Raw genomic sequence first — 144,179 nt, 5'->3', positions numbered from 1 at the left:
AGGACTCAAGCGAGCCTCATGGATCTTTCCTTGATGTTTTGCCTTGCTAAGAGCATAAAAATAAACTTTCCTGCTTTAATGATTTCTCACCTTTCCTACTGTATCTCCCACAACACCAAGGTGGTGTATGCTAACCAGGTCTATGGTATTCTCAAGAAAAATCACATAAAACTCCCTTCCAGTACTTCTTTTGATATGGAGCCTGATAACTATTTGACCAAGGAAACCTTATCCAGGCTGTCTCTCAGGGTACAGGGTGGGATGATAGACTTTGAGGTCGCGGAAACTAAAGGGAAGATTGAAACTGGGGTAAAGCGGAAGTTAGAGGAGGAGGTTAGTGCTGAAGGACCTAGGTCCGTGCATAAGAGTAAGAGAATTGCTGAGACCAAGGCTCCCAAGGAACAGGATCCGGGGCCAGTTCATATTGATCTTGAGGAGGATTAAGTTCCTTCAGGAACGGGGACAGTAGATTTTTCCTCTTCTCTCTACCTCTGGTCTTAATGGTATACTGCATACAATTTACGAGTTTCTGTCTCTTCTTCACAACAGATTCTAGGGTCTTGAAGCAAGAGTTACCCATATTGATCTTCAGCAACAGCAGATCCTCTCACGTGTGTGCAGAAGGGAGAATCAGCTATTCGGGAGAAGATTGATTATGTGGTCGGTGATTTCCTTGTTCGTCCCAAGCCTTCTAAGCCCTCCAATCCCTAATCCCCTTCCCTCATTAATATGATGAAACAATTTCTTTTGGTTGGTTTGTACTAAAACAATGGTGACTTGTTGTTATTCTCTTTTATCATCCATCCTTGTCGGTGATAAAATATTTTGGTTTATATCTTTTCTTTTCTTACTTTGTTCTCTTTTATCCTTTTCTTATTTTCATCTTGAACTCAGTTTGTACTTTTTCTTGACTATGTGCTTTAATCTTCTCTTAATATGCTCATGATAATGTTCGGATGGCTAGTATTATTAGATGAATGTTTGAGCTACTACACATTGACATTGTTGTACATGAGGCACTCTTAGAGTATTGTTGGGTCCTTATTGTTTTTGATGATGACAAAAGGGGGAAGAAGAAGTGGCACATAAAAATTGCAATTCTAGTTCTCTTCGGTTCTAGGTGATGATTTTTGGATTCTTTTTCAAAACTGATTTATGTTAATTTAGTTTTAGTTTTCTGTTAGTTTCGTGTTTGATTTATTTTTCTTAGTTATTTGTTAGTTTTGTTTTAAAGACTTTAGCTCATTTATTTTCTCATTTATTTTCTCATTTATTTTCTTTATTTTCGCTCTTGATTCTTTTGCTTTAGTTATTTTATTATTTTTATATGCTTTATATTTGCCATCATCAAAAAGGGGGAGTATTGTTGTATTCCATGTTTTGAATAGTTTTGATGATGTCAAATACTTAGGTTAATTTTACTCTATAGTTTTATTTTGCAAAATATATAAAATACCAAAAATAATGTAATGTTCGAATTTGCATTTATATCTTGTGGAGAAAGATTAATTATTTAATCCAAGTCAAGATATCTCAAATTTGCATTTATATCTTATGGAGAAAGATTAATTATTTAATCTACGTCAAGATATTTATTTTATACACTTTGAATATTTATTATAAGGTATGTTTAATATTCTAATAACTTAGAATCTTTGCATAAAAGATTCTTTAAGTTATTAGATATTTTGTGCTGTTGGAATTGTTTGAAAATCATATGGAAAATAGCATGAAGATGATCCTTGAATATCTCCAACAAACTCCATTTACCTGCGTGAAAACATGCAGTTGGAGTAAGCGTGGCTGAAATTATGGAACTAAATCCTTGAAGATCTCCAACTAACTCCTCTACCTGCGCATTACTTGCTGGAAGATTAGACAACTAACAAAAAGTTATGGGAAGTTTATTTTCCATTGCAAAAAGAGTGGAGGAAGTGTAGCGAAATTAAGTCATGATCTCAATAACTCCACTTGTGCAATTTGAGGAGAACATGGAGCACAACATGACCAGTAGAAGAAGGTTTGCAGCAGCTATATAAGAAGAAATTATTTTTAAAAAAAACTTGAGAACTTTCAATCGAAAAAAAGGTGTATAATTACTTAGAAAGTTTTTCCTGTAATTTCTTCTTCATTTAACATACTCATTATTGTAATATTCATAGTGTGCGGTTGAGAGAAAATTAAGAGAATATCCTTATATTCAGGATAAAGAGAAATAGAAAGAGATAGAGAACAGAGAAGACTTCGAGTGAATCAAGAGAGAAATGCCACGTGTTCAGGGGGAACAGGGTGACTGGGGAACAGGGTGACTGGGGAACAAGTTCCTAGAGGAACACAGAAGGTCTGATATTAGGTTGTACAAAAGAGAGTCTTTTGGCCTAAGTATATTAAAGAGAATTGAGTCAAAATCCCTCGTGGTCAAGGTTTTTCTTCCTATTGGGCCTAGGAAGTTTTCCTCGTAAAAATCTCGTGTGCTTGTCTCTTTCTAATTTCGAGTTTGTTTTAATTCCACATTACAAATTGAAAATTTATCCTCAACTACAATTCAGCCCCCCCCCCTCTTGTAGTTGCTCAAGTGTTTATACTCGACTAACACTTTACTCTCTAATACTCAGGTAACGTTGGTATATTCCCGAGGGTACTTATTATTTTTCTTTTATATTTATTTCTTTCAAGTTACTAATGCATTTTTCATGATGTAGATCTCAAAACAATTTCATGACTTGTGTATATTCTTCTCCTTAATATATTCTCTATACTTTTGTACATATTTTTTTGTTTTCATGTTTATTATTTTTATCACTTGAGATGCTTATTAATGGAAAGTACAATACCTAAACAAATATTCTTACTTCTAATAGTATAATTTGGACAATTGACTTAAGATCACAGTAATATGATTGCTTAATAACATGTCACTAGAAATTAGTATTTTTGTATTTTAATGAACCGATTTAATCAATTCTTTTTAGTGAGTTGAAATTTACTTCTTAATTTTATAATTGCATGAAACTTGTCTAAGAATCTTCTTGAATAGAGGCCAGCAGTAGGATAACGTGATTCATGATCATGTTCGTACCCTCACAATCGAACTCAATTTTCGATTCAATAACCTATCATGAAGCTATGACTAGGAAATTTACATTGTATAAGTTTCTAACTTGTCCTTATGGTTTTCTAATATCCAATTAGGTTCAATGACCCAAAACTATTGGTTTGTGATAAAAATGATTATGACGGCAGAATAATAGTTTATTTGTCCCTTTTTGATCAACCTAGTTCGAAAATTTCTTAGACAAATGAAAATCAAACTAGCAATAACAAAGGGATTAGAGAAGATTCAAATGACTTACGACTGGTTTGAATCACTTAAATGGATAAAAATTGTAAAATCACGAAGGAGTTATGAGGGAGATAATTTGAATGTTAAGGCTCATTGATGATTGGAGGTTGTGTTCTATAATAGTGGTTTTCATCATTGATTATTTTGTGTCTACGATTTGCTTTAATCAATGAGTAAACTAGTAAAAGGTGTGAACTTTTATTTCACATTAATCTACAAATATAATTTCCCCTCCACGTAAAACTTAATCTTGTCACGGTATTGAATTAGGTTAAATTACAACTTTTTTCAAACTAGTAAAAGAACACAATGCCAAACATTTATTCCTACCGATTTAGTATAATGGTCATATGCAACAATATCTTATTCCACAACTTTGTACATAAAGTAAACTAGATAATGCATCAAAACAAACATTAGTCACACCCTCTAATGCAAAATTAAAATTAATTAATAAGTTGGCATTTGACAACATATACCCACACCTATATATATTATTATATTTGAATTATTATAAAAGGTTAAAAAGCTGTTGTTATTATTATGACCATATATATCATATGTTTTCCAAAAACTCAAAATCAGTGGAGTCTTCACATAGGGTTATTATTACCCACATTGCTCTATTTAAATATAGTTTCTTTGAATATATTCCAATGTTGTAAGTAATTAACTACTTTATTTACTTATTTTTAGAGTGTAATATAAAGGGTACGTAAAATAGATAGCAAGGAAGCTATATGTATAAGGAAATAAAATAGCAGCCCTAATTTTCATACAAACCATGTTTTATATATATCATGTCCATGTGTAGCATAAATGTATGAATAAAATTTTGCTATTGAGAAAACTATGTAAATCAGAAAATAATTTTGCCAATCATGAGAAACAATAGCTCGTTGTACCGAAAATATAAAGGAATAATACACACACAAAAATTAAAATGATAATTCCTACATTTGGGGAATCATCGAGACCAAATGTTCTAATTTAGTCCACTTTAAAAATTGAGAAAAAGATCAAAATGATACATTTTCAAATTAAGGGACAGCCATAACCAAGCTATAAAATTCCATATCAAAGTATCCAATAGATATTTTAGGTTAGGTTTATTTCTCAACAACATGATAGACATACTATATTGATTATATTTTTTTCTGCAATAAATAACACTCTTAATTTTGCATGATAGTGTTGTCGAAATATAGTCAATTTGATACAAATTACAGACTTATTGTTGCCAATTCGCTCATATGTTCGAGTTGGAATGTGAAATAAACCTCACATTAATTTAATAAAAGTCATGTCTAAAAGTGGGGGGGGGTAAGAATTATTTATGAAAAAGGCAATTGATAAAATTTGGACCTTTTACATATTCAGGGGGTCTTGCATTTAGTATTAATGACTATATAAATAACTCCTTACGTACCAAACTATTATAACATATATAATGTTCCAATATTGATATGTTTAACATTATTATTTCTTAAACTATTTTTGGTAATTCAGCGAAAAATTACCATTAAATAAAGAAACTAGAGCAAGAAATGAGAGCGGAAAAGAGAACAACTAACATCAGGTAAATAATAACAAATTTATTTCCAATTCAAATATGTGCCTCATTTATTTTATTCATATATGGATTTAACAATAGATGTGTGTACAACACATTTTTTTTTATTGTTTTAAGTACAACAACAAAGGTTGTTGGTTACGCAATGGCGATTACGAGCGTTCACTCCACAATATTGCGTACATGTATCAAATGTACAGTTGCTTTGGGGAACCCAAGAGTCTGATCGATCTACTCCAAAATGTCTGCTAGACCTTGAACTCATAACACAAGTATCTTGAGCCATGAAATAAAATATTAGGCAAATGAATATTGTATCATACAATAAAAAAAATACAAAACTAGTTGTACTCTAATCCTCTATTCGTTCTCGGAAAGTGTTTAAGAAACAATTGCATATTAAAGAAAAATGAAGGAAACATTAGGAAAGAAAGGTAGGAGAAACGTACCACAAACAAAAGAAAGGGGATCACACGTTGTAGAGAAGCTTCCACTCTACTGCGATTGACAATGCTGTCGCCATTGCTGAAGAGGAGAGAGAAAATTGCTTTGTTGATTTTGCTGTCGTTGTTTGAAAATTAGATCGAATTATGTAGATCGAAAATCGTTTAGAGAAACGAACCACGAACAAATATTGTAGATGGAACCCAAAAGATGGAACCAAAATCAGATATCTCCTACAACTCGCCTCACTCGACTCGTTCTCTCCCACAACTCACTCTCGCAATTTCACAAAGAGATTATAGGGAAAAAAACCCGCCAAGATTACACCTTCAACAAAGAGAGATTGTTGTGATTAATTTTGAATTTTTGTGAATTTTTTGGGTTTGAAGGCTTGAAGCCATTAGAGAGGGAGGGGGGTGGGGGAAGGAGTGAGAAAGCGGCTGTAGAGAATAAATGAAAGAGTGAGAAAAAAAACTAATTTTAGGGTTTGAAAATTAAAAGGGGAAGCAGACCTTTGTGCGTCGCATGGACCAACAGGTCCGACACAAATCAGATCCAAAAAATGGTCCTCATGACACGCATGGATAGGCCCTCAAACCCATTTGCGTCGAATTGGCCTATATATCCGACGCAAATACTTGGATATAGTTATTTGCATCGCATTTAACTTACCTTCGACGCAAATTGGCTTTCATGGTTTGCGTCAAACATTGACTGGGGTCCGGCGCACATGAATCTTGCACCCATTTGCTTTACTTTTTTGCGTTGAATGTGTGATACATCCGACGGCAACGCATATATATAAACATTATTTGCGTCGGACCCAGGTATGTTCGACGCAAAATGTGTGATACATCCGACGGCAACGCATATATATAAATATTATTTGCGTCGGACCCAGGTATGTTCGACGCAAATGATACTTTTGCGTCGATTACCTATTGTACGACGCAATTGATGAGACGCAAATCAACGTTTTGCTACTATTGGGATCCAGCCCCATCCCACCTGTTGAGATGAGAATGAGATGGATATCCTATTTAACGCGCTTTATTGATATTTCACTACCATTATTACAAGTATGGTTTTTTCACCAACTATCCTCGAGTTTTCAGAAAATTTACGAGGTGCCCCCAACTTTTTAAAATACATTGGGTACCCCTAAGTTTTATAATAATACACTCAAATTTCCTTAATGACTAATGGTGTTAACCGTCGTTAGTCATTAACCCTAGTTTTCTATTTTAAACCCTAATTAACCCCTTAATGCTAACCCTAACTACCTCTAACCCTAAACCTAATGCTAACCATCCCTCCCCCACCCTCCTACCAACCCTGCAGCCCCCCTCCCCCACCACCCCAGCATCCCTCCTCCCCCCACCCCCGTCGAATCCCCCCTCCCACACCCCCGTCGAATTCTCCACCCCCTATCGACTTACGCACCCTCCCCACCCCCCTTCAAACTCTGCACCCTAATCCTAACGCATGTCGCGATTGTTACATCCCAGCGCGAGCCATCTACTCAAGGGAGTCGGGGTGGGCTGCGGAAATCGGTGGGGGTCAAGATGTGGAAATCGACGGGGGTGGGGGAGGGGTGGGGAAATCGAGTGGGGCTGTAGGGGTAGGGTTGCTGGGGTGGCGGGGGAGGGGGCTGCAAGAGTGGGGGGGGAGGTGGTTGATGGTTAGGTTTAGGGTTTAAGGTTAGGGTTAGAGCTAGGGGTTAGGGGTTAGAGTTAGGGTTAACATTAGGTGGTTATTTAGGGCTTAAAACAGAAAATTAGGGTTAATGATTAATGGCGGTTAATGTCGTTAATCATTAAGGGTATTTTAGTGTATTACTATGAAACTTAGGGGTACCCCGTGTATTTTGAAAAGTTGGGGGTACCTCGTGAATTTTTTTGAAATCGGTGGTATTTGGTGAAAAAAATGTTATATACTAACTCCGTATTTTTAGTTGCATCATTTGGTGTTGTGTCACTATTAATCAACTAACTTTGTTAAACTATCTCGTATTATTATATTAGAAAAAACATAGTCAAGTGGGGGTCTTGTTATATTCGTCTCAATGCGAGGATTGCAAATATCAAATTTTTATAATTTTTACTTATACCCAATAAGAGATATTAACGTTCAAAAAATCATCTCGACAAATATGAAAAAGCAAATGTTGCAACTAAAAAAAAGTATATATTATATCCTACTAAAAAAACCTTTTCATTTTAGCATGATTTATGAAATAAAAAATCATATATATAGGTGGAGCAAAAAAGTGAAAGTATGAAGCCAAAAGATTGGGGGTGTCCCACTCTTACATATGAGAAAATCCCATTTCACAAACTGAAAAAAGAGGATGAGGAACCTCTACCTCACCGTACCCCATCATCTACAGCCCACTAATACCTTACTGCAATGGCCTCTCTACTACCATTCTCCCTCCTCAAACCCATTACAATCTGCAAAGCCTCATCATCTCCAGCAATAGCAACCTCACCTTCTGCTCTAGTCGAGTCTCTCAACGACGAGTTTGGACGGAAAGGCATTAAATTCTTAGAAACAACTGATACAAGTACAAACATTAACACTCCCATTGTTGAACTAAGTGTTAGAAATGGTAGCTCATTAAGGCTGCAATTATCCAATGCTCATGTCACCTCATATAAGCCTAAAGTGTACTGGAAAGATGATGGTTTTGAAGAAGTTTTGTACACTCTTCCACAGTCTAAAGGTGGCATTGGCTTAGTTCTTAATGATGTGACTCAACCACTTGTGGCTGCTACACAGAAGAAATCTGACCCTTTTAGAAGGTCTGAACCTGCTGCTGTTGCCAAAGGGTCTGTTCTTGCAGGAGTTGAGTGGTCTGTCAAAGATGTTGATTCTGATTCTTTTGATGCTGTCCAGGTATGATCAAGAAAGTGTTGAGTTTCTTTTATCTTCTTGTGAATGACATTATCACAAATTTTGTCAATGGGTTGATAAATGTTGCTTTGAAATATGACATTGTGTATCATAATGTCTGTATGTTAAGAGAACTCGCCAATGTTAGATGGGGTTAGTTATTTCATAAAAAAGGAGAATGACAAACGGAGTATAGGCTTATTTAAATTGGACTTGTTAGACTTGACTGGACCTCATCGGCCCTTATTTCACATTATATTTACACCCGATTGGCTGATTGGACCTTATCAGCCTAAAACTTTTGTTTTTCATGGTGAAGAGAACGCACCCGAATATGTAAACTTAGTGGGCTAGTCCACCTATTCCCAATTAGTTTTAGGGGGCGTGTATGTGCAGGCCTACTGACGATCCCCTTGCCGGGGTCACAATACATTGTTGCTATTCTTACACCACCTTTATAGATTCATAGTTTTGATTGGGTTTTCTTTTCCACTAAAAATTGCACCCAAAACTGAATAGTCCAAAACTTCATTTGCAACAAATTTGAAAATTTGTTAGAAAACTAAGAAGCATGATTCCAAGAATTTGTTATACACTTGGGCATACTTCATTCTTAAATGATAAAATGTACTCAAAAAGGCTTTTTCGAATAATTTGTAAGCTTCCCTCAAAAAGCCTATAGTGAATGGCATAAGACTATGCTTCATGTTTCTGTTCATCACTGTGTAGCATATGTAATTTCAATTCTTGCTAGAAAATGAAAAGATTGACATTCTATTTTTCCTAATCTTTTTTTACAGGTGGAATTGAGTTGCACCAGTGGAACTCTTGACATAACATATGTAGTTTCTCTGTATCCTGAAAGCATGGCATCTGCAGTTCTAGTACAGAACAACGGCCGTAAGGCATTGGATCTAACAAGTGCAATGCTTAGCCATATCAAATTTAAAAAACGAGCAGGCTCAGGAATACAAGGATTGCAGGGTTGTTCTTATTGTTCCCAGCCTCCTTTATCGTCACCCTTTGAGATAATATCTCCTGGTGAAGCCATGAAAGCTGATGATCCTGGCTTGTTTTCATTCAGTTCCGAGTCTCCTAGCAAGCTTGGTGAATGGATCACACAAGACGAGCCTATTATCATTTTGAAGAACAAGTTTAGCAGGGTTTATTCAGCTCCTCCTTCAGAGAGATCCAAGAAGTTCTACAGAACTCCGCCATCAAAATATGAGACGATTGATCAGGTATCAACAATAACAGATTTTCTACATCAATAGAGAGACAGTAAACTTGTTGGTATATATATATCATCGTGAGTTTTAAGTTATTGGTTTTTGATCTTTTGAGTTCACATATTAAAATATATGGTTTCTGGTTACCAATATCTAAGCAAATATAAAAACTTATACACAAGACTGTCTCAAAACAATTGGCAGCCCTGTGCTGAAGTTAAACTGTCCCAGAAAATTGAGAAATGACACAAATACTCATAAATTCATGCAATTTTTCTTAATCAAAAGGTTCAATGAATAATAATCACACCTTGTGACATCAGAAAAACGTAACGAGTTTTGCTTTTCTATTTGGATTATTTGTAAAATATAATCTGGCCTCCACTAATCAGGATCCTGTGCTCTGCATAACTCTGAACACCCTATCAGACAGCCCTGCTAGCTATAATTTTGGCAGTACATTCACCCAAGTAATGTGGTAACAATCATAAGGGGAACGAACTGGCCAACCGTCAACCCTTATGTCCGTCTCTAAATTGTTGCTACATTACCATATGCTCCGGAATATCAGTCATACATTTGAAGCTTGTGCTAGAATGCATGTTGTATTGTTGTTATAATGCTGACATACATTGATGCTGGTGCTATCATAATGTCCCTGAAATTTATGTGTTTTCAACTTTTCCAGGGAAAGGAGCTTGTATTTCGAGTGATAAGAATGGGTTATGATGACATATATTTGTCGAGCCCTGGATCCTTATCCGAAAAACATGGGAGGGAGTACTTCATCTGCACTGGGCCTGCTTCAATGTTGGTACCAGTTACTGTGAACCCAGGGGAAGAGTGGAGAGGGGCGCAGGTTATCGAACATGACAATCTTACATAACTTGTAATTACTTTCACTGTAAAGATATATGTCTTTGTAAGTTGTAATATGGTTGGTTTATAATTTGAAAGGAATTAAATTGGCTTCAGAAATTATGCATCCAAGTGATTTTCTGGAAGCTTAAGTGTTACATTATGTACAGCAGTTTGAACAATCTAGACATCAGCCAGAAAGGATTGTCCAGAAAGACTATTGTATTGGAAACTAATTACAGGACTTCAGTGTAAAACAAGAAAGTCCATCAGAGGGAAAGTAGACAAAATAGTTGATTACACAAAGTGGAAAATTGCTTTTTACTCATATCAGGGCAAGAATGTGTACATCAGACATTGTGAAGGAGATTTAGTTTGCTTCCTATTTTGTAGAATGCATAGATCATAAGTGAAGTATATATAATAGAAGGCAATATCTTTAGTTTACCTATACTTTTTTGTTTATGTTTAAAATGGTCATCTAATAATGTATCTCAAAGGAAAATTCAGGTTGTCCCCCTCGTTTTCTTTCCTTATTATAAGAAATTTGGAAAGATTAATTAACTTTGTCTTGGATTTTCTTTTGGTTGTTTATTGTTGCTTTTTCACAATTTTCAAAACAAACTTCAACCATTAATTTCTTCAATTACTTCTTTGTAAACATTATGAAAAAAAGTCGATATTTTGAAACTACACTTGAAACAATTTAACAAGATTTGTTTGATTAATGCTTTTTCTTATATTGGTCATAATTGGGGTTGAAATTTAACTCTACAATCGAGACATTCCAATGAAGAACAACATATAGAAACGAAGGGATCAATAAACAATAATAACACTTGTATGAAAGAATTTGTTGTATTTCCTACCTTATAAGAACAATAAGTAGGAATATCAAGCAAATTATTATGACTTGCTAAATGACCAGAGAAAATTTCAAAATTACCATGACTTGCTAAATCAACAGAAAATATCTCAAAATTCTATGCTTGAGTTGAAAAGGTAGCAAGGATAAGTGGACCCACTTTTATCTTCCTTCCCTTCCTCTTGCACTTCAACCACTTCCTCCCCCTTTACTATGAACACCAAAGTTTGATGACTTAGCAGAAAATAATGTCTTCCAGTTATCTTTTCTCATCAAACTCATCTCTATTAACTCCCAGAAAACCCATAAACTCCTCCACATCATTTCCTCCTCAACTTTTTACTCCTCCCCAGTATATTACCTTCAGTAAAAGAAACTTTGTATCACCAATATCAGTGACCTCTCCTTCTATTTCATACCCTCAACCACCCTTCAATGTGGAGTACTTGGAGAGAGAATTTGGCAGCCGTGGAGTCTCATTCGCAGAGCTCGGCGACAGCTATGTCATCAAGATGCTCTTGGAAAACGGCAGTGCAGCAAGTGTGCTGATGCCAAGTGGATTGATCACATCTTATAAGCCTAAGATGTGGTATGGAAGCTCCATTGAGGTTTTGCATACATCCGTCTTGGAGACAAGAACTGATGATCATGGTGAGGTTACTGGTGGTCATACAATTCAAGGTGGTGTGTCTTTGACTTTGGATTGTGTAGGTGAAAATGGATTTTCATGGTCTCCAGTTAGTTGGATTCTCAATGATGTAGAAGGAACCTCCCAAGATTGTATTCAGGTTTGCTTCTGACATTTTTAGTGAACAGCAGCCTCATTCGAAATCATATCTAGTTTTCAGTTTTTGGTTTTATCATTCAAAAAGTCCTATGATATAAGCAATATGATGAACTTAAATTTACTCATACTTAAACTCATTATATTGAAAATTGAAAGCAGAAAAAAAGTAAACTGTCATCTAGTTTCCATGATAATGTTTTTCGTTTGAAAAAAACTGTGTACAAAGAATCGGCCTTAAGTATGTTGATATGTTGTCCTATTTTTGATTGAGTATTTGGCATGACTTACAGTATGCTTGATAACTGGTAATAAGTGGTAGTAAACTGATAATTGTACGTAATTTGGTAATAAGGTGTCTTGTGTAATGCCTGAGGTAATGAAACTTCATTCCTGATCATGTGTTTTTCTTCACAAAGTTGATTACCGCTAGATAGTTCTAACGTGGTAAAGAAAATTGATGAAGATTAATAGTTAATAACTCTCTGTGATACAAGAATTCGCGACATACACATGAATTTGTTTGGCGGTTCTTGCATATGTTTCTAGAATCATGGGGTGATCAAAGTTCACTTTCTGTGTTCTTGTTTTTTCTTAACAGCACATACGTACATACAAAAATGCAGGTAGAAATAATAAGCAGAGACTCAGGAAACATGGTTGAAGTGAAATACAACATAACTCTGAAGGAAGATACCTTGAGTTCAGAGGTGACTGTATCAAACTCAAGATCCTCACAACTGGAGCTAACAGGTTCTATTGTAAGCCATCTGACTGTAAGCACACCTGAAGCCACTTATGCATATGGATTAGAGAGATCAAATTTCATCAACAAGCTACCGCTTAACACAAAGTTCGGTATAATTCCTCCCAACTCAACAAAAAATAAAGTGACAAGTTCTACTCAGGCATGGCCTTTATCATCACTCAAGGAGTTCTTCACTACAAAAAGGGACATCGATGAAACAAAAGAGGAAACAATAGGTGAAGAGAAGGAAAACTACAAGCATTTATCTGGAAAAATGAGTGCGATATACACGAGTGCACCTCGAAACTTCACCATCATAGACAGGGTTTGGCTCCTATCTTATTACTTATGTTTACTTGTGTTCTTCACTAAGGGTGCAGTCTCTTTACCTTACAAAAGATAAGTTTCAGGGCTTCTTAGGTGTAATAAAGTGTAAGCGTTATGTGAAATCAGGTCTAATGAGTTGAGTTTAGATAATTGAAGGCGAAGAGAACATACCAACTAATTTGAAGAGAACGGAGAGAAGTAAGAAAGGCTAGTGTACTAATTCTTTTCTCCAAATTTTGTTTTTGATATAGGGTAAAAGGAACTCAGTGATTGTTGGAAGAAAGGGGTTTGAAGAACTATACATGTACAGTCCAGGCTCAAGCTATGAAGCGTATGGCAAGTATGCTTATATTATTGTTGGACAATCAGCTATGCTCAAACCTATAAGAGTAGGTCCTGACAAAATGTGGAGAGGAGAGCAGTACTTACATAATCCAAATCTATAGATGCTAATTTCTAATGTTTGAAGTTGTATTTTGTAAAAAGAATCTGTCAGACATGGAATATACTGTTTTTTTCCACACTTATCTAAGGTGTTGAACAGTGGAATAATTGGAGCATTTCCTTATGCTCCCTGAAGCCAATCAGCCGAGGAGATCTTGAGGAGTATATGGAAGCCCTTAGCCCTCAATGATATATACGTCTCCAATGAAGTTGCAATATTAATGACTAGTCTTACATGTACGCGATGCGTGCGAAAGTATATAATAGAGCTAAAATCATCTTTTTTTTGTTTAACTAAAGCAGGTAGTTAACCTTCTTTATTTTTTCTTTTTTCTATTTTATAATAGAGATTATTGATTGTTAATTATAAATTATAATAATTCATTATTTATTATTAATAATTATTCATTATCCATTACTTGTTAATCATCGTTCATTATGCCAAAAAGCCAAAAGCCAAGTTCCAAAAGTTAGTCCAAGCTTTTTCATTTTTACAAACCAAGTTTTTTGGTTATTTGACCAGCTGAAAAATCCAAAAGTGAAAACTTACTCAAAAGCTTTTGGTTTAATATGGTATCAACAGCTATAGTTGTTTTTCCCGTTTGTCGGGTCCCCGATTATAAGTTCTCGTTGACCACGGCCTATAGGAACCAGGCTATCTACCGCCTTTAACCCGATTTATCTCTACTAGTGATGGTTCATAAGCACTGCTAGTCCCGTAGAAGCTCTTAATGGCATAGCCGTTGCAACAAGAGTAAGCGCTGTGATCTTTTCCGCTGCTAGTCTTTTAACAAGGCGCTGATTGATCTACGTTCACCAGGCCCCCGTTTATCAGAAATTAAACACCCCCCCCCCCCCCTCTCTCTCTCTGAAGTTTCTATGATATAAACAGAATTATGGTAGAAGAAATCCAATAATGATTTTTCCCAAAAGAAATCTACTTGAAATTTCTCAAAAGATGAAAAAAGTAGCACTCATTTGTACAAAATACAATTACTACATCTTGGCAAGCTATAATAGATGGTAGGTCTCTTTTGCTGAAAATACTGATTCTCCATGCCAACTAATCATACTCTGTTAAAAGAAAACAAAAATTCTAAGTGGGAACCATATTAAGTTCAATCTGCTCACCTAAGAACAGAACTGATGCAAGACCTACAGAAAGTAAGAGGACGATCAATGACAGCAAAGTTGAAATCTTCCGCCCAGAAACCTTCACTATCTTCCTAGATTGACTTGGAGCTACATGGAACATTTTGGGAGAGACATCGCCTTTATTAACAAAGGACAGAGCATTTTCAGTTGATGAGACTGATTCTGAATTAGAATCACAACAAATATCTTCGCATTTATCTGTCACATTGCCAATACTACCGTTTTTGGTCCTATGTTTCATTGAACAGCCATTTTGAGTATAGTTGGCCACAGGACTCCATTCGCATTTGGCTGAGCATGGGCTTATCAATCTTCTAGATTGATTGTCAATGTAGTCTGATTTCTCATCATTATCTTGAAGTGAGCGAACAAGCTTCCTCGGAGTAGTAAATATCTTAATGTTATCAACATTAATCTGAGAGCGCGTCCTCTGCAAACATCGGGAGAATGTAATAAAGTTAGCTAAGTAGCAAATTTAATCAACAGTTCAATGGAGGAGATTCAGCCCTTAAGTTTTTCATGATTATAGAGGCTGTTGCATTTGACTATCCAACTACTCCTAGGTCATCTATGGAAGAAAATGACACAGATTCATGCACCAACGCAAGAACTTCTAATTGGCAGCAAAGAATACAGCAAAAAACGTCCCGTGGCCCATAGATCAGCTCCATAATAAAGTAAAACCAGAATTTGTTACTCATAGCATAAAGAGTTTACTTAAATACACAAGCAACTTAGTGCTTGTTTGGTTGACATAAAAACATGAGAAGTAGAAGTTCCTAGACAGTGGAAGTATAGGAAGTGCACAAATTGGAGGGAGTTGCTTGCTAAGTTCCCCTAGGTAAGTAGCATACACCATGGGGAAGATTTGCTTTCTATATTTGACCAAAAAAAGTTTTTCACTTCTTAGGAAATAGAATTTTAGGAAATGATTTCTTAAGAAAAATTAGTCCCAATGTTCAACAGAACGGCCACTTAATACATATGAACACAACAGCATCTGAATTCAACAAATTAATACATGTTGGTAAAAGATTAATATGCCATATGTTTCAAGGCCTATTTCAAGTTTTTGTTTTAAAGGCAACTATTAGTTAACGACGGACTAATAAGGCAGCCTATTGTCAAGAATCTAGAGATTAAAAAGTTGTTTAAGAATATATATACCTGAGGACTAGGAGTTTGGCTCCTCATTGCTCCATTTGATGGACTTTGAGGTCGGCTTCTAAGAACTCCGTTTGCTGGACTTTGAGGTCGCCTTCTGAGTGCTCCATTTGCTGGACTTTGAGGTCGACTTCTGAGTGCTCCATTTGCTGGGCTTTGAGGCCGGCTTCTGAGTGCTCCATTTGTTGTACTTCCAGGAGTAAAGCCGGGAAATCCATTAGCGTAACTTCTCCTATCTGTACTATCACCCTGTTCTAAAGATACATGAGATCTGAAGCTTTCACAAGCAAGTTCGGAGAAAAGTCCATCCTTCAAAGATACATCAACGTATCCATTTTCTGGATTCCACAGCTTCCGGTTCAACTTTTTCCTATGATTCATGTTACACGAAGCTTGATTCATTAAAATTGGGGATTCCATAAAAGACTCGGCACATGAATCAAGGGTCTGTGATTCAGGTGAGACAGATAAAGGTGATTGACTTCCAGAACTTGAAAACTGCCTCCTCTGGCTATTACTACTCCTACTGAAGTTAGAACCAGTCATTGAAACCTCGTCACAACTGAGTTTCGATCCTTTCTCTACTAACAATCTTTTAGCAGTTTGTAATGCTTCAAATGCAGCTCCCTTGACATATGGCATTTGATCCAATTGACAGTTCTCCATCTCCTCAATAATCGAGTCCAACTCCGACAAAATACTCCTGATATCCAAGCATTTCATCAAGGAATGCACCATCTGAATGGCTGTCAGACGCTTCTGCGAATTCTTCTCAGCCAAGCCACAATTCAAGATATTCAACCCAGCACGAATCAACAGCCGCGCATAAGCCTCAACAATAAGACTATTACGCTTGGCCAAAGACATAACCAAACCCATATGGGAATTCGTCTGAGTCGATTTATCCTCCAAAGCACCAGCAAGCTTTAAACAAACTTCATTCACAACTTCATCAGAAACAAACCTCCAATTATCACAATCCACAAGAGCTTTCAAACAAAGGGCAGCCCCACAAGATAGGCTCTCTTGGGTACCCAAAAGCGCATTCGAAAGAGGTTTACAAAGGGAATGGATTATCCATTGTTTCTTTTCCTCTGGTGTGGTGGGCTCAATCCCATACCTCGCAATCGCAGGAACCACCTTAGAACATGCCTGTTGGAGAGGAAATGAGCCTCCACTAGTAGTTAATGTCTTGATAATTGTAGACATTATATTACCAAGTTGGGGCACAATATTAGGACCATGTACCCTAGCAAGAACTTCATAGATGGAAATGGTGTACTCCCCTGGAGACGAACCTGCGTCCTTTGTCTCCGAAACTTGAGCAAGAAAGAGTGGAATTGCTTTCAAATCCATATCTTTCACATATAATTTCAGTGCTTTCATTGCAGACCTCCTACTGTCTGCATCCTTTTCCAATTTGGCTAATTCCTGACGCAAAACAGGGCTCAAGTTCCTACCCATTTGGTAACCTGGTACAAAATTTACATACAATTTTTAAAGAAATTGAAACAAATTATATAGAGAAAAATGTCACATCTGAATTTTTTGTATGATTCTTTACATCACCAGAACTCTTGATTTACTAATAACCTAATACAGGGAAAAAATAACCCACATCAAAATCACTTTGAAGATAGACAAAGTACTGAACTTTACAGTGATAAACCCAATATCAAGAACAATCAATCAATGTATTAGATTTATAATGTTCAAGATAAAACCATTAATATCTAACATGTTAGTACATAGTATGCTAATATGTGTTTAAAAAAAAAAAAAAAAAACCATCAAACTTTTACATTGCATGAGAAAAAACCCATAAAAATTGTCACCTTAAAATCCCCAAATAAAACCAAAAAGAAAAAAAAACTTTTAAAAACTAAACTCACAATTTAGAAGGAAAAAAAAAAAAAAGATAACAGTGGAAGAATGAGTTTACCTGGGCCAATGCAGATTAAGAAAGAGATTAAAGTTGACTTCCCGTTAGAAATTGAGGGTCCTCCTTAATAATTAATTTCAAATGATAAAGTCTTATTTTTTAAAAAAAAAAAGATTTTGAAAGATTTATACCAAAAGACAGAGAGAGAGAGAGTAAAAGAAGAAACAGAGGAAGTGAATTGATCAGAAATTAGGAAAGAAATCAAGAAATGGGTATAAAAGAGAATATCATTTGCTGAAATTTGAAAGAAGAAAAGATGAGAAAGAAGCAGCTGTAATGCATAAAAAAAGGGGATTGTAATTGTTTAGGGTTTTGCCATTATTACAGCATTTATGAACGTTCCAAAAATTCAAAAAAAATGAATGGTATTTTAATGATATTGGTTTTTGTTTGTTTGAATTTTGTTGCCATATATGTGTGCATTGTGTCCGTGACGTTTCACCTCAGACTAGAGTGAGACAGATGGTTTCATATATTTTTGTTGGGAAACGGGAACCATGTTAGTATGTTAGCATGCCCTTTATTTGAAATTTGAATATTTTCTCTAAATTTCGCCGCTAATCCTTTTTCTCTTACGTACGCTCCTCCTGAGTCTTGTGATTTTTGTCCTTTGTTCACATGGACCACATCCACTACCTAGGTATCCACTGTCCTCACCAATTTTGAAACCAAAAGAAATGACTGATTTCATTGCATTTGAATTTTTATCTTGTCAAGTTAAGCTTGATTCATCGTGTTACGAAAAAATGAATTGTGGAGTAAAATATGCTCATATTGTTTTAAAAAGATTTTTCATTTGGATTGTTATTTAAAGTTTTTTTTTTCTTTGTAAAGTAATGTTAATTGCATAAACTCTCCACTTTTTCACTTGCCTTGTTTTCAAATCGGTTATTCACCATTTAAAAAAAAAACGATTATTCTAATGTGTGCCCATAATATGAGTATAAGTTGATACAATAGATTTTCTCATAAGAATTTGATTGTAAAAGATATTTAGATCTTGTTTTTTGAATTAAATTGAACTCATATGAATTGAACTTAATTGAATTAAATTTGTTTAAATTGAACTAAATTTTCATTATTTTCGGTCCAAAAGAACAAGGTTCTTAGTAATAACTTTTGAAAAGATAGGATATATAGGTACATAGGATATCAATAGCTTAAGAAAGGGTAGGTAGAATGCGAACAGGTTAGGTCTGGAATAGGCTAGATGAGACCTAGACTCAGAATGATATAGATCCAGATCTGACTCACATCCTATTGAAACAATTTGAACCCTTACCCAAACCCACTTGGTCTAGTGAGTTTCGATTTCAATACGGGTCCAAAGTATGTCTCAGACTTGTTGTCAATTTTCATTATATATCATTTGGTTTTTGTTTAAATCCAATATTATGAGTTATTATAATAATAAAAGAGAAAATCAATAGTGTATTTCTTGTACCAAACATTGTAAATTAAGACATCCAAAACATTTCAATGCACACTCACAATAATGACTTACAACAAGTTTAAAATCTTGTACATCATTCAAAATCCATGGAAACACTAGCTGGGAGACTTGATAAATTTCCTGTTGTCACTATTGTCCGTTACTAGATATGGCGAACTGTTAATGTAATTAAATAAGTCTGCTTGCATAAACACATGGAGGATTACAGGATAAGATCTTCGGAGATAATTTTGCTGCTGAAGATGGTAGTGATGGTGGTGGTTGTTGCTCGAATTTTGTTGTTGCTCAAGGTGGTGATATTCTAGGTTGGGTTTTTTTCCTTGAGAGATATTGATTTAGGGAATTTTAATTTTGGAGGGTTATGATTTTTAAGGTTTTTACTAGGTTGTTAAGTGGTTCTGATGATTAAGATTTTCTATAGTTTTTTTTATAAAGTGGATAATATGGTAATTTTACTCTCAAATCTAATGGAAAGCTAACAGTGATTACCTTTTGCCTCGTTTATTAATTATATACTTCCTCCGTTTTCTTTTAATTGTTACACTTTGATATTTACACTATTCATAAATCTCATTTGACCATCTTTTGCGATTTATAAGCGGATGAAAATTTAGTCATGTGGGATCTTGTTAGATTCATCATAACATGTATTTTATTAATATGTAGTCTTTATAATTTTTAGAAATAAAAACTAAAGATATATTTCCTTAAAGTTTTGCATTGACATGCGTGAAAAGTGTAAGTGTATAGATTAAAATGAAACGGGAGAAGTATTAGTTTTAGGAGTACCACATGAATATTAAATATTTGGCAAAACTAGCGGTTCTAATAACTGTTAGATGTTGCAGTAGATGTAACTGTTGGAGGTAGTTGCTAGTTGTCTACTAGTAGCTATTAGCGATTAGCGATCAGAGTAGTTGTTTAACTAGAATTATTTGGCAAAAGTAGCTTTTAAAATTGTAAAAGACAAATATGAAATGGACTACACCAATTTCATATGTTGTTCAATAGTTAAATTCAACATTTATTTTTTCAAAGAACTTACACTAAAAGGAGTATATGCTTTTTAACTGCTCAAAAAAATGTATAGATTTAAGATAATATTCAACCCTCAAAAAATTTATTTTACTTATTTTGACTAACATACTTGTGGAATGACGAGTATGAAATATTGTGAATTCTATATTATATTTAAAATAAATACGTAAATCACATCCCTGCTATTGTAAAGAAAAAACAATGTATTGCCATAAATAAAGCACTTAATAAACTGTAAAAGGAAAAGACATTAAAAACATTGGTTAATTATTCTATTTTATGATATTATATAGTCTTTATTTGCTAGATCGCTACCTATAAATTTCCAACATTACTTGTAGACTGCAGTAACATTCTACAACCGCTAGCTACAACAAAACTAAGTGAGAGCTTTGGGGAGTTGCGAGTCTGGTTGCAGGGAACCCCTCTGGATTTTTGTGACATGGTTTTGGCTGATTGTAGCCCTGTTTAATTTATGTGATTTCTTGTTTCCTGTCAAAAAATATAAAATACAACCGCTAGCTACACATAATCTACTCCAACCGCTACCCGCTACTGCAACCACTACCTTGTCAAACACTCATAACTTTCTTAAGTAGCATTTTGATCTTGTCTAACCGATATCCGCTACTTAAAACGCGAGTGCCAAATAGGGCCTAAAACTTTTTGGGACACCATATGAATCATGCAAAATCTCAAGGGTACCCCATGAAAAATCCCTTAATTTTATACTTCCTCCGTTTTTTTAAATGCTAAACTTTTCTTTATTAGGTGTTCCATATAAGATGATATACTTTTTTTCTTTCCTTATTTAGTCATTTTTGGACTGTAAAATTACTTAAATTCCCATACTTTATAAATTTAATTTTGATTACATACTCTAATCTAAAACTATTATACTAATAAACCTACTTAATCTTTCTCCTAACAAAACATCCTTGTTTTCTTCTTCCATAACCCACAACCCATCTTCTGTTCTTCTGATATAGCTGTTGTATTGAGTAGCTATATTATTGCAGAAATGAATTAAGAAAGAGAAATTGATAGAATTAAGAGGAAGAAGAGAATAAAATATAGAGGGAAGAGGAGATATTTAGAGAGAGGAAGATTATTGTTATATTTTCTCCGAGATCCTTCTTACATCCCTTCTAGTATTTAAATGCAAATGCTACTGAAGGACAAACAGAATAGAATATTGGATTACTGATATAATAACAGAAAGGATAGCTAATTCTAGGCACGTGTTAAGCACGCCTATATCATACCTCTCCTCTTAAAGAAACTTGACCCAAAGTTTCAACCCACAGGCACATCTTGCATCACAAAGTCAGGGTATTTAAGCTCAAAGGTCTCAGCAGGAACCCATGTAGCATCATCAGGAGAGCGGCCCACCCATTGGACCAAGTATTGCAGTTGAGCATGATTTTGAAACTTAACCACCTTCTTATAAATGACAAACGTTGGTATCATCACATGATCAATATGCTTGCCTTGCATCCATCTTGGAATGTGCATAGCTTGAGGAAGGACACCATGGAAAGCTTTAAGTTTGTGACACATGAAATACATTGTGTATTTTGGATTCTAAAAGGAGCTCTAGCCTGTAAGCTACTTTTCTAATGGTTGTAGAGACTTTGAAAGGGCCAAAGTATTTGTGTGACAGCTTGGCATTAGGTCTGGTTTGCATAGAAACTTGGCGGTATGGTTGAAGTTTTAACCAAACCCAGTCCCCTACTTGAAATACTCTGTCACTTCTGTGCATATCAGCTTGCCGCTTCATTCTAGCCTGAGCCTTGGTCAGCTGGTTTTTCGAGTGCCTAATCATAGCTTCCCCCCTCTATAAACTTCTATCAACCTCAGCCACTGGTGATTGTCCAGCTAGATAAGGCAGGTGTAAATGTGGGGGTTGATTATACACCACACTCATAAGGAGTCAGCTGAGTGAATGTGTGATAATGTGTGTTATACCACCACTCAGCCAAGGGAAGCCATATACACCAGTCCTTGGAATTCTCCCCACACATATACCTGAGATACATCTCCAGGCACCTGTTAACCACTTCAGTTTGCCCATCACTTTGAGGATGATAAGCTAAAGATAGATGGAAGGCACTCCCATGTAAAGAGAAAAGCCCCTGACAGAATTGACTAAGGAACACAGAGTCCTTGTCACTTACAATGCTCTTTGACCAGCCATGTAATTTAAATACATGATCCAAGTACACCTGGGCTACTTGCAAAGCAGAAAAAGGGTGAGTTAAGGCCATACAATGGGTTGCCTTGCTCAACCTATCCACAACTACATAGATCACTTCTTTGCCATTGGACTTAGAAAGACGTGTAATAAAGTCCATTGAAATATCTACACATACTTCTTCTGGAATAGATAAGGGTTGCATGAGACCAGGGGAAGTCATAGGCTCACATTTAGAAGCTTGGCATGTCACACATTCCATGATGAATTGTCTGGTGTGTTTGGCTAGCCTTTTCCAATAAAAGAACCCTCTAAGCCTCGTCACTGTCAAATCTCGACCTAAATGTTCTCTTTCAGGGGTGGTGTGTTGCCAGTTGATAATAGCAATCCTCAGAGCCTCGGCAGGGCCAACCACTATCTTATCCTTCTTCCTGAGCAACTCAGCTTCCAAGGTATAATGAAGGACTTGCTGCCCATCCTGCAATTTTTGGATTATATCCATGAGGTGTGCATCAAGCTCGTAACTAGCCACAATTTTATCCTTCAAATCAGAGGAGACTACTGAAATAGCCATAAGCAATATCTCTGCTCCCTGCACCCTCGATAAAGCATCTGCTGCAACATATTCAGATCCACTTCTATATTGGATCTCATAATCAAAGCCCATGAGCCTTAACAACCAGAATTACTGAAATGAAGTTGATATTTTCTACTAAAGCAGTCACTTAAAGGCTCCTTTGATCAGTTTTAATTATAAAATGATGGCCTATGAGATACTGCTCCCACTTTTGCACAACAAAGACTATTGCTAGCAACTCCTTTTCATACATAGAGTTTTTGCCACTTAGGACCTAGGGTCCTACTTATATATGCCAAGGGATGTCCTTGTTGCATTAAGACAACTCATATTCCTCCTTTTGAAGCATCGGTTTCTACTTCAAATGACTTTTTGAAGTCTAGTATGGCCAAGACTGGAACTGAAGCTAAGGCTTCTTTCCATTGTTTAAAAGCTTGCTCTGCTGTTTCATTCCACCCAAATGCTCCTAATTTCAACAAGTATGTAAGTGGCTTGCTAATTGCAGCATAAGACTTCACAAATTTTCTATAATATCCTGTCAGCCCCAAGAAACTTCTCAATTCCTTCACTGTCCTAGGCACTGGCCAAGCTAGCGCCGCTGATACTTTGTTGGGATCAGTTTCAACACCATTGGCTGATATGAAATGGCCAAGGTACTCAATATTATCTATGACAAAAACACACTTGCTAGCTTTAATAAACATTTGATGTTCTCTCATCAATTCAAAGACCCATGCTAAATGTTGCCAGTGCTCTTCCAGGGTTTTGCTGTAAACCAAAATATCATCGAAGAATATTAAGACACATTTCCTCAGAAGAGTTTTAAAAACTTGATTCATCCAATTTTGGAATGAAGCAGGTGCATTGGTAAGCCCAAAGGGCATTACCAGGAACTCAAAATGACCTGTGTGGGTACACTAGTAGAATAAATGCTATTTGCTGCGCTGATATTGCTGCGGTTTTACCTATACGCAGCAATATAATACGCAAAAAAAAATAAAAAAATTGAAAATGACAATATTGCTGCGGTTCCCGCCAAATATCGTTCAACGGGTCAATTTTGAAAAACATGTGGGGCCCACAACAGCTAATATTGCTGCGGTTTCCACGTAGGACCGCAACAATATATTAAAAAAATACTTTTTTAATATATTGCTTCGTATCTACGTGGCAACTGCAGCAATATTATTAAAAAAAAATATAAAAACGCGTGTTAGGTTTTTTCCTTCTCATTTTGTCAATCCTCACAGCCGTTTCCTTCCATTCTCTCAACCCTCTCTCTCTCTCAAGTCTCAACCTTCCATTCTCTCAACCCCCCCTCTCTCTCTCAACCTCTCTTCTATGTTTTCTCTCATCTCTCTCAACCTCAGCAATATCAACGACTCTTTCTTCGTCGTCCTTCGAACGGAGCGACACGTTCTCCTCGAACTCCACTGCTCTCGTCAACCTCGAACGGAGCGACGATATCTTCGTCGTCCACCAGCCTCGACCGCTCCCGTCAGCCTTCGAACGCAGCGACGCGACGAAGCCGCCAAGCCATCGGCCTCGACCAAAGTATTCGTGCTCCTCTACTCCGCCGTTCGATCTAGATCTGCCAGCCTTTTGTTTTTTCTCGCTTTTTTTTTGTTATCAGTGATGATGTTCGATTTTTTTTTGATATATTTTCGATCTTTTTTTTAGATATTCGATCTGTTTGTTTCGATCGTTTATTTTTCGATCGTGATTTTAGTTTTTGTAGATATTTTTTTCATTTAGATATTCGATCTCTTTTTTTTTTTCCTTTTTTTCATTTTTTTTCGGTTACTTTTTAGATCTGGTTGTGTTTGTTTTTCCTTGTAGATTTTTTTTCGTTTCTTTGTAGATATTCGATCGTTTTTTTTTCATTTTTTGTAGATATTCGTTTTTTTTTCGTTTTTTGTATATATTCGATCATTTTGGTTGTGATCGTTTTTTAGTCTGTCTATATTCGATCGTTCCTTGTCTTTTCGTTTTTTTTCATTTTTTTCCGATTACTTTTTAGATCTGTTTGTTTTTTTTTAGCTTGTAGATTTTTTTTTTGGGAAATTTCCTCAGGTACCCCTGAGGTTTGACGTAATTCCCAAATTATCCCTCACATTTGGGGAATTCCTCAGATACCCCCGAGGTTTGTGTTTGGGTCTAAAATACCCTTACTCTTGACGGAACCCTAACGCCGTTAACTTTTTTTTCTCTCTTTCTTCAGTTTTCTCTTCTTCCTCCTACGCTCCTCCATGAAAGAACCTCCAAGATTTCTCTCTCCTCCCATCATCCCCCACCATCCTCCAAACTGATTTGAAAAAATAAAGAAAACAAAAAAATAAACAAATATGTAACAATTGAGAAACGAAAAACTAAATCTGAAAAACAAACAAAATGAGAAAAAGAACAGAAATTTCCCAATTTTTTTTTTGAAAGGAGTCGATCTTTGAGTCTTCAATCTTCAAGACTCTATCTTCGAGTCTTCGATCTTCGACAAAGAACTCGATAAGCCGACGAAGAACAGTCAACGAACAACGACAAAACGTGACGAAGAAGAACGACAAAACAGCCGACGAAGAACAGCGACGAAGAACAACGAGTTTCAGATCTGTTTTCAGATCAAGTCTTCAGATTTGCCCACGAAGAACAGCCCACGAAGAACTCGAGACGCTGCAATTAAGTGGAGAAGTGGGCTTTTTCCGGCGGAATCTAGGCGGTTTTTCCGGCGGAATATGGGCGGAAACGAGGAGGGAAAAGAGAGAGGAAGAGAGAGAGGAGATGAGGGAGGAGAGGCACTGATGAGATGAAGAGAGAGAAGATGAGGGGATGGAGGAGAGGCGTGAAATTTATAGAGGAGGAGAGAGAGTGAAACTTGAACAAGGAAAGCCTAAAATGTGGACCATTTTATTTGGGAATTTAGACGAAGAACAGCTCAAAAGGAAAGCTTGGAGGTTCATTCATAGAGGAAGGTGGGAGGAAGGAGAGAAAACTGAAGAAAGAGAGAAAAAAAAGTTAACGGCGTTAGGGTTCCGTCAAGAGTAAGGGTATTTTGGACCCAAACACAAACCTCGGGGGTATATGAGGAATTCCCCAAATGTGAGGGGTAATTTGGGAATTACGTCAAACCTCAGGGGTACCTGAGGAAATTTCCCTTTTTTTTTTTGCTTTTTCATTTTTCATTTTAGATAGTTTTTTTTTTCGTTTTTTTAGATTGTTTTTTCATTTTACATAGTATTCTTTTGTAATATTCATGTAATTAATTTTTCATCTTTATATATTAATATATTAATGAGATTCATGTTAGTTTATATCCAGTTTTCCTGAGAATTTAATGGATAATGAATGGGTTAATTGTTTGGTTTTAATATTTCAAATTTAATTGACAAATGCAAAAAAAAAAAAAAAAATTTACCTGTAGAGGGACATATTGCTGCGGTTTTGGTCTAAAAACCGCAGCAATATTACGTGTTAAACAGATAAAAAAATTATAATATTGCTGCGGTTTGGCCTAAAAATCGCAGCAATATTGGTATATATTGCTGCGGTTTAAAACCGCAATAATATAATTAATACCTATTGTTGCGTCCTTAATTGTTGCGCGCCCCAAACCGCAGCAATAGGGCACTTTTTAACCGCAACAAGTAGCATTTATTCTCCTAGTGGTATTAAACACAGTTTTGAAGACATCAGCTTCATTCATCCTCAACTGGTGATACCCTGCCCTTAGATCCAGCTTGGTGAACACCACTGCTCCTAACAACTCATATCAGTTCAGCAATTATAGGAATGGGAAATTTGTTTTTGATGGTTTGAGAGTTCAAATCTCTGTAATCTACACAAAGTCTCCAGCTACCATCTTTTTTCCCCATAAGCACTATAGGTGAAGCATAAGGACTGTCATTATACTGAATGATACCTCTGTCCAACATTTCTTGAACTAATTGTTCAATAATGTCCTTCTAATTCAGGGAATATCTATAAGGCCTGATGTTGATTGGTTTTACCCCAAGCACTACAGGGATTTTATGGTCAAAGACACCCCTGACTGGTGGCAGATTCACAGGGTCCTCAAACACCATGTGGAACTGTTGCTTCAAGCACAACAGAGGCTCACTCACATCCACCTCCTTGTTTCCAACACACTGCAATATAGGAGGTACAGTAGTGTATGTAGTCTGGTGCACCTGTAAGAAGCAAGATTGTGTGGAGTCCTCAAACAACCTCTCATAAGGGGCTCTTTCTATTACTTTCATCTTCTTAGCCATCACTCCTCTAAGCACCATGTTCTCACCATTCAGATTAAATTTCATCACCATATTATGGAAATTCCAAGTTATTTCTCCTAGTATCCTAAGCCATTGGATTCCCAACACCATATCACAACTTCCCAGTTGGATAAGCATCATATAAGCCTTGAATTGCTTGTCGTGCACATTCCACATAAAATCCTTGCATTGATGTTGACAAGCTATGTGATTTCCATCAGTTACAGATATAGCCTAGGTAGTATTTGCTCCAACTCACGTCCTAATGCTTTAGCATACTCAAAATCTAGGAAATTGTGTGCGCTGCCAGAATCAATCAGAATATGAACACGATTCTTTTTCACCATGCCTACTATTCTCATTGTATGATAGTTTTTCTCCCCAGTCAAAGCATGAACTGAAATACAAGCCTCTTCCTCGCTAAGAGCTGCTTGTTCTGCCACATTCTTTTTGTCAGCGTCGCCATTCACTGCTACCTCTTCATCCTCCTCCACATCTTCCATAAACTCTATTGTAAACAACTGAGGCTCTTTAAAGCTACACTTATGCCCCTTCTCAAAGGGTTTATCACAATAGAAACATATGCCCTGTGCTATATCTTAGCTGCTCTCACATCAGTTGGGACATATTTGAAGTTCTTGTTGTTTTTAGGGTAGCTAGAAGAATAGGATTGTGTTGTAGGTTTAGTGTTTGGCAAAGTAAGCAAGGCTGGTTTCTCTTGTGGTTTGGGCAGTAAAGGAGTGGTAGGGTAAGTTTTGTGAGGCTTAAGGTTCAAAGAAGTTAGAGTATCTTCCTAAAATCTGGCATACTCTACAGCTTCGGATATAGTGGCTGGTTTGAAGTAAGGCTTTTACAAATGGCTTAATGGTATCTTTCAACCTTCCAATAAAATTGTCTAGAACATACTCCTCAGATAAATTATGGCCTTGCTAGGTCATCAAGGACCTATAATTTTCAAACTCATCAATGTATGTTTCTATATTGCCATTTTGTTTCAGTTTGTTAAATTTTTCTACAGCATTATCCCCTATATGATCCCTGAATCGAGGCACTAAGGCCAACACAAAATCAGTCCATTCCACATTTTTTCTAACATACAAATAACTAACAATCCAACGTACTTTTTCTACCATGTATAATGAAGCTAGATCAACCTTCTGATGATCAGGAATTTTACACAGAGTAAAATACTTATAACACTTTTGATCCAGATTCTGGGATTAGGGCCGTCAAATTTTGGAAATTCTATTTTGGGATTGAAACCCAGAGGTTTCGGAGCACTCACCGGAGGATCCCGAATCCTTGGAGCGAGGTTCAACGTCCTTGCCCAGCTTCTCTAAGATCAGATCAATCTTCCTATTAACATCATCCATCTTCTCATCCACCTTACTATTCATCGCATTCAATCTATCCTCCAGGTCTCGCATCTAGTTTTCCTGTTTTACAATCCCTGAGCTTGATTTCTGGAGCCAGAACTGGTCAGTCGCCTTTTCCAGCTCAGCCCACTCACCATTAATGAGGTCCGAGGATCCGATTGCTCTGATACCAATGATATAGTTGCTGTATTGAGTAGCTATATTGTTGCAGAAATGAATTAAGAAAGAGAAATTGACACAATTAAGAGGAAGAAGAGAACATAATTTAGAGAGAAGAGGAGATATTTAGAGATAGGAAGATTATTGTTATATTTTCTCCGAGATCCTTCTTACATCCCTTCTAGTATTTGAATGCAACTGCTACTAACGGACAAACAGAGTAGAATATTGGATTACTGACATAATAACAGAAAGGATAGCTAATTCTAGGCATGTGTTAAGCACGCCTATATCATCTTCAGAACCCACAACCCATCTTCTATCGTCGTAAACTCTGGTATGACTTACTCAGTTAGCATCAGCGAGGTGTGGGCTGAATAGTGAGGACCAAGCGACGAGGAAGATTTATATTGGAAATGTTCCTCGTGAGATTTCTGATTATGATCTTATTGGTTCGGTCTCCGCCAATTTTAGTTATCTTGATTGGTCGATCTCCATGAAATTCTACCTCACCATCACCATCCACCTTTGATCTACTTCCGTCTCCACGAAATTCTACCACCGTCACTCTCTATTTCCGAACTCCTTGCGTCTTTGACCAAGATCCAACGTCGAAATCTTTCTTGTTGGTTCAACCAAAACCCAATGTCGAACTCCTTGTTCATTCGAACCAAAGCCCATAATATTTTGGCTTGTTCGTTCAAGATTTTCTCGAATCTATTCTAATTTGATTTTTGTGGTGGTGTTGCTTCTTTTTCATAGGGGTGGTTTTTTATTTTTTTCGAATTATAGTAGTGTTGTGCTTATTGTGGTGTTGACTGTGGCGGTGTAGTGTTTTTCAGTCGTGATGGTGCTAGTTTTTTCATATGTTTGTGGTGGTGTTGGTTTTCAATGATAGTGGGGCTGGTGCTGGATTTTTAATGGTGGTGGTGGTATACAATGGTTATGCCAACCTCTTAGGCCCCAATGTCTTTTTCATGATTAAATTAATAACATGCCCTCTCTCTTTATTAATCTTATACTAACGATATATTTTTTAGTAAAAGAAAAGAAGAGAAAAGAAGCTAGTTATAGTTATCAATGTTTGACATGATTAGTGGATTTAAGAAGAATCACATGTTTGGTTGTTATTAGTAAACGAAAGGAAAGGAGGGAAATAAAGAAAACATAGGTAAAAAGCTTGTTAGCTTTATTTCCTGTCAAATTCCTCCGATTTTGGGAGGAAAGGAAAGCAAGGATTTAATAGTTTTCTTTTCCTTTCACTTCCTCTCCTTTCCAATCAAACCCTTCTTATTTTCATTTACCAAACATGCGAAAGTTTGTTTTTACCTTTCCTTTTCTTTCTTTTCCATTTAAATCCCTCCTACCAAATAAAGCTTAAAAAAATTACGTAGGAGTCTACAATATGGAAAGTTTAGCATCTAAAATAAAACGGAGGAAGGATAAGCTTTGTTCTTGTCCCTTCCTCGATCCTAATTTCAATTACAAGAAACTAACATGTCTAATACATACAGATGGTGTGGTTCGAATGGGGAAAGCCCTGCTCATAGAATGAACCACACTGACTGAGGGAAGAGGTTTCACAACTAGCTCAAATATTTTGGATTCTCAACATTCCTTTTCTTGTCAGATAGCAAGTTTATCGATTAATCAAACAAGAAATAGGAATTAGCAATCCATTTTTTTAGTACCATCCAAAGGAATCCAATTTGTTTACTTCTTTGAATTATTCTATTTCTATTCAATTTGAAATTTCAATCCACCTATTTTCAAATATCAAACAGATGACCAAAAATCCCGACAAAGTCTTTTGACGTAGCTTTTCCTCCAGGCAAGATGCCAAATATTTACAATGTTAGGGAAACTACGAAAAACAAGGATAACAATATAGAACAATCTTATAGGCATGATGCAATTTCCCAAAAGTAATAATTCGACCCTATTCTTATAGCACGAGTTTCACGAAATTCACCTTTGATATACAAAGAAGAAACAATATTGGTCACGTTAACTATGAACACTATATATAAAATGGAAACAAGTTTGTGAGATATTAGAAATGACGAAGAAATTCTGATTTTGATCTTTAGAGTTTTGTGTGCAAACATGCATGAGAGAGAGTATTTCTCAACAATCATTCATCATATGAGTGTTCTCATATCTATATTAATGTTATAACGCTTAAGAACATTCGAAACGATGCCTTAAGTAACCGTCAAAAACACGCAAAATAACTCGAGATCAGGAACACGTCACGAGGTGCGACGAGCATCGCAAGTCACGAGCTGGGTAGCCCAGCAGGTCGCGAGGTGCGACCCTGATCACGAGTCGCGATCACATCCTACGTCCCTTGCTGCTGGTGGCTTGCGTCGCGTGGTGCAAGCCTGTCTCTGCCTCGCCTTAAGTCGTATGATGCAACACAAATGTATAAACATAACACGACTTCCATGACTTTCATAGCATTATAAAGCATATGTTATTTAAGTTAGGACACCATAACCAAATGACTCAAATAACATATCATTAACTAAACCTTATATAATACTCTAAATCTCCAACATACAACGCTCTAGTAGTTGCGGGTCAAGATACTCCTGGTCAACTAATTAATGTATTAGATGCCTTCCAGGGAAAATCTTAGACTAATATCCTCTAGATTATGGAATCCGAGATTGGGATAGGTAGACTGCAATCCGAATCCTGTAAATTGTGATAAAGCCGACTCGAGGCAGTGTCTTCTTTGAACAGATAAGTGAAGGCGTCTTGGATGCAGTCACTGGACGATTTAGTGGGCTTGATGGTCTTAGATTATGCATGGGGCTCGTTTAAGGAATTGCTAAGGGTTACAACTTCAATATGTACCTCAACAATGCTCGGGTTATTGTCATCTGCTCAAGCTTTGAGACTTGTAGTGGTTGAACCGTTATGTTAGTGGTGTTTTGGAAAGAATTTTTTAACAAATAGGAGTTCGTCATTGAGTTAGATATCGAAACAAGTATGTAGATCTTTTGTTGACAACTACTAACATCTAAGCATTAATGTCTAAAAATTAACAAGAACTCCATCTCTGTTTGCTAAATGATAACCTCGCTACAATTTTAGTAATTCAATATATGTACTTCTAGTAGTCCTATTTGTGCTAATCAATAACCCATGTCACATCATCAACTAATAATATGACGCATCGTATATAAAAATTTGTAATATATAATTTAAAAGATAATATATATATATATATATATATATATATATATATTATATATAATATATATATATATATATATATATATATATATATATATATATATATATATATATATATATAAAGCACGCTCAAAGCTAATGTTGTCTTATTAAGTAAACAAAAACTTGCTACAAAAGTGAAGATTTTTTAAGGTGAACATAATTGGCAAGGGAGAAATAGCAATAGGAGATCTCTAATATATATGACTATATGGTGTCTCGTCTAGTTAATTCTCTTTTTTTTTCATTTATCCTTGTAATACTTCTACTTTATATTCCATCGTTGCAAGTGATAGATTAGGGTTCCCCTCATAACAAATATTTCCAAATGTTTATATTTCTTACCTTTATACAACATATATATGGTGTTTTATCTAGTGTTTCAAATAGTTTTCTCTTTTCACCTTATTCAATTGAACTATTACAAGTAGAATTCATTTTGGATTGATGAGATGACATAATTAAAGGATATTGGGACACAAGATGGAACGATAAATAAGACATTATGTGTTTGGATCCTCTAGAGTTGTAAAATAACTCTACAAGGTAGAGTTTGAGCAATATCAACCATTGAATAAAAAATCAATGGCTCATATATTCTCTTTCCAAAATCCACCCTATTTTATCTCATCAAAATCCACCCCTAAATCTTTCCCTTTCACCAATATGAACCCTTAATTTTAATATGTATGGGCGTATGGCTCAGATACAACTCTATCTTGTAGAGTTTCACTAAAACTCTCAAGGATCCGGACTTTGAGAAGAGAGAGGTTGAAAAACTAAGACAATTGCCAAGTTTCTAATTCAAAGTTTTCGAAGTATGTGCAGATTATCATACATTGTGCTGTCTGAAGGTTAATTCACTTTCGGGTGTTTGACAGAGGAAGTCAATATGCCCTTGCCAAATAAAACGAAAGCAACAGTTCTTTTGAAGGAACGGCCAGCCACGGTTTTAGAGGTCTACACCTGATTACAAACTGTTAAAAGACAAAAGAGCAAAGCCACAAGTTTCACCATCTTCTAGCTTGTTTTCCCATCTGATCAAGAAAAATGCGGTCTCGGAAAGTAGCATGATTCAACATGGCAGTTAACTATATCAATTTGCTGAAGCAATACATAGATACCAACTTTAGAGCTGGAAGATATTTTGTTTTGCTAGTCCCACCTTGGCTTTTTTGACTTAACTACAACAGAAAACTGGTTCAAGAACGAATTTGAGGGAGCTCTCTGCAAGTTGGACAGTACCACTTCCCTTTGAATCTCGTTTCAGGTGTCAGCCCAACACATGCATAATGGAACCACTCTCCTCCTTGGCACTGTGAAGACAACATCTTAATTACAAGCTAGATAAAGGAAAAGGATACTAGGGTCCAAATTCAGGTGAAGAAGAATGATAGAAATCCACGCAAAAAGCTTAAAAATAAACTTAGCTCTTACAATTCTTTGGAACTAACATACACGGGTCAAACATGTTACCCTCAGTCATATTGGTATCAGTTATTGAAAATGCCAAACATTCACAGCAAAGCTACAAGGATAACTAAACTAAGGGCACCTTCTCAGATTAGAAGGAAAATTTTACCCAAAGCAAATGTGGCACTAAATGTTTCATAGTTACTTTATACAATATTAAGTCAAAAGGAAACAGTGGCTTTTGTATTTGAGTGAGAAGGAAGAGCATTACTGCAATTATATTTCAGGACTAAAGCTGAAAATTTTAACCCTTTTTATACCCAAACAACATAGCTTCATGCACAGGTGACAGGACTAATGATACTAGGATTATAATATCGGTAAGATAACAAAGACAAAGCAACATAAACTAGATCATCAACTGAATATTTCCATTAATTAACCCCCTTTTTCTAATTTTCTCTTCTACACACCTCCATCTCAATCCCCTCTTTTTTCCCCAAGTGGTGAAATATATTTCCATCTGGAGGGGGAAACTTTCCTCGTTACACACATTCACAGTAAAAGCAAAACAAAAGTGGTAAAGCAGTCAAATGGAGTAATGGGCACAACAGGAGTTGAGTTCCTGGCATGCTGGTGCTTTACTCTAAGTACAAGGTTATAATCTATCATCTCGTTTTAAAAAACTGAAGACTGATCTACAAAATGAACACTACTGCTACGGCAGTAAGGAAGAGAGCAAGTTGGCATGTATCTTTAGTTGCACGTCATTGACGTGTAAGAAATTCAGAGAATAAAAAGAAAAGAGTTATTTTAATAGGCTTCCAATGCTTTCCAAAGGGCCATAAATTCAGTAATATAAAGAGAAGTAGACAAAGGGTATGAGCTTACATTCTCATTGTCACATGCTATCATATCTCCAAAGGAAACCTGCAATATTGCCATGAAACATTGACATAAATGTTTTGGGAAAACTTACAAGCATGTAAATTAGATTTCAGAGAAATCCAAAGAGTCCATCAATGAATTTTATATTAACACACACCTGATGACAAACACAGTAGATTGGTTCATTTGGATCAATAGGTTGATCAGTATCGACAGGGACAGGGAAATCCTTTTTGTGGCTACCAGGAGGTGGCATTAGCTCTGAATCCTTATCGCGCTCGCGGTCCCAATCCCTGTCTCTATAACTAAACCGTCTTGATTGAGGCGTTCCATATGCATTTCGCTGCTTTTCAGGTTTTGGAGCCATAATTATGGGAAGAGGTGGAAGAATGGCAGGCTCATCTGGTGGTAACTTTCCCTCTGCATAGTTAAAAGGAGAAAAACATCAACAATGCGCTCAAGCTCAGCAGTAAAGCCTCCCCAGGCCCCGAAACTAATATATGTATATAATTAAAAGAAAGAGAGAGAGAGAGGAAAAAAAAAAGAAAAAAAAAACCATAGACGTTCTAGACTAAACCTTCCCTCCCCGCCCCAAAAAAGGAAAAAGAATACATAAATGAAATAAAGAATGGAGAACCTATACATGTTCTTGACTGCAATTCTTTGAGATAGTACCATGATGAGAAAAAATTCCATACAAAATTATCACCCATAATAAATAGGAACCCTCGCCCTCCCCCAATTTTTTTTACGTACATTTACCTAGATGTAATAAGTGCAACAAATCAACGATCAAGCTATGTAGCTTCCACGAGCCAAGTAAAAACAGTATAAATGGGACAATGAGTATTCTTCAGAGTTGCATTTGGGTACACTAGAAATCATATTTTCTAAGCCAGATATCAACAAAAATGATGCTCACTAGTATGTAATTGAAGGTATTATTTCAAAAAGAGAGCTACAGCATTTGAAGCATACAATTTAGTAAGATACCTTGCTTTAGATCATCAGCAAAGTAGTTCAAGTCTTCATCTAAACGCTTTATATGGCTATCTATCTGCAAGGAAGTGCACTGGTTCAGCAGTTTGTAGAAGAAGTGCATGGAAAACATGTAAGCTATTATGTAAGGACCTTAAAATCTAATGTTCTGTATCCACTCTTACAGCCAAATGGGGTTTGGATTTAAGAGTCTAACTAATCTCACAAGTCATAGATATTTTCCAAGTCCAAATATCAGACTCAATAAAGTTCTAGACTTCTAGTGCCATGTGTTATTTGATGGGCTTTAGTTAGTTTTCTTAGCTACTGTATTTGATTTTTCAAAAGAGTTATTAGATTAATCAAGGTCTAGTGTATTTTTACTTTATCATCATTATTGTATGATTGTAATAAGTAGCTTAGGTGGGAGTATTTTGCGCAATTTCACCTTGGCCTGCAAGGTCATATTGCTTTCGTATTATTTTAGATGTGGACAGCATATAGGACATATCTTTAAGCTATGATGCATGGGTACGCCTCCCAGGCACCGTTTCCCGTACCGGGTACGGGTACGTCTTGGGTACGGTACGGATTCGCCTGGGATTCGTACCCAAAACGAATCCAGTGGGTGGGGGACGTGGGTTGCTTTTAAGCATAGTGAAGCATTATATATACTTGTGAAATGCACTGAGTAGTGAGTGTAAATGATTGATACTTTTCAGCTCCATATCACACTTTTGTCTTCGTATTCTCAGAACAAAAAAACAAGCTCCTTGTACAGAATCTAAAGATTTTTGAGTGAGATCATCTTAGTGGCAACCTTGAGTCTTACTGATTCAAGAACCAATTCGAGGACAATTCCATGTTTCCTCTGCTCGTTACCATTTGTTTGGTTCACCTCTAATACTTCAAGAAACATATCAAGAACCTTATTTCAAATTCTTGAGATTTTGTGAAAGCTTCACCAAAGGGTTACCTACAATCTTTGTCAATTCAGCTCACAAGTGACTATCGACTTCTGGAAGCCTATATACACAGCCCATGAACTGTAAGCACGGGGAAAATTGCTGAAATAAGTAATATACCACATTCATCGTACACAATGCTTGTCAAAGCATATCTCTCTTAAACTAATTTTCCAACTTGACTATCCAAGGAGCGACATCTGGTGCAGTTGTTTTGTGTTTTAAAGAAGTTTGGATCACCTAATCGAGTTTGTTCACCAGATTGATCTTCCATGGCATCTCAACATCAAACTTCTCCATCAAATTAATCTAGACAAGAATGCTCAAAATCCTGCATAGCCATAACACAGCAGGTACCTATAGGCAATGTAAGCCGATAAGTGTATGTGTGCGTGTGTTTGGGGGGAGGGGGGGTCAGTGTCTATATTCTGCATTGCACCCCCTATAACTGCCATATTAGGGATTACAATTACAACAATGCCTAAACCGTAAAACCAATGATCCGCTGATCGGCTGCATGAGTTCAGATTAATCTACAATGTAGTATTCACATCGAGAATTCAAGTATATGTCAGTCGCAGATTTACCACTGCATACATATTAATTTAAATACAGCAGGATCCCTCAAGTTTTTAACTACACGGTGAACTATATTTCAGAATGACTTGGCCTTGTAACTTTTTTTTTTTACTACTTCGCAACGACCGATATTGGATAATATTATATGTAAAGGGATATTATTATATTGTAAAGGGTATAATGTTTACATTACGTGCTTTACTAGTCATAGGTCTGTAATGTAAACATTATAAATATTGAATGTCAGGTTAACCTACAGCAGGTTAACACACTTATTTCCCACACTTGTACAACCGAGCCACCAAAAGCTCTCACAACGAAAACACTAAAACGTGAAAGCAAACACAAAGGAGAGACTTACAAGATCATAAGCTTGCCGAGCGAGTAAAACCTTCTCAGTACAAAGGCTAAACGCATTATCTTGAGTTGATTCTATTTCCTTGGTCAATTTCTCAATGGCAACCTCATCATCTTCACCATTATGCCATTTTTTCGAACTCTGGCTCGAAATCCCTAAGCATAACTTCGTTTGCTGCCTTGTCTGATTTATCATTCCTTATTCCACCACAAATACAAAAAGACAAAAAAAAATTCAAGAATTTAATTAAAAAATAACACAAAATGTCCAAAATCAAACTCAAAATTGAGATCAAATCTGGAGAGAGAAAGTACCTTGGGAGCGCTCATCAAGCTCACGGATGGTATTGAGAAGCCTTTGAAGCTCTGCTGGCAAGGTGCTAGCATCTGTTGATTAACAAAATTTGAGTATGAAATTAAAAAAGACGAAGATTTGAGCATTCGGAAATTAAAATTTTGAAATCGAGAAATAATGAAAGGAAACCCTAACATTCCAAATAATCATCAACGTAAACACCAGTTCGCGCAATCGCCATTGTTAATGTTTTTGATGCTGCGTCTTACTTTCTCGCAGCTTCGATTTCAGAAAAAAAAAAGGAGGGAAGCAAGTCGTTAATTTAGGGCTTTTTTTTCAGATGTCCGTTATTGTGGTAGTTATCAGAGTTCAGAAAAAAAAAATTACTCCCTCCCACTTTTTTTTTTCGTTTGAGATGGTTTAGCTTTTCGTTTAGTAGCCTTACATGCACTCAATACGTGCGATAGTGTGTGATAGCCTATGAAGTAGAAAATGAAATTAATTGGGTACAAGATCACATGAGAATGCTCCTTACATGAGAAATGAGAATGAATCTCAACCACACGATTGGTTTAGAATTACAACACTTATTCATTAGAGTTATATCCCTCAAAAAAATTTTGAATTCAAAAAAAATTTTGTTTTTTTGAATTTTGAAAATTCAAATATTTTGTTTTTGGAGTTACGTCACTTTTTCATTAGAGTTACATCATTTATTCATAAGAGTTATAACGTGTAAAATTCATTCTCATTTCTCATATAAGTATGCATTCTCATATGAACTCACTCTTTACATTTTGTTTTCTCAAAAAATTGATGTTTAATTTAAATGTCCTACTTTCTCCATTTTTTCTTCAAAATAAAACAGTTAATTATCTCCCTATTTTTTTTTATTCCTTTTTCTATTTTTTGATGTCCCCCATGTATTGCCTTATATAATAGAGATACTTTACTAACTTTCTGATATATCTGACTAGTCTTATATGCACGCTATGTGTGCGAAATCATTATCAAAATTAAATTAATTGGATAATTACATATACGTTATTTAGTAATAATTTATTAAAAGAAATATTTACAAAAAAATTCATTGAAAAAACATCTCATAAAGCAACAATATAATGACAAAGCAATTAAATGAACATCTGAAATCGTGTTTTCTCTTGTTGTGTTTCCTTTCATTGTGCTTTCCTAACCACATGCATTCTTCCACCCAGTATACATATTAAAATCATTTGGATTAAAATCTTCAATATGTGGATATCTCTAGTACCTCTTTGTCTCACTAATTGTACTAAAGTAATATCATCTATATGCAAATTTATTAGTCCATATCATCAATTATGAAATTATTGTGATGTCTAAAGGCAAATTTATTAGTCCATAGGGTAATTCACCAGGTACCCCTGTGGTTTTCCAAAATTCATAAGGTACCCCTAATTTTTTTTTAATGCACCAGGTACCCTTATTATTTCAGTAAAATGCACGAAATGCCCTTAATGACTAACGGTGTCAAGTTTCCGTTAGTCATTAAGATTAATTAACTCTCTATAACCCTTAAGCCCTAAACTTAACACCCTAACACCTCACTCGCTCCAACCTTAACAACTCAACCACCATCTTCCCCCACCCCTTTCCCACCCACGCAGCTAGGGGTGAAAGTTATTCGGACAAAATCCAAAATCCAATCCAATCCAATCCGAAATAGTAATTCGGATCGGATTCGAACTGTGTTCGGATTGGATTTGAATTGAGATTTTTGAAAAATTGGATTTTTGGATCGGATTGGATTGAGGGTAATTGGATCCAAAAATCCAATATAACCGAATAGTAATATGCCTTTTATTATGTATTTGGATTGTGTTTAAGTGCTTAACTGATTTTTTATTATAAAAAAACCTACTCCATAGCCCAATACACATAGCACTTCAATCCTTCCCCTAAAACACTAACTACACTTAATTCCTCATTTCCTAAATCTACTAGGTTGTTGTTGTGCTTAAATTATTTCATCGAAAAACTAGAGTTTTAAAAAAAAATCGGATTTTCGGATCGGATCCAATCTAGAGTATGAAATTTCGGATTGGATTGGATTGGATTCAAACCTAATTGGTTTGGATTCGGATTGAAAAATTGAAATCCAAATTTTATTCGGACGGATTGGATTAGGCCCTAATCCAAACCGCACACCGAACTTTCACCCCTACACGCAGCTCCCAACCCCTCCCCCACCACCCCGTCGAATTCCCCCCTCCCCACCCCTACCCCCACCCCCACCCCCACCCCCTTCGAAATTTCTCCTTCTTCTTCATTTCTTTTTCTCTCTCCTTCTTCTTCATTGATTTTTTATTTATTTCAAAAACTGATTTCGAAAATGATTTCAAAATTGGTTTTCGAAAATAATTTCGAAAATGGTTTTCGCAAAAGGTTTTCGAAAATGGTTTTCGAAAATGATTTCGAAAATGATTTCGAAAATGTTTTAAAAAATGTTTTCGAAAATGATTAACGAAAATAATTTCGAAAATGTTTTGAAATTGATTTTCGAAATCAGTTTTAGAGGCGACGGTCTACAGCGCAAAGGAGGTGGTGGTGGTTGCTGCTAGGGGTGGGGTGGGTTCGGGAAATCAAGGGGGGAGGAGGACTGTTGCAGGGGGTGAAGGAGGGAGGGGGAGAGGAGGTGGTGATGGTTGGGTGGTGGTTGTGGGGTTAAGGTTTTAAGTTATGAGGTTAGGGTTAGAGGTTAGGATTTAGTTAGTAAATTGGGGTTTAATTAGGATTAGAGGGGTTAATTAATCCTAATGACTAACGAAAACTTGACACCGTTAGTCATTAAGGGCATTTCGTGCATTTTACGGAAATAATAAGGGTACCTGGTGCATAAAAAAAAAAATTAGGGGTACCCCATGAATTTTGAAAAACCACAGGGTTACCTGGTGAAAAAACTGTAGTCCATATCATCAATTATGAAATTATTGTGATGTCTAAGGTTAGCTAACACTATTGTTCAACTCTTTAGGATTTTCAGTCAGCAAAAACATACCTTATGTTGTCAAAAAAACACATACCCTATATACCTTGCCTATTTCTTTATTTTCACAAAACCTATACATTTCCTCTTTTTCTCACTCTTAACTATCCCAATTTCTCTGGCCTCCGCATTATATGCATGCTTTCCAAACCTAGCTCATCCTCCACCTCTTTTGACATATCATCTACCCTCTTATCACTATTTATCTAGAAAACATAAGTCTCAAGTTTGGCGTCTAATGGTGGTGGTTGATCTAGTGGCGGAGGTGCGGTGGGTCAATTCAAATTTATCTTTTTTATATTTAAAATGCTTTTTTTTCTTAAGGTGCATTCTCTTCAACTTAAAAAATTAAGTCTCAGGTCCAGTAAGTTCAAATAAGTTCAGATAAGTTGCAATCAGGTTCAATCAGGGCAATAAGTTTCAATCAGGTCTAATAAGGTCCAATAAGTTTCAATCAGGTGCAATAAGTTTCAATCAGGCCGGTCTAGTAAAATCCAATAAGTTCTAATCAGGTGCAATAAGTTTCAATCAGGTCCAATAAGGTCCAAATAGTCAATGTTCAATAAACATTTATATTATTGTCTATTATTATTTTATAATCACATATGCTGATTATGTTATTATTAGAATTTTAATTAAAGTACCACAATGGTTATATAGTATTATACTTGTATTATTGTCTATTATTTTATTAATCATATCACTATTAGCTGATTATGTTATTATTAGAATTTTAATTAAAGTACCACAATGGTTATATAGTATTATACTTGTATTATTGTCTATTATTTTATTAAATATTTGTGTTATTGTCTATTATTTGATTATTCATATTACTATTAGCTGATTATGTTATTATTAATTTTTTTTATTAAAGTACCACAATGTATAGTATTATACTTGTATTATTGTCTATTATTTGATTATTTATATTACTATTAGCTGATTATATTACTATTAAAAAATATTATAATCATGGTCAAATAAGGTTAACAATAATAATCATTATAGTTACAATATTTTGCAATTCGTCTTTAAATAACTAGAGATAACATGCATGTTTACGTTACTAATAACAATGAAAGATATAAATGTTATCAATTGATTGCTTCATTATCATCACTGGAGTATCTTTCTTCATCGCAGTGAAAATTGATGAGTGATTATGATTGGTGACTTCCTGTTTGTGGCTCTATTGGAGTGTTGGAGAAAAGCTAAAAAAAAAAAGAACATAAGGAAGAAAGGGGAAGAAAGGAGAAATAATAAATGAAGGAAGGCTTTCTTTTGGCTACGGGGAACTTTGATATTTTTTTTCTTTTTCTTTTTTTTTTTATTTTTTTTCTCCCTCCTTTATAATAATACATAATGTGTAATTAGGTAGTTAATACAAGTAACAAGTGAGAGATGAAAGTAGAGTGAGAAATAAGGAGTTAATGCAATCTACTACCTTCAAGTAAATGAAAGTGGAGTGAGAATTAATGAGCTTTACAACTTTAGTCATAAAATTTTCATAAGTGCCAAGTTCTCACTTGTTAGCAATAAATGTTAATCAACTTTTGATTTTCTACTAGTGCTTTATGAAATCAAAACAAGACTATTAGATATATTGTGTAAAGTTATGTAAAGACAAATATATAAATAGTAAAAAAAATTTTGTTAAATTATTTATCATAAGAGATAATCAATAATAATTATTTTTTTAAAGGACGAATTTTGATAATTACTACTTCATAATAAATTTTAGGGTAATGTTATATGTAGCCCTTAGGGCTATGGATAAGCATTAAATATATTTTTGAAAATAGAAACAGTTTAAAAATTCAAGACAAAATTACACATCATTTGAGGTAATAAATGCTTGATTCAACTTTTTATTTCCATTTTTAACTTCTTATATGTAGCCCTAAGGGCCATGTATATCATTTTCCTAAATTTTATAGGGTAGTATTTACGTTGGGGGTAATATTTATGTTATTACTCGTCAATTTTTTTGTCTAGTAAGGTCAAATAAGTTTCAATCAGATCCAATAAGGTCTAATAAGTTTCAATTAGGTCCAATAAGGTCTAATAAGTTTCAATCATGACCAACAAGGTCTAATAAGTTTCAATCAGGTCCAATAAGTTCCCATCAAGTTGAATCAGGTCCAATAAGTTGAATCAGGTCCAATCATGTTTAATAAGTTCCAATCAGTTCAGTTCAGGTTCAATAAGTTCAGTTCAGATAAGTTCAGGGTCAATAAGTTGAAGAGAACACACCCTTATTTACGTTTTTGCTATGTTTGTTTGAGTTTAACTATAATTTGTCATGTGCGTTGGTTTTGTCTTGAAAAACCAAGATAAGTGACGAAGAATTTTGGGGTTTATATTGAAACGAATTGATGTATCTGTGGGTTACTCCCTCTGTTTTTTATCTTTCTCACTTTCTTGTGCACATCTCCCAACACACATTTTTGAACTTAAATATCTTTCATTATATATTAGTAAAAATTATAACGATTCAATATTAATAATGTACTAATTGAGACGAATCAAATAAGATCCCACATGACTATATTTTTTCTTATAAATTGAAAAAAATTGAGAAGATTCTCTCTAAGTATGAATAGTGCCAAGATTCTAAGTGAGAACAATAAAAAAAAAAACAGAGGGAGTATTAGGCTATGTTTAGTTCACCTGAAATTTTCTGATCTGAACTTATCTGATCTGATATGAACTTATTTTTTCTGATCTGATCTGATCTGATTACAAGATCTTATCTTTTAGATTTTTCTCAATATATAAGAAAAAATATAGTCATGTGGGTCTTGTTTGATTCGTCTCAATGAGTATTTTATTAATATTCAATTATAATAATTTTTATTAATATGTAATGAAAGATATGATGATTTTTAAATATAAGCATGATCTGAACTGATCTGATCTGAACTTATTTTTTCAGTTCTGATCTGATTAGACCTGAAATAAGCAAAAATAAGGTGAACTGAATATAACCTTAATGTACTTAAAAATAATCAAATAATTTTGTTGGAATTTCATACGAAATTGTCTGAGTTGTAATTCCTTAAAAGTCTGATTTTTGATATCTGCTTATACATAATATATGATAACTTTTGATGCATCTCTGAAAATTGAACTTTAATTAAGCCAAGAAATTTAGAAATTTGTTCACTCAATAAAAATGAATTTTGTGAATATAAGATTACAAATTGTTCTTTATGTCCATTCTGCTTCTTTGTGTGTTTTTTTTTTTGGGGTTTTTTCCCTTATTGTTCAAACAAATGAACTGCAATTCAATTTTAGTAAGAAATACCTTTTTTCTTTTTCCTAATTCAACTTGCAACTGCTCTGCTTCCTACTCTTGATAGTTGATTGTCAATGGCACTCAACATCTATTTGTGTCTAAAATTAAAATCACAAAAGAAGAATGAATGTTAGACTTTAAATTTGTAAAAGGATTATGAAGAAATGAAATTTATTTATGCTCTATAATGACCTGGTCTGAATTGACGCTTGTTTTTTGGTTGGTTTCTTGTAATTGGCAAGTAATCAAAGAGAGTATTTGATGATAAAAGGGGGAAGAGGACTTTGTTCTGAAGCAGAGCCACTGTCTATGGATTAAAGTGTAGTTTTTTTTTCGCCAATTGCATTGCAGTTTTTGAGGGATCCATTCGAACCCCCCACCCCCAATTCTTTTATTATTTTTCTTTTCCCTTTTAAATTTAAATTGTGGTAGAATCTATTGCTTTGTTTTGGTTGTGAGGGTAAAATTGGAGTTTTCAAATTTTGGTGTCCCCCCCCCCTAGTTGCCTTATAGAATAGAGATGCGTGTCAAAGCAAATAAAAAATTTTATTGTATAATAACATATATCATAAATTCTTGACTAAAATCACTGTATCATGTTTTCTTTTGTTTTTCCAAAAAATAAATTAGAGAAGTTGCATGTAATAGTTTTTGTTAGTTGAGATTTAATTGTAAAAGAGGGTGAACACCAAGTTTTCATCTCTTCACTTAGACATCATCCGTTCTTATATATTTTACTTGCAACAAAGGGGGAGGTTACGAAACATTGGTTTATATTAAACCAAACAGTTACGAGTAAATTGAAACAAACCCAAAATGGTAAGTGTTGCAAGTAAATAAAAATGGAGGAAGTATAATAGAGATATTTGTTCCTTTTTTTCTTTTTCTTTTTTTACTTTTTTACAAATAAACTTGAATTTTTTTCAATAACTATCTTTGTTTTGAATTAAATTGTAACAGTTTGACGTTTGCATTGTATATATGCCTAACTTTTGACTATATCTCTATTATACTCCCTCCGTTTCAATTTAATCTACACACTTTGACATTTTACACTATTCACATATTTCACTTTGACTACCATTTGTGATTTATACGCGGATGAAAATATAGTCATGTGGGATCTTGTTAGATTCATCATAACATGCATATTATTAATATGTACTTTTTATAATTTTTACAAATACAAAACTAAAGATATATGTCCTCAAAGTTTTGCATTGGCATGCGTAAAAAGTGTAAATGTGTAGATTAAAATGAAAAGGAGGGAGTATAAGTGAAAGAACAAGGAAGATGATCCCCTTACAAAAAATTTGATATTACCCTTAATGAATTTAAATCGCCATATTTTCTTCTTCCTACTTTCGTAGTATATTGAACAAGTTAACAATGTAATTGAATTTGAAATTTTAATTAAATATTGAATTAAGGAGAATGATTTCATCTTCTTACATATGTATGAAAAACTATGATGAAAAAATTCATTTGACAATATAATTGATTGACACAATCAGAAGAAAAACTAAAAACTTGAATTCCATATTAATAATTATACTGATAATAGTTTAAAAATTAAATGTTGATCATTAATCGGTAATCTCTATTATATACATCATACTCTTTCACTTTATTAATATTCAACGATTGAACCTTATACCCAAATTCTTCCACTTTATCTAAGCACACGTTTTTTCCTGCTTTATATTCCTTATCTCAATACAATATTTGGATAATGATGAGCAGATAACTAAAAAAAATCAACGAAACATTGGTTTAAGATAAATATATTAAAAAAATTAAAAATAATTATAAATGTTTGTTCAAATCAAAAAAATTTGCAATACTGATGAATAATTAATTGAGAAATAAGGTGGTTTATAGTTATCTCATTTTGACTATATGTAGGCATGATTTTAAATTTATGTGTTACCTAACATTTTAATTCATATGTAAAGTTACTCAAAAAAGGGGCAAATACATCGCAAAAAGAAGAGAAAACAAAAAACGAAGGAAAAAGAAGGATTATGAAAAATCAAAAAGCGCATAATGAAGCTATAAGGATTTGTATCGCGCTGACTAAGAGCACAAAGCACTATATAGACATTAGAATTGTTGCACCAATCCGATTTTCAATACGATTATAGTATGCATTTTGTATATAAGCTGATATTTTGAGTTGCACATTCAGTATTTACTTTTTATTTATAATTCACGCACTGCCACACGGGTTGCTTAATTATCTTGTTCGTATTAGACGAAGAATAGAAACGTAGAAAAAAGAAAGTAAATATTTGACACACTTTTTTCCAACGTGCCATCCAAAATTTCTCATTCACTACTTCACCTTAGAGCAATGCTATTGGTGATGAGTTTGTTCACCAAATTTTCCTACTTACTCATGTTTTGTTCATTTTATGAACAAATGTATCACCTTCACTCCATTCATGAAAAAAATCCATCAAAATCCACTTTATCTCTCGTACTTTTCACTATCCCACCTCAACTTTCTCTCTCCTATTTCTCTTTCCTACTTCATGAGAAAAATGATGTATAAATATTTTTAGAGAGAGAAAGATTGAAGAAGTGTTTTTTTTATTTTGAAATATGTAAATATGGTATCATTTTATAGAGGAGAAAAAAATATGAATTTTGGTATTTTTGTTTTTGAAATAGGGATTTTCAGGGAAATTCCATGGAAATTTCCAAGAAATTTCCCAAAAATACACAACAGCAATCACGTGGCAACATGCCACTGGCTGGTTGTGTGTCATGCTTCCAACTTTTTGCCAAAAAATAATTTAAAAACTCCTCCTTTTTTCTCAATGGAATGTGAACAAATTGTTCACATGATGAACATTGACACATTTTGTCATTTGGTGAACACTTTTTTATCACCAATGGGATCCAACTTTTTTTTGTTCAATCTAAAATTTCAGATTTTCATGACCAAACTCATCACCAATGGCATTGCTCTTAGTGTCATATAAAGCACTCACATCAATGAGATTTTATGTTTCCTAAAGCAAAAAAATGTAAATAGAGGACCTTTCCATTGATGTTGATTGGTTTCCCAAAAAATGTGGAACACCATTAATTGGAGACCTTTCCATATTGAAGACAAACAAGGTATTGCCACGTGTAAGGGCAAAGGGATGAAATCCCGCTTGAAATGCGCAGCAAAGCAGGTTGTGTATTTTTTTAAAAAAAGGGGGGCGCGCCAATCAGTGGAAAACAAGTGTCGCAAGTAGAGCGCACTAGAGGTCCAGCATTTCACATTACACCATGCTTCCAAACTGCAGCTTTTACAACAATAATATTACCGTTTACAAAAATTAAATAACTTTTTAAATCTAATGAATTAAAGAAAATACCAACGACCATATTTTTTTGTCCTCTATAAACAGAGACCAATCTTGATATATTCTCAACACTTCAAGAATTTCATAATTTCTTATTAAGTATTTTATAAATCTTATTCATAATTATGGATACCAATCATGCTAATTATGATAAAATAGATATCAAAAAAAACCCAAAATTCCAACAAAATTCAAATACAATTAATGAATTAATCTGATTAATTAGAAGATAATTACTAAATTATAATTATCATATTTTGAGTTAATTAACATTATCTAAAATTAATGTGATGAATCAAATTATTTTATTGATATTGGTGGGGCATGGAAAGTAGGAGAGAGAAAAGGTGGTGGGTAAGAGCACCTACATTCACGGGTTTTTAGGTTTCCCATGCAAAAAAAATGCAAAAGGGACCTTTCCATGAATGTAGATTGGTGACCCAATAATGTGGAACACCAATAAATAGGAAAGCATCCCATAATGTTGGCAAATGGCGCGTCGCCATATGGAAAGGAGATGGGATTAAAATCCCGCATGAAGTTCTACTCCCAACAGCATGTGAGATTTGTGTTTGAAAAAGAAAATTAGCGGGCCAATAATAACGTGACATTTAATTTGTCACACACTGCAAGCACCAGCTCAGGAACGAACCAGAATACGCCATGTGTCGCTGCTTTAACCTTTACAACGGTAATATTATCGTTTATTAAAAATGACATAACTTTTTATATATGATGAATAAAAAAAATTATACTAACGTTCATATTTTTTTATCCTCTATAAATAGAGACCAATCTTTTGATATATTTTCAACACTCCAAAAAATCCATAATTTTTCATTAAGTATTTCGTAAATATTATTTGATAATTATGAATATCAATCATCCTAATGATAGAAATATATATCAACAAAATCCAAATTACGAACAAAATCCAAATTACCAACAAAATCCAAATTTCCAACCAATTTCAAATACTCCTTTTGATCCAAACATGCTAAACAATCCTCAATTCCTTGCTATGTTCCAAGCCTTTGTAAATCAGAATACTCAAAATTTGTCACCTGGCACACTTCATCCAACATCTCAACGCGTAGATCCATATCCCACAACTCCGGGAGGAGACGAGAGTAGCAATAGAATGCGAGTTGCAAACCAATTTCCAACGCAATCACTCGACAATGATGAAGATCAGGCCCGATCCTGAGGGCTGTTTAAAGGGGTGGTTTCCCAAGGCCCAATGAAATGAGGGCCCCATTTTTGCAAAAAAGAGTCCAAAGAGTTAGAAGTAGAACCATCAGATAAAGGTTTTGAGATAATACTAGTGAGACCTTGAGTTTCCTTCTTTTTTGGGCCCTCTCAAATCTTACACCTCTAAAACTAACACAAACCCTCCACAATTCCTTTCTTTCTTTCTCCATTAACACACGTCTTTCCAGGAAAAAAAACAAGAGAGAAAGAAAAGTTTCAGAAATGGTGATGACCTTAAGAAAATGGGTTCCTTCAATTTCACCACTGAGTGAAGCCGAATTCGAAATTGAAACCCCACAAAAAAGAAAAAAGCTGGGTATATTTTCTCTCTCATCTGGAAATCAGTTCTGAAAAAACATTTTTCATGTGTTTTTGGATTTTTGATGAATGATGAGTTTTTGTTTGACATTATGAAATTTGAGGTATTTGTTAATTGATTTAAGATGGATTCTTTCTAAGCCTGGCAAAAGCTGACCCAACCCGACCCGAACCCGACCTGAAAATAGCGGGTTTGGGTTGAGGTTTTCAACCTGATTAGTTAAATGGGTTGACCTCAACCCGACCTGAAAGTTAAATGGGTCAGATTCAGGTCGAATTTTCTGACCTGACAATGACCCGCCTGACCCGAATGATTGAACTAAGAAAAAGAAATTTGGTGTTTGCCACTTTGCCCAGCCCAAAATATTTCCCTAACCCAATATCTAAATTTCTAATACTAACTCGCGTTCCTTCACTCTCTCTCTTAGTCTTCTAACCCTAAATTTCTAAGTTTTAACGCCCCTTTCTTTCTCAACTCTCTCTCTCGCTACCCTAATTTTTAACGCCTCTCTCTCTCATTGAAATCTGTCAGTCTTTCACTCTCTCTCACAGTCTTCTTCGATTCTCTTCTTCAACATTTGATGTTCTTCGTCTCGCAAAGTCTCACAATTTGTTGTTCTTCTTCAACATCAGGTATTCTTCTTTTGTCAATTTTTTTTTTCTTATTTGGTCCTTTTTTTTCTTTCTTTTTTTCTGCTATTTTTTGTTATTTATGTGATTTTCGTATTTTGACCCTTTTTTCGTATTTTGTCATTTATATTCTGTTATTTATGTGATTTTCATATTTTGTCTTTCGTTTTTTTCGTATTTTGTCATTTATTTTTCTATGTTATTTTCTGTTTAATGTTTTGTTTTTTTGTTTAATTTTCTATTTTTTTTTGTTTAATTTTATGTTTAATGTTCTATTTTATTTTTCCTGTTTAATGTTCTGCATGCCATTTATTTTCTGTTTAATTTTTTTATGCTATTTTTCTGTTTTTAATATATTTTCTATGTTATTTTCTATTTTTCCTACCAATTAGTATTAATGTTCTGTTTTTTTGTTTAATTTTTTTTGTTTGTTCAATGTTCTGTTATAAATTTTATGTTTTATTTTCTTCTTCTATTTTTTTGTTTAATATTCTGTCATTTATTTCTGTTTGACTTATCTATGTTGTTTTTCTGTTTAATGTTATTTTCTATTTTTCCTACCAAATTACCAATTAGTATTAATGTTCTGTTGTTTTTCATGCTCTTTATTTATTTGTTTACTTTGGTTTCTAGTTTAATATGGCTGATGACGACTTCAACGAGCAAATTGAGCTCTCATCAGAGGCGGAGGAGGAGATTCAACAATGTTTGTTTGAGTTGTGGACTTGTGGTTGTATACTTTCATAAATTTTTGCTAAATTGGTTTGTAATATTGCCAAGTATGAACTTGGTTAGCTAGAACTTGGTAGAAGTATGTGAAGTATAAACTTGGTTAGCTAATACTTTGATGAAATTTCAAGGCCCAAATGCCAAGTGCCTATTATGAACTATGCACTTGTTTTGAAAAAAAAAAATCAGATTATATGGGTTGGGTCAACCTGAAAAAACCGGGTTAAACAGGTTCAGGTTGACCCATTTACAACCCGTTTTTTTAAAAAAATCAGGTCAAACAGATCAGGTCAGGTTGACCCGATAATTTTCAGATCAGGTTAGTGTTGATGATATTGACCTGAAAATTAAAATAGATCAGGTTCAGGTTAGGGATTTTCAACCCGATTTTACTTGACCCGAACACGAACCTGACCCAACCCGACCTGATTGACAGGCCTAATTCTTTCTGTTTTATCTTTATGTTTGTGGATTTTGTTTTTACACAAGGTAATTGTTGATTCATCTTTATTTTCCACATATGAATGTTTTTTTTTTTTTTGAGGGGCTCCACATATGAATGTTAAGTGTTTTCTTTTTCTTACTTACGAAGTGCTGTTAGACACTAAATATGCTCAGCCATTGTGTGAGGAGTATTATCTTTAAGAATTGAAAATATGAACTTGCTATGATCAAGGTTGCGATTTGTTATTAATGTAGTGCAAAGGTTAATATGTGTTTGCAGCACTTGCAAAAAAGTCCAAAGGTTTATAATAGGTTTATAATTCTTTTAATGGTTTATGGTGGTGTTTTTCTTTACTTCTTCTGGAATTGAACAAAGAAAAAAGAGAAAATGTTTAAAAAAAAATGTGATTTTTAAAAAATAAATTCTATTGGAAAAAAAAGATGAATCAACAATTACCTTGTGTAAAAACAAAATCCACAAACATAAAGATATAACAGAAAGAATCCATCTTAAATCAATTAACAAATACCTCAAATTTCACAATATCAAACAAAAACTCATCATTCATCAAAAACCCAAAAACACATGAAAAACGTTTTTTCAGAACTGAAAATTCCAGAGGAGAGAGAAAATATACCAAGCTTTCTTCTTTTTTGTGGGGTTTCAATTTCGAATTCGGCTTCACTCAGTGGTGAAATTGAAGAAACCCATTTTCTTAAGGTCATCACCACTTCTACAACTTTTCTTTCTCTCTCTTGTTTTTTCCTGAAAAGACGTGTGTTAATGGAGAAAGAAAGAAAGGAATTGTGGAGGGTTTGTGTCAATTTCAGAGGTGTAAGATTTGAGAAGGCCCAGAGAAGAAGGAAACTCAAGGTCTCACTAGTATTATCTCAAAACCTTTATCTGATGGTTCTACTTCTAACTCTTTGGACTTTTTTTGCAAAAATGGGGCCCTTCATTTCATTGGGCCCTAGGAAACCGCCCCTTTAAACATCCCTCAGGGCTGGGCCTGACTGTAGGATTGTAGGCAGTAGAGGGTAAAACAAATATATAATATATATATATATATATATATACAAAGGGACCTCATTTATCATACCGGCCCGGGCCTAAAAATTGTTAGGACCAGGCGTGATGAAGATGTAGTTCAAGTTCAAGTTCAAGTTCCAGAACCGGAAGTAACTACAGGTAAGCAAGTGAAACACCCGAAAGACAGGTGGGTCGCAGAAGAAGATAGACACTTGTGTCCGCTTACCTTAATTGTTCTGGTGATGCTGAGAAAGGAACAGATCGGGAAAAAGGAGTGTTATGGCTTGAAATCAAAGTGGCCTACGGCGCAGCAGCTGCTAAAAGACCGAATGTCATGCACAAAAGAACCATGAGAGCTATTAAAAGACATTGGAGTCAAATTAGTGAAGGTATTACTTTATGGGTAGCACAACTTGCAGCGGTTAAGGGTATGCAAGCTAGTGGTGAGGTTATTAACAACATAGAGGCTAAAGCACATGACCTTTACAGGCAAAAAAGGATAAAAGCTTTAGAGTTTTACCATTGTTGGGTAGCAATGCACCACCTTCCAAGATGGCTGCCTGGGAAAGATTCAACCATTGTGAGTGAAGGGAGTTCTAAGAGATCAAGCGACGAAGCCGGAACAAGTGTGCATCTCAACGGTTGGAAGAAATTAAAAGGAAAGCCCAAAACAAATTGAAAGGTGTTGCAACAAGCTTGGATGAATTCAACAACACTTTAAGCGGTATGCAAAATGAGCGAGACCTAATGAGGAAGGGAATCTCTGATATGCTCGAGTACCCGAAACAACGAGATGAAACTAAAATGAGGTTTAAGATGTTTCAATTGTTGATGAGAAAATCGTATCTTGAACCATTTGAGGAAGAGTATCTTATAAAACTAAAGGAAGAATTCATGAAGTAACTCATTGTTTTTAGGATAAATGTTATTATGTTTTAATGGTTAATGTTGTATTGATTTATAATTAATGTACTTGTTTAAATTGTTAAATGTTAGTGTGTTCTAGTTAATGGACTTGTGTTATAATGATTCATGTCATGTACCAATCTTATCCACTGACGTTATAGACTGCATCTTATCTTATTCACTGACATAATGGATTGCAATCCGTAGAGATAGAACCAATCTTATCCTTAGATATAGAATGCAATCTGATCCGCATAGATAAAAGCAATCATATCCGTAGATATAGATTACAATCTTATCTATATATGTCTAAAAAAGAGGAGTTACATTGCATTTGATTTTCAGAACAATATTCTCCTTGTAAAACACTATAGCTTTCCCCCTTCTTCAAATTTCTCACAAACATGAACCCGAATGAAAAGTCTTCTAGTTCAAGTGATGAATTCTTTGATGGCTATGTCAACAACATCATCACTGTGAACGAGTGTCTAGATGAAGAAGAAGATTACATAATCGAGCAAGTTGCTCAAATGATTGTTGCCCCAGTTGCAGAAGAATCCAACAACAGAAGAAGATCTTACAAGAAGCTTAAGTACATTGATAGAGATCGTGAAGCTGTAAACACAATATTAATAAACGATTACTTTGTTGATCATCCGTTATACCCATAATTTATGTTTCGACGTAGATTTCGTATGCGTGGGTCTCTATTCATTCGAGTTGTGGAGGCAGTTTATGCTAAAGAACATACATACTTCGAGCAACATTACGATGCTACTAGGAAACTAGGAGCCACTCCTATCCAGAATGCACATTAGCGTTGAGGATGCTAGCCTACGGGGTAGCAGCTGATTCAATTGATGAGTACATCAAAATAGCTCTGTCAACTGCAAAAGCAAGCCTTGCTCACTTTGTTAAAGTTGTTCGAGAAGCGTTCATAGAAGAGTACTTGAGGAGGCCTACCATTACAGATTTGCAGCGCCTCCTATATGATGGAGAAAGACGAGGATTTTCGGGCATGATGTGCAGTATAGATTGCATGCATTGGCAATAGAAAAACTGTCCGCATGTTTGGAAAGGATTATACCAAGGAAGGAGTAAATCTGCAATGGTTATCTTAGAAGTTGTTGCCTTTGGTGACTTATGGATATGACACACATTTTTTGGAACATCTGGAACTTGCATTTACATCAACGTGTTGCAACGATCTCCGGTGTTCGATGATTTATATCAAGGTAAAGCCCCTCAAGTGAACTATACATTCAATGGGAACACATATAACAAAGGATACTATCTAACTGATGGGATATATCCTAAGTGGGTCGAGTTCATCCCAGCAATTCGACTCCCAATGAATCCCGTGGATCAATTGTTCGCTGAACGACAAGAATCGGTCCGAAAAGATGTTGAGCAGGCCTTTAGCGTTCTTCAATCACGTTTCACAATAATACAAAGACCAGCTCTTGTATGGGATGAAACGTTGCTGTGGGAGATAATGATGGCTTGTATAATTCTTCATAATATGATTGTTGAGGATGAGCGAGATACATATTAGAATTATGGAGACATGTCAGAATTCGAGCAAGAATATAGGACATTAATTAGTGGATCAACGCGTACAAACTATTTTGTGCAACCTAGTCGAATCAATGATATTGGAATGGAACGATATATGGAAAGGTGAGCTGATGCATGATATAGAAATGTGCACAACACCTTATAACGAGCCTTGGCTCAATATATTTGGCAAATTAATCACCAGTCTACCGATGACGATTAAAGATCTAAATTATTGTAATACTTCATTTAAAATTAATTGTATGGTACCTTGTTCTATTTCATCTATGTTTTTCAAATGAATTAATGGTTTTTTTTTTGCGTATTTATTCATCGTTATTATTAACAATTAGTGTAATTGTCAAATTAAACCACAAAGGAAAAATGGGTAAACTAGTGTAATTAAAAATAATGCATTTTTGTTAACGTAATATAATTAATGATTTAATCTGGTTACGTAGAAGGTAATTATTTAATTATAATAACTATATTTTGATTTCATTAATATTATCTAAACTTAATGAGATGAATCAAATTATTTTATTAATATTGGTGGGGTATGGAAAGTAAGAGAGAGAAAAGAAGGTGGGGTATGGAAAAGTAGAAGAGAGAAGGTAAATGGGGAGGTTAATGAATGTAGGTATGTAATTGTGAAATGGAGAGGGTGGGTGATAAATTTAGTGGAAAGTGATGTGGACGAATGAGGTGACTAGAGAGAAATTAAGGGGATGTTGATGAATGTGGATGCTCTAAGGAAAAGTAGGAGAGAGAAGGTAAATTGGGAGATCAATGAATGTAGGTAGGAGTGTTAATGAGCCTAGCTTGTTCACGAACAATTCGGGATCGGCTAGAAAGATCGATCAAAAGCCAACTCATGGTGGCTCGGTTCGAGACTTTAACAAGCTGAGCTAAGCAGTTCGAGATCGGCTAGGTCAAAGATCGATCAAAACTCAACTCATGGTGGCTCGGCTCGAGACTTTAACAAGCCGAGCTGAGCTAAGCAAAGCTCGACTTGAAAGCTCGTGAACAGTCTCGATTATACTTTTATATAAAAAATAATATATTTATACATATACATATATATATATATATATATATATATATATATATATATATATTATATATATATATATAGGGGCGAGATCACATGAGAATGCTCCTTACATGAGAAATGAGAATAAATCTCAACCACACGATTGAATTAGAGTTACAACGCTTGTTCATTAGAGTTATATCTCCCTAAAAAATTTTGAGGCCAAAAAAAAAAAAAATTGAACTTTTTTTTTTCTTATATTCATTTTTTGGAGTTATATCAATTTTTCGTTAGAGTTACATCACTTATTCATAAGAGTTATATCGAATAAACTTCATTCTCATTTCTCACATAAGTATGCATTCTCATAGGAATTCATTTCTATATATATATATATATATATATATATATATATATATATATATTATATAATATTATATATATAATATATATATATATATATATATATATATTATATATATATATATATATATATATATATATATATATATATCAACCTAGATATCACACAATAATAAGTTAATAGTTTCATTGTCTAAAAGAAAAACTATAAATCTCAAATATTAAAAAAGGAAAAACAAAGAAAACATGTAAAAACTAGGGGTGACGAAAAATCAAGCATGTTGGTCAACAGTTCGAACTCGGCTCATTTAATTTTGGTCAAAACTCGGCTGGAACAAAGTCTAGCTCGTTAATTTTCAAGCTCAGCTCGAGGTTGAATAAACTTAAATGAACACAAGTCGAGCAGACCACAGTTCGAGTTCGGCTTGACCGATAAGCACCCCTAAATGTAGGTATGAATTATGCAAATAGAAAGGATAAGTGATAAAATTAATGAAAAGTAATGTGGACCGACGAGGTGAGGAGAGATAAATTAGGGGAGCCTCATAAAAGTGGTTGCTCTTATGTTGTTCTTAACTATAGTTATCAACTTTATTAAAGCATCAATATTGAAATACTAACTCTATCCCACAATAAATACAAGAGCATGACTGATATAATGGAATATTATTAAAAGACACCCAATAGTTAAGAATTTGAGATTATCCTGAAATAACTCATAATAGTTATTAGAAGTGAACAACCTGTAGATGAGATTATTGTGATCAATTTTTTCTTTTTTTGTATTCCATTAGCATAGAGAAGTAGATAAAAATAATAATATGAACTTTTACTAATATGTGCAAAATAATACAAATTGGACAATTTGCAATAAAAACTAAGAAGTTACTACTGATGTCTATGATATTCTCTTAATTTTTTTTGACTCAGTTTTTCAGCATAGTATACTTGAAATATTCTCTCATCAACGAGCACTATATTAGTTTGGACAATGAGTACTAACGTTTGTATTGTTCAAGCATAAAAAAAATCAATTCAATTTTTTTTGTATTAGTGAAATTCATATTACTTTTACCCAACTTCTCTATCATATGCTCCATCCATTTTCGAATAGTCTTCCTATTTTGACCAATTTCCTCCCATATAATGATTGTAAATAGGAACAATAAAAGAAAACGGAGGGAGTTCACACATTAAACTATTAAAGATATATATGCAACGATCTCAATGAAATAACTATAATTTCCATAATTTATGTGCACAGTAATTAGTTTACACACGAAAAAAATAAGAAAATGTACAAAAGAGAAAGGTAAGAACGTTTAACTACTATTTTTGCAGATACTAGCCAATTAAAATGGTGGCAATTCTCAAGTTAACTCAACGTTTTCTATCCTCTTTAAGTTGAAGATTATCAGTGTCCACCTAACAAAAAAACATGTAGACATTTTTACTGAAATCTGCATGCAAATGTACAAAAATTATAAAGCACTCTACATGTGTTTGTATACCTCCAAATCTATAACTATGCGTAGTGATGGTAAAAAAATTGCCATCCAGATACATCATGAAGACCTCCTCAACCTAGAAACCATTTTACTCGTGTTAGTATTCAGTGATCTCGACTGAGCAAATATGGATTTCATAAACAAGTTTCCTATTAACCAATTCATCTAAGACAATTTACCTCATATTATTTACTGCTTGCCGTATTCTCTGTAATGTGCTAACTTCTTCTGTAAGAGGACCTGCAACTTGCCCAACTATCTTTTCAGCAGAAGGTGCCATCTCATGCACCAGTTTGACTGATTCAGAAAGCCGATTAAGCAGGTTTAGCAGTGCAATCACTTCATTCCTTTGCAATTGCAGCTGCACAAAAATAGAGTTCATAGTTGTGTGCATAAGTGGAATAAACAATTAGTGGTCTGAAATCCCATAAAACAAATTTTAACGATGCATTTGGATAGCAATGGTAGAGGAAAGGGAAGGCAGAAGTGGGCTTGTGTCATCCCTCTAATCTTTTAAACTTTGGAAAGATTAAGTTCATTCGAAGGGAAAGGAAATTGGTTCCTTCCATTTCCCACTCCCTTCTCTTTTCTTAATTCATAACCAAGAAATGGAAGATATACCCATCACTCTTCCCTTCCTTACTATTCAAATTTTCAATCCGAACACATTGCCAACTCAAAATTCTTACAATGGATACACTCACAGGCTGATTCAAGTGGTTGTCACCCTCGACAGAAAAAAGGATCTTTAATGCTGTGCCAAGACCAAGAACTTGTAGTTTACCCCATAATCTACACTTTTCACACCCAACGCAATCCATCAGCGCACTGCAAAATGAACGTGTTAGTCGAATTTTGTTAACCAGCATTGACACTCAGGAAAAGACATGAAAATGCCCAGATACTATAGAATTGATAACCGATCATGCCTTATATTTCTAAACTGCTTTTGGATTTGCTGCTTCAGTTCAGGACCACTTTGCCCTTGCCACAGCTTAGCTTCATCAAATGGAAGTGGGCATGCAGCCCGAAGCTTTTGATTGTAAAGCAGTTGTTTCAGCAAGGACTGAGTTCTCAAGTCATCTTCATTATTGCCAGTGTCATATTCAGCTTGTTCCAAATAGTCTGATGCCTGTAATATTCAGAAAAGATATGCCTTACTATGATGGATCAGTCCTTCCTCTCAAATTTCTGCAAAACCATATTCTCAAAGCAATAATGATAACAATAAAATAGTTACCTTTGTTACGGCTCTGAGTACAAAAAGGAAAGTAAAATACAAATTTCTAACACGTTCTGGATATTTCAAAACCCGATCATGAATTACGTCAAAATTCTGACCCCACTGCATTTTAGGAAAACAAAATAAGATGTCAGGGAGCTACAGTAAAACTATATAGATCATCAGCGGTGAGCCAAATTTCAACATATTTAACATTAAACTAAAGCAGAAAAACAGGCTATCTGACATGGACGTTTTAGGAACTACTCCTATTCTTGAATAAACGTCTTCTCAGGTTAATGATTTGTTGGTTATTGTACTGACATTCGGAACTGGCTAGTAATATATTTATTAGTATTTAATATGGAATCGTTTTAAGTTGAAAATATAATAATATACCACATTGGTATTCTATGGTGATAGATAATAGTAGGAAACAAGTAATATTGGTTAAGTTGAGAGATTGAAGTGGGAGGGAGGATGGGGTATTGCAGCTAGGCCAAGTCAATACAAGGGTTACAGATGTTACTACTTAAAAGGATATTTAGACCATGGAATTAAAACTCTCCCGTTCCGTTACAGAACGGCCGTTCTGTAACGGATTTTGGATTTGCCGTTCCGCGAAATCCCGTTACGGAACGCCATAATAAAATTCACGTACTTCTCGGCGCGTTGTCCGTTCCGTAACGCGAACTCGCCGCGTTAGAACGATTTATCCCCGTTACATCCGTTCTTTTCAAATATTGGCCAAATTTTTTTTATGATTTAATTATATAGTTGAGAAAACATGATATTCTATTAGATTTGATTATATTATGTTCTAATAATGCTTCATAAACTTAAAAAATGCAAATAAGGTTAAAACATATTAATGTGAATTTTTTAAAAAAATTCACGCCGCGTCGGCCGCGAAACGTTCTATTTCGCCGTTACAAGCCGTTCCCGCGACAACGCGACCGTTCCCGCGACCGCGACCGCGTTTTTTTTCCCTGATTTAGACACCAGCTCTTATTTCCCTTATGATCAATACCATATCATGATGCAAGATTTGATATCTGTAGCTTGGCAGAAACTATGATACCTTGTTGGTGGCTTCATCAAGGAGATAATCTGCAGCGATATGAACTGAAATTGAGGCATGTAGACCAGATATCAGTTTGTAGAGAACCTTTTTCTCCTGGCACATCTCACCAGATGCATCTGTACACAAGAAAGGAGCATGCTCAATGAATAACACAAAGGGGACACTGGAAACAAAAGCATAGAAATTAGAAAGAGATTCACAAGCAAAACGTTAATCTACAAGGTATCACATTAATACCTGGTAATTGGAGACACTTATGTCTAAATTAACAAATGTTTATTCTCTTTACCGCCCACCACAAAAGACTCACGGAATTTGATAAGTATGAAGCATACCATCTAACTCTGGTCTTTGGTATAATTTAAACTTCCTCCACTGGAAAGGAGCAACATGACCTCATATTATTGCAATGACTGACTAGAAAATTTGAGATGCAAAATTATCTCCCAACTATCGCGCCCTGTTTAATGTTGCAATACTGAACAATACAAGCTAAAAGATACAATTTTCTTTTGAGAATATTTTACTCAACCAAGCAGAGCAACATCGAAAACTTTATGCAGCAATCCCATCCTTTGGAATATAGGTTTTGCTATTGTTCTTGTTGCTGTTGTTGAATTGCTTCTCCACCAAAATGTGGCTTAAGGTAGTTAATGTGTCCATGAATAAGAAAAACCAAAAAAAACAAAAAAAAAAAACAAAACAGAATTTCATATCCATGTCAAAGTGTTCAGCCTCCAGAATTGGAATTTAAGATAAATTAAGAGCCTAAGAAAAACAGATAAGAAGGCTATACTTAGATATTAATCCGAGAACAAAGAGAAAAAGCAAATAAAAAATGTGCATTTTAATTCCCTTCTAGACATCACCAGTCACCTTACATTATTAACACTGCCATGTAATTTTCTATTTTGGAATTAAGGTGGACATTGAGATGCTATGGGATGTAACCTGGCTGTTTCTCATTTAGACATGATAATGAAGAGGCAAGTTTGGGTATCAGAATTTCAGAATTGCTCCAGTTAGTATATTGAAAAGCATTCCCCAAAAAGGTCACCTCCTAAACCCTAGTCCACACACTTTCATGGATTAAACTAGTCGTGGATGCTACTTCAATTTTTCCACAAAACATAAAGGTCTTTCTACTTAATAATATCTAAATGAAGCTCTTCCAAAACAAAAACTTCTAGATTTTCGAGAATATGTTACTCAATCTAATACAATGAGAGGAGGGGAAAATAGAAGCCTGACAACAATCACTCAATAAGATACAAAAAATGCTACAATTCTAGTTTACATGTACAATCACAGCATAGATGTCTGAAAGTCAGTCAGAGCCAGTGACACCACATGTAGGTTGAGTTTTATACTATATAATATACATAGAACTATTGCTGGTGCTTTTATGAGACGGACAAACTCAAAAGACCTTTATAAGGTAAAAAAAAAGGCCAAATGATGAACAAGGATCAAGATATCTGGAGATCTACCCAACTTTTGTTCTAACACATTCATAAGTTTCAAATCGAAAGTCGCCTACTTTGAAGAAATTTGAGCAGTACCAACTTCTAATATAGTCATTATATACACATCTAATGCTTGAAGCTGATGAATGCAATGTAAATGAGTCGATCACTTACATCTTGGACAATTTTCAGAATATATTGCATCCCATATCCTCCTGGCTGAAGGACCTGTATAGCCTGTATAACGTTCTGGATTGAGCTGAAGGTTTACATATGTCATCTCACCTGAAATCAAGCAATCGTTGGTAGATTAACCATCACAGTAAAGGACATCATGGAAACTACCTAATAACAACAGCATTTGAGCATGAAAATTTCAATTTGTAGAAGGCGACAACACATGGACCAATCATTGTGAAAACAGGAAAAGAATACACGAAATCACAGTGACCAGTGAGCAGTCAGCTGCTGAACAATTAAGATCAAATATTAACACCTAAATGCAAACAACAATGAGAGAAGCTTACTGTTATCAGTCTCATCATCATTTGTCCACGGATTATCAACCACTGCCCAGCCTCTGAACACCTTTTTGTCTAATGTTCGGTCAACTGCAGCTTGAGGTTTCTCCTCTTGGCACATCAGATCTTCTTTTTTCAGAACATTAGATGGCTTTCTAAAAGTCTCCGGAAACTCATTTTCTGGACATTCACAGACGCTACAATCACGCAATCGGCACATCCCATCATCGGGCCAATAAGGACAGTCACACCACAATTTAACCTATCACAGTCACAATTTGACTTTAGAAGAAATTTAAATAATGAGCCTCTAAGGGAAAAGGTTACAAATAACTACTACGGCCTAGATATTAGAAAATTGCTATGTAAGTTCTAATGTCATCCCTCAAGGAATTAAGATGTGCTGGGTGAAGATTAACTCTGAGCAATACGTCTATTAAAAGAAGGATGTGATCCATCTCAGTTTTATAGACTTCCTTTTGGTCCTCTGTGGAAAAACACCCTTTGGTTTGTAGTTTGTACCTAGTATTGTACAAGAACTCTTACAACAGTAAGAAAATAAACAAATGGCACTTGCAGCAATACTCACTGCTATTATGACATCGTAACTAACACAAACCATAAGCAGAAAGTGGGATAAATCATGTCATTGTTAACGTAGCAGTGAATCCCTAACTAGAATTCAACCACAATAGATTGAATCATACCTTGAAGTATCTGTAAAATGGTGTCATAGCAAGCTCTTGCAGCAGAGGATGCAAAACTTCTTCATTTAGAATGTTGACTGTCTCATAATCACAACAGCAATCCTCCACCATCCCAGTAAATTTACATGACTCCTGAAAAAAGACAATCACATGTCAATATCTTTGTGCAGACTTTGTCCATATGATATTGATCAACTAATCAAATGACGTATTAGATGGAGCAGTGACAACTGACAACTACTTCCTTCAAGCTTTGGACAATCTTCAGCAAATAAGATAGCACCTAATGACCTAACTTATCATATATTCCCTCCATTCTTCAAACAGTGAAATGTTTGCTTCTCACAGTCTCCAATGCACCCTTTGACCATTAAAATCTTTAGTTACACATTAGAAAAAAAAATAAAATGACATAGTGAAAAATGATATAGTGAAAGTGATGGAAGTAAGACAAGAGAAAACATAAGGAACGACAAAAATAAAGGAGTTGTAAAGTGAACCAAAATATGAGAACAGAAAAAAAAAATTGATAAATTATCATAAAAAGGTAGAGCGGGCAAAAATTTAGCCAACCCAACTCAATAATAACGGGTTTGGCCAAAATTTTCAACCTGTTTAATTAAATGGGTCGACGAACCCAACCCATTGATGGATGAGCCTCTGTGCTCATTCAAGGTCGTGTTTTAGGTGTCTTTAATGCTTAGATCGAGTCATTTTTTGTTAGTTTTTAGCTTATTTTCCGTAGTCTTGTGTTCTTGAGTCTTTTTAGTGTCTTAGGATAGTGTGTCGTTGCATTTTGGTGTTTTTGTGTTGCTTCGCAGGTTTCTGAGGTGGCTCGTGGCATTGGTTGGCGTGCCCTCAACTTGTGGATGCTCATATGACGCTACCCTTGTCACTTCAAACTGGAAGCTATCACTCTTCCTTGGAGCTCCGGCTCAACTTGGGCAGAAACCGAAGAAACGCTGCAAAACCAAAGGAGCGAGTGCTCCTATGGGGGAGCAAGCGCTCCCTATGTAATTTTTTCCCAACTTCATTTTCTCCGTCGCGATTTACTGTTTTGTTATAAGTGTAGTATAAAAGCAAAAGGACAAAGCATACAAGAGGAGAGCACTCATTTTTACTTCATTAGCTTAGCTTAGTTTAAAACTTTCAAGCACTTAGTTAGTGAGAGAACCTAGAGAGAAAAGGGGTGACAACTTCAAACTCTTGTGAATTTCAACCAATTTATGCATTTTTATTGGATTTTCAAGGATAATCTAAACAATTGTTCCTTGTAATCAGTAAGCTTGTACTCTTTACACTTAATTTCAATCTAAGTAGTCGCATGTTTTGTATTTCTTTAGCTTATTCAATTTCTCTTGATTTCTATTTGCATTTTGTTAATTTGTGTTTATATGTATGCTATGTTGTTTATTATGAGTAGTGAGTAGTCCCACTTTAGGGCTTGGGGTGAAAACCTCTCTTTGTGACTATGAATGGTTGATTGGAGCATGTTAATCTTGTGAATGTGAAAATTGCGTCTTAACATAGAGCATATTGGGCTATCATGGCTTTGCATTTGGACCTAATTTGGCCAGTCAGAAACGGATGCTTGACCTACATGCATTAGAAGAGTGAGAAGCGACGCTTATGAGAGCTTTCGTATTTACAAGGAAAGAACAAAGGCATGGCACGATAAACATATTTTCAGAAGAGATTTCAATGTAGGTGACCACGTTCTTTTGTTCAATTCAAGACTTAAAACTCTTTCCGGGCAAACTGAAGTAAGGGGAGTGGTCCGTTTGAAGTCAAAGAAGAGTATCCTTATGGAGTCGTGCTTATATGGAGTGAAAGAACGGGGGCATTCAAGGTCAACGGTCAAATGCTCAAGCTTTACTTTGGTAAGCCCGTTCCACAAGTTGATAGCTTGATCTCAAGGAGTATGACTACTCCTCCTCTCATCATTAAAGATTTTCAAGTCAGGCTTATGAAGTAAAATAAGTGCTTCTTAGGAGACAACCCAAGTATTTGTTTGTTGTAACTTTGTATTTTTTGTGTTGGTTTTCGAACAATTTGGTTTCGTTGTGGATGGTTTGTATTGTATGGTGTTGGGTTTGTGAGATCTTGTAGGTTTGTGGAGCAAAACGAGATGAGCTTGGGAGAATTTCAGCTCTAAGTATGGGTGACTCAAGTTCGAAGGTGTAGTGAAGCTCGCGTCATGATCGTTATTATTTTTGAGGCCATGAAAAAAGAAGGAAAAGGGGGGGCGTATATTATGGAGTTCAAGAAAGTGAGAAGAAGAGAAGAATAATATGGGTTGTGCCTCATGAGAGCGAGCGCTCCATAACAGACCTTCAAAAATTATGAGTTTTGAGCGGCCACTCGAGAGAGCTCCAACGATGCCTAGAGCGAGGGCTCTAAGGGGGAGCGGGGGCTCCCAATACAGCAACTCTTTGGCTTTTTAAAACACGGTAAACCCCCATTACCCCTCATTTCTTTTGAACACTTCTCTTACGATCCTTACTCCCTAAACCTCCCTAAAACACTCGGCGCCCTTTTGGTTAGCGGTATTAAACGGTGGTCATGGTTTATAGAAAGCATTCCCATGTCAACATTAATGGCAATGCTACTTTATCATAAAACACCTATTTTCTTCTTAAAATTTCATTACCATCCATTACCACTTGAGAAAGGGTCCCAGAATTATATGAAGGAACCATGGATGATAACAATACAATGTCTTCACAAACTTACACTAAAAAGCATTACCACTAACCAAACCGTCATGGCTCTCAAGAACTCCCTAAAATCTCTCACTCTCACGACCCAAGATCTCCACCCTCTACCTCCAACCACCATTGAAGTCCTCCCTTTCTCTTCAAGCTTCATTCAACCACTCAAGCGAGGTTAGTGCAAGAATTCAACCACTCAAGCGAGACTTTCACAAAATCAACGCTGAAAAATTAGGAACTTTGCATGCCGCCCACTATCCCCCCACTGCTTTATGAATTGGACTTTGGTTGGATTTTCTTTGGATGTTGTGCAAAAATTTTAAACTCCAAATGAAATATTCATATGGGGAGGATGGTGACGGGGCTTGCAAATGAGCTAGGGTATAAAGATCTAGTCGACGCTTATGACGCGGTTGACCATAACCCTTCGCTTGCAATAGTGTATCCCATGAACCCTTCGGCTATATGGAATAACTAACCACCTTCTCAAGCAAATTAGTACTATGTTAGACTAAGCAACTCCTACTCTCGTGGTAATTACTCAATTTAACATGCATTAATACATAAAGTTCACAATTGCAAGCGAAGGGCTATGTTCAACCGAGTCACAAGCGTCGACTAGATCTTTAAACCCTAGCTCATTTGCAAGTCACGTCATCATATCTCGTTTGGAGTTTAAAATTTTTGCACAACATCAAGGAAAAGCCAACCAAAGTTCAATTCATAAAAGGAATAGAAAGCGGCATGCAAAGTTTCTAATTCTTCCGCATTGATTTTATGAAAGTCTCCCTTCGTTGAATGAATGTTATGGAAAAGCCTTGATAACACTTAAAGGGAGGGACTGATGATGTGGTTGGGGTATGCATTTCGAGACACAAAAAGACTCTTACTTGTTATTTCTTTCCACCATATTGAGGCATTGAAAATTTGTTTGAGATCAATTGGATCAAGGCGTTTCACCCCCGCATTCCACCAAAAAATCTCATTCAATCTCTGAAAGGAGATGTTTTGTTGTCGATTAAAAATTCGGGATGAAATTTGGGCTACGGGACTTCCTCTGAAGTGACAACGACTTGCAAGGTGAAAATAAACTCTAAAGTTAACCTTTTTAATGTTTTGTGTTATTAAGTTTGAACTTATCCCAACCAGATCTTTGCAATAAGATGCTCATGTCACGATGAATACCCACCCCTATACATGTTCTTTAGTAATTGAATCAGGTTGAAACTACAGTCCTCGACTCTAGGGCATTATAGATGGGTCAGAATTCACAGGGGATGGCAAGGTTGGGAACTTCATCTTTCGATTCGGGTGATGCACAAGAACCGGAAGGCCTATTGCTGTTTCAGACTTTCTTATTTTCAGTCATTACAATAAATTGGATATAGGCAAGCACACACAACCACACAAACAAAGACAAGATCCTACAACTACTCAACCAAAATAACTTCCCAACCTATCCAACAACCAACAAATCACACTAGGAATGTAGTTCAACCCAATGTATCACAAAATCACCCAACGAGTAACAAAAACAAGCATGAATGATCGAAAAGCACAAGTCTTAAACTATGGTTTGAACAAACTAGGGGTCTCGAGAGAATCGTTATCCTTGATGCGTGAATTCCTTTCTAAAGTTGGAATTGAGTCTTCCTTTTAATTTAAAACACTTTGTTTGCTTGAATTTCGCTTCTTTTTGCTCTGAAAATTCTTGCCCTAACTTTGCCTGAGTGGTTGAATGAAGCTTGAAGAGAGAGAGTTAAGGTCATCGATGGTGGTTGGAGGTTGAGGATGGAGATTTAGGGTTATGAGAGGGAGAGAGTGAGAGATTTGAGTGAGATTGAGATTAAGGGAGTTCTTTAGAGCCTTGAGTGTTTTAGGGAGGTTTAAAGAGAGAGGGAGTGAAGAGTGTAAAAGAAAGGTTCAAAAGAAGTGAGGGATAATGGGGTTTACCGTGTTTTGAAAAGTCAAAGAGTTGTGGTATTGGGAGCGCCTGCTCCCCCTTAGACTCCCCCTTAGAGGGCACACTCTAGGCATTGTAGGAGCGCTCGCTCTTAGCTCGATTTGAAGGCCTGTTTTAGAACGCTCGCTCATCATGCACAACCCATATATTTCTTCTCTTCTTCTCACTTTCTTGAACTCTAGAATATACACCCCCCTTTTTCTTCTTTTTTCTTGGCTTCAGAAATAATAACAATCATGAAGCGAACTTCTCTACACCTCCAAACTCGAGTCACCCATATTTGAGCTCAAATTCCCCCAAGCTCATCTCGGTTAGTAATTCTGACTCTTGAGTCTTCATCTTTTCTTTTTCTTTTTCTTTTTATCACAAGTCCACACGCGACTTTGTCCATTTTCTTTTTTTTTTTTCTTTTTTTTTTTCCTTCTCTCCTTTCCTCCTTCTGCTCTACTTTCTTTTCTTAAAACATTATTTTTTCTTTTTAGCCTAATGCTAAGTTGTTCTATTGAATTAATATATTATAAATAGACAATTATAAAATATAAATTAGCTGATTAATTATTAAATTTTATATTATAAAATATTATTTTCGCGTACCCGTGTCCAAATTTCGGACAAAGTCCCCGTGTCCTGATTTTTTTGGAATTGGCGTACCCGACACTCGGATCTGTACCCATATTCGACACTCCTAGCCGAGTCCACGTAACATAGCTTTACACTTAATTTCAATCTAAGTAGTTGCATGTTTTAGTTTCTTTAGTTTATTCAATTTCTCTTCTTGATTTCTACTTGCATGTTGTTAATTTGTGTTTCTATATATGCTATGTTGTTTATCATGAGTAGTGAGTAGTCCTATTTTAGGGCTTTGGGGTGAAAAACCTCTCTTTGTAAATATGAATGGTTGATTGGAGCATGTTAATGAGCTTGTGAATGTGAAAAATTGAGTCTTAGTTTGGTTTGATTGCGAGTCTCTTTGTTTGATCACCATTGAAGCTCTTATAAGCTCTCCTAATAGTAATCTAGAGGTGAATTTAGGATGTGTAGCTCACTAGACTTGCTTGTGTTGAATTCATTAGGTCTTCAAGTCAAACAATTGTGAACTTGATGTACTCATGCATGTTAAATTGAAATTGAGTAATTACCACGAGAGTAGGAGTTGTCTAATCTAACATAGTACTAATTTGCTTGAGAAGGTGGTTAGTTACTGCATATAGTTTACTCTCACATTCATAGCTCAATTAACTAATTCCCTATTGACTAGCTCATCTGAACTTAGATTGGAGCCTCATCCCCAAGACTTATTTTCATCATATTGTATTCTCATTATATCTTAATCGTGTATTCTAGTATAGTATAACTCTCAATCCTAGTTGTAACCGAGACTCATTCTCCAATAGTCCAAAATTTGTGTTCACTACCGGTCTTCCCTTGGGTTCGACCCCTTGCTTGCCCTTGCTACTTGTTAGTAGGTTGTGTCGAGGTATTTTATAAATTGTATTTGAAGGGGATCCTTAGGGCCTTAGCGACACCCTCGGCTGCTCCCCCTCTTCACCCGTTTAACTAAATGGGTTGGGCCAGATTCAAATTTTCAACCTGAATTCAGCCCATCTAACCCGCTTACCTAGATGGTTGAGGTTCGGGATCGGTTGACCCACTAACCCGTTTATATTTCCATCCAAAAAACCAATTTTCTAACTTAAATGAACAATAAAAAAAGGGTTCTATTATATTTTTTATTTGTCTTCTTGTTATGTATTGAGTATGGACTCTTGTACTTCGAAGTTTTAGAGAGTGAGGTACTTAAGTAATTACTAATCAGGTCGACTTTAATGGAAATTGGAAAGTGCTATTAAATGGGTTAGTGGGTCGATTTTAGGTCGACCCATCACCCATTTATTATTAGGTTGGGCTAGCAACCTAAATAGGTTGGGTTGTGTTGAGATTCTCAACCTGTTTGAATAAACGGCTTAACCTGAACGCAACCCATTGCCTAAAAAAAGGATTCAAAAGAAATGTAAAAATTTCACTAAAAGAAATGAGGAAAGACTGATAAAAAGGTAAGGTTTCAAGGAGAACAAAAAAAGGGGTTCTCAAGAGAAAAATTTGCAAAATATAAGGTCAATGTATGTCCCATGATAGATGTTCTTCCTCCATGCCACCCCATCCAACCCCATTTCCTCACTCCCAACTAAACTCGTGTTACTTCACGGATCACCCTCATCCCACATAGTAATAGTTTAATTTATACATTAGTATAAGTATATACCATCAAACTCTTTTAAGTTTGACCTTAAAAAAGCAAATGTTGCACTCTTTTAATAACATAGGAAGTAGTATTTATGATGCACTTCAATTTTCCAAGATTCAAGTCACCACAAAAAACAGAGCTGCATCTGTCTATGAAATCTGCCAAAGATAGAATTCACGTAGGATTCGATACATACAACTTTATTTCTGAAGCTAACAATTTCAGTCTTGTTCAAGACATACAAACTACTCACATGAAGGTTTCGGTGAACAATATACACTGCCTAAAATTGAAGGATACTAATCATCTATTGTTCAGAAGAAAAAAAACAAATTGGGAACAAAGAAGTATCATGGGATGATAATAGTGGAAAGGAATAATTCCTAATAAAGGACGGAATAAAAGTAAGTTTACAATTATCAAAGAGTTAAGAAAGGACCAGAAGTACTCCATCTGTATTTTTTTATCTTTCCTACTTTGACTTTGCACGTTTGCCAAAGCACTTATTATCCATTAAATATCTTTCATTACATATTAGTAAAAATTATAATAATTGAATATTAATAAAGTACTCATTGAGACGAATCAAACAAAACCCCATATGACTATATTTTTTCTTATATATCGAGAAAAATCTAAAAGATTCTCTCTAATTGTGAATAGTGCCAAAATTCTAAGTGAGAAAGATATAAAAATACAGAGGGAGTATCTTTGACTCAGGGCCAAATGACTACATTCCGAATTTGTACATCACTGTTGAGTCGTAAACATGAATGGCTTCCACATTATCAATAATCCAATTAACAAGACAGCGATCATTCAGTGACACTACGGCAGTGTTTCATTTCCAAAGTAATTACAACTGTTCAAACTTCAAACCCTACAGCAGTGCTTAATATCTATAATAAGTGGGTAAACTAATAAATGACAACCCAAAAAGAAAAGTGAGTAAACTAATAAAAACCGGAGGGAGTAACCATGGAAAAAAACGCGGTCGCAGGAACGGTCGTGTTGTCACAGGAACGGCTTGTAACGGGGGAATAGAACGTTCGCCGCCGACGCGGCGTGAATTTTTTTTTAAAATTCACATTAATACGTTCTAACCTTATTTGCGTTGTTTTAGTTTATGAAGCATTATTACAACATAACATAATCAAATCTATCAGAACATCATGTTTCATCAGCTATATAATTAAATCATAAAATATTTTTGACCAATGTTTGAAAAGAATGGATGTAACGGGGATAAAAGCGTTCTAATGCGACGAGTTCGCGTTACGGAACGGACAACACGGCGAGAAGTATTTGATTTTTATTATGGCGTTCCGTAACGGGATTTCGCGGAACGACAAATCCAAATTCGTTACAGAACGACCGTTCTGTAACGGAACGAGGGAGTTTTAATTCCATGGGAGTAACTCCCATATTCCTCTGCGAATTTGCTGTCAGTTTCCTAATAAACAGCACAAGAGCACAATAACTCCTGACAATTAATGGACCACAGAAAACCTCTTTTCTAAAACTCACACAAAAATTATTTGATAAAGCTCCATTTGCAAAGTTAATCAGTATTTGATCATAAGAGCATAGTGTGATTTACGCAACTTTATATGGCACAATGTACAAGTAGATCCATATCTCAGAGGCAGCATTTTGATTCTAAATGCTTCATACTATTTGCAAACAGAAAGGGCAAAAAAAGCTAATGAAAGAGAAGTTAAACTGTGTAGATTTAAAAGAAACAGAGGTAGTACCAATATTTTTTCCTTAAACTGCTGATTAGTATTAGAACTATATTCTAACACTTCTTCACTCCGCTATTCTTAGAGTACTTGTCAAACATTGTTTCTCGTGCCCCTTAAGGGTTAACAAGTATAGTCTACGGCATTTCAAGAATCCTAAGAGTCTTCAATGTGTGAGTTAAACATTCTTGTCCCAAAAGAATAACATGGCGTTCTTCAGGCCTTAAAAAGATGCCACGTGCAGGATAAGAGGACAAAAAACTGCATATATTGGCTAAAATAAATGAAAGACAAGAAAAAACTTTTAGTTAGCAACAAATCTTAAATAAGGTTTTTATATGTCCTTACTCTTGTTCGGATTCAGAAAAATCAAGTCAGCCTGAATCCTGAACCTATCCTAAAAAACTAATGCCCAATAGTCATTAAATGGTTTTGAATTTCCTAACATTAGAAAAAGAACACTCTTTTGAATATAAATTCATGAAATCTTCTAAGAAGCCTAGATATACTCTGAGACATGTTGAATAGTCAAGAAGAGCACGAAGTTCAAACAAAAGGAGGCTCTCAATGTGGTTCCTAAGCCCATTTTTAGAAGTAGCTAGCCTCATGTCAGACCACTGAACTTCTTAACTTTTAGGGATTATTCATCTTGCTCTTTCACACACTAGCTTTTCATCAATATCTATAACTGTTACTGTCTTTTGTTTAAGTAATAGTGGTATGACCAACTGATACAAGAATTAGTGATTTAGGAGCTACTATCATCTTAGTTCGGGTTTAAACAATTGATTCCAACAACACCAAACTGAACTACAATCAACTGATCCTATTAAGCAAACCCTTCTTTACATACAACCCACCATCGTAAACATGATCTCCTAACATCATTTGAAGAACATACAAAAGACAACTCACCCCACATCAATTATTAGGATATGCAGAAGTCCACAAAATCCAAGATTAGAGAGAGAGAAATTACACACTTGTTTGCATCGATTGAGGTTCTGATAATTGAGCCCAAGAAAGGAACTCCAACTAGTCCTGGTATTGATTGCTAGTAGAGCAACCATCACAGCCACCATTGCTGCCGATAGCAATTTGTTGTTACTCTCACTATTCTTCCCATTCTTGTCCACCAATTTCTTTGCTCCCGCCATTCAAACCCCAAGTCTTGCTTCAAAAGAAAAACCCCGAAATCATATCCTGTCGAAATGAAACGTCTTCAAAAACCCAAGAATTTCAACTCACATAGTCACATATATCAAACCGAAAATCAAATGTGTTCGGAGTCGTTCGAAAAAAAAAGGAATTGTGACTTGTAAAAATACCCCAAACTTCTCATTCTTCACAATGCATAGCCTAACAATTAGCAAATCATAATAGCAAATCAGGCTTCCATATCATTCTATGGTTGTCAAAAGTTCCACAAACAAATAACGAGAAAGCAAGTTCACACCTTCACTGTTCACACTTTTCAATCCACTAAAATCACTAACCTTACCACATAGATCATAGATGATGAGTAATTGAAATTATACATTCTAAAAATTGATACTGATAAAATTACAAAGAAAAATCAACATGTATTAATCATTTAATCTACTAAGAGTTAATGAGCTAATCAAGTAATTCAACTATCCACTAATCCATCCAAGTAGTATAATACAAAATACAAAAAATTACTATAAATTGGCAAAAAGAAAAAGAGGGAATTGCGAAGCGGAAACACTAACCATGCTCATGGAATTGTGGTGAGTGGACGACTGTTGACAGCAGTGCGAAATGACCGGCGGGAGGGACAAACGAAGGTTTTTAAGTTTGAAAGAAGTTTTGGAGAGTAGAAATGGTGTTGGTTAAATGTGACGCGCTTCGACCAATGAGAAGTCCAGATTTCGGCAATACAAAAATCTAGTTTTTTTTTTTTTTTTTTTTTTTGATAAGGAAAGGAAACTTAGGAAGACCCCCTAATCCGGAGGCCACCCTAAAACGTCCTTACGGACGAAAAGAGAAAAATCAACATCAAAGGGAGGGGCTTGGTACACAAGATCCGCATGAGAGTGCCCACGGTTTGCCAAAAGATCTGCAACTTTATTAGCTTCCCGATAACAGTGCTGAACCTGAAAGGAATCAAACAGGGAGATCTTAGAAACAATATCAAGCACCAAAAAGTGAATTTCCCAAGGAACTTTCCAGCATTTCTTGATCAAATTAATAACCGCAAGGTTGTCACCCTCGATTATTAATCGGGTAATGCTGAGAGAGGAAGCCGCAGAGAGACCCTCCAATAAACCCCAAGCTTCAGCCTGAAGGACCGAAAAGTTCTGCCCCAGGGCCCTACCTCCAGAAAGGATGGGATCACCCAACGAATTCCTAATAACAAAACCAAAGGCTGCACTACCATTAGCTAACTTCGAACAATCAAAATTCAGCTTGTACCAACCTGGGGGAGGAGGAGACCAGCAGCAAGCAGGACCAGACCGCTTAATCTTAGAAGCACCGAGACCCTGCAGAGGAAGCCTAGAAACAACCTCCTCTGAAGACACGACAGAAGACCAGGACTCAAAAAACGAGCTAATAACATGACTCACCCTCCTTGAGGAAAAAGACTCATCATTAAAAATGACCTTATTCCTGAAAAACCACACAAACCACCACACAAGAGCGAATTTCGAAATATCGTCCTTAGACGATAGACTCGCACAGGCCTCAAACACCGAGCGAAAAGAAGACAAATTAAGGTCAGCTAAGCACGGCGCAGGCGAAGGCCAGTTGGAGGAGGCTTGAAGATGAGCAAAAATATCAAGAGTGAAAGGGCAAGCAAAACAAAGATGCGCTACCGTTTCGGAAGCATTATTGCAGAAAACACACTGTTGAGGAAGAAAAATATGGCTTCTCTCTAAACGAGCTTTAGAGGGCAAGCCATCATTACAAGCTTTCCAAAGGAAATTCTTAACCTTTGGCGGAATCGCAAGGTTCCAAATCCAACAAAATTCAACTTTCTCAAAGGAAGCAGGAGTGAGACCCTGCGCAAGCAGGGCCCCCGACTTAACATTGTACTCACCATCAGCCGTAAGACCCCAAATCAACCGGTCAGGCTGATCAGAAGTACGAAGATATATTGACGAAATAAGAGAGACAATATGAGGGGGAACGAGAGAAAGGAGAAAAGCCGTGTTCCAACACTTAGAAGGGGAAAGGCATTGACATACCAGCAGATCGGAAACACCATGAGGCGGAGTGATGATATTTTGCAAGGGGTACTGAAAAAGCCAATTATCCGACCAGAACTTAATAAGCTTACCATCACCAACTTGCCAGCGCAAGCCTTTTTTGAACAGATCCCTAAGACTTAACAAGTTTCACCACTGCCAAGAAGAAGATTTAGAAGCTTTAATAGAAAAAATATTTTGCTTTTTGATGTAACACTTGCGAATCAAGGTGACCCACAAATTATTATCTTCCTTAATAATTCGCCATAGAAGTTTCATTTGGAGAGCCTTATTATTCACATCCGCCTTTCTGACCCCTAAACCCCCAGCAGCTTTAGGAGTACAGATGCGGTCCCAACCTATGAGATTAGGAGACTTAACATCAGAAGCCTTATTCCAGAAAAAGTTGCGATAAATCCGATCTAAACTAGAGAGAAGGGATTTTGGCAAAAGAAAGCTCTGCATTTGATAACTAGCTTTAGCAGCTAGGTTTGACTGAACAAGAACAGCCCGACCTGCTTGTGATAACGAATTCGCCTTCCATTTAGGTAGCTGAGATAAGGTTTTAGTAGTGATCGAACTAAAAGTTTCCTTAGAAACTCTCGTGCTAATTATAGTTCAACCCAAATAGTCCCCCAAATCCGAAACTTCACGCATACCAAGAATGGACTCAAAATGGGTTTTAGACTCCAAAGAAACATTCGAAGTGCATTGGAAAGAAGACTTATGATAATTTACAAGCTGACCAGACATCTTACAGTATTTATCCAGAATTTGTCTAATAATGATACAACTATAATCAGAGGCTTTAGCGAAAATCATAGTGTCATCTGCAAATGTCAGGAAAGGAACTCGGACACCAGATTTACCTATGGGAACCCCAATAGGCTTACCAGGACCAACAACTGCTGACGACAAAAGCCGGGCTAACAGTTCCGCATAGAGAATAAATAGGTAGGGTGATAAAGGATCACCCTGCCTAATCCCCCGGGAAGAACGAAATTGATCACCAGGGATTCCATTGACAAGCACATAAAAGGAAGGAGACGAAATGCAAGCCTTAATCCAAGCAACCCATTGGGCCGAGAAGCCCAATTTTTCTAAGGAGGTAAGAATGAACCCCCATTCTAACCAATCATAAGCCTTTTCCATGTCTAATTTAATGGCAATCTAACCCGTAGCACCGGACTTACATTTGAAAGATTGGAAAATTTCATGAGCAATAAGAATATTATCTTGAATTAACCGGTCGGGAATGAAAGCACCTTGAAAGGGGTGAATGATCTTACCCATCACCTCCTTCAATCTAATAGTCATAACTTTCGAAATAATCTTGTATATAGTGGAACACAAGCTGATAGGACGAAAGTGATTTGGAGAAGAGGGATTATCTATTTTGGGGATCAACGTAAGGAAAGTATGATTAATAGCCTTTAACAAATTCCCCGAATGGAAAAAGGCTTGGACAGCCCTAACAACACTATTCCCAACTAGGGTCCAATATTTTTGGAAAAAATAAGGGGGGAAACCATCAGGCCCGGGAGCCTTATCAGGGGCTAAATTAAAAACTGCACTTCTAATCTCCTCACCTAAAATAGAAGCGGTGAGAAACATATTATCATCCTCGGAAATAATGGGATCAAGTAATGAGAAATCAAGAGCTTTCATCAAATTGCGAAAACGGGTCGGAAGAGAAACGAACTTTAAAAGCTTGCGTTAAGGTTTCAGCAATGGCTAAGGGGCACGAAACCAGATCACCATTTGGTAAAGAGATTTCCTTTATTTGATTCCTATTTCTACGAATCGAAGCCTGAGTGTGGTAATAGGAAGAATTCGTATCACCAAGAAGTAGATGTTTGGTTTTGCACTTTTGCTTCCAATATTCAGTATTAAAGGATAATAAACTCGATCGTTTTCTAAGGAAAATATCTTGTTGAGTAGAGAGAGCAATATCATCCGGATTCATAACCATATTATTTTGGATTACCTGTAATTTCTCATCTACTACGCGAAGCTGGCGAAAAATATTTCCAAACTGGAACTTGTTCCACGCCTTAGATTTTCCTTTAAGTAATTTACATTTTTGAGTTAATCTAAACATGTGAGAACCATCAAAGTGAGAACACCAAGTTTTTTTGACCAAAACATCATAATCTTTCCTAAGACACCACATCTTTTCAAAACGAAAAGGTGGAGCTTTAGAATGTGACTTAGAGAGGTAATTAAGAGAAATTTGGTAATGATCTGAAGAGGTGAACACATGATGAACTATGCTTGCTTGGGGAAACATAGAAATCCAAGAAGTAATAGCAAGCCCTTTATCCAATCTTTCAAAAATATTACCATCACCATATTTTTTCTTTCGCCAAGTAAAACGAGAACCAGAGAAAGGTATCTCAACACACGCCACATTACTTAAAAATTGAGACATAGTAGAGAGTCTAGCGGATGAAACAACAGCACCACCACATTTATCCTCAACACTAGAAATCTCATTATAATCACCAAGAATAATAAAAGGAAGAGTAAGAGAGTTTATATAGGTAGTAAGCTCAGACCAAAATTCAGCTTTAAATTCTTTTCTAGCAGGTGCATAGATAAAAATAAGCACATAAGTAAAATTCAGACTAAGAAGATGAACTGAGCATGCAATAAATCTAGCACCTTTAAACAACACTACGAGATTAAAAGGGTTTATATTACAAGGCTTCCACATGAGCCACAAACCACCAGATAACCCACAAGTTGGGATGACATCAAAAAACTGAAAGCCACATTGGCTAATAATCACTTGGGTAGGGCTAGATTTAGTTTTTACTTCGCACAACATAAAGATTTTAACATTGTTGTGGATACAAAAGTCTTTAATTTCAGCTAAGACATTTTTCCTCCCACTACCACGTACATTCCAACAGGCAACTGACATATTTATAACGACAAAATGAAGGTGGTTTAGCAACTACCATGGGCTAAGCTAGAAGGACTTAATGCCTTTTCCTCTTCAGAACAGATGAAGCGTCATCTTCATCCTCCATGTCTATCATTCTCCTCTTTGCAGACCCAGACTGAGAAGAGAGCTCCACCGGGTTAGCAGCATCAACCCCCATCTGAGCAATTTGCTTGATAATAGAGTTTTCAGAATTTAGGGACTGAAATGAGTGCTCAGTAATAGCCTTAAAGCCTGCAATGGCATTATCATCTTGATCCTCCAAACAGAAGGTAGCAGCATCATCATTAACAAAGCAAATATTCTCACTAGGGGACTGAGCAGTAGCAACCATAGCAAGGAACTGGGAGTCCTCCATAAGATCAGAAGTGTTAAATACCTGAACTGGGGATGGGGCTGAGACATGAGGGGCTGCACCAGGGGCACCTACTATCTTACTCAGCCCAGAGTCATGAGGAGAATGGAATAGAGGGAATAAGAGCTCATCCTCATCACTAGAGGACCCATCAGAACATATAGCACTAGATATCACCATCTTACCTTTACCTTTGCCTTGAATAGGAGGGGGAAGCTTAGAAATGACTGCAGGAACATTAGTATTCTCTTTGATAATAACACCAGGAGCAGCAGGAGTAGGTAATAAACCAGCAGCAGAGAACTTAAATAAAGCTTTTTTAGGACCAGGCCTAACACCCACAGCCTTGCTAGGTTGCTTGGGCTTTACATACACCACATTAGCTTGCTCAGCTGTGGGAGTATGTTCAGCTTGCCCAGCAGCCCTAGCAAGTGTATCATAAAGAAATTTCTGCTTTGGATTCTTAACAAGTTGAATAATTACTTCCTTTTTAGGGGAAGTAAGCAAGGGGCAAGCATCAATAGAATGCACAGATTCACCACAAAAGGAGCACCCAAAGGAAAAGTCCTCATACCATAATAAACATACCCATGAATTAAATCACCAAGCCTGCTTACCTCCGCAAACTCTAGAAGAGGACCTTGAATGTCCACCCTGACACAAGCTCTAGCAAATCGAATTTTATTACGCAAGAGGGACCTTTGATCAAGCTTAATAAGAGCACCAATGTCATTAGATGCAAGAAGATTAGCAATGGAATCAAAATTCAGTAATTCAGTTGGGAGACGGGGGATACGCACCCACAAATCTACCCATTTAATTTCTTCCATGTAAGGATCAAAGGAGGACTTCCAAGGGGATAACACAAACAAGTCCCCTTGAATATGCCAAGGACGCTCACCCCAGACCAAAGCAAGGTCTTGGGGATTGGCAAACCTAAGCAAGATCCACCCATTACCCATTTCCAAATAATCAACATCACCTTTAACCATCTTCCAATCAGCCTTTGTTCTTGCGATGATGGTACGCAAGTCCAAAGGAGCTGATAACATTTTGCCTAAAAGACAGGACTAGGAAAGCTCAACAATATCCTTCTGCACCTGAGGAAGATTGTCAAGCACTTGGGCTTCAGGGAAAACAGGAGGGGGGGGGGATCATTTTGCAAAGCATCACCTAAACCAGGGCTTTCTAGGGCAGACACAGCTGATAAAGGGGTAGTACTAGCAATAATGGGAGCTTTTGGATTGGAGGAGGCAAGCAAAGCTTCTTTGAAATTAGCTGGACTACCCATCATAAATGAAAACGAAATTGAGCAGGAATAACTTACTAGCAAACAACAGGAATTAAGAGAGAAATCTAAGGGGAATGAATGAACAAGAGTTACCTGTGCTACCTTTTTATAGTAGTAAATACCTTGGCACCTTTGGATGTAAGGGGAATAGCTGAGAGACCCACCCAAAATCATGGGAATTGCATTAAATGCTGAGGCAGAGAGATTCTGGGAAAACCCAACTTCTGAAGCACGCTTGAGACAAAGCTTAACTCCAACAGTCAGCCGAAAGGAAGATGAAACATCAGAAAGGAAATTAGCCCGGCCAAACACTCCAAAATAGCAGCGAACACTCATAGTCGCATTAAATGCAACTGCCTGAGAAACTCGAAAATACCTAGCTGGCATGTACTTATCATTAACACACACGAAACCCTTAACCCATCTGAACTGTTTTTGGGAAGATTTAGAGACAAAATCCCACTTAAAACCGAATCGATTAGATAAATAAGGAGCTTTAATTGGAAATCGCAATGATTTCACAGAGTAGCAGCAGCGATAACTTTGGGGGCTAATTGATTTTCCCCTACCAACTACTAGATATGAATGAAAAAGCACGAAAACCAGCAGCGAAAAGAAGCAAACACTGAATCCGCATTTAATACGAATGCTTTTAAGGAAAGAGGGAATTAGGAGTTGTTCAAAATGGAACGGAATTGAATTGGGGATTTTTCTAGGGTTAGGGTTTCCTGAATCGCCAGCTAGGGGTTCTTTTTTGCCTAGAGTTTCTCTTTCTAAGACTTTCTCTCTCATGGCTCGCATGTGGACACATACAAAAATCTAGTTGACTTCATCAATGTGTGTTTTCCTCTCGAGTATTTTTCCACATAGGGACAAATGGACAATGGGTCGGCTACCTGAACCAACATTGTTATCGCAAAGTCTTATAAAAGACCGTCTCACGTTAACACTAACGTGAGACGAGTCTGTTTTTCCTCCAATTTTTAGTCCCCGCCTTTATTTATGATTCTACTAGTTTTTTATGCACGCGATGCATGCGATGACATTTTTAGGCTTAATTATTACTAAGTACTAAACAAAAAGAAAATGCAAGTTAGTACTTTACGGTCACCTCCATTTTGTGAATAAGATTCTTTGAAATACAATCAAATAGTACTCCTTCTACATTCGGTTCTTTCTTTTGCAGTCATTAACTCTTTGCATTTAAGTAGCATTACAGTATTACTCCCTTAGTTAAACTTATCTCTATTGAACAAAAAAAAAAAAAAAAATTGAGTCCATATTATCTGTTACGTTGAATTTTCAATGCAACAATATTATAATTTGGCTAATTTATACTTTGATCTACACTTGTATTTGAAACTCATATTATAATTTGGCTAATTTATACTTTGACCCACACTTGTATTTGAAACCCAAAATTTTGAGTGACGTGTTGTAGCCTGTAGGCACATCCTTCTAGAATTTTAACAAAAAAAAATTCACTACCTTTTCCACTACTTGGCAACATCTGTATAATTCCACTACTTTTGCTATCCATTTTCTCTATCCTCTCACTACAAATCCACGAAGCATATTTTCAAGGAACCTAGTTCATCAAACTATACACTATACAATAAGAAAATCAGTCTTTTCAAGTATTAAGCAAAGCAGTAGATCTAATTCATCAAAAATCCTTCAGCCGTATCAACCACTTTTGAAGAAAGCAAACCAACTTCAGTTTTTTCTTAGGTCGATTTTCTAACAAAAAAAGGTAATTTCTTAAATCAACTTCAGTTTTTTCTTGGGTCGATTTTCTATCATCCCAAAATTTAATCCAAAAAGTATGAATCAATTTCAGTTTTTTTTCCCATTGCCTAACATCTAAATTATGATTTCACAAACTTATATTTAAAATTTTCATCAGTCTCATATTTAAAATTATATTTGAGATAAAATTGTAAATTTTCATACACAATTTGATATTGGAATTTTTTTAAAAAACAAAAATCGTTTCTTTTATCTTGTTTTCTGATTTAACATGAAAATGAATTAAATTTAAATTGTATAAAATCCCTTTTTTTAAATTTCAAAATTTTACAGTTGTCTTGGTGCTTAATTTCACTATTTGTTTTCACAAAATAATGTAATTTTTTTTTTCTAAAAATGGATTTAGCAAATTAATTTAATTTTTTTTCTGAAAATTGATTTTTGCAAAAATCGTTCGCGAAAACTTTGATTTTGGTTTTTTTTTTTCAAAATTTATTTGTGAAAATGGTTTTTTTGCAAAAGTTATGAGCAGGATTTTTAATATTGGAATTTAAAAAATAAAAACTAAATTTGTTACTTTTATCTTGTTCTCTCATTTCATGTGAAAATAAAGGGTTAAATTTAAATTTTTCCTATTAGTCGCTACATAACAATTGCTATTGTTTTTTCAATTAATTTGAAATAACTTGGAAGATTAAAAGAATTACGTACCTTTTTGGAAGTTTGCAAATCGCCGATGGACAAATGTGTGATATCCCCGTCGAAATTTTATGTTTTTTTACAGATTTTTTTGCATAGCGTGTATAGGTAAAGAATAATTTGTAAGTGAAATTTGTGAGTTCTTGAGAACAATGATTTGTAAGTGAATTTTGTGAATGCTTTTTTTATGTATTTACACCCTACTATATTAGTTTTGGTTTGTAAGTTAATTTTTATTTTTTTTGTAAAGTTTAGTGATTTGCGGGATTTCTTGAACGTGATTTAGAAAGAGATTTGTAAAGTTTTCTAACATAAGTGATTTGGGAGTGATGTTGAAATTTAATTTCCGGTAGCTTTGTTTGAATCCCCATTTTGGTATTGATATTATTTTTGTAATTTAGTAAGAGAAAGGGGGTAAAATAGTCAGTTCAAAAGAGGACACCATAGGTCCCCCCTTCCCTTATGTAATAGAGATGGTTGATAATTATGATTCTGGCTATTAGTTACTATTTTCTGATAAATAGTTATGATATTTGGGTATTTAGTTATTATTGTTTTTTACACAGAAAACGCACAAAAATCAGATTATCTCATGCAATTTCACCACCTTGAATCTCTCCAATGGCGAAAATGTTGAAGAAATTTCAACACTTCTTAAACACAACAACTGTGAACTTTTAATGGGTTCTTCAAACATCACTAAATAGCTAAACCCATATATTATTCAATATGTTCTTCATCATAATCAGTTCTTTGATCCAACTAAACTTCTGGATTTATTCAACTGGTCACATTCTCCATTGGGTATTCATCAATGTTTGTTTTCTTTCTCAATTTTGGTTGTTCTTCTTTGATATAGTGATCAATGTTTGTAAGAAAAAGGGTTTCTTGATTGAAGCTGCTAATGTGTTTTGTGTGTTAAAGATGGTGATTTTTGCCCTAGTTTGGTTTGTTGCAATTCTTTGTTGTCTGACTTATTGAAAAAGAGCATGATGGGTTTGTGTTGGAGGGTTTATGATAGAACTAGTGCATTAGTTTTTTTGAGAAAGACATAATTATTTATGCGTGATATTGAAGTTATGGCCAATAAAATGCATTATAATTTGATTTTTATGATATAACTAATATACTTCAGCGGTTAATTAATATACTTCATCGTTTAACTAACATACTCCATCAATTAACTAATATACTCTAGCGACTAACTAATATACTCCAGCGACTAACTAATATATACTTCAACGCTTAACTAATTTATCCAGAATCAATTTAATGCTAGCATAACTAATAGGTGCAAGCGCTTAACTAATTCTACTTCTGGTTTGATGCATGCGCGTGATGTCAGCATGACATCAACGGTCTCACGTTAACACTAACGTGAGACCGTCTCTCCAAAAATGGACTCCATTGTTATTCCTTCGTTGTAGTTTTTATTAGTTTACCCATTTTAACTTTTAATACTCCTTTTATCTCATAATATTTATTATGGATTGCTAAATGTCACTCTAAAATTTCTTACTAACGCCCTATATGTATATGTATATGTATATGTATATGTATATGTATATGTATATGTATATGTATATGTATATGTATATGTATATGTATATGTATATGTATATGTATATGTATATGTATATGTATATGTATATGTATATGTATATGTATATGTATATGTATATGTATATGTATATGTACATGTATATGTATATGTATATGTATATGCATATGTACATGTATATGCATATGTATATGTATATGCATATGTATATGTATATGCATATGTATTTTTTTTGGGCCCCCTTTCGGAGACCCTTGGTAAGATGAGTTACCTCTAGGCTGCCCTCGCACAGAACCACTCACCCAGAGGCTAACCAAACCCATCGACCCGTCTCTCACTCTCTTACTCTCTTATATATACTCCAATACTCTCACTCTCTTACTCCATCTCTCTCATCAACAAGGATCTCTCATTAAGATCTCCGGCGACAAGAACTCCAGCGATACCTCGGCCAACTACGATCTCCATCGACCCGTGGCAAACTTTTCGGCGACATTCCTCCGGCGACAAGAACTCCAGCAAGACCTCGGCTAGCACGGATCTCCGGTGACCAATGTTAGTGTAGAAATTGTAAAATTATATTCAGGCGTCTAAAATAGACACTTCACCATAAGCATAGGCTCCTGATGAGGACGCCTCCACCAGTGGTGGAACGCCAAAGTTAGGAGCATATACCAATGGTGGATCGCTTATTTCAAACGCCTACCAACATTTTTAATTTTTTTTAAAAAAATCGCATGTGTAGTTATGCATATTTGTTTTGAATATTGAAAATTTCTTGTTTGAATTGCATATGTTAGACTAGGATTGCAATGTGTATTAATGAAAATGATAAATTTGAATTGAAATTTTGAATGGGGAGGTGGGCGCCTAAATTAGGCGCTTGAACCACGAGTCAGGTGCCTAATTTAGGCGCTTCACCCACTGGTGGAGCGTATAAAATAAATGCTTGCACAGGCGTCTATGTTAGACGCCCCACTTGTGGTAAAAGCGCCTAAATTAAGTGCTTCACCATACGTACACGCGTCTAACTTAGGTGCCTGACATGTGGTGCAAGCGCTTAAAAATAGGCGCCTGAACCCTTTTTGTAGTTTTAGGCTCCTAATTTAGTTGAAATCTAGTTTTATGTTTTATATTTGAATTTTTTTTAGTTTAGAAAAATAATAATTGTAAAATTTTGTTAATTATGGTGTATTAAAGTAGAAAAATGTGTTATTGCAGAAAATTAATGAAATACAATAAAAATGATAGTTAATGAACTTTAGAAAAATAATTATATATTTGAGAACGCATTAAATTATTGGATATAATTGATTTTTCATATTATTACATTATTAAGATTAATTAAATTTTATTCTTTTAATTAAGGATGAGTGGGCGAGACAAGGGCTAAGCAAAGTCTTTGTCTATAGATTCGGGTCATCGTCATACTCGTGATAGAGGAGTGACGATCTAATCGTGAAAGGCTAGAGAGTTGCTTTTCAGGAGCACTTAGTCTTCATCAAGCGCAGAAACAGGGGAAGCACCGAAAATTCCTCCTTTGTCTGTTGCATTGCCTACTCCTACCATTATGGATGTTGAGGCGTGGAGACCTCACCCACCTTGGACATGCAATCCGATGGCGGGGAACGAGTAAGAGACGGGTGCTTATGATGATAGTAAGTCAGAGTATCCATCAACGGGACCATAGGAAGGTCCTGCTTCTCGGGGATGCAAACCACGTACCTCTCATGGTTGCTTTGTACGTTCTTCGGATGGAACATCGTGCAATGCTGAGGAACTTGGGAGTAGTAGAGCGGGCAAGAGGAAGGTGACGGAGGATGATACTTCATGGCTAGTACGTGACGCTAGGTCAGGTTGGCCGGTGGACGGTAGTGTCATACCGAGTTATGGGGGTCACATAGCTTCACACGTTTGAGCTGGAGAGTACGAGAGGACTATGTTGAAGTGTCATAACCGGTAGAAGACGTGTAACAAGCTTCAAGCATGATACTCTAGTATGAGTTCCGATCTTCAAGGGATGATACAGGTTACTGGATTGAGTCACTTGCCTGATATTACGTTTGATCATTTAGATTAGTCGTTGATATGTGCGTTTATCGAGAGGTGGCAGTCGGATACAAACTTTTTCCACCTCCCTTTCAGAGAGATGAGTATCTCGCTCCACGATGTGAGTTCTATTCTCCATATCCTATCAGATGGATTGTTTAAAGGTGACTTTGGTACATGGGATGACGTGAAGAGTTCATGTGCAGATGGACTGATTATTGATATGTGCGTTTGTCGAGAGGTGTTTGCATTTAGCACATTCCACTAATGACCAGCACGAAATCACTCTCCAAATGACTTCACCCCACATATTCTGCTAACACGTGCCTCCACATCTTTGTTAATATGCCATGTACAGTGAAGATGATGGGCCTAATCAAATCTATCCAACTCACGATCTATTAATATGATATGTGGGCTCACATGATGGCAAAGTAGATTACGTAGGCACTCCAACACCCAACGGTAACTCTTTGCAGTCTCATCCGTCACTATGGCATAGGCGACAAAAAGTTCATATTTGTCGGTGCCACACCCACCAACTCAATGCAAGGCATAACGTATTGATTCGTTTTATACGTTGAATCGATGCCAACTACCTAAGGATATGTACGAAATGCATTAGTACCAACGGGATGAGACATAATTGCATGAGTAATAACTCCATCATCATCTCCAATAATGACCATGACACATAGTACCAACATGACTGATTTTTTTTATATAAAAAGTTGTACTTGAAGTTTTAATTGTAGCTTACATGAACATAATTTTTTGATTGACTATATACTTTATGTTTGTTAGAATTGATAAAGCCGAACGCCACTAGCTAGCTCAACTTGCTTCCCGAATACTAATATCGCTACTTGAGGTAACAAGTTTTATTAGAAATGACCACTATTTTTTTTAAGGTAAGGAGAAGACGCTCTAACCGGACCAAAACCTCGCACAAGTCAATCTGGTTCGGGTTTGCAGGCAAGGTCCCTTGATAGTAGGAGGGAACGGTAAGGGGAATCCCCATCCCCAAAGTGCCTCTAGTGGGGTTTGATCCCACAACCTTAAGGTTGTGAGATACAAACCAAACCACTAGACCAAGTACTACTTGGTTGGAAATGACCACTACTGTAAGTAGTGATTTTTTCTTAAGTCCGAAAAAATTTTGAGCTTCAGCCGAGCTATGTAGACGATTCTCGGTAAAAAGGGAAATAATAAAGTGACCAAATTATTAGAGCAGGCGGTCTAATTTACACATAAAATTAGACGAATCCAATACTGAATTTTTCTAACAAGCCATTTCATTTCACTCTATTCCTACACTATTCTAGTCATCCGATCTCTTCTCTTCTCCTTCCTTTGTTTTCTTAATTCTCGAACTAAAACAGAAAATTTCAAAAAATAACTCGGTAGTCTTACAGAACTGATTAAACTAGTCACTAAATGGATTAAACTAGTCACTGAATGGGTTAAAGAATATCATTACTGAATAGATTCAACTGGTCACGAAATAGATTAAACTGGTCTCGAAATAGATTAAACTAGTTACAATATCTATAAAAAAAAGGTGACATATTCTTCTTAATATTGGACTTGGGCTGTGCCTAATTTTAAATTAAAAATAAACGGTCTCTTACAAGACCAGTTGTAATAATAATAAGTGATAATGCTTCATTCATTCTAGATCAAATGAGTAAAACTAAGGTAAACTAAATATAACCTTATTCTAGTGAGAAAACCAAGCATATCATGGTGCTAGCAATTTTACCAAATAGAATATTGTTTAGAAGATTTCAAATTGATTACTCCTTTGATTGAATTAGTATTTGTTAAATCGCACGGAAGAGCTAAAAGTGAAGTTCATGGATTTACTAGTTTGCCTTGAATTTGTCATTTCTAAACACCATCCACATCTAAATTGTCTATTCGAATTTTCAAATTTTCACATCTCCATTATATAAGTGAAAGGAGAGGTATGATTTTCCCCTATTAAATTACTATATTACTTTTAATTTTTAATTACATCAATTTTGATTGAATTTTAAAGATAATAATAGGTAGTCAATCAATTAAAATATTTGCCATTCTTAAAAACTGAAACTAAAATAACTTGAAATTTTAAGGTTTTAAAAAAGGAAAGACTAAAAAAGTTAAAAAAAAACAAAGATAACAAAATCATTTATAAATATCAAAATCTTCCATTAAAAGAAAAATTGTCAAAAAAAAAATTCAGTAGTATACTTTCACAATATTATAGTCATGTAAAGAAATGCCAATTTTAATGGGCTTATATAATTTCAATTTGTGTAAGTTAATTACATAAAGAATGATAAGATCGTATCAAGATAACGTACTACATTTGAAGTTTTAGCTATACTATCGATGAAAGATAATAAGAGTTAGAATTCAAAATCATTCACAAGTAAATCACAATTTAGAAGAAGACAAAAGAAAATACAAAGATATGATCAAGGTAATCTTTGCATTTGTGGAGAACATAAATTTGAATCAAATATGGGATTAAAAAAAGCAAAAAAAAATAGAAATACAAATTATTCTTTTTATATTTGATTTTCACAGGTAAATAAAGATAAATATATTTGCAATTATGAACTAAGTTGCTAATCAGATTAGATAAACTTAGCTTGACAAAAAGAGACGATTATGTAATATTCTATGGATATTTTTTTAGTACTATGTTTTAATTAAAAGTACATGCTTTTTAACTACAATTTTGTAAGTATATATCAAATTGATTTATCGTCATTTCTTTGTTGTTGGAAGGTTTTAATTTGGTTATTATCCTGTAAAAGTAGGTGCCGATTTTTCTTTAGTAATGCAAGATGGCTAATTGATTCAAGATAATCTAATACGCTACTACAATTATCACAAAATGTGATGTTTCAGAATTTATTTTATACTTCCTCCGTTTCAAATTACTCGCTACACTTCTCAATTCACGGACTCCTAGGTAATTTTTGGAGAAGAGAGAGGTAGAGACTAAAAAGAAAAGGGACCCATATGAGAGGAGAGAGATAAAGAAAATTTATTGCCCAAAAAGGTAATGTAGCATGTAATGTGAAGCTTCCCACAATGGAAAGTGTAACGAATATTTTGAAACGGAGGAAGTAATAATATAAAATCTAATTTCACACATTAATAACTAAAATAAGATGTGGTATTGCTCAAGCCAACAACTAATTTATATCTAAACACCATCCAAATCTAAATTGTCTATCCAAATTCAAGGTTGCTTTGAAAATGACCCAACCAAATTATCTGTTCTACTCATAGTATCCAAAATCCAAATGACTAGATTCTCATCGACAAATTACAATCAAGACTCATTATCACCTCAAATAGTACTGACTACTAGTAGAAACGTATGGGGATTGGGAACTTGAGAAATAAGTACAAGTGAGAAACTCATCTTCCAAGTCCTCATAAACCACCAAAGTCCCAAACCAACTAATCTCACAACCATGGAACCCCCACTCATTACCACTACCACCACCCCAACCACCACACTCCAAGACAGAGTCGCCATCGTAACCGGCGCGTCTCGAGGAATCGGACGAGCAATCGCCCTACACTTAGCCACTCTAGGCGCAAAACTCGTAATCAATTACACCTCTCCATCCTCCCAAACCCACGCTGAGCAACTCCTCTCCCAAATCAACTCTCTCTCACCTTCACCTTCCTCCACCACTCCACGCGCAATCATCGTGCAAGCCGACATCTCCGACGAAACCCAAGTAAAAAACCTCTTCAACACCGCTGAACAAGCCTTCAATACCCAACCCCACATCGTGATCACCTCCGCTGGCATCCTAGACCCCACTTACTCCTCACTCTTCGATATCGAAACCTCGGAATTCGACCGCATTTTCTCTGTAAATGCGCGTGGTACCTTTTTGTGCATCAAGGAGGCCGCAAACAGAGTGAAACGCGGTGGTGGGGGGAGAATTGTTACGGTGTCTTCGTCATTGACGGCTTCTTTTGGGGTTGGATATGGGGCTTATACGGCGTCCAAGGCCGCAGTGGATGCGATGACTAAGATACTTGCGAAGGAGTTGAAGGGGAGCAGAATAACGGTAAATGCTTTGGCGCCTGGACCAATAGCGACGGATATGTTCTTTGATGGGAAGTCGGAGGAGGTTGTGCAGAAGGCTATTGATATTAATCCGTTGGGAAGGTTGGGTCAGGTGGAGGATGTAGCTCCTGTTGTTGGGTTTTTGGTTAGTGATGCTGCGGAGTGGATTAATGGTCAAATTATTCGGGTAAATGGTGGCTATGTTTAAGTTTCTATTTATGTTTATGTTTGTTACAACTTAAAAGTACTGTATACACTCTTTGTGTTCTCGAATAATTGTCCGGTTTGACTTATATGATCGAATATATGAATATTTGGTTGTATTTAATTTCTCGCTATAAATTTAGTATGAAACTAGTTCATATAAATTTTTACAATAAGAGATGAGATATTTTAAAAAATTAACGATTAATTTAGCAGTCGGATTAACGGAATTTTTCATAAAGATTACATTGTAAAACGATCAAAAAACTTGAGATTCTAAAAAACTAAGGGTTGTCACTAAAAATTACCTTTTTTTTTTTATGATACTCCCTCCCTTTCATTTTATACTTTTTGTATTTCATTTTGGGTGTTCTAAAATATTGTTTCCATTTACTTTGTTTCCATTTTTAAACATCACTTTTTACTCTCTCTTTTCACATTTTCACATGGGTTTCTGACACCCTCATTTAGGCTTTGTCTGGTAGGAAGGATTTGGATGGAAAAGAAAGGTAAAAACAAACTTTCTCATGTTTGGTAAAAGAAAATAAGAGGGATTTGATTGGAAAAGAGAGGAAGTGGAAGGAAAATAATACTCTTAAATCCTTGCTTTTCTTTCCTCCCAAAATAGGAGGAATTTGACTGGAAAGAAAGTTAAAAAGCTTTTACCTATGTTTTCTTTATTTCCTTCCTTTCCTTTCCTTTACTAATGACAACCAAACATGTGATTCCTCTCAAATCTACCAATTATACCAAACATTAGAAACTACAACTACCTTCTTTTCTCTTCTTTTCCTTTCTATTCCTTTCTTTTTCCTTCCTTATTAAAAAAATATCAAACAAAGTGTCAATGTTTCTTGTACTCTCATTGGTTGGGTATAACAAAAAGCATTTTTTAGTCTCTCTCTCTCCTCTTTTCACCCACCCATTTAATGTTCTCATTCTTTTTCATTTTTTATGACAATAATTCCAAAAAAAAAAAAAACCAAAATGCAAGTACATAACAATAAGAGCCTGTTTGGTTGGAGGTTTTTTGGGCTTGGAAACGGATTGAGGTAATGGACTCTCTTTTAATATGTTTGGTTGGGTTGCTAATTTATTTCACTCCCTTACTAATCCAATTCTGATTCCATTAATTTGAAACCATCCTCTCACTAGAGGAAACAATCTGTTACCTTCCTCAAACACTTCACTTCACTTCACTATCTCTCCTCCGTTCACACCTATCTCCTCCGTTCGTCTTCTCTGTTCACACCTCTCTCTCTCCTCTGTTCGCACCTCTCTCTCTCCTCTGTTCGCGTCTCTCTCTCTCCTCACACCTCTCTCTCTCCTCCCTCTCTCTCCTCTATTCGCACCTCTCTCCTCCCCCTCTCTCCTCCCCCTCTCTCCTCTGTTCGCACCTCTCTCTCTCTCCTCTGTTTGCACATCTCTCTCCTCTGTTCGCATCTCCTCCATGTCTTCAAAACAAATCCAGAAAAATTAGTGTTTCCCAATTTACAAAAATTCGTCGAATTTCTCTGTTAAAATTTCAACACTTTCACTCAAATCAACAATGGCGGATGTCCGAATCGGCGGTATAATCGAAGAGATTGGCAAAAATTCAAGTTTGATGTTACATGCTTGAAAAAGAAAGGTGAAACTTGGGTATAATCGAAGAGATTGGCGAAAATTCTTTATTTTGTAATTTTTTTTCTGTTTTCCTTTTTTTTTTGCTTTTTCCTGAATTCTGATTTGTGGATGTAAATGGTATAATTGAATTTGGGTATATCGATTTTGTTTGACTCATGAAATGGGATTGAATTATTTTGATGTGGGTAGAAAATTATCGTGTTCTAGAAAGTTATAATTTTTTGGGTATTATGATAATATTTATAAAATGTGAATCCATTTGAAATGTACCAAACAATGAGAAAGGGAGTCGTAGAAAAATGATTCCATTCCTGAGTTAAAACAAACAAATGTTAAAAATAATAGATTCCATTGTCATTTCACCCCTTATCTCCATTCCACTCCGTTTCCATTTCCTAATTCGAACCAAACGACCCCTAATTGTTTCCTTAACTCCCGTGTCCAAAATGAAAAGAGAATTATAAGATGGGACAAAGGGAATACGAGGGTTGCCACTTGCCACTAGAGCGTTGATCAGCGCATACCCGGTATGGACACTGTTTGTCCATACCGTGGCCAAGTTGTAAACAAATACAACTTTTTCTTTCTTTTTTTGGGTTTTTTTTTTGGGTTTTTACTTACATACATTCATGATCTGATTCGCATTATAGTTGATCTGATTCATATAACAGTTGATCTGATTTCTCTCCTACATGATCAGATTTGTCTAAATTGCCATTAAGTCAACTTTTTTTGTCTTTTTCTGACAAAATTACTAACATACCCCGGTATGAAAACTGTTGACCCACACCGAGTATGCGCCAATAGTTTCTCCTTGCCACTAAGAATTTGCTTTTGTCTTTCATGGTAGTTAATTAGTAGCCTTGGTTACTATAGAATGTTTATTTAGTCAAATGATTTATTTATATGGATTCTTAACCCAAAATCATCCATATTAAATTCTTATTCTTCCCCAAAACAATTTTGAAACATGTTGGAAAATAATTATTTCTTACTTCACTCTAACGGAATAATTAATTTCCTGGGTACGATTCATTTAGGATAGTAGGCGAGATAGATATGCACTTTTTTTTCTAGAAAAAAATTCGATGCTAAACCACTAAGTGACTTAGCGGTTAACCAAGCAAAACTGCTATTTTAGTTAGTAGTTTTACTAAAATAAACAACTAAAAGAGTTAGACTCTATTCGTTTCGACTGAATTCAGTTCAGTTTGGGAAATTCAGTTTAGTTTAGTTAGTATGTTCTTACAATTTTAATTCACTTCAATTTGGTACAATCAAACAAATTAAGTTCAGTTTAGTTTAGTTCAATTTGATTTATTCCAGTTAATTTCCTCTCACATTTGTTTATTGGAGGAGAGGGGGGTTGCCGGCGTTTGAGGGGAAGAGGAAGGGAGGGGGTTGGGCGACTGCAGGGGAGGGGGAGGGGGATTGAGGCTGCAGGGGAAGCGGCTGCGGGGGGTGGGGGAAGGGGGAAGGATGGTAGGTGGGTGGTGGGGGAAATGGCTGGGGTGGGGGGAGGAGTGGTGGGTGGGTGGCTAGGGTTAGGGTTAGGGTATTAGATTAGAGTTAGGATTACAGTTAGGTTTAGTTTAGTTTAGGTTAGTTAATTAGGGTTAGAGGAGGGATTAGGGCTTAATGACTAACGGTGTTAGACTTCCGTTAGTCATAAGGGCGTGATGATTGAATTTTTTGAAACGTGGGTATATGGTGAATTTGAAAACTTGCGAGGGTATACAGTGCAAAAAAAAATTAGTTAGGGATATATGGTGAAAAAACCGAAAAATAAAATAAAAGTCTAAATTGTGGGTATCATCGTTGTATTATCCACTGTGAACTTTAAAACAAAGCATGAGAGACAGAATATAACTATTACACAATGTGGTTTAAGACAAATTAAAAACTCTTGAAAATCCAAAAATAAAAATAAAAATACAAAGGTAATTAAAAAGACTAAACATCATCAACATCCTCAAATAAAATCACCTCAAATGGAGGGAATATGTATGAGTTTCTGTCGGGTACTCCTTTCAATAAGGCCAAACTCTCCATGTAATTAGTAGTAAAAACTGGAGAATGTTTGTAACTCTTTGCAAGAACTTTCATCTCTTGGTTCTTTATATTATAAGAACTCACCCCTCCTTTTTCTCCTGCAAAGAACAATTCACCATCCATTTTGAAATAGATGTATTTATGAAGCAATTGTAAGTTTATGACATACCTTTTGGTCCATGATTGAACCATACCTTCAACATCTTCCAAGACCCATATTTGTGTATAAGTTTCAAAGATTTCCATAAGACCAATCGATTGTTCGAAATTGATGGGAAACCTTTCATGCTCCCATACATTAGGATGCTCTAAATCAGGCAAATCAATGTACTTAAACACTTCACTAACCACATCAAATGACACAAAATGAGAAAACCTTCCTTTTACAGTAGATTTTAGAATGTCAATTCCAGACCAATATATGATCCCATTAAGAAAAACCTTCGGACTTCCATGGATCCATAAACACGGGCCTCTATCGATATTCACGGTCTTCCAAGAGCAAGTACTAAGAGTAAAGATCTCAACAAATCTAGGAATGTGAAGGCCACCTCCTATGTAAACACTTGCTACCACCTTGTAGTCATTTCTAACATGGTCAAAACCAAAAGCACAATCAATATCAAATCTTACTTCTGCAGTTAACATTTCAGGAGAAGGAAGCTCTAAAGCTTTCCTAATTGAAGGGTTCCATAGAAAAATCTGTATAACTTGAGTTTCTGATATGTATCTTTTCATGCACAGCATCCCATTGATACAACCCACAGCTTGGTAATGCTCGTACCAAGTAGTATACATCTCAAATTTGGATATTTTTCTAAATTTGTCCCGACTACGAACTGTGCATAATTGTTTAGATTCGCCCATATCAGAAGGTTCTAAGACTAGTAGACGAGATTTTTCTTGATTGTTTTGGCATTTTTCATAATGGGTTGAAGCAAAACATGGGTCGTCTATGAGAGAGCACCATAACTTGGAGACACAACGACATCTTAGTAGAGATTCTGCTGGTAATCTAGCTAGTATTTCGAGACATAATTCTTGAGGTAGTGTGGTTGTTGGACGTATCTGTCTTCTTTGTTTCACCATATAGGAGATAGCTATCAAAGAAGAGAAAGAAGAAGAAAAGGCTAAGATGAATACGGTTTCATGCAACCATTTTTTCTCAATTTATAAAGGGGACAATCTACACCATTTCAATAAGGAGATTACATTTTTGGTAAGATATCATGCTAGTATGAAAGGTATAAAGAGTGATTTTATAAAATTGTGATTATTTGAAATATGTTGCAATTATAAGTACTATGACCTTTTTGAGATGGTTTAAACAAAAATAAAATTTTCTTCATAAATTGGATAATGTAACTAATCTAATTGCATGTTAGCATAATTTTTTTTATGTCAATTATAATTGATAAAGTAATTCTTTATTTATGTTAGAACAGGCAAAAAATTATTTGTGACCACGTGTAATGTATATGTGGTCATGTGAGATTGTTAATAATAGGTTAGGAATACCCATATTCATAATTTAGAGAAACATCAAATTTCTTACCATGTTTGAGTTTTTTAGTTTGATTAATAATGATAAACTTCACTTACGTATATTGTATGTACAATATTTACTATTTTCACTCATTTAGTTTTAAGTAAGATATGATATATGGATGTTATTATTAATTTATTTTACTTTCATTCCTTGCTGCAATTTAGCTTTTTACTTTAATATAATAAAGATTTTTCTCGGACAATGTACAATCTATTAATATATTGGACTAAAGGAAAAAAATATGTTACTTCTTGCTTTTATTTTTATGAAAGAATATGATGTTATATATTCACTTTTTTCTTTTTAATTTGCTCACGTTACCGTGGGAGAAAAAAGCAAGTAGGAAATTCAAAAGTGAGAGAGAGAAATTGAAAACATGGAGAGAAAAATTGAAAATGTCAAAAAAGAGATATTTGAATGTAGGTTATTGTATCAAAAATTGAACTGCATGGCTGCAAAAAGAGAAGAAAAGTATATGGGACTTATCACCCAAAAAAAAAACGAATTATGTGCAGACTAATAATAAACGGATTAAAAATAGAAGTAATTTTTAATGTTTCCATGAGATGATTCAAAATCCATGGATATCATACATATACAGATTTCAATTTAAATTCTTTTAGAATTAAAGTAGAGAAGAAAAGGGGAAAAAAATCAAATTTGATTGGGATTAAATTAACAATAAATTTAATTGTGGATGAACTTAAGAGTGCCTAACAATCTGAGACAATTTTGAAATATAAGGCATATTAAAGTGTATAATCTTGTCGACCCAAGTTGCTTATAGGTGTATTTGCTAGTATGCATATTATAATCTTTAGAAAATACAAAGTTGATGTTTATTTTCAATTTATTCATTTCATTTTGGGAAGAATCAAATCAAGTAAGAATTACAAACGCATGAGAGCGACATTGAAAAGGTGGAGAGAAATTGAAAAGTGTGAGAGAGAAAATATAAAGTTGGAAACTTTATTAAAAAGTGGTTGACATAAGTGGAAAAAGTGGAGAAAGTAGATGTGATATATTATCAAAAATAGAAAAAGCAAATGTGTGTAGATTAGAAAGAAACAAACCACAAAAAAATATATAGATTAAAAAAAAATGGAGAAAGTACTATATAAGTAGTTTAAAAAGAAAAGAAATCAATAGTGATTTAGTAAATGAGATCACACCCATATATGTATGAACAAAGTAGATTACAATGTGGTCCTTTCACACACAAGGAGGAGAAGCAAACATTTTGGCTAAGTAATTATGCACCTAAGGAGGAGAAGCCAACATTTTGGCTAAGTAGTTATGCACCTTTTTGGGAGGAAACAACACGTTTACATCTTGAGGAGATTTCAGTTTCATTATTGATTTCCTTTTTTAAATTAACACTAATTCTTACGAAATGTAGAAAATAAATCGAAACTAATAAAGATCAAATAAATTCTATGATTCCAAAATCACGATTATTATTGATCTAAAGTTCATACAAACCCTCTTTTAAACTGATATTTGCTACAACCTTATATGAGGAGGTCTATTGATTTCTTATATTGTTCTTATTGTTGCGGTTAATCTTTTTTGGGGTAAATTAGTGTTGCAATACTTTTTTTTGTTGCGAATTAATGTTGCGATTATCAGGTTTTGTTGCTGTTGGCTTTAAAATATCTTATAAAATTATTTAAAAATTGATTGTCAAGCTTAGCTATGCGGTTCGTGTAATATATTATGGATAATGATATGATTTATTTATTTGAAAGAAAAATATGAATATGATGGGGTGAGTGAGACACTTTTAATATTTTTTTTAGGAGTATTAAATCATTGTCCTCAAGGACACAAGAGACAATGTTGAGAGGAAATTCCTCTAACCAAACCATCACTTCCTCAAAAGAAGAGGGAAGCCATAGATTGAGCCACTTTATTACAAGATAACAAACTTAAAGCTACAAACATCAAAAATGCTATTAGCAATAACACATGCATCATTCACAAGCAGTTGGGTAGTGGTCTTGTCCCTCGGCTTTCGCTGTAGAAGACGAACAAGTGCAATGTAGACGGTTTCCAGCTTTATATCTCTGTAGCCCGCATCAAAAGATTACCTCAACCCAAATATAGGACATTCATAGCCAGAACCGTCTCATGAGATATGGAGGCCTTGTGCTATCCATCAAAATGGAACCCTTCAAAAAAAAAATTGTAAATAAGAAATTATAAATTTGTTATTATTATTTGTCATAAATAGTTCCTTACAGTGTAGTAAATAAACCAAAACTAAAAAAATCTAGTAGGATATTTTATCTAAACAAAGCCCTCCTTTTAGCATTCTTTAAACTGAAATCGTCCACCAAGGGCCTGTTCTCTTCGGCATAAAACAACTGAACTGAACTGAACTGAATTGAACTGAACTGAATTGAACTGAATTGAACTGAACTGAATTGAACTGAAATGAACTGAAATGAATAGTGATACGTGAGAGTAAAAGTATTGTCAAGAGCTGAACTGAATTGAACTGAAAATAAGCTAGGGAGAACAGGCCCCAAATCTTCATAATCAATTTTTTCAAAAATATCGTTCTCTATTAATTTCTATCAAGGCTAGTCCATTAAGTCTTTCTTGTGATACTGCAGAATGCATATAGGACTTCAACAACTTCAACTTTGAAAAAACTTCTTTTTGCAGATGCAATAATAACATGAATAGTCAACAAGATTCTATATGCAATAACTAGATGAGGGGGAAAATCAAGATGTTTCAAAAGTTTTAACATATATATCTTCAAATGGCTCAAATCTTCGTTGGGCAAGCATTCTTTAATCATTTACAAATCGATAAATAATTCGAACCTGTCAATATCATATTGACCATCTTTTGCATTGCTTTTTCTAAACCTGGTCTACAATAAGACCTTAGATTCTCATCATCAAAAGAATATAGCTTTTTAGAACTAAAAAAGAATCCAAAAATATTGTCATATTCTTTAATAGGAAAATTAGATTTTAATAATCCAATCTTTAACCGGTCTTCTTAAAACAGTCTCACTTTTTACTTTTTTTTAACAACCCAAACTTTAGGACCCAACCACTTTTATTGAACCTCATTAAATGATTACCTGAAATAAAAGGTTACCATTCCTTCATAGCAGGTAAAATAACGGTAATATTGATTTTTTCTCTTTTATTTCTCTTTTCTTTTTCTTTCCTTTATATTATCTTCCTAAAAAAGTCTTATTTCCCCCATTTTCTTTCTCTCTCTTCTTCTCACATTTTTTGCACAAAAAAATTTCGCACCATGAAAGGAAATGACTCAGGTTCTTCAACAAACTCACTGAGTGAAAGGGTGAAGTGCAAATGTGGGGTTGCTGCTGTTGTGCGAATTGTGAAGAAAGGTTCAAATTGTGGGAGGCAGTTCCTTGGATGCCCTAAGTGGCCTGATCAATGTTGCGATTTTTTCTGGTGGGTGAATGAGCCAAATCTAGATGAAAGAAATGATATTAGGGACCTCCAGTTTCAAATTCTAGAGAGGGATACCACCATTGCTGAGTTGGAGTACCACAAGATGTTACTTGATGAAAAAATAAAAAAAAATTGAAGATGAAGAAGGACAGCCTGGAAGAAGATGTGCAGGAGATGAAGACTGAACTTAGTGAATTGCGTGTGGAGGTGCTGAGGTGCAATAGGAATGAGAAGAACTTCTCTATGGCTTTGATGTATTCTTGGATTTTATTTGTCATTTTGATGTGTTATTTGAAGTAGTTATGTTTGAATAGGCTAGGTTTGATGCAAAATTATGATTGGGTTAGAATGCAAATTAAGGGTTTGGGTATAAGTGATGCAAAATTGTAAGTGTGATAATGAAATGAAGTGTAAGTTGTTAAGTATTGTGGTAATGGAAAAAAATTTGTCTCAAAAAATATTTCATTGTTCAACCCCAAATTGGGTATCAAATAGAATTCACTGTATCATTACAAAACAACAACATAATGTAGGATTGAACTTGGCAAAAAATGATCTGAATCCATTGTATCATTATCAAATAGAGCAACAGTAACTGAACTTGGCAAAAAATGATTTGAAGAAGCTTGGTCAACTGTGGAAGCTTGAGATGCTTCCTTGAGGTCCATAGTAGCTACTGTGTTGCTTGGTCAACTGTGGAAGCTTGAGATAGCTTCAAAAAACACATAATACAACAGTTAGTTTAAGTACAACGAAATACATACTACACAAACTGATGATAAAAGAAAGTTAACATAATGTAGGACTCACATTATTGATTGATGCAGTCCTAGCATGAGGGACACCTCCCCTGCCTCCATTACCTCCCCTCCTTCCTCCTCTGCCTCTCCTTCCTCCATTATCTTCAGGATGTCCTCCACTTTCCCCTCTTCCTCTTCCTCTCCCACCCCCTCTAGAATCTCTGCCACCTCTAATCATTCTCCCACCTCTTCCTAATCTTGATGGTTGTGCTGTAGAATCCAAGTGTGCAGCAGCATCTGATGTTGAAGCAGTGGTTGGTCCATCACTTCTTGGTCTCCCCTTAGCCCTTTTTGGTGGAGGCACAACACCTGAAGCAGTGTCTCTATTGGGGCACCTTCGTTTGTTATGGCCCTTGGTATGGCAGAGACTGCATGTCATCTCCATACCATGCCTAGTAAGCTTACCAGACTATTTAGGGTCGTCTTCAAATGGGTCCTTTCTCTTGTTCAACCTAGGTCTGCCAGGTCCAATTTTAATTGGAGGTGGGCTGATATTGCTTTCTATCCTAGGCCAGTGCTTCTCACCTTCCACAGGACGTATGGAACCAGCATATGCCCTTAAATAGACCTCCCTCTTGTAAGAGTCATGCACAAAGTCCTCAGCTTCTTTGTGAACAAAGTATATGCAAGCTATGGCATGCCTGCAAGGGATGCCTAACATATCCCATTTTCTGCAGGTACAAGTCTTGGATTCCAAATCCACATTCAACTTATCAAGGTAATACTGCACATTGAACAAAGTATCTGTTGATGGCAACATATCACAATCAACAGCCTTAACTTTCTCCAAATCTAACTTGGCTTGGATCCTAGGGCAAAGCACTGAAGTACACTTGGTCATTTCTTGTCTTTTCAGGACTAATCTTTGCATTAAAGCAACTCTTATATCCTCTAACATATATATCAGATGCTTTGTCTTAGCATTTATGATGTAACCGTTAAAAGTCTCAGCCATACATATTACTAGTTATGGCATCTGTCTTAACACTAGTATCTAAGAAAGCCCTACAGAAGCATTTAGGGTTGTATGCCTTGAATGCAGTAGCTGCATCTGGGTTTAACTCAGCCAGTTCCTCTAGTGCATCATTGTAGTCAGCAACATTATAAGCCTTAGCTATTTTCCAAAACAAGAGTTTCATCTCATCCCCTCTAAAAGACTTGTGCCACAGAGCAAAGATGTGCCTTGCACAATGTCTATGCTCTGCATCTGGCAGTACACTTGCAACTCCATTCAAGATGGCCTTCCAAAAAAACAAACAACACTAATTATACACTAAAACAGATGACTAAACATGGTACTACACTATACTAGCACTAATTACAACAACATATGATTACATCAACAGCACTAATTACATCAATAACATCATTAGCAGCACTAACCAGCACTAATTAAGTTGCACTAACAATGATTAATAGCAGCACTAACCAGCACTAATTAAGTTGCACTAACAATGATTAATAGCAGCACTAACCATCACTAATTAAGTTGCAATAACAATGATTAATAGCAGCACTAACCAACATTAATATAGCAACCTATTGAATTAGTAGCAGCACTAGACAATATCAGCAGCAACAAAAAAATAAGCAGAAAACTACCACACACCTGATGCTCATCTGAGATTATTGTCAAACCAGCTCCACTTCCAAGTTGAAGACATTGTTGAAGGTTGGTGAAAAACCATTCCCAGCTGTTGTTATTCTCCCCTCCAGCTACTGCCCAGGCAATGGGATACATTTGGTCATTACTGTCTCTCCTCACAACAGATAGTAATTGACCTCCCAAGAATGTTTTCAAGAAACATGCATCTACACAAATTACTCTCTTACAACCTTCTAACCAACCCCTCTGGAGACCCTCATAGCAGGTGAATAACCTTTGGAAGACTGGAGGAGACTTTGAGTTATCAGTGACTAACTCCAACTTATCCTAGTTACTGCTTCAACAGCTTTCATGTAGGGCAGGAGCTTCTTGTAGTGGCCTTGCATTGAACCATACAACATCCTGTGTGCATAGAACTTGACTTTATAGGCCAAATCTATTTTGATCATCTGCTTGTAAGCTCTCCTTACAGTCTCCACAACCTCTTTTGCAGGCCAGTGTGGTCTAGCCTTAAAAACCTCCAAGAACTGCTCAGCTAACCAAGTACTCTTTAATTGCTTGTTTTTCTTCATATTCCTATGGCAATTATAGTCACCTTTCACTGTACCACAAAAGTTGCTCTCCTTGAATCCCAGGATGAATACAAGTAAAATGGGCAGCCTTCAACACACTTGACTCATATCCTTTGGCCCCTCTTTCTATTGCTGATGGTGACACTCACATTCCTCCCTTGTAATATCCCATACTTAGCAACAGCTTTCTTAAACTCTACCCTATTAGCAAACCTCTGCCCTACCTTCCAATTGAACTTTGAGAAATCAGTTTCACTACTCACTAAAAGAGCTCTAGCAGTTCTCCTTGCACCAATCCCATCTTCTTCTTCTCCACTGTCAGGTGGAGTGTGTATTTCATCATCACTCTCTTCATATTCACTAACAAATCCACCATCATGATGCACTTGTTCAGCTACTGCCCTATTTGGTTGCTGTTGCGCACCAAGTTTACCCTCTGCAACCTCTTCTTGAAGTTGTTGAGCTATGCTAAGCAGCCTATTGTTGCACTTTTTTACTCTATCCCTTGTAGTCCTGTACTCATCATCATTAGTTTCAGATTCATCACCCAGAAACTCATGTATATAGTCCTCATGAATGTCATCATCTTCCTCACTCAGTACCACTTCATCTTCTGGATCTAAGTCAAGATCTTCTGAATCAAACTCATCATCACTTACACCATCATCCACATAATCTGGATCAAGCTCATCCTCACTAGAATACTCACCTATAAGTTCTCTTAATGTGAGGGGATCTTCTGGTCTATGGTCATAGAAGTCATATTCACCTATAAGCTCAACTTCAGGTTCAGCTTCAGGTTCAGCTTGTTGTAGCTGGGTAGCTTTGCCTTTATTTGGTTTTTTTTTATGGTGGGTGGGGTTTTTTTTTTATGGTGGTCAGTGAGAGTATGGGGCAGGTTGGGTGTTTTTTCTAGGTTGCTTGTGCAAGGTGAAGCTGTAAAGGTGGGGATTTGCTTTGGGTTACTGGTTGTTGATGTTTGGATAACAGTGAGAGGTGTTGACAAGGAATATGTTTGACTAGCACTTGTGGGTTGAATATGTGTGGATGATGTGGCAGCATCTTCTTTGGGCCCAATATCTTTGGCAAGAGTTGGCTTTTGTGGGCCCCTCCTAGGGGTTAATTTCTTAGCTTTAGGCTGATGTGGAAAGGGTGGGCTTACTGTGTCATCAGTGTCCATAGGGATGTTAGTACTAAGTGGATCATCACTCTCACCATGCAAGACATACAACTCATAAACTTTTGCTGCACAAGAAGTTCAGTCATCTCCAAAACCTCATCATCTTCATAAACCTTCCTCAATCCAGTTGCTAATGTCATGCCAGAAACTAAGTAGAATAATCTAACTTGGTCAGTGTAATCACCACACTTTCTACCTAGCTCAATTAGATCCCAAATACATATGTCATCTGGATCAATGGGGAAAGTCCTACCCATTCCTCCCATATACACTAAATACCCATTTCTATCTTTGACAAAACGCCCACCATGCCAGAATCTCATAGTACAATCATCCATTTTTTAACCTCAAAAGAATGAATTGAAAAGTTCACCTACCACAAATAGTTACATGTCATTGCATCATCAAGGAACAAAAATAAGTTCAAATTCACTTTCCAACAAAATTATGCCCTGCAATTTTTACAAGTTCAAAGTCGTCACTTTTCAAGTTCAAATTTTTAGGTTGAAATTACACCAACTTCCAATTTTTAGGTTGAAATCATGTTTAGGGTTTCACATTTTCAAGTTCAGTGAATAATTTCTTAAAATTACAAATTTCCTAAACTTGCAAAGTAAAGATCGAATTTTTAGTTCCAAAAAGAAACATTTACAGTACTGCAATAATTAGAGATGATGTTCTTACCTGTAATTCGTACTTTGGTGGTTGTTGAATTTACTTCACTTGGCGGAGACAGCCAGAAATTTCAGAAAGAGAGAAAGAGAGAAGTGTCATGGAAGATGAAGGAGGTGGTTGGAAATTTCAAAGAGAGAGGAAGAGAGCATTAATGGCAGGTTTTAGGAGGGAAAATGCTGCTCCCCAAAACAATAAAAGTCAATTAAATACATTGAATTTTTTTTCCGATCACCAGTAATCAGGCCCAATAAAAGTGGTTGGGTCCTAAAGTTTGGGTTGTTCAAAAAAAAGTGAAAAGTGGGAATGTTTTAAGAAGACCGGTTAAAGGTTGGATTATTAAAATTCAATTTTTCCTTCTTGATATGCATCTTATCTTTTATTAAGAGAAACGGAAGCTTGATCAACCATATATAAGAAATAATTAACTCTAAGTGATTCTTCTGGAGATTAGAAAGCAACAGATGAAGTATTAGTTGAATTCTCATCAAAAAATATTTTCTTCTAATGACACATTTTTTTACGAAAAGTAGGATCAAAGTCCATTTCAATTGCAATCTTTTTTGCTATGTCCAAGACATCAGGAAAGCTGGTTTCTCTATATTGCTCAAAAAACGAAACCAACCCTTTTATTTTTTGGAAATTTCCACTGGTAACCCTGTACTACGGAACATTTGCAATAGTAAACCGTTTTTCTTTTGAGTTTCAAAAATAACCCTATACTTAGTAATATTATACAACTGTGACATTAATGATGGTTAAATCGTCAAAAATAATCTTACCTTGTCTTTCCTCTCCTTTATCTCCAACCTGAATTCCACCACTTGTATCTTGGAATATATAGATGCATATAGTGACAAGCTTTTTTCTGCTTTGTAATTCCTCCTCTTACTACTATATTTGAATAATGATGAACGAATAACTAAAAAAACCAGCGAATTAAACATTGATTTAATAAAAACATATTAAAAAATTAAAAATAATTATAAATGTCTGTTCGATCAAATTTTTTGTAACACTGGTGAATAACTAATTGAGAAAAACGTTAATAAGACACGCACACATAGCGTGCAAAAAATGCTAGTATATATTATCAAACATATGGGCAAACACTGCACGTACATGTTACTTCACCTCATACATTGATGCAGTGCCGCTTTCTCGCCAACATAATTAACATTCATACGCTAATATATCATTTCCTTTAAAAATTAACAAAGAATCTGTATAAGGAGCCTTAAACCCGTAACTTCTTACTTTGTAATCATGATCTTACCATTAAACTATATCTTGTACTTGTGACATAATATTAACCCAAATTATACATCATTTTTATCTTGTTAAATCCCATAAACTATTCTAGTCACAAGGGCTTTCTTATTCAATAACAAAGTATTTAGCCTACTTATTATTTTTACAACTAACCCCACCATAAATAGTGACTGAAACTATGTACAAACATATATTGATCCTTCTTTACGGTTTGTTTTCATAATAGATGAGAACTTCAATATATTACCCACTATTAAAGAAGCACATTTCGAGCTAGACCATCATAGCTCATGTAAATTCCATCTTGCCAAAAACATCAATAAATGGACATGTACACAATACAAAGTCACATAGCATATACGCTTCACCTATTGCCCTTGATTCTCCCTCAAATGTAATTTAAATTATCTAAATCCTGATCAACACACAAAAACATGATTGGAAATGCCAATTACCTTTCTTACAAGAGTACAAGACAACGGGTTTCACTTGTTTCAACTTCTGAATTGAATGATAGACACTTCCGAACACTAGTGGAAAAAACGCATGGGCTGCGGTTAGCCGGAAAGTGCAACCTTTTTAGTGAAGGGTTGCGGTTTTGGGCTAACTGCAACCCTTAAACAACCCAAAAATGAAATACTCTCCCGCCCTCCCATTCCCATTTTCCCCCACCCGCATTACATCCCGCTGACCCTATTTTTCACTCTCCTAATTCTCATTTTCTCACTCACCCACATTACGCCAACGAAAATCGTTTCTCTCTCCCGACTCTTCAAAATTGACGAGGAACTATCCTCATTAATTCTTGCTCCTCTCTCCTCAAACTTATGTCCTCTCTGATTCTCACGCAACCTCCACCTCGTCGCTGTCCCCCAAACACCACCAACCAACACCAACACCTCCCTATCATTCTCACACGATTCGCACCACCACGAATGCTCATCGTCACTACTCGTCTTTTCTCTCGCACGATTCACACGAAGCTTAACCTGAACCCCACCACCACTGAAGTCGCGGATCCGCTGTAACACCCCGATAATTCTCTCTTTTCATAAATACCATTATAATATAGAACTTAGAGAATTACACAAGTATTATCGCCCGTGTAATAACGTATCGGCTTAATCAGAATTTTGCAGCGGAAAACACATAACTAAACTTTAACTTTATTGTAAATGAATAAATAAGTATTTAAAACAACCAATCTAAATGAGTCTACTTAACAACATAATAAAATATGTTCTTATAAATGCAGAAAATAAATTATACTAGTTACACAATCCCTCCATTCCAGATTCCCAATGATGCACATCGGCAAACCTATAATGTCAATGTTATATATACTGAATCTGCTCACCATAAAGGATCATCATAGGATCAATAAGGCAAAGCCATGATCACAATCATAAACAAAGCATGTAATCAGCAAAGTTGAGTAATACATACTAAAACATAAGCATTCCTAACATGATACTAACAAATAACATGCAGGGATAAATAATAATATAATCATATAACATTTTGCAGATAACTTCTACTAAACTAAACTCTAAGCATCTTTTTATTACTTTAATGTAATAGTTATGGGACTTGAGTTGTCTTATCTACTAATGCCTTCACCTACGAAGACAAAATACGGGAGCTACACGTATTCCAGAAATGACCTGCGATATCGAGGAACTTTTGCTAACTTGAAAAAGAAATGGTGATCAATCCATCTCCTGTAAAAAGTCATGGCTCACTCACCATGTACCCCAACTCCTAATGTCCAACTTTAGACGTGCACCAGTCTAAAGTCTATAACTATTCTCGTTACACTTTACGTTATTTACATGTTGTCACTTGTGATGACACATACAAGCAACCACAGAAATACAAATCAACCAAGCACAACTGAACTTCTTTTATCTTAGGATTTCATCAGTGATCACAACTTACAATCCAAGACTTACTTTTTTTTAATCTCAACTTTCTTATTTGTTGAACCTAGCCAACAATAATCTTACCTTTAAAAAGGCATAACTTATCAAACTTACCAAATAAGGCCCACAATCCTCATAAGATAATAAAAATAACACTTGTTAGGGGAATACATGAATAACATGATTCAATCTCTATAACATATAATAATTCCTCATGCTAATTAATAAATAAAACTCCCTTTTCATGCTTGTATCAAATATTCCATACAAACATACAATCCAATACTCATAATAAATCTCAAATCACATGCTTGCACACAGGCATAAAACATATAACAATCAAATACTAGAAATCATATATGAACATAATAAGTTGCTATACATGATACTAAAATTCTTTATCCTTTAATCATGATACTAATCACATAGCACACAGGTATGTACGTACTTTGTGTAAACTAGTTTGCAGGCCACTTTTAATTCCTTAAAAGTCTCCTACAAAATATTCTCCGCCTAGAAATCAATATAACTTAAAATCAATACTTTTAAATAAAAATACAGCAACTATAAAATATTTAAAATCCCCTTTAAATATATTCAAAAGATGATTTTAATATCAAAACTTCAATTACTTTTAATCCCTAGCATAGGACCACCATACTAGTAATTAAAACTCTTAAATCTCCATTAATAAAACATTTTCTGAAATTCCAGCAATTTTTAAAATCATAAAAACTTCTTTAAACATATATAAACATGTTTAAAATCATAATCTACATCAATCTCATAGTATCTAACATGCTACTATGGTTTTCTAGTAATTAAAACCCTAAAAATCCATGCTTTAATGATTAAAACTTCAATCTAACCATAATAAACAAATCTTAATTTTTATTCTCATAATATAATATATATATGAATCAAGATTATTTATTAAAACAGTAAATTAAAACCAATAATCATGATTAACATTAAAAGAAAGCATAAAAACATAGTCTTAATGGAATCTTGAGGAAGAAGAAAAGAAAACAACCAACAAGGAGGAAAACAAGGAAGGCGCCGAAAAGGAAAGGCCACAGCAGCAACACCAGCGGTGGTTGCTTAGTGGTTTCGAACACTTTGTGACGTTTCTTGTTGAAGAAGAAACGTCAATTGAACAAGAAGAAAATGTTTGAGAGAAGGAACGAAAAAGAAATGTGGGAAGAGGAGATAGAAAAACCGAGAGAGAGAGAGAGAGAGAGAGATGAATGGCGTGTGAAGGAGAGAGAAAAATAAATCTTGTGTGGGGTAAAATAATTGGGTATTAGGATATTTATAAAGGGCTTTCTTTTTGGGCTTAGGAAAAAGAGATAAGGTTTAATGCAAATCGATGATGAATAAGATAAATAATGTGGAACTTTAATCATCAACATGACTCTTTTTCCCTATCCTTTTAGGATTTTAGGTTCCTCAAGTCCATTAGGCTTCTTTTCCAATATAAATTAGTATTTGAAACTTTTATCAAAGCATGCTTAATTAAAATATTTTCAAATTTCTTAAATCATTAAAATAATTTCATTTGACTTTTAAAATAGTCAACCTTTTTAAATAGTCAAATCATTTTAAAACTAAATTATGTTTAAATATAAATATATATATATATACTAAAATATAGTTATAAAATCCCTTAAAATTATGGGGGATTACATCCGCTGTCGCCACCAACATCGAGGTTGATCTTCAATTCTCTCTCTTCATCTCTCTCATGGTGGGTTCAAATTAAAGGTTTTTGTTTATTGAATTCACTCAATTAATTGATTAATTGTTATCTCCGTTGAAGATGATATCAATTGCATGTTTTTAGATTTTCAGAAATTTCATATTTTATTTTTGATTAGTTTCGCGTTTTTAGGGTTTGAGAATGTTGATATTATATTTAACGTTTTTAGGGTGTATTTTATTTCTGTAATTTTTGCTTGATCTGTTGAGATTAATCTGGTTGATTTTTGTATTATTTTTTAATTTCAAAATTCAGTGATTAAGATCTTTTTTTGTAATTTTGTTGTGAATTTTAGATAGAATTGTTGAACTATTTTGTAATTCCTCGATAGTGATTTTGATTATTTTGTGAATTGTTTTATGTATTTACACTTAGATATGTGTGTTTTGTTCGTATTCTTTTTGTGTTGATCGATAATGATAATCATTTTGATTATTTTGTGAATTCAGTGTTGTTTGTATTATGTATTTGCACTTCGATAGCATTTTCATATTTTCCTTGGTTGTGAAGCTGTAATGGGATGATTTAGCCATTAGTTTTGCACTTAAATAGTATGCAATGGGATTTGCTATAAGATCTTGGACTCCTAACCCTCATCCAACAAATGAGATATAAAATTGATGGTTGATTGTCACAAATTCCCCTTCCACTGAGCATTTCATCTCCTAATCGATGATGAACAACCAAATTTCTTATTAGTGTAACTTTTTTTTCTTTGACAATTTATTTGATGACGAAGAGTACTACACGTTTAGTTAATAAGTGACACTAATGTAACATTTTCTATATTTGTATAAAAAAACATAATTTGCAATGAAAAATGATATACTATACATAACAGTTCGGGAATCATTTAGGACTATAAAATGCAAAAAAAAAAAAATTTTTGCGGTCACAAGGGTTGCGATCAAAAACCGCAACCCTTCCATTTTTTCCCAAGGGTTGCGGGCCAAAAACGCAGCCCTTAGGGCTATTTTGACCGCACCATTAATATTTTTTCCACTAGTGCAAACACTCTTCATGCATAATCGTCAACTACTCTGCCACTTACACCACATTACAAGGAGCTCTAAATTAGATTAAAACCCATGACTACTGACAACATATCTTATATCATTTCATTTGAATTCATCTAAGTTAACTATTAATGACAAGTAACTTAATGAAAAAGGTGAGAAAATTGAAACATATTCAAAGATGCTCCCATCATCGAGATTGCTATGAAAAGCAGCCATACCTTCCTCTAACAAATTCTCTAAATCATCTATGTTTATGGGTTCTGAGAGAAACAAGGAAAATAGTCATCATACTCAATTAACAAAAGTTTCAATAATATTAAAAAACGTTAAAAAAAAGTAAACATCAAAATCTTTAGTTAATTCATTATAACTACAAGCATGCTGATTTCAGTACAAACAACCTAATATTCAATCAATCACTCAAATGCAAACTACAAAATTAGATCACAAAATATAATGAATTTGTATATAGGTTTACACGTGAAGCCAGAATTTCATATTTATAAGTTCAATCGACCAAAATTATTATTTGAAAAATGAAATCCCAAATTAAAACTAAAAACGAAAAATTGCGAGAAAAATCTAAGAAATTCACCGTTGCGATCAGGTTGGTGGAAGAACTCGATTGGAAAAGAAAAGAGAGAGAGTTAGATTAGGTTGGTGCATCAAAATTTCACGAGAAGCGACACAAAAGTTGTCGGATCTATCGATAACAATGGCGGAAACCCTAGTAATTGAACATTCAAAAGTCGTTCGATAATGTCTTCCAACACTGCTGGATCCATCCGCTGACTTGCTTGTGTCGCCATTTTCAATTAGACGAATTTAAGCTTCAATCGATAGTCCTAGGAATTTGAAAAGAAAGGAACAATTCAGGAGAGGAGGAGAAAAGAAGATGGAGGAGCCATGAGGTAAAGCAGCATCCATAGGACACGTGTGGCAAAGGGAGGGTAGGGAAGTAGTTATGTGAAGAGTGAAGGGTAAAATCATCAAATCATTGTTTCTAAGGAATAGTAACTTGAACTCCTTGTTTTTTAATGGGTATAGATCTCTATCTTTATTCGATATGTCAAGAGGAGTAGGATACCAAAAAAAAGAAAAAAGAGTAACTACTTACTTTAATTTTTTTTTTTTTTAAAATAAAAATAAAAAGGGGAACTACCTCACTAATTAAAAAAGGATAAAAAGGCATTACAAAATGAAAACAATCAATTATTCAAAAATTCCTAATTTATTAGATATAATTAATGATTAATTTAATTTTCTACCTCCCCTAAATAAAAAAAAAAATCTACATATTTTCGCACGCATCGCGCGCATATAAAACTACTTCTAGTATATGTCAAGAGGGGTAGGACATCAGAAAATAAGAAAAAAAAAGGAGTCCCAACTTACTTAGGTGACCTTCATGATTGGTGCACCCAAAACCTGAGAAACAATAGTGTGTATAATGGAATGAGTTGGCAATCCCTATTCCCTTTCATATGCCACGAAATCTGGAAAAACCGTAACAAGTTTCTATTCGAAGGGACCCCCCTCCCAAACCCCATCATGACCCTAAAGAGGGCCACCCTTGCAATAGGAGAGTTCAACTCTTGTTTACCCTGCCCCACCGCAAATAAGATTCCCCCCTAGCCCAGCTACCCACTCAAAGATCTGACCCCTCGCTGGATTATTATTCATGTCGATGCTTCGTTCTCCTCCCCACGTGAACCATCGGGTCTAGGTGGTAGTCTCAGAACAAACAGCGGGATTTGGGTTGCGGGTTTTCAAAAGAAAATTTTTATTGTTAATGCAAAAATGGCCGAATTACTTGCAATAGTGGAAGGGCTTCACTTGGCTCGTCGGGAAAATTGTCCATCTATTGTTATATGCTCAGACTGCCGAATGGCTATATCATCCATCACCCATGATCAGATTCTAAATGAAGAATACTCGTGTGTCTTAAATATTTGCAGGGATCTAAGAAAGGATTTCCAAGCTGTGAGGTTCGAGTTCGTGAGGCATGAAGAGAACAAACTTGCAGATGCTCTGGCGAAAGATAGTAGATCCTTAGATTGGGATTGTAATATTCGTAGGAACCTGCTGGAACCATCGAACTTATGTCATGATATTATTATGTCGGATTGTAATAGACTGTTTTAGTCTTGTAATCTTTTAAACCTTCTATGATATGCATGCCTTTTTCACAAAAAAAAAAAAAAAAAAAACTTACTTTTATTAAAAAAATAGAGAACTACCTAATTAATTAAAAAAAAGTAAAAAAAAAAAAACATTACAAAAAGAAAAAAGCCAACAATTTAAAATTTCTAATGTATTAAACATAATTAAAAATTAATTTAATTTTTAGATTTCTAAAAAAATTATTTTTTTACTTAAATTTTCACACATTGCGTGCATATAAAACTAGTACTCCCTCCGTCTTTTTTTATTTGCTACAAGCACTTTTTCACAAAGACCAAGGAAAAGGGTGGGGACCACTGTGCAGTGGGTGTGCAGTGGTGATTTGAAGAAAAGTAATGGTGGTTAATTAACTTGTGAAAAAGCAGATTAGAAGGCAAAAAAATCAGTTGGCCCACATTATTTTAAAGGTAGGCGCCACATTTATAGAAGGAGGGATTTCATTTCCCTCCAAAATTTTTATACAAGCAAATGGAACTAAAATTTTCTGTTACAATTATACAACCAAAGGAACTAAAATTTTCCCTCCAAAATTTTTAAGCTAGATTACATAACAGGGTTTTAAATTTTCCCCAAAAATTCGAAATTAAAGGGGAATTGAATTTTCCCCAAAAAACATGAAACAAAATCCTAACAAACTGTGGACTATATATACACAACCACTTTTACACTTGCATTTATTATTTCACCACTTCCATCAACCCAACCAAAGACACCAACCAGCACCGCCACCACCACCATCAAAGACACCAACCAGCAGCCTAAACCACCATAAAAAGCACCGAACAGTAGCCATTTCCGGGGGGGGGGGGGTTTGGGTAATTAACTCTCAGATAAATCATCATAGATTTTTTACAAGCCATTTATGATTTCATAGCTTCACTTGAGGAAAGTGTGGAAGCTTTCTCAGCTTGAACATGTCTGGCATCCATAGCTTAGCTATGGCCCCCCTAGACAGTTCTACTGAAACACTTAACACCATCCCCATCAGCTCTTAATTCACCACCAACTTACCCAACTTTTGATCTGAATGACCCACTGCCAGAACCAGAACCAGAACCAATACCACAACCATTACCAGAATTACAAGTTCAACCACAACAAGAGCCTTTGATCTTAACAGAGCACCAGCAGCATCAAGTGAAGAAGAAGAAAATTTCTTCACAACAATGGAACATGGAAATGGTGAAGATGAGTTTGTTGCTGAGTGGTTAGATGATGACTCAGATGTACACGCCAGAATAATAATTGGACAGATAGTGAATCAAGGAAGAACATGAAGAACATGAAGAACAGCAACAGCCAGAACAAGTGGTCAACAGGACCCATTTTATGCACAACCATTCAAGATGTCATGTTGCAAACAGGCTACAACAAGTAGCTTACACAAAATTTAATGGCAGATTCACTATACCTCAAGGGTTTAGGGTGAAGTTATGGTAAATAAGAAGTTCATGTGAGGTTAAGAACAAAAAACAGGGTATCATTGTATCAAACAAATGATTGGGAAAAAAAGAAAATCAAATTGAACATTGTTTCAAAAAAAATTCAATTAGATTTCATTTTTTTCTCAATCGTATTTAAGACAAAATGATAATGAAGGCCAATTTCATAAAAACACAAGTTAGGCATGATTTAAGTTCCTCTCAGGGAGTCCCCACTCATCCATATTACTCAACACATGCTATTAAAACAGAGGAAAAGTTGAAAAGAAGAGCAAAAAAAATTGGTGGCAACATGAGTATACTGGTCTTAAAAGGCATAATGTCCATAGTATAAATCATCATACCTCATTCATCATTGAGGAACATAGTGCACCTCTCATGTAAACTTTCTATATGTCATTAAAACTCTATTGGACAGCCAAACAAAAACCAAAATATAACACATATGCCTCATCAATTCTTTATACTACAATTCTATTCATTTTACCACTGATTAAATGTAAAATGGAGTAACAATTTGGATGTAACATCCTATTTCATCATAGAGGATCACACCAACACACACACAAAGACAATATATAAACAGAACAACTCAAGTAAAAATGACATGTTTTAACAAATCAAGGCAAACACAACATATAAACAGAACAAATCAAGGCCAATAATTACATGTTTTAACAAATAAAGGCAAACACAACATATAAACAGAACAAATGAAGGCTAAAATTAACATGTTTTAACAGATCAAGTGAAAATATCATATAAACAGAACAAATCAAGGCTAAAATTAACATGTTTTAACAAATCAAGTGAAAATATCATATAAACAGAACAAATCAAGGCTAAAATTAACATGTTTTAACAGATCAAGTCAAAATATCATATAAACAGAACAAATCAAGGCTAAAATTAACATGTTTTAACAGATCAAGTCAAAACATCATATAAACAGAACAAATCAAGGCTAAAATTAACATGTTTTAACAGATCAAGTCAAAATATCATATAAACAGAACAAATCAAGGCTAAAATTAACATGTTTTAACAGATCAAGTCAAAATATCATATAAACAGAACAAATCAAGGCTAAAATTAACATGTTTTAACAGATCAAGTCAAAATAACATAAAACAAAGAACAAATCAAGGCAAAAATTACATGTTTTAACAGATCAAGGCTAAATATCATATAAACAGAACAAGTGAAGGCCCAAAATTACATGTTTTAACAGATCAAGGCAAAATAACATATAAACAGAACTAATGAAGGCTAAAATTAACATGTTTTAACAGATCAAGGCAAATTAAGTATAAACAGAACAAATGAAGCCCAAAAATTACATGTTTTAACAGATCAAGGCAAAATCAACATGCGTATGAACAAATCAAGGCGAAATCAACATGTGTATGAACAAATCAAGGCAAAATCAACATGCGTATGAACAAATCAAGGCAAAAACAAGTAAAAAACACAATAACCTATACATGCAATCTAATCACACGCAACCCCACAAGCAAAGCGTGTTAAAAAAGCTTCCTAAAAGTTTAAAAACAGAGATTTAAGTTAAGAGTGGACCGATCTGAGCCAAAATTAGAAAGGGGACGCGGAAACCATTTCGAGATGGTTTTTATACCAACAGAGGTAAGATCGCCATGATTTAAAGCCTCCGGTGTGGATCTTGCAAGTTTTCCGTTTTTTCCCTCAACTACACCACCAAATTGAAGATCTGGTGTTTCTTGAAGACGCGCCACAAGCCCACAAAACGAACCAAAATCCAAGGTTTTTTTGAAACCCTAGATTTTTTTGCCTCAACATCGAACTGTCCATCAAATCAAAGAGCCGTTTCTTTGAATTTGGAGTTAATTCATCATCATATTACCCAAAAAACACAAAAACAGGGACTCGCTTTCTTAAATCACTCAAAAACCGAAAAAATTAGGTTTATAATGATCGCAGAAAAGAGTAGATAATTAATCTACTGTTTTTTTCAACAAATTTGGAGTGTAATACCCTAAATCTGAGGGTTTGAAGAAGAAGAGAGAGGAAAGTGAGAGTCAGAAGGAGAGAGAGAGTCAGAAGGAGAGAGAGGAAAGTGACGGAAGATAAGGAGATTAGGGTTTGGAGGGAAGGATTATAAAGGGAGTTGGGGGATTAAATGGGGGAGTTGGGGGATTTAATGGGGGAGGTTGGGGGATTAAATGGGTTGGGTGGGGTTTAGTTGGCCTAAATATTTTTGGCTAATGTTTGGAGGGATTTGGTTTATTATCATTTGTAGTTAGATTGGCAAATGTAGCAAATAAATTGAGACACCTCTAAATGGCAAAATGTAGCAAATAAAAAAAGACGGAGGGAGTAGTAGATTACTGAATCGGTGTACCGTACTCATTTTCCAATTAATAAAGTAGGGGGTCTGAGCCTCTGAGGACTGAGGGAGCATCTAGAACGGAGCACGTACTTTAGAGTTTTTTTTTTTGACAGGGACGTACTTTAGAGTTTAGACTCTAGTTTTCTCTCCTCTTGCATCTTCTCAACACGTCACCTAAGAACAAATCTCCATCCATATAAAAAAAACCCAAGCTCAAATCTCTCTCTCTCTTCCCTCCACAATTTCGATTATTTCAACATGAAACAATGGTGAATATTCTGTAAAATTATAAGGTGAAATATAATTGGAGATATTGAAAAATGGGTGAAAAGGGAAATTGGAAGATGATAAAATGGTTACTAGGAATGGGATACTGGGTGCAAGGTTTAAGGTGTTTTCCATGGTTGGCGGTTATATTCTACCTTAAAGATAGCCTTAAAGTTGACCCTTCTACCCTTCAAATCCTTCAAAATTCCGCTGCTCTTCCCATGGTTGCCAAACCCCTCTACGGCGTCGTTTCTGATTCTTTCTATTTCCGTGCCCAACATCGCCTTCCTTACATTGCCCTTGGAGGTATGCTCGCTCTACCTTATTTATTTATTTTGTTACTTTATTTTTCTGGATGCTTCGTATATTCCCTAATTCAATAATTCACATATTTCTGAATAAGAAGAGTGTATAATAATTTATTGTGAAATGGGGTGATTTTTGCGCTAAATGAGTCAGTTTTGAGCATATTAAAATATCCTTGTTTGATAATGATATATTTTGACTTTAAAAGTTATCCATTATTTGGTTGAGTCTTGGTATTTTTCTAATTAAAATGCACGCTAATGCTTAAAGTTAATACGTTCTGGCCTCTCAGGTAAGAGATTTAAGAGTAGTCTACAGTTCCAGCAAAGTTACCTTGAGATTTGAGAAAGGAACGTATCCAATCAAGATTCTTTTTCTAATTTGGGTATATTATATACTATTTCGTCCTATTCTGTTTTAAATGAAACGTTTGCTTTTTACGTAACCCAACGTGTTTCTTTGATCATTAATATTTTTTAGCTGTGCATGCGTAAAAACTAGAAAAAAGTTATAATTTGATAGTATGCATCAAGACGAATCTAACAAGATTCTACCTGATTATGTTTTTCTTTATATAATAGCGATAAGATGGAGTCAAAATTGATCAATGAATAGTGTTATTTCACATAATGTTTCATTTAAAACAGAATAGAGGGAGTATAGGTTTCGTTTGGTAGGGCGTAAAATATTTTCAGTGTAAAATGATTTTCATGGAAAACAATTTACAATGTAAAATGCAATTTCAAAATTAGTTTTCCGTTGTTTGGTTCCATGTAAGAAAAATGATGAAATGAAAGGAAAATGAAAGGGAAAGTAAGAAGGTACTGAGAGGAATGTACAAGAGAGATAAGGAAAACAGTTTTCCCTTCATCTTGAAGGGAAAATGGTTTTTCATCATTGTGAGAGTAATTTTACCCCAATGGAAAATGGTTTTACACTCTTTTGCCAACCAAACAATGTAAAACTCAAAATAGAGGAAAACAATTTTCCAGGAAAACGTTTTACGCCCTACCAAACGGAGCCTGTATGTTTATGTGTTTTTACTTTTCTAGTTTTTTTTTTTTTTTTTTTTTTTTTTTTTTTTTTTTTTTGAAAAGACCCTCAAAAGGGACTACTGGATTAAATCTTCAGAGGCCATAGAAACAATAGCCTCCGGAAAATCACACCTCCACACACGTTTGTCACCTCCCACAGGATGATAGTGAGCTAACTCATGTGCCACCCTATTACCAGAGCGTTTAACAAAAGACCAAACAACAGACACAAACACCGGAAGCAAACTAACAATATCATCAATTACAAGATGGAAGTCACTAGACCCCGAAATTTTAGCTTTCAAAGCTTGGACCACCGCCAAGCAACCCGACTCCACTACTACGTGCGAAGACCCCATCAATTTCGCTATCTTCAATCCTTCATAGATAGCCTTTGCTTCAGCAATCCGCGGCTCCCACTTTGCAGGTGAGCGAATAGAAGCACAGCCCATCAATTCGCCATTGGAACCCCGACACACTACGCCCAGCCCTGTGCCCAGCTCGCCAAGCTCCCCCGCATCAGTGTTCACCTTCATCCACCCTACCTCAGGGGCGCTCCATTTCAACGGGTGCTGCGAGGAGACGTTGCTCACCTTAGCCTTGCGACCTTCAGCCAACTCACGAACCTGCTGGCAGATTTGTTTTGCATAGGAGACCACAGACGCAGGGTCAATGACCTCCCCCTCAATCGAAGCACGACAGCGAGCCCCCCAAATCGCCCAGCAAATGGTAAGGAAGATATCCAAGTTCTCTTCATCCATTGTCGAAAATACATCTCCCCACCAATCCTCCACCTTCTCTAGCCCCGCATGAATCTTAACCTCCAGACCACTCTCCTCCCACACCGCACTAGCTAGACCACAACGAGCCAGAGCATGGAGCCCCGATTCCGAGGCTGCACCACATAGAGTACATTGCGGGGAAAAGCTCGCCACACGCCTACTGATATCCACGCAAGTCGGCAAGGCTTCAATGCTGGCTCTCCATGCAAACATCTTCACCCTTGGCAGCGTATTCGAACCCCAGATAAGTGTCCATAAATCAGTACCATGGGACGTGGTAAACTCCGTGGCACTCCAATCATCACCAACCAAAGCTTTGTAAGCCGAGCGAACATAAAACTCCCCACTCCTTTCCAAATCCCAGCACAAAGAGTCTCGTGGTAATCTGTGGCTAATAGGGATACGCAAGATACGCTCTACCTCGAAAGGCAAAAATAACTGAGTCACAAGCTCCCGGTTCCATTCCTTCCTAATTGGATCAATCAGTGCTCCAACCTCAATATCAATATTTGCTTCGCCACGGGGGGATAAAATCCTCCTAGATTGAGTACCCGGGATCCATGGATCCTTCCACACTCGTATCGATTCCCCATCTCCCACTCTCCACCGCAATCCTCGTTCAAGGACCCACTTTGCTTCCCAAATACCTCTCCATGTATAGCTAGGACGCACTCCGAGGCCCGACTCCATAAAGGAAGAGTTAGGATAGTACCGCGCCTTAAGGATTTGCTCAACTAAGCTCCCTGGATGCATTACAAGTCTCCATGCCTGTTTTCCAAGAAGCGCCCAGTTAAACATCTTCATATCCCGAAATCCAATACCACCCTCCGCTTTAGGCCTACATAACTTCCTCCATGCCACCCAATGTATTTTTCTCTTCCCATTATTTTGGCCCCACCAGAACTGAGCTATAGGAGAGCGGGTTTCATCACAGAAAGAAGATGGGAATTTAAACACACTCATCGCATAGGTAGGGAGAGATTGGGCTACCGCCTTTATCATGACCTCCCTTCCAGCTTTAGACAACACCATCCCCTTCCAACCCTGCAACTTACTCCATAGCTTCTCCTTCACCCCCTTTGTTATCACCTTTTTAGATTAACCTATCACGGTTGGGAGCCCCAGGTATTTATCATGGCTCACGACCTCTCGAACTCTAAGTAGCTGCGAAATGGCCGCTCGTCTATCCCCCTGCACACCGCTACTAAACACCACATCTGTTTTATCAAAATTCACCTTTTGTCCCGATGCTAACTCATATGAGTGCAGAACCTGCTTAATAGTCGTTGCATCCCTCATCGTTGCTCTGGAAAAAAATGAGACAGTCATCTGCAAATAATAAATGGTTTACAGACGGGGCAGTAGGGGCCACCTTAATTCCCTTAAGAGAATGAATCTCCTCCGATCTATGCAAAAGATGAGAAAAAATTTCCGCACATAGAATAAATAAATAGGGAGACAATGGGTCACCCTGTCGAATACCCCTATGAGGGACAAAAGTATCAGTAGGTCGACCATTCACGAGCACTGCAAAAGACACCGAACGAACACATTCCATCACTCTATTCCTCCACCCCGTAGCAAATCCAAATCGAACCATCACAGCATCCAAAAAATCCCACTCCACCCTATCGTATGCCTTAGACATATCCAGTTTCACCGCCATACCTCCATTCCTAGCTTTAATATGCTTCATATGATGAAACATCTCAAATGCCACTAGGATATTGTCCGTAATAAGACGACCAAACACAATGTTATTTAAAAACACTTTCAACCGATTCGCCAACACCTTTGAAATAAGTTTATACACAACATTACAGAGTGAGATAGGTCGAAAATCTTTCATACAATCAGCATTACTCCTTTTAGGAATGAGAGTAATAAAAGTGCGATTTAAGTGAGCAGGGATCGGATTACCTCGAAGAATACCCAAAACCGTACTAGTAACAGAAGGTCCCACAATATGCCAATAAGATTGAAAAAACAACGGGCACATACCATCGGGGCCCGGGGCCTTAATCGGGTGCATTTGTCCAAGAGCCACACGCACCTCCTCCTCATTGTAATCGGCTTGCAGGCTACGGTTCATGTCACTTGTAACACGAGCCTGAAACTCACTCAAAACCTGTTGAATCAGAGTAGGATGAGATGAAGAAAACATCTCCCGAAAATACTGGGTCGCAACTTGCCCCACATTCTCATCTCCCCTATGCTCCCGACCCGCATCATCCTTCAACACTCGTATCATATTTTTCCGTTTCCTCCCTGAAGCTCGCAAATGAAAAAACTTGGAATTACGGTCCCCTTCTTCCAGCCATAACACGCGAGATCGCTGTCTCCAAAAGATTTCCTGGAGGAGACTCCTCCTTTTCTGAATTTGACGAGCATTAAGGTTCCCCTCATTCAGCTTTGAAAGAGCCTTGCGCTTCCGTTTAAGTGCTTGGAAAGCTGGCCCAAATTTTTGATTACCCCACTCCTTGAGATCCCCTGCACACGCTTCAATTTTCGTCTCCAGGTTCGAGCCACCACGCCACGCATTCGCAACAACCTCTTCACACATATCTTCCATCGCCCAGTATTGCTCAAACCGAAATGGTTGGGCCCAAGTCTCGTCTGTCTTTCCGTACTCCACAAGGCTAACTTTATGGGAGCATGATCCGACCACTCACGCTCCAAATGAAACAACAAACCTTCGGGAAACAAATTAAACCAATCCGTAGAAACCAACGCCCTATCCAACCTACATTGCACATTTTCTCCCTCCTCTCTACCATTATCATAAGTGAAGTCATACCCCGTATAAGGAACATCCTGTAGGCCGCAAGCATCCACAGCTCTTCGAAAGTTCGACATTTGCCAATCCGACCTCTCATTACCTCCTTCCTTCTCATGCGCAAAAAGAATCTCATTAAAGTCCCCCATGCATAACCACGGGAGATCGGATTGTCCCTTTAGGGACTTAAGTAAACTACAGGAAAGATATCTATTGCTCACTTCAGGCCACCCATAAAAACCCGTAAATCTCCACTGCGAATCTCCTAACCCCGATCGAACAACGACATCAATGTGATGGACGGACATCGTTTGAAGAACAACCTCAACATCTTTGCGCCATAACAACGACAATCCACCTGAACGACCCATGGAATCAACCGCAAGACTATTAAAATCACCTAACCGACTTTTAATGCGACCAAACTCTACACTACTCAGCTTTGTTTCCGATAAGAAAACAATCGATGGGGCCTCTCTCCGGATTAGAGCCCGGAGACTCGTGACTGCAGAGGGGTTGCCCAACCCTCTACAGTTGAAACTTAGCACATTCATTGGGCTGGGCGAGGCTGCTCCGTGGCAGCACTCGCCTCACGCCATCCAAGAAAATCCACCTTGTCACACTTCTTCTTCGGATCACCTGCCTCCTTGTTGCCCATGGAACCTTCCTCCCGACCTCTTTTACCCAAGACAATGTCACCATCCCCATCCATCTCCACTCCCTCCATAGCACTTCCCTGATCCCACGCCATTTTTCGCCACCTTCGGCCTCCCCCTCCCTTCTTCACAACGTCCTGAGTTGGCCTTGAGAGAGTAGATTGGGTTCTCTCTGTTGGCCCCCCTCCTAGACCCACCTGCTGCAATATAGGACCCTCCCTCTTTTCGTCCTCGACCACATCAACATGATTCGGAACAAAGTCACCCGGTGCTAGGGACCCCCATCCCCTAGAGGCTTCACGACCACAGCGGAATCCCTTACCCCGAGAGACCTAGCCACTGGTTCATCTCCACATCTACCCTCTTCCTCAAGTGGTATACAAACGGGTTCCCCACTTCTACCTGCCTCCTTAACCGTAACCACATCCCTATCGTCATTATTATCGGGCTCCGAATTTTTCACGACAAAAAGGACCTTCCTACTAGATCTCACCGAGTCAAGTTCCTCCATAAACTTTTGGAATCCTTTTCTCGGAGTGGCGCGCAGATGCTTTCCCCAACCCATAGAACGCTCTTGATCTTCCTCCTCATCCACGTAACAATCTTTCTCACTATGCCCTATAACCCCACATAAGAAGCAGAAGAAAGGGAGACGTTCGTATGCGAAAGAAACCTTAATAATGCGCCCATCTCTTCCTTTGATATTCTGAAAACGACATAGGGGTTTGGTAATGTCCATCATAATACGAACGCGACGATAATTGTCCAATCTAACACCATCATCCTCCACATCCATGACCGCGCCAAGGTTCGACGCAATTGCCTTACACAACTGATTCGATCTACAATTGAAAGGCAAGTCCTTTATTCGAATCCAGAACGGAGAGTAATTAAGGGATACCTCCAATGGTTGTTCATGGCCAGAAATCTCACTAAGAACTAACAGATGATTATCAAAAGACCATGGTCTGCCCTCCAAAACCTTGTCCTTGTCCCTCCAATGAAAGAACTGGAATATAAATCGATTAGGGCCAATTATACGAATTACAAGTTTCTTCGAAACTGCCCATGATTGTGTCATCGTTCTTTTAAAGGCCTCGACATTGAAATTACGGTCCGTCACCAACCGACCTACCAACGCCAAGGACACCTGTTCTGAGTTCTCATCATCACATACCTCATCAACATTAACCACTCCAGATTCAGCATCATTAATTTTTAGACGTTGACATTGAGTAACCAGATCCCCCTCCATAATTGAAGAGAGATGAAAACCCCTAGGGTTGAAAACCGCCTGTCTTTCGAGGAGAGAGGCGCCCTGTCTTACGAGGGAAATTTTTGTTCGACGGGGTTACCGGTTAAGCTTTACTTTTCTAGTTGTTTAACTTTGACTTGGTGGAGTTTTCACACATATCCCTTTTTTTTTTTTTTTTTGCCACATGGTATGTACTACGTACTCTGTCATTTTGACTATGCGCCTAATTTACCTATCAAGTTTCATAATTCGTCGATTAGTGTCACTAATCTGCCAAAAGTTGTTACATCTAGATGTTATAATTGCTCTGGCTTCGATCATGATATTTATGGCTCTAACCATGAAACATTTCGTTGCCTAAGTGGTTCAAATCATACCGTTATAAGTACTTGCATCTATAGTCACTGATTTTAGTAGCAGGTTTCTCAATGATTCTAGTTGCAGGTTTCTGAACGAGATACAAATCACTAAACCCAGATTAAGAAGAACCTGCATTCTTCAAACACACAAAACCCATATAGAAATCACTAAGAATCTTCAACAAGATTATCCACATTAAGAACGACACCCATGTCCCATATTCACATAGAGAAAACCCACATAAGAATTCACTAAAAATTTCAGATCCAACTTCATTCATTTGATAAAAAAATAAAATTTAAAAGTGAGATTGAACATAAAAAAGTAGAACATACCAGAATACCTTGAATTTAGCTTGTAAGGAGGGAGAAAAGATGCAATTGTGATCGTGGAGTGGATATTTTACTAGTGACGGCCTACTATGTAACGGCCTACTATGTAACAGCCTTGATATTGACTGTATCAGACTATCAGTCCAATAATGGCCATAACGGCTTTGATATTGCCCATCACAGACGGTATAAAGACCTTAAGATCGTTCCTAACGGACTTGTGATGGGCATGTACTCGTATCTATCAATAAGCAACAACCGTTGACAACGCGAGCAATATCTGATCGGCAAGCTCCAAATTCTTTGCAAATCGGCTGTCGCGATGCAGTTCGACCTTTACTACAGCCATGCTTAGATTCTCATCAATATAAATATCAAAATATTATGACTTAGTTCTTAGTAAATTCATCTTAATGTATATGATTTCAATAGAGAAAGTAATTAAACATATTAATGGTGAAGTAGTGCATCGAAGAGACGAACACGGGGGAAAGTCAAACACTCAAACTGGGCATTTATTTGTCGACGGAGAGTATTAGATTGCAGCTTTTTACTGTATAACTTGATGGATATATACACTTGAGAAACTTGTGGCATAAGATCCACTTTTTCATTTTCCAACTTTTTACATGCACTGAGTAGATGTGCATTCTGTTTGATTCTAAGTTTTCTACAGCTGGTATGCTATGTCCATTTGAAATTGTTCTGATAGTTCCCTAAGTTCATATTGCTCCTCTGAAAAAACTGTTCAGAACTCTTGTAGAAGGGAGTGCAGATATGAATGAGAGGTGTGTTACAATAGTTTTAGTATGTATGAGGTGCAACTAACATGATACTCTGCATTTGAAACAATCTAAGTTTTTTTTAACTAGAATGTGTACAAGTGCTGATACTTAACCTTAGATTGCGTGATCTTACTGCTGTTTGCTAGATTTAATCGTATCGCTTATATCTTAAATTAACCTTAATTGTTTACATTTATGGATGTAGCTATTCTGCAACTTCTGTCATGGGTAGCAGTAGCGATCCTTGCTTCATCAAGCATCTCAGTCTCCATCTTAAGTTTCTTTCTTCTTCTGAGCAACCTGGGTGCCTCTATAGCTGAGGTTGCTAATGATGCTATTGTAGCTGAGATTAGCAAGCAGCCAACTTTTTCGAAGAAAGGACAATCATCTTCTGCGGGGGGGCTCCAATCATTTGTTTGGATGGCTTCGTCACTTGGGGGTGTTATTGGAAACTTAGCTGGAGGAGTTGCCATTGAAAAGTTCAGCACACGTACTATATTCTTAACATTCAGTTCTGTCCTCACTGTTCAGCTCTTGATAACTATCTTGGTTGACGAGAGATCTCTAAATCTTCCCAAAAACCAATCTAGTGGTGGGATGAAAAAACAATTCGCACAGCTTGCAAATGCACTGTGCAAGCCTGACATTGCTTACTCGATTGGTTGGCTTGTGGCCTCTTATGCCATGGTTCCTGTCCTAACTGGAACTTTGTTCTTCTATCAAACTGAGGCTTTGGAAATTGATTCATCGGTATTGGGGATTTCCAAGGTGTTTGGCCAAGTGGGAATGCTTTTCTGGAGTTACGTTTACAACAAAAGATTGAAAACAGCATCTCCAAGGAAAGTGATTTCTGCACTACAGGCCACAATGGCTGTTTTCATGGTTTCTGATGTCTTGTTTGTGAACAAGCTGTACCAACAAATGGGGGTCCCAGATTCCGTTTATGTTGTAGTATTTTCTGGTCTGCTGGAAGTTCTTATTTTCTTCAAGATTTTACCCTTCAGTGTTTTGATTGCACAGCTTTGTCCGCCTGGATGTGAAGGTTCTTTGATGGCATTTGTGATGTCTGCTATTGCCCTTGCAATGATTGTTGGTGGGTATTTTGGCGTTGCACTTGCATCTTTTGTTGGTGTTACTGGAAACGATTTTTCTGGGCTGCCTCGTGGCCTTTTGATACAAGCGGCCTGCACAATCATACCCCTCTTTTGGTCCTCCTGGATACCTGATCTTATAAAGCCTGATGTTGCAAAAAAGGAATAATTTATTTTGCTGGTGAGTTGGTAATTAGGTTGTTCAAGCATCTCAGAAAAGGTAGTTACATTCTCTCAAATTATTTTTTCTTGTTTCTGTGTGCCTCTGTGTGTGCTTGGGGGAACTTCATAAATTGATTTATTTTCTATCAATGAGTAAATGTCTATAGTCAAGCTGGATTTATCTTTGCTATCTGAACCTGGGTAATGTTCCAATTTCCATCAGTTATTCCACTGTGTTGTCGTGATACTTATATGTAATTGCTTTAATGCTATATGACAAGTGGGTTTTAATTCGAGTTAATTCATTGAGTGTCGTGAAATTGTGTTTCAATTTCAGTAATTTCAAGTTGGTTCCAAGTTCAAATCTGATTATATAGCTCTAAGCTGGTTGATTGAGATGAGCATGTCGGGCTACTTGTAACTTGTAAGCTAAAAACAAATATTGAGTTTAACCGTTTGTGTCAACTTTTACTAGCTCTAGATAGGAATACAAAATAAAGGTTGAACACTCAGATGATGTGAACACTGTTGTTAACAGAATGAATTTATTTGTAAGGATCCTTAAGCTGGGAAATCTCATTGTTTATTCTAAATAACACAGACTGACTGAAAAAGAACACTCTGAAGCTCCTCTTATTATACGAATCCACCATTAGCTCGAATGATCTGTCCATTAACCCACTCACTACTGTCACCAGCCAAGAACCCTACTAGAGGTGCAATATCCTTTGGCTCACCAAGACGTTGCATTGGTGAAGCACTGATTGATCCCTGGATATGCTCCTCTGTGGCACCAGAAAAGAACAATTCAGTTGCAACGGGACCTGGTGCTACGCAGTTAGCAGTAATGCGGGTCCCTTTGAGCTCCTTTGCCAAAATCTTGGTCATTGCCTCAACTGCTGCTTTGGATGCCGTGTACGCTCCAAACCCTGGCCGGAATACTGCTGCCAGTGAAGATGAGAACGTGATTATCCGCCCTCCACCATCACGCTTTATCCTCTTAGCTGCCTCCTTACAGCACAAAAATGTCCCCTTGAGATTCACACCAATTATGTTGTCAAAGTTCTCTACAGTGGTTTCGGCAATGGAGGGGTATTTGGGGTCAATGATGCCTGCATTAGTGACAACAACATGGGGTTGGGCATGGAAGGCTTCTTCTGCAGCATTGAAAAGGGCCTCAACTTGGGCTGGATCCGACACATCTGCTTGGACTGCAACGGCCCTGGTATCAGGCCCATGACAGTTGATCTGGTTTACCACTTCTTGTGCTAGTGTTGCGTTTGATGTGTAGTTGATTACAACTTTGGCGCCGAGGGAAGCCAGGTGGAGGGCGATCTCTTTACCGATACCACGGGAGGCGCCAGTGACGATTGCTACTCTGTCTTGTAGAGGAAGGGTGCTGGATGATTGTGCACTTGATTCTGCTGCCATTTCAAGAGCTTTTAGGAGTTCTGAATGGTGATGGGGCCTGGGGGAAGTAGGTGCGATTCTGAAAGTGATGATCAATCTATACGATCTGAGAGCAGCTATTTATTTATGTGCCTCCTCATCTGTAGGAATTAATTATACGTACTACAAGTCTACAACTGATTATTCTACGACGCTGACCGCTTTATTTTATTGTTTCAGGGGGACTTTCTTTTAATTGTATCTAGAAGCTGGTGAATTTTCGTATGTGCTATGATGTCAGCGCTTTCATTTTGTGTGAAATATGATGTCAGTGCTAACGCTCGCTTTGAAGTTTGAAGGAGTGATAAAATCATAGCAGTTATGGTTCATTTGGCCCATAGCAAGGACTAGATGGCAAAAAAAATATTTCAAAGGGTTATTCTAAAAAGTGGGGTGTAAGAAAAAAAGAAAAAGCTGCAAAAGCTTTACATTCCTCTGCCATCCCAAATTAGTTTTAATTAGGACGTAAGCTAATAAAACACTATCACGAATTCCCAGATTTGACTTATCAGCTTTGGGAATTCCTAATTAGTTACACGAATTCCTAAGATGTAAGTTTATAATTAGTGTAGCAACTAATTAGTGTAGCATTATAAATAAAATATAAACTGTAGTAAAATATAAAATAATAAAGAGGAAAGATGGGATTTGATTTTACTATATTTTAATTAGGAGTAAAAAAAGTAATTGAAAAAACTAAAATTTATATCAGTTTTAATTACCTTACGTCAAACAAGTGTATTGTTATAAAAAACAAGTGTATTTTAACAAGAAACAAGTGTATTGTATGGGGAAACAAGTGTATGTTAACAAGAGACAGGTGTATGTTAACAAGAAACAGGTGTATTGTAATAATAAGAAACAAGTGTGTTATAAGAAACAATTGTATTTTAACAAGAAACAAGTGTATTGTATTAAAGAACAAGTGTATGGTAATAAGAAACAAGTGTATATTAACCAAAAAACAGATGTATTGTAGTAACAAGAAACAAGTGTGTTATAAGGATAAGAGTAAAATAAAAATATGATGAAATTATATCAAAATGGATGTCTATTTGTAGAGAATAAAAATATATGAATATTGGTATATTTTTTTATTTTTCTAAAATATATTTCTTGAGATATATAAGTTTAAAAATTGCAAAAAGTAATTTATTTTGGATAAACAATATTGTGACATGTGTGCTAATTATATGTTGCCACATGGATGTTAGCAAAAAGAGGTTTATCATTTCTCAGAAAACAATCCACCTCTTCTCTTTCTTTCTCTCTCCTCTTTTTTTCTTTTTATTTGATTTTCTCTCTCCTCTGTCTAGGTAATGTTTTTTTCTCATCCAACTTTTTAGGATATTCCTTTGTAAATTTTATTTTGCCATCTAGTCCTTGCTATGGGCCAAATGGACCATAACTGCTATGGTTTTATCACTACTCCTCGCTTTGAAATTGTAGATCTTCGGACTGCAAGTTAGAATTTTTTCACGCTTTACACTAGGAGGATATTGCATACATATCAAAACGTAGATGCCCCATTCTTTCGGATTGTGAAAATCTGAAATGAATTTAATTGAATTGGGAGAAACTAAATTGCAAGAGTAATTGAATTGAACTGAAAATAAATTTAAGAAAGCAGTGTCGGAAATGAAATGTGTGTATCATCAAAATGAAGTGAATTAAAAGAATGTGGATTTTATGATTATTATGGTGTGAAATTCTAAATATACGTTTGATCTTAATATAGAAAATTGTGTTTTATCCAAAAGAACATATGATATATTCTTGATTACAACGACGTTAAGTTGTTTACTTTTCATTTGTGTAAATAACAATAAAATGTTGTTTGAAAATAAATATTTTGAAAAACTTAAAAGAGTATTAGACTTCAGTTTTATCATAAAAAAAATCTAATGTTAGTTAAGTAAAGCAAAAGAAAAGAGCATCGATTTATTAAAGTATACATTTGGCCTTAGATTGTGTGTGTGCGTGTCGTATGTAAAAGAGTATATATTGAAGTTCTTATTATTATTGTGTCAAATGATCTTAGTTCTTAAAAAATTATATGTTACGTAAAAGAATGTTGTGTTTTATGTAAGATAACCTTTTAGGGTTGGGTTCCTTATTAGAATATATACACACACTTAATGTTCATTACATTAGATAGGATTTTCATTTGTGTGCAAGTCTTATATTCGCATGCACGTATTAGTTAGTTATTTTTCCGCGTTTTAATGCATTCGCACCTTCTTTATGGTGGAAGTGTGTGCACCTTATTGGTGTGGGACTGTGGGATTGACTGCTGGAGGTTTCAGTGTGCATACTTACTTGATGGCCTTTTGAGAACAGTAAATTGTATCACATTAATGAGTACACAACGTAGTTTACTAGCGCCTTTCCTCCAAAAGTCTTAGATTGTAGGTTCTTTAATTTAGATGTATGTTTTTTTAGTTTGTGTTTGGGTACACAATAAACGTTGTGTACCAATTAGGCTTTTGCCAAAAGTATTTTCCCTATCTTTTCAACACAAGTATTAAGAAAAAAACACTTAAAAAAAAACCAGTTAGTGATGGAGATAGTGAAAAAAGATTTTAAAAATTTATGAAATGGAGTGATACTATTTTGATTGGAAGATTTTTGGTAGAGACCAAAGATTTGAGCGACTGATCCGAGAACACAACTCAAAAGATAAAGAAGTATCGTTAATGCATTCATGCTCGTTCCAAGTACCATTTGTAATATCTAGCTAGTCTTATTTAATGAACAATGTAATTGGAAAACACATTTTTTTTTTTTGAAAAAGGAAACAAACAACTAGGGGAGATCCTAAGAATTGAGCCACCCTAAAGCGTCCTTGCAGATGATTACAATAAAAGGAAAATCATGAACATCAAACCAATAAGTAGTGTTAGTCGTCGTGTGGCCGCGATGAGCCATCCAATCCGCAAGCAACATTAGCCTCCCGAAAAGCATACCGAATTTAGACATCTTCAAATTGCTTCAAATCTTCACCTGCATCTAAAATAACGTTAATTGTCCAAGGAATTTTCCAAATATTTCTAATAGAGTTGACAACAACCATATTATCACCCTCAATAATGATATTTTTCTAATTCCCAAAGAAATAGCCCCTCTAATACCTTCTCTTAAGCCCCTAGCTTCAGCAACAAGAATAGAAATCGACGAATCTAAAGCACCAGCACCACATAATAAAACTTTCCCTTCTGGATCACGAATAACAAAACCAAAAGAGGCTTGACCATTTGGAAGTTTAGAACCATCAAAATTAATTTTACAATAATTGGAAGGAGGAGGGCACCAACTAACCTGATCCCGAATCCTAGACTTACCAGAAGAAACAACACTCTTCTGAACAAACTGAAAAGAAAATTGAGCATCATTTTCATAAACTGTGGCTTCATGAATCTTAGTCTTGTGCAGATAAGCTCTAATCATCGCACTAACTATAACTGGAGAACAATTTTCCTGACGAAATATCACTCCATTGTAGGTATACCAAATAATTAACCACCAAGTTATAGCAAAAATCTCAATTTGAGAGATCGGGAAACAAGATTTCAAATTTAGCAAATGATCTACAAAGGACAAGTCATTCACAATGACAGGAGGAATACTCCAATTCATATGCCAGGAGGAGCACTCTAGGAAAAACACATATTTGGCATAATGGGAAAGACTATAAGGGACGTGGCCTCATTTCCCATCATCCTCTGTTGCTTTAAGTTTAATTTGGAAAAACACAACCTTAATTTGGCCTTAAAAACTAACTATATTTATAGAGTTGTTGCTCAATAGATTCACGAAGATAAACATTGATTGCCCACTATTTGGCGAACATTACCAAGAAAATCGAGAGCAAAAGAAGCTCATCAATGAATTAGGAGTATAAAATAGGATTTTTGATAATAACCACATTATGTATTTACATACTTTAAAAATAATCACCTTGTACTTTTTTTTAATATGATTTTCTTATGATATATATTGAATAAGTTGAAATGGACGTAAAATTCTCCGATTGTCCGATTCTATTGTTTCATCTATATTGGAGTTACCTCATCATAAAAAATGCATTGGTAGATTCAGGAGTTTATATTTTGTGCGATCTTAGATCACAAAAAAAAAGCACATTCTCATAGTTTAATGCTCCCACAAATAATTAAAATATGCGGTCTAATTTTATATTAAAACTAGACAAACCCAATCCCACATTCTTCTGACAAGTTCATTTTATTTCACTCAAATCCAACACTATCCCTAAACATCTTGCACCAACCTAGTCATCCCTTCTCTTCTCATTCCTTTATTTCCCTTTGAATCTCAAACTACATGGACTATTTTTTTTAAAAAAAACTATGTAGTCTTATGGAATGATTTAAACATTTAAACTAGTCATTAAATGAATTAAAGAATGTGATTATTGAATATATTACACTAGTCACTGAATTGATTAAGGTAGTCATTGAATAAATTAAACTAGTTACTATAGTCTATATGCAAAAAGGTGATCTATTCTCTTCTTAATAGTGACTAGTGAGTTTGGAATATTGTATTATTTCTAAATTAAAAATAATCTTTTACAAGACCATTAGTGATGCTCCATACGACACTTCGACTTTCACTGAAAATTCTATTGTGCTCCCAAGAACACGGTGCATATCATGCACGCAGTAAATTTGTTCCACTTTTGATGAGTAAATGTTCTATTTTAACAAATGTTCATTTTAAGCATATTTTTCGACAATAATATAGTATGTTCTATTTTCCGTAAAAATGGTTCTATTTTTCAATAAACAAATGTTCTATTTCAACAAATGTTCGTTTTAAGCTTATTTTTTTAGCAGAAAATAATGTTCTATTTTTCATGAAAATTGTTCTATTTTCGATAAGTAAATGTTTTATTTTAAAAAATATTCTTTTAAAACTTATTTTCCACTAAATAATATGTTCTATTTTCCCTGAAAATATGCTCCATATTTGATAAGTATATGTTCTATTTAGGTAATTGGATCTTGTTAATGCTGCACTTCAACACTAAAATATACTTTCTCGTAAATGAATTCTTGCGATGTTCTATTTTCAACAATAAAATGTTTGTTTTCGTAAGTGAATTTTTGTAATATTTTAATTTAATAGTAAAATGTTTGTTTTTGTATATGTTCTATTTTGTATTATGAGAGCACAATTCTAATTATACTCGTGAGAGCGCAATGTACCTATTAGACTTTCACCTCCAAAATAGGTAAAAGACATAAGAGAATTGAGAACATACCATAAGGCATAAGTAGGGGGTTTGCATTTTTTCTCAGACACGCAATTAAAGCATAATTTTCGTCTGATCGTCGATTAATTGTTCACTATATCGTGCTTAAGCAAACAAAATGAAAATCATGGAAAAAGACACTGATTTTGAATTCTCGAGAGCAAACAAGATATTTGGACTAAGACATAGTAGGCAGAAGAACAGAACGTGTGGTAACGCCTTCTTCCGTGAACTTCACCCCAATTTCTCTCTCCTCTTCCTTCTCTTAAATTTCTTCTTACTCCAATGTCGCAATTTCCCCACATAATTCATCTCTTATTATAAATTAACTTCATCATTCACCCTCTTTATGTCATCAATTTGAATTACATTAATGGCACAATTTTTTCTACAAGGACGCATGAAACTGTTATTTAACAGCGAAGAAGCTTTACTGAGCAAAAACCCAGTTCAATGTAAGCTTATTAAAGGATATAGAAGTAATGGGTTGTTTGGATTTGGGGATTTTTGCTCGATTTATCCAATTAATCTTAAAGATAAAGATGTTAGAAGAAATGGGTACTTGAAAAAAGTGACCTTTATTGCTTCTGCAAAGGTTAATTCCAAGAATTCTGTGAATGGAAACGTTAATGGAGGTTTTGGTGATGAAAGTAGTGATGATTTTGACGATTTTGATGGTGATGATGATGATCTCTCTTTTTTCAGGGGTCTAGTTCTTGACGTTTCTTATAGGTAAGTTCCATTTTATCTTTTTGAGGTGTTTTATTCAACTGAATTTGACTTATCTGAACGTAAACCTGCTGTAGTTGTGAATTTAACTTCATTAGAACTTATCCGAACTTATTTTTTGGTTATATATGTTGGAAATAGTTGAACTGAATAAAAGTTGTTTAAATAGCATTTGCTACATGTGACTTGATGCGAAATTGAACTCCTCTCACGTGTGTGTTTAGAAGAACCAATAACACAATGCGGCGGAAAACGAACGAACAATTGATATAGACTTTTAGTCGAAAGAAAACCTCTTAAAACTAAAAGAATTGTTTGATAAACACAACTCAATGAAGAATGGTGTTTAGGATAGTATGAACTATAAGCTAAAAGAATCTCCACTCTTAAAGCTAATAGTTTGCTTAAGTTTTCACAAGCTTTACTCACTTATGATTGCTTAAGGGTTCTAAAACAAGTTAAAGACTTCACTCACCTTAAACATGATTTAGGATGGATTTGAGAGTATTTTAATTAGCTTCACTCACTAATTATCCTAACTCTCTCTCAAATTAAGCTTTACTCACTTAACTTAAGGGTTTTGAGATTAAGTTCACTCCTTAACCACAAGAAGAAATTTTGGATTTAACCCTCCAATTTTTCAATAAGCACATAGCTCAATTTTCAACATTCCAATCTGATTTTCTTTGATGCTTAAGTTACATATATATAGTACATGGACTAAAAAGACTTACTACAAAATAAACTAAGTCTAATACACTAGGAGATTAAACAAAGCAAAAAAACTACAAAAGATCTCCTAAGGCTGCCGTAGCTCTTCTCCTTGCTTCCCTTGGATGTGAAGCTTCTAAGTAGCAACAACAAGGGTCCAATGAGAGCCTTTCCTTCATGTGAAGACTCCTCCCTTCAAGAAAAACTCATGATTGTTGCAGCACACACTTGGACTGTTGGACATCCAACTTGGCACATCTTACATCCTAAACTAAGTACATACAATCGTAAAACATGTAACATGTTACAAAAACTATTTTTTGGAGCTAAGTAACTAACTATTACAATTAGTGAAAGTAAAGCATGTTTAGGACTAAACTAACACTAATTAAACATAAGCACCTCAAGCACACACCTCACCAACACCCTTGGGCAGCTACTTGCTTCTTTACTTAGCTTCTCCTCCTTCGTTGCTTAGCATGATCACATTAGCACTAATCCTTAAACCATGAATCTATCCTTTGTTGTAATTGAGATTAGTACTTTAATAAAACTTGTGACACCTAATCCTAAACCAAGATATAAGCCATATCCAACTGATCTTGTAAGGTAGAATAGGTGATACTACATCTAGAATAAGGATGATCATGTAAGCCATCTTTAATACTCTTGGTACTCTCCCATTTCGTTTCATTTGTGCAGCTTGGAATTATGTTTGAGTAACTGTTGTAATTTGTAAATTCAACTGCTGGAGTAACGTGCTTGCGAAAATCTTTTGTGTGTTTAATTAAGGAAAGAAAAAATGATTGTTTATGAAACTGTAGAGAAGCTTGGTCTGAAAGTTTTATGTAAGATCAAGAATAAGAAGTAATAAATGCATTTTTCTCTGTATATGGAGAAGGATAATCATTAATCAATATTTTCCAAGAATATCTATTGTGTAATGGATTATGATGCATTTCCTGAGCAGAAGAGCACAGTATGACAAACATTAGGGACAACCCAGGAGGTCTGGTTGTGTGCGTCTAGTTGCAGCTAATGCTCATTGGTTGCAGCAAGTGCAAGAAATGTGTCTGTCGGAGTGTCGGGTAAACTGCAAGCAAATTGGCACATTCAAAACTCTGTAGTTCATGAGAGTTGGTAAACCTAAGAATCAACCAAATATCTGTCAATAGAGTATAGATGTTAATATTATATGTTACTCCATGTACCTTAAGAAAGAAAATATGGTTTGAAATAAAGTACCAAAAAGCCGTTAGCCTGGTTGTCGAGGCCAAGTTGTCTCAGGTATAGATTAAATCTCAATTGTGGATACCCTTCCATCATAATATCTTGGAGTATATCTTTTATTTTGGCATATATGCGGATATGCCTCCTCTGGATCAATGTGAAAAAGAAGGTAGTCAGGGGTATGTTTGCTTATTGGAGGTTGTTTATGTAACAACGAGTGGTTTTACAAATCATTACTAGTTGTGTTATTGAGTTAGATGTTAAAATACAAATTGATGTGGAAGTACTTGAGCAATTTGTGAAATATATAAGATGCATTAAATAAAAGTTGTAAAAATGCCATGTTTCATCACCTTAAACTAATTCAAAGACACTACTGAAAGCACTGATCTCTACGTTCAACGACACTACTCAATGGTATGTTTACTTATTAGAAGTTGTTTATGTCACAGCGAGTGGTTTTACAAATCATTAACAATTGTGTTATTGAGTTAGATGTTATAATGCAAATTGATGTAGGAGTACTTGAACAATTTGTCAAAGATACAAGATGGATTTGATAAAAGGTGTGGGATAAAAGTTGTAAAAATGCCATGTTTCATCACCTAAAACCAATTCAACGACACTACTGAGAGCACTGATCTCTACACCAAAATTAATCTGTATTGTAAAAGCTAGTGCTGTACTCCTAAAGGCTAGGCTCCTCAATGACTTGTTGGTCAGTGTGGAGAGTAAAGATGGCCAATCACAATCTGTGATGTGTTGCAGACCACAGGGGTTAAAGTGGTTTGTGTAGCTAAAGTGCCTTGTCCAGAAAATTGTTTCGTGCTTTTGTTTATTGAAAACAAAAGGGAACGTCCTCTCCCTCTAGTCCTATACCCTTCCAGCGAAAGAAAAAACTGATTATCCAAGAATTTTTTTGACAAATTCAGGGTGTAAAAATTTGCGATAATTATCAGAGGGGTGAAAGAATAATTGCCGTCCTTTAGATTTGCTATTGTATAGTATTAGGAAGTTAAACGTTACAATGGAGGAATAAAAACATGCATTTGGCTTGTTGGAATGAGAATATTAACTATGGCTACGTTCTCCTCTCGTGATTTTCCAAGTTCAATATGACTTGAGGGGCTATAAGTTAAATAAGGCCGGATGAGTCGACTGAATCCAATAAGGCTCTCCAATTTCCATCTACAACTAAAATCTCTAATAATTTCAGATAAGTTAATTTAAGCCAGGTTCAGGGATGAGTCTAAATAAGCAGGATGCAGGTGAAGAGAACACACCTAAAGTCAGCCAAAGGCCCAAAAGGCCCAAGACCTCTTTTCCACAATGACAAATATAGGCTCATGCACATCCCATGAATATAAGGAGCAAATTAAGTTCTTTTACCTTCTGAAGCTCGTTCGTCGTGCAATGTGGCTGAATATTAGTCTTTAAATGGTATGGGAACATGCTTAATTTTTAGCCTATCCAAATTGCTGTTTTGAGCCATTAGTTATAATGATTAGTTTCAATAAGTTGATGGAGTAAGAGAACTCATGATGAATTCATCATAATTTTCAGTAGTTTATGAGGTTGAGAACAGCAAATAGTTCGTATGCAGCTACAAACAAAGCACGTTAAGCGTGCAACACATATTGTTGCTTGTCTATATTTACCATGTCTTAGTCTTGTAGTATTTTTTGTTAGCTAAAACTATAGAATTATTTATGAACATTTGTCGCTAAGACAATTTGTTCTAGCAAGGATTTTCCTTAAAGAAGCTCTGCCTGTCCTTGCCAGACCGGTCAATGTTGTCTGCTGGAAGCGTGCTATTTGTCTGGAGTTCATGGAGAAGGTTAGACTTATGTGCCTTTTTTCTTTGTTGCACTCTTGTTTAGGCTACAAATTTTTTAACCCAAAATCACTTGACAGTAAATAAACCAAAATGAATAAATTTGTTTGGAAATATGGACTTCCTCTGAGACATCAATCATCCCATTTTCCATTTTAGAATGTTTCAAAGTATTCTTCTTCTTTGTTTTCAGGTTGAAGCCATTTTTTTTCCCTATTACATGGACCCTTTATATCTCCAATTTTTTAGTGCCTATTACTCCTTGTTTAATTCAGTTTCTTTTATTTAATATTACAATTTCTTTAATCTGTCTCTAAGCAAATGGGTTGATTACTTGGGACAGAGGGATCACTAAATTGTTATCCACCACCTCAAGTTGAAGGATGAAAATGTGCCAGAACTTAATATCGATAATTTGTTGATGAGACTGAAGCAGAAAAAGGATTACAAATGTAACATTTGGAATTCAATTGACTGGGGTTTCATACTTTAATCTTTGCTGGGAAGAGGAATTTTTTTTTGGTGTGGTATAGGCAGGGGCTGAGGAGGCTTGAGAAGAGGAGAGGGACAGAGGTAGGTACTAAGAGGGTGAATGAGGCAGGATTTCTCTGTAGAAAGTAATATCTTGTACTCCGTGGAATAAGATCTTTAGTATCTAGTACCTTTTCTGTTACGGGTATCTCTATCCTTTTCATGGAGACCTACATTTCCACTTCGCATTATTTGTAGCATGTTGGCATCTTTACAAGAAGAAAAGCTCTCTTAATCTTTTCAATATATAAAGAATGGAATTACTTTCACATAATGAACTTCTTGAGGTGCAGTGCACCTTATTATTACATCTCTACAGTCTCTTGCCTTGTTCATGCTCAAAACATTATCGATTTCCCTGACTCTATCCTTTCAAGTTTTAACCTTCCTCCGCAGGCTGATGTTCTGGAATACTACGATCAGACAGTGAACTCACCTAATGGATCTTTTAACATACCAGCTGTACTTAGGGTATGTGTTGAAGGAGATTCTTTTTTCCTCTGCTTGCTTTGGATTTTAATTAATCAAATGATCTTAGTAGAAGTTGTCTTTTTTGTCTTCCAGGTTCCTCATTTACTTCAGGTTATGAAGAGAAAAAGAGTCATGAACTCCCTAAGTCGAAAAAATATCTTATATCGAGATGATTACATGTGTCAGTAAGTTGTGTATGAAGTACTTTCTGACTATTATCATTATATAAATTGTTGTACATGTATGCCTTCCCTCTTCCCCTCCCCCCTTAAATGCTGCCCGAAGTACTCACATTTTCATAATAGATTTACTTTGTCTGAGTGCATACTTGTACATTTTGCCTGTGTTAGTGGAATTCTCTATTATATGTGTAAGCTCTTCTTTTTTATATCAGATGAATACTAAACTATACATGCATTACAGTTTTCTGACAATCTAAACTGCAATGCATTTGGTTGTAAATCTGTTTGATTGCTGATCTTGGCTGTATAGTATTATGGTACAATTAACTTACCAATGGGTTTTCAATTCCTACAAGGTACTGTAAAGCGACAAATGAACTGACTATAGACCACGTCATTCCAATTTCACGAGGTGGAAAGTGGGAATGGGAAAATCTGGTAAGTGGACCTCCAGAGTGGAACTTCAACAATTCAACTTCCAATATGTTGTTAGTGAGTAAAACGTTACCAAGAAGTTTAGAGCCAGTATGTATCCTTTAGTCTATTGTTTGGTGTCTATGAAACTTATTCCGTTGATTCATTAGCTATTCCTTAAACTTCCTGGAGGTGGATAATAAGTGATGATGGTTGTTGATGATCCCAGTTATGTTTTAGCATATCTCCTTTGCTGTGTGGTAACTAAAAGAGAATTTAATGTTGTGGGCTTGTACTTGACTGCCTTGCATCTTTAACATCATTAGTCAAGTAAAATGTTTGAGATAAAGTTAGGGCCAAGTGCATGCTTAAATCTGTATCCAGAGTTTAGACTCTGAAACTAATTGTATAAGTTGAAAAGTAATAATTAAGAGCATTGTTGATATTTTCCCTTGGATAATTAGGGCATGGTGGCTTATTTGCTGCTTATTTTACCCCTGCAGCAGCAGGTCAACATATTTTCTGAATTTTTACTTAAAAATGTACAGACAGCCACACATGAGATTGAAAGTGCAATGAGTATACTGAAGGAAACTACAGTGTTTACAATTTTATGCTCTGTTGATCTCAGGGAAGATGTTTTGTCCTGGGACACTGTGCTCACTTCCCCAGTTCCAAAAATGATCTACATAAAATACTTATGGAAGTCTCGCCGTTCTTGGGATTGCTTAAATCCTTGTTAACCGAAAAAAAAATTCATTTACCCTTACTTCTTTTAGTTTGATACAAGGAATTGAATGGAGAGATTATTAACAAAAAATTAATGTAAATTGGTGAGCGTCATGGGAAATAAAGTAGCATGAGCCATGAGGAAACTGATTGTAAGCCACATCTTTAATGCAGTGAGGGATTGCTGACTTGAAAAGTTGATGGATTTGGAACTCTAGAAATAATAACTGGTTCTTGTTGCTTTTCATGCAAAATGCGTGACTTTTAGGTAGGTAGAAACCTGAGGCACATCATGCTTTCTTTCTTGATCCTGCATGTGTTAACCGTACTTCTAGTATTGTCTTTCACCATTAAATTTGTTCAGAATAATTCAAAACTAATTGTTTGCTTCTTGAATCCTTATGCCGACAATTGTGAGTTTTAAGATAGCTAATTGATTAGGTTCTGGAGCTCACTTTTAAGCCTATAGATTTAAAATGTAAGGAGTCAAAATTTACACCATTCTTATCTAAAAGAAGTTTTTAAGTGATTATATGGAGTACCAACTTTAGAACTTTGTTCATGAGAATTAGTATTGTGGAAAATTTAAGATATCTAGTGGTGTTGAAGTGGTTTGTCTTCATCTGCCTCAAAAGGTTTTTTGCAATTGATAAAGTAATTGTTGATTATTTTCTCGGTTACCTCTATATTGACAGGTGACAGCTTGTACCAAATGTAACTCAAAGAAGGGTCACAAAACTTTGGAGGAAGCAAACATGAGACTTTTGAAAATCCCAAAGGTATATTGTTTTTCTTCCACATGAATGGTAAACTACTCAACAAGTGAGATATGTGTTCGCACTTAAGCTTTGCTACATTAAGTTACATGGATTACCTAAAGGTTATAATTACTTAACAATAAACCTTTGCACTGTTCCTTCTTCATTTGGTCTCTTTTACTGAAGTTATGCGCAGAAATTAAAGAATTGTTGGTTAGCAACTTAGCAATGATGCTCAAAACTTAGCAATATTTGTTCTGCGCTTCTGCTTACAATTTAAGACTTGAATAGATCCTTGAACAAAGTAATTGGTAAAACGGAATAAGAAAAATTGGTAAAGTAGGCCGTCCAGAATCGGATTTTGATCAGAATCGGATTTTGATCAGAATCTTTTGTTCAAAACCCACTTTATTCCTGGTTCGCTTGGTCAAATCAATTTTTGCTAGGTCTAGGAGGGATTATAAGCTTGAACATTAGCCAACGATTGTACATATTCAAGCAAAGCTGAGGTGAATTTTTCTCCAAAAAAGGTGCTGAATTAGTAGAAACATACTACGAATTATCTTCTTCTCTGAATAAATGGTCTTACTGGCGAGTCGATCTGAGATTGTAAACTGTTATCTTCTTCTTCAGGCACCTAAAGCTTACGACATACTTGCTATACCCCTGACTAGTGCAGCCATAAGGATGCTGAAAATCAGAAAAGGAACACCTCCAGAGTGGCATGAATACCTGCCGAAGTGAAAGTTACGATAGTGTCCAGAACACAGTAGAATGTTTGTATATAATTGTCAGTGTTTTTATGATATCCTAGTTACTTAAAGTCACAGGGTATATTTGTTGTTGTATCTGAAGCCATGGGAAGAGACAGGTAACTCTGTAAATTGTGGATTTAGGAAATGTCTCTTCGGTTTCATCACAAACTCGACTAATTATTCACATAACTCTAATATAAGCAAGGAACTGCTCTTTTATTTTGTTTAGCGTGTTTGATGAATGAATAATATTGTCTGGTAAATTAGATCTTTTTTCATGGTAATGCAAGCTCTAGAAAGTACATCAAGCCCAGTTCAAGTCATCACCAAAATGGGTAAACAGGGAATTCTTTTTTTTTTTTTTTTTGAACTGCCAAAATCTAAAAATATTACATAAAACTTACAGAAGACACTAATTTGATTTTTTTTTTTTGAAAAACCAACTAAGATTGTAAGTATTATAGAGAAAAAAAAGTTATAAATTTTCTGAAAAAGAAGGGATCTATTGACTATGATGTTCTGGCGAGGAAACCTGATATTAAGAGCAGGCAGAAGAAACTCAGAAGAACACAAACACAAGCTCAGCAGCAAAGAAAATGGATAACCACAGGAGCAAGGGCGACAGTCCTCGGACAAGTGAAGCTATCCGGATCGGGAAATTGCATTTTGCTGTGGAGATATTCTGCATTGTTAAGCTGGCAAGCCCCTGGAAGTTACACTTCAAACAATCATCGTAATGTTCCCGTACCTTACCCCATTTAAGGCAGAAACCAATGTGTCAAAGTTGGTGTCAAACACATTAGTTACACTTCAAACAAGCGATGTAGCTACTCCATCGAAGAACATATAGTTTATCAGAAAATTCTGGTCTTCGTAAAGAGTAGAGACTGAGGAAAGGGTAGATATTCACACTTCACAGTAAAAGGAGCGTTATTATGGCTCATGAACTGTACCATTTGGGTCATGAGATTAGCCATGTCAGATATGAATCTTCAGCTGAAGGTACAGGATTTGATGGCGGGGATCTGTAGACATCTTTATTAAGACACAGTTACTCTTACAGTGTCTCTTATCCCAACTTTATTGAGAGCATTTTGGATATTCAAGGGATAGCAAAGTAGCATTTTTAATGTTCCATTGTAGGATCTGAGGAAAGGTTCATTCCCGATTGCCACATTTTCTGCAACAAGGTTGTATCGTCACGGAATATTGACATTATATTGTAATGTTAATGGACTTTCCGATGGGCCATAATGGTTCTTACTTCTTAGTTATGTGCAGGTGACTTTGTAAGAAAATTTCCATGGCAATGCTCATGATAATGGGCGGAAGTGTTTTGATTCAGTCATAACACTAATTAAGAAAAATAGTAGTATTTGGTTAGGTAGTAGTACAAGTAGCTTTTAGTGGTATAAATAGTGTTCTAATAGTTGATGAGTGAGAATTTGGTCTCACTCATATGCATATTTTGGCAAGATTTACATGATAATTTTGAATCCAAATGCACTTTTCCCCTTAATTTCATCAGGATGCATGCTAGGTTGATGAAATTTCATGGTTCTTTCCCCTCTCTTTTGACCACTAACTATTGTTGATGTGCTTGTTTATGAGGAAAAAGGCAAAAAGGAAAACGGAGCGGACGCTCCTTGTAAAAGAGGAGCGGGCGCTCCTGAACGTCCCTGTACATGACAAAGCAAACCAGAAAGTTGGAGCTAGGAGGGAGCCACCAAGGAGCTGGAGCTCCTAGCATGAGGAGCAAAGGAGCGGGAGCTCTCAAGGAAACAGGAGCGGGCGCTCCTTTATGCGTTGAGGATGGCAAAGGAGGGCAGAAACTTTGGAGCTACCATTGAGCAAGCGCTCCTTGGAGCACATTATACAAGGAGCGGGCGCTCCTTTATATTTAGGAGCGGGCGCTCCTCACCTGCTGGGCAGCCACTTTTGTTGGCAGAAACTTTGGAGCGACCCAGGAGCTACCAAAGAGCTCCCGCTCCATCGCCTCATTTTGTTAGGAGCGAGCGCTCCTGTTTTACAAGGAGCGGGCGCTCCTTGTTAATTTCGCGATATGTTTATGTTAAACGCTGATTTTAGCCTCGTTTTTGTGGGGATATAAATACCTTTTTCACTTAATGACGAATTAACTTTAATTCCAGTAAATCATTTTTAGAGAGTTCTTAGCTTAATCTAGTGAGAGAAAGTAAGGTTCTAGAGAGAGAAAGTAGATTTCCATGGTTTTGTAGCTTGGATTATGACAAAAATTATGGTTTTTATGCAAGATCTTCATTTCTTCTTCATGGTTTAAGTAATATCTCCTCTTCTCTCTACTTCTTATACTCTTATCTTTTGTTTATTTAAGTTTTGTCTAAAATTAGTTTAACCCATGTTTAGATTTTAGTTTTTATCTTAATCTTGATTTGGTGGTGTGTTGATTGTTTAGTTGTTCATGTTTGATTCATTTTTCCTTCTATTAGTATTATTATGATGACTATAATGATTAGTGAGTAGTTAATTAGTTGGGGGTTGGGGTGAAAACCCAACCATGATTGATTTTGGTATTTGAATAGGAAGATAGGGGTTCTTTGGGTTTCTTAATCGATCAATAGCATAACTATTATCTACTTGCATTCTAGAATTAGGATGTTTGTTGATTTATGCTTTAGTCAAGTTGAGAGAGGAGACTATAGTTGATGTTTATGTTATTTTCTTACTTAATTGCTCATGAGAGTGAGAATTGAGTGAGGGTTTGTTATTTGATCCTTCCCCCTACACTTCGCATTTCTTACTTCCTAAATCATGATTGGATGGTGTTTATCCCCTTCTCCCAATGTTTTTATCAATCAATTTCTTGTCTAATCATTTAGCATTTTCTTAAGACCTTAGTTGATTACTTAATCTAGTTCTTAGTTTAACAAACCAAACCTTTTGCTAAATCTTTGTCTTAGCTTGCAACAATTAGCAACATTGGCGTTCTTCTTGCTATTCCCTGTGGATTTCGACCCTTACTTATCACTTTACTTAGTCTAGTGATTTAGTTAGGTTTGTTTGATTTTAGGAAGCTAGTGACGACCTAGTTTTTCCTATGTCAAAATGGCGCCGTTGCCGGGGAATAGCGTCTAGCATTAAAACGTTGTAAAGTTGTGTGAGTCTAAGTCTTTTACTATTTTCATTTCATCTTGTTGCTTGTTGTCTTGTTATTGCTAACTCTTTGCTTAGCTTTGTATGCCAAGTGGACGTGCCTTTCCTTTGACTCCATATAATCCAGAGTTGGAGAGGACAGTCAAGGCCATACGACGAGGGCTTAGAGCCGCACGACGAACCCAACAAGCATCATCTTCCACTTCGGTCAATATTGAGGACTTTGTACACAAAGAAGAAGTTACCACTCCAAGATCTTCTCAAGGAAGTTCTCCTCACTCTTCTAGATCATCAAGTCCTACTACTAGTGATCGCTCAATGGCGGATCCTCCTAGAGACTTGAGAAGCTATGGTGTTCCGGGTCCTTTTGAGTCAAGAAGCGCCATAACTCAACCCACTACCCAAGCCAATGACTTTGAGCTTCGCCCCGCTTTGATTGGCTTGATAGAAATGAATCAATTTAGTGGAGCAAAGGATGAAGATCCACAAGCTCATTTGCAAACATTCACGGACTATTGTTCTACGGTCAAACACAATGGTGTCTCTCAAGACTACATTCGCCTAAGTCTCTTCAAATTTTCCTTAGCCGGCAAAGCAAAGCAATGGTTGAAGAAACTTGAGAATGACTCTTTGGTTACATGGGCTCAAGTCACTCAAGCTTTCATTGGCAAATACTTTCCTCCGGATAAGATCGCCGATATGCGCTCTCAAATTATGACATTCAAGCAAGAGAGTGATGAAACATTACAAGAAGCTTGGGAGAGGTTCAAAGAGTTATTGAGGATATGCCCTCATCATGGTTTGAATGAAGGTCTTACACTCCATTGTTTCTACCATGGTCTCACAAAAGCCTCTTAAACAAGTCTTGATGCGGGTGCCGGTGGTCCAATCATGAAGAAGCCTCTAGCGGGTATATCCGATATTATTGATGATGTGGTGCAAAATGATTCGGATTGGGGACATGATCGCAATGAACGAAGAGGTGGGAGGTACGATGTGGAGCCCATCAATATGCTCTCTACCAAGCTTGATGCCTTGGTCACCCAATTACAAAGGTCAAATATGCTTTCCTCTTCCTCTTCTACATCTCATCCCCCTCCCAAATCTCCTAATGCACCCATGCATGCTCATAATGTCTCACATGTCAATTCTATGCCGATGGATATTATGTTTTGTGATTTGTGTGGTTCATATGAACATTATGCTAATCAATGCTATTTGATTGAGACCTCATCTCCTACTTCCCCTCAAATGGAACAAATGAATGCCTTTCAAAACTATTCCAATCCTAGAAGGGACCCATACTCTAATACTTTTAACCCGGGTTGGAAAGATAATCCTAACTTTAGTTATCGGGGAAACCAAGGGCAAGGACCTAGCAACCACTACTACCAAAATCAAGGCCAATCCCCTTCCCACATGCATAACCAAAGACCCCCGGGTAACTACCAAAGTAATAGACCTCCCTTCAATCCACCTCCCGGTTTCCAACCTAAGCAACCCCTCCTCAAAAGTCTAACATGGAGTTGATGATGGAAACTTTTATGGCCCAACAAAGTGAAGCAATGAAACAAGTAGCTCAATTGTCACAAAAAGTGGATTCCCTTAGCACTCACAACAAGATGCTAGAGACCCAAGTTGCCCAATTAGCTACTTCTTCTCCTAGAAATTCCGGATCTTTACCTAGCCAAGGAGTGCCACCTAAAGACCAATGCAATGCCATAGTTGCTAGGAGTGGAAAACAACTTGGGGAGGTGGTGGATACAAGAGTTGAGAAAGAGCATGAAGTTGAAAGTGAAAATGAAAAAGCCATTGATATTGAAGATGATACAAGCCCCAAGGCTAGTGAAAAGGGCAGGAGCTTAGAAGAGAACCATAGGATTGTTAAGGAAG

At 35.8% G+C, this 144,179-nt stretch overlaps 12 protein-coding genes and 1 pseudogene across 17 annotated transcripts; 6 read left to right on the top strand and 7 right to left on the bottom strand.

Annotated features, from left to right (window-relative positions):
* The first annotated feature begins 7,681 nt into the window (after positions 1 to 7,681).
* On the top strand, positions 7,682 to 10,578 carry LOC104888718 (hypothetical protein). Its single transcript, XM_010673757.4, has 3 exons — positions 7,682 to 8,258; positions 9,056 to 9,496; positions 10,173 to 10,578. Exons 1-3 carry the CDS (start codon positions 7,770 to 7,772, stop codon positions 10,368 to 10,370), a joined length of 1,128 nt encoding a protein of 375 aa, XP_010672059.2. The 5' UTR covers positions 7,682 to 7,769; the 3' UTR covers positions 10,371 to 10,578.
* A 779-nt stretch (positions 10,579 to 11,357) lies between these two features.
* Positions 11,358 to 13,898, top strand: LOC104888719 (hypothetical protein). The gene is made up of 3 exons (XM_010673758.4): positions 11,358 to 11,995; positions 12,618 to 13,064; positions 13,318 to 13,898. The coding sequence occupies exons 1-3, from the start codon at positions 11,456 to 11,458 to the stop codon at positions 13,510 to 13,512; spliced, it is 1,182 nt and encodes a 393-aa protein (XP_010672060.1). The 5' UTR covers positions 11,358 to 11,455; the 3' UTR covers positions 13,513 to 13,898.
* A 506-nt stretch (positions 13,899 to 14,404) lies between these two features.
* Positions 14,405 to 18,188, bottom strand: LOC104888720 (hypothetical protein). Its single transcript, XM_010673759.4, has 3 exons — positions 17,772 to 18,188; positions 15,833 to 17,301; positions 14,405 to 15,095 (listed from the first exon to the last, which is right to left on the bottom strand). The coding sequence occupies exons 2-3, from the start codon at positions 17,291 to 17,293 to the stop codon at positions 14,607 to 14,609; spliced, it is 1,950 nt and encodes a 649-aa protein (XP_010672061.2). The 5' UTR covers positions 17,294 to 17,301; positions 17,772 to 18,188; the 3' UTR covers positions 14,405 to 14,606.
* A 5,171-nt stretch (positions 18,189 to 23,359) lies between these two features.
* LOC125495704 (uncharacterized mitochondrial protein AtMg00860-like) lies at positions 23,360 to 23,917 on the bottom strand. The gene has a single exon (XM_048640501.1). The coding sequence runs from the start codon at positions 23,915 to 23,917 to the stop codon at positions 23,360 to 23,362; it is 558 nt and encodes a 185-aa protein (XP_048496458.1).
* An 8,952-nt stretch (positions 23,918 to 32,869) lies between these two features.
* On the bottom strand, positions 32,870 to 37,903 carry LOC104888721 (PHD finger protein ING2). The gene is made up of 7 exons (XM_010673760.4): positions 37,744 to 37,903; positions 37,569 to 37,640; positions 37,258 to 37,451; positions 35,368 to 35,431; positions 34,532 to 34,794; positions 34,378 to 34,416; positions 32,870 to 33,389 (listed from the first exon to the last, which is right to left on the bottom strand). The coding sequence occupies exons 1-7, from the start codon at positions 37,787 to 37,789 to the stop codon at positions 33,276 to 33,278; spliced, it is 792 nt and encodes a 263-aa protein (XP_010672062.1). The 5' UTR covers positions 37,790 to 37,903; the 3' UTR covers positions 32,870 to 33,275.
* Positions 37,904 to 56,721: 18,818 nt separating this feature from the next.
* LOC104888722 (endoplasmic reticulum oxidoreductin-1) lies at positions 56,722 to 72,577 on the bottom strand. Of its 5 annotated transcripts, XR_002039495.3 has the most exons (12): positions 72,400 to 72,577; positions 71,650 to 71,869; positions 62,006 to 62,137; positions 61,305 to 61,560; positions 60,952 to 61,062; positions 59,309 to 59,427; positions 58,246 to 58,350; positions 57,935 to 58,137; positions 57,695 to 57,833; positions 57,185 to 57,366; positions 57,009 to 57,081; positions 56,722 to 56,922 (listed from the first exon to the last, which is right to left on the bottom strand). XR_002039495.3 is itself a non-coding variant. In XM_048641544.2 (11 exons), exons 2-11 carry the CDS (start codon positions 71,821 to 71,823, stop codon positions 57,063 to 57,065), a joined length of 1,440 nt encoding a protein of 479 aa, XP_048497501.1. In that variant the 5' UTR covers positions 71,824 to 71,886; positions 72,400 to 72,577; the 3' UTR covers positions 56,722 to 57,062. The 5 variants fall into 5 exon arrangements, 4 of the variants coding, with proteins under 4 accessions (XP_048497501.1, XP_010672064.2, XP_010672065.2 ...); XM_048641544.2 differs by having other exon boundaries at positions 56,722 to 57,081; positions 71,650 to 71,886; XM_010673762.4 differs by having other exon boundaries at positions 56,722 to 57,081.
* Positions 72,578 to 87,892: 15,315 nt separating this feature from the next.
* Positions 87,893 to 88,955, top strand: LOC104888724 (NADPH-dependent aldehyde reductase-like protein, chloroplastic). The gene has a single exon (XM_010673764.4). It carries the CDS (start codon positions 88,003 to 88,005, stop codon positions 88,819 to 88,821), a length of 819 nt encoding a protein of 272 aa, XP_010672066.2. The 5' UTR covers positions 87,893 to 88,002; the 3' UTR covers positions 88,822 to 88,955.
* Positions 88,956 to 92,396: 3,441 nt separating this feature from the next.
* LOC125495703 (F-box protein At1g52495-like) lies at positions 92,397 to 93,362 on the bottom strand. The gene is made up of 2 exons (XM_048640500.1): positions 92,690 to 93,362; positions 92,397 to 92,593 (listed from the first exon to the last, which is right to left on the bottom strand). The coding sequence occupies exons 1-2, from the start codon at positions 93,360 to 93,362 to the stop codon at positions 92,397 to 92,399; spliced, it is 870 nt and encodes a 289-aa protein (XP_048496457.1).
* A 21,015-nt stretch (positions 93,363 to 114,377) lies between these two features.
* LOC104888725 (probable folate-biopterin transporter 7) lies at positions 114,378 to 125,760 on the top strand. 2 transcript variants are annotated; one of them, XR_007272762.2, is made up of 3 exons: positions 114,378 to 114,853; positions 123,039 to 124,144; positions 125,716 to 125,760. XR_007272762.2 is itself a non-coding variant. In XM_010673765.4 (2 exons), the coding sequence occupies exons 1-2, from the start codon at positions 114,601 to 114,603 to the stop codon at positions 124,091 to 124,093; spliced, it is 1,308 nt and encodes a 435-aa protein (XP_010672067.2). In that variant the 5' UTR covers positions 114,378 to 114,600; the 3' UTR covers positions 124,094 to 124,387. The 2 variants fall into 2 exon arrangements, 1 of the variants encoding a protein (XP_010672067.2); XM_010673765.4 differs by lacking the exon at positions 125,716 to 125,760 and having other exon boundaries at positions 123,039 to 124,387.
* On the bottom strand, positions 124,606 to 125,719 carry LOC104888726 (NADPH-dependent aldehyde reductase-like protein, chloroplastic). Its single transcript, XM_010673766.4, has one exon. It carries the CDS (start codon positions 125,515 to 125,517, stop codon positions 124,723 to 124,725), a length of 795 nt encoding a protein of 264 aa, XP_010672068.2. The 5' UTR covers positions 125,518 to 125,719; the 3' UTR covers positions 124,606 to 124,722.
* A 5,185-nt stretch (positions 125,761 to 130,945) lies between the features above and the next one.
* On the top strand, positions 130,946 to 139,382 carry LOC104888727 (uncharacterized). Its single transcript, XM_010673767.4, has 7 exons — positions 130,946 to 131,542; positions 135,263 to 135,317; positions 136,242 to 136,316; positions 136,410 to 136,501; positions 136,855 to 136,936; positions 138,337 to 138,420; positions 139,033 to 139,382. Exons 1-7 carry the CDS (start codon positions 131,184 to 131,186, stop codon positions 139,141 to 139,143), a joined length of 858 nt encoding a protein of 285 aa, XP_010672069.2. The 5' UTR covers positions 130,946 to 131,183; the 3' UTR covers positions 139,144 to 139,382.
* A 1,334-nt stretch (positions 139,383 to 140,716) lies between these two features.
* LOC130590929 (uncharacterized) lies at positions 140,717 to 143,782 on the top strand. Its single transcript, XM_057393726.1, has 2 exons — positions 140,717 to 141,453; positions 142,365 to 143,782. The coding sequence occupies exon 2, from the start codon at positions 142,371 to 142,373 to the stop codon at positions 143,142 to 143,144; it is 774 nt and encodes a 257-aa protein (XP_057249709.1). The 5' UTR covers positions 140,717 to 141,453; positions 142,365 to 142,370; the 3' UTR covers positions 143,145 to 143,782.
* Positions 142,990 to 143,089, bottom strand: LOC125496244 (small nucleolar RNA R71; annotated as a pseudogene).
* Positions 143,783 to 144,179: the final 397 nt, after the last annotated feature.

The sequence above is a fragment of the Beta vulgaris genome, chromosome 3, assembly GCF_026745355.1.
Source record: "Beta vulgaris subsp. vulgaris cultivar EL10 chromosome 3, EL10.2, whole genome shotgun sequence".
Classification (NCBI taxonomy): domain Eukaryota; kingdom Viridiplantae; phylum Streptophyta; class Magnoliopsida; order Caryophyllales; family Amaranthaceae; genus Beta; species Beta vulgaris.
This window is presented reverse-complemented; position numbering and strand designations above follow the sequence as displayed.

What these genes read in the sequence shown, in the direction of transcription:
- LOC104888718 (XM_010673757.4), top strand. Translation starts at nt 7,770, where the DNA reads ATGGCCTCTCTACTACCATTCTCCCTCCTCAAACCCATTACAATCTGC. An exon ending in ATTCTTTTGATGCTGTCCAG is followed by an intron (nt 8,259 to 9,055) that starts GTATGATCAAGA and finishes CTTTTTTTACAG; the next exon opens with GTGGAATTGAGTTGCACCAG. An exon ending in AATATGAGACGATTGATCAG is followed by an intron (nt 9,497 to 10,172) that starts GTATCAACAATA and finishes CAACTTTTCCAG; the next exon opens with GGAAAGGAGCTTGTATTTCG.
- LOC104888719 (XM_010673758.4), top strand. Translation starts at nt 11,456, where the DNA reads ATGTCTTCCAGTTATCTTTTCTCATCAAACTCATCTCTATTAACTCCC. An exon ending in CCTCCCAAGATTGTATTCAG is followed by an intron (nt 11,996 to 12,617) that starts GTTTGCTTCTGA and finishes ACAAAAATGCAG; the next exon opens with GTAGAAATAATAAGCAGAGA. An exon ending in ACTTCACCATCATAGACAGG is followed by an intron (nt 13,065 to 13,317) that starts GTTTGGCTCCTA and finishes TTTTTGATATAG; the next exon opens with GGTAAAAGGAACTCAGTGAT.
- LOC104888720 (XM_010673759.4), bottom strand. Translation starts at nt 17,293, where the DNA reads ATGGGTAGGAACTTGAGCCCTGTTTTGCGTCAGGAATTAGCCAAATTG. An exon ending in GCCAAACTCCTAGTCCTCAG is followed by an intron (nt 15,096 to 15,832) that starts GTATATATATTC and finishes CGATGTTTGCAG; the next exon opens with AGGACGCGCTCTCAGATTAA.
- LOC125495704 (XM_048640501.1), bottom strand. Translation starts at nt 23,917, where the DNA reads ATGCCCTTTGGGCTTACCAATGCACCTGCTTCATTCCAAAATTGGATG.
- LOC104888721 (XM_010673760.4), bottom strand. Translation starts at nt 37,789, where the DNA reads ATGGCGATTGCGCGAACTGGTGTTTACGTTGATGATTATTTGGAAT. An exon ending in TGCTGATGATCTAAAGCAAG is followed by an intron (nt 34,795 to 35,367) that starts GTATCTTACTAA and finishes TTAACTATGCAG; the next exon opens with AGGGAAAGTTACCACCAGAT. An exon ending in TCTACTGTGTTTGTCATCAG is followed by an intron (nt 34,417 to 34,531) that starts GTGTGTGTTAAT and finishes GCAATATTGCAG; the next exon opens with GTTTCCTTTGGAGATATGAT.
- LOC104888722 (XM_048641544.2), bottom strand. Translation starts at nt 71,823, where the DNA reads ATGGCGGGAGCAAAGAAATTGGTGGACAAGAATGGGAAGAATAGTGAG. An exon ending in CATTTTACAGATACTTCAAG is followed by an intron (nt 61,561 to 62,005) that starts GTATGATTCAAT and finishes TGACTGTGATAG; the next exon opens with GTTAAATTGTGGTGTGACTG. An exon ending in AGCCTGTGAGTGTATCCATT is followed by an intron (nt 57,367 to 57,694) that starts GTAAGAATTTTG and finishes ATTTTTGTGCAG; the next exon opens with CTGCAATTGCAAAGGAATGA.
- LOC104888724 (XM_010673764.4), top strand. Translation starts at nt 88,003, where the DNA reads ATGGAACCCCCACTCATTACCACTACCACCACCCCAACCACCACACTC.
- LOC125495703 (XM_048640500.1), bottom strand. Translation starts at nt 93,362, where the DNA reads ATGGGCGAATCTAAACAATTATGCACAGTTCGTAGTCGGGACAAATTT. An exon ending in GGTCTTGGAAGATGTTGAAG is followed by an intron (nt 92,594 to 92,689) that starts GTATGGTTCAAT and finishes TGTTCTTTGCAG; the next exon opens with GAGAAAAAGGAGGGGTGAGT.
- LOC104888725 (XM_010673765.4), top strand. Translation starts at nt 114,601, where the DNA reads ATGGGTGAAAAGGGAAATTGGAAGATGATAAAATGGTTACTAGGAATG. An exon ending in TCCTTACATTGCCCTTGGAG is followed by an intron (nt 114,854 to 123,038) that starts GTATGCTCGCTC and finishes TTATGGATGTAG; the next exon opens with CTATTCTGCAACTTCTGTCA.
- LOC104888726 (XM_010673766.4), bottom strand. Translation starts at nt 125,517, where the DNA reads ATGGCAGCAGAATCAAGTGCACAATCATCCAGCACCCTTCCTCTACAA.
- LOC104888727 (XM_010673767.4), top strand. Translation starts at nt 131,184, where the DNA reads ATGGCACAATTTTTTCTACAAGGACGCATGAAACTGTTATTTAACAGC. An exon ending in GTCTGGAGTTCATGGAGAAG is followed by an intron (nt 135,318 to 136,241) that starts GTTAGACTTATG and finishes CTTCCTCCGCAG; the next exon opens with GCTGATGTTCTGGAATACTA. An exon ending in ACATACCAGCTGTACTTAGG is followed by an intron (nt 136,317 to 136,409) that starts GTATGTGTTGAA and finishes TTTGTCTTCCAG; the next exon opens with GTTCCTCATTTACTTCAGGT.
- LOC130590929 (XM_057393726.1), top strand. Translation starts at nt 142,371, where the DNA reads ATGCCAAGTGGACGTGCCTTTCCTTTGACTCCATATAATCCAGAGTTG.